This window comes from Acipenser ruthenus, chromosome 26 (genome assembly GCF_902713425.1).
Source record: "Acipenser ruthenus chromosome 26, fAciRut3.2 maternal haplotype, whole genome shotgun sequence".
NCBI classification, from domain to species: Eukaryota; Metazoa; Chordata; class Actinopteri; order Acipenseriformes; family Acipenseridae; genus Acipenser; species Acipenser ruthenus.
The window spans coordinates 11,851,898-11,996,076 of record NC_081214.1 but is presented as its reverse complement, the minus strand read 5'-3'; the positions used below and the strand labels follow the sequence as shown (position 1 = coordinate 11,996,076).

At 41.0% G+C, this 144,179-nt stretch overlaps 1 protein-coding gene and 1 long non-coding RNA gene across 3 annotated transcripts in view; both read right to left on the bottom strand.

Annotated features, from left to right (window-relative positions):
• Nucleotides 1–25,337: 25,337 nt before the first annotated feature.
• LOC131701740 (uncharacterized) lies at nt 25,338–90,014 on the bottom strand. Of its 2 annotated transcripts, none has more exons than XR_009308986.1 (4): nt 89,882–90,014; nt 69,078–69,196; nt 68,880–68,918; nt 25,338–26,121 (listed from the first exon to the last, which is right to left on the bottom strand). It is a non-coding gene; the product is annotated as an uncharacterized LOC131701740 (long non-coding RNA). The 2 variants fall into 2 exon arrangements; XR_009308985.1 differs by lacking the exon at nt 25,338–26,121 and adding an exon at nt 54,188–56,935.
• Nucleotides 90,015–143,992: 53,978 nt separating this feature from the next.
• Nucleotides 143,993–144,179, bottom strand: part of LOC131701796 (uncharacterized protein K02A2.6-like) — a 1,171-nt gene continuing 984 nt past the window's right edge. The window contains exon 2 of the mRNA XM_059001729.1: nt 143,993–143,998. Within this exon, the coding sequence (XP_058857712.1) occupies nt 143,993–143,998 (6 nt within the window). The remainder of the gene's footprint in view (nt 143,999–144,179) is intronic.

Here is a 144,179-nt window from a genome sequence, read left to right as displayed (position 1 = left end):
TAAACAATTTATTTATGTTTTAAAAATATTGCACAAAAAAATTACCATTGTTTGAACTTGCAACATGAGGTCCTTGAAGAGCACGTGTCCTTAGTCCGCTGCGCTGTTGTTGAAATGCGTTAATTTTTTAAGCTTACTTCCACGCCTGACCAGCTTTCACTGAAAACCTGAAGGTTCTGCTCGATTCTAGAAATGTTCTATTTCCTGTTTGAAAATATCCAGTTTCCTGTTTGTTTGGTAGATACCATAGAATGGAATTGTACACAAGAGTGGCATGTAGCTTCTTTGTCTAAATCTTTGATTTCTGATAAATTGTAGTTCCTCATTTAATTAAAAATAAATAAAGAAATAATTTATTAGGTAGACATAAATAAATGATTTAAATAAATACATAGAGGAATAGATATATTTAGAATAAATTATTTTTAAATAAATAAATGTAGAAATTGGTAAAGCTGGTAAAGCTGGTAAAATTGATCAACCTGAAAGATGCAAAATAAATGACACTTTTGAGAACTTCAGAACTTTATTAAATGTAACAATCAAAAGAAGTAAAAAGAATAAACTGTGCAATGCACACATATATAAATATATACATATATATAATCGTTTATGTCAGTTTTTCACAAACATGGTCCTGGGGACCCATTGTGTCTGCTGTTTGTGTTTCAACTGAGTTAGCAATTATTAAATTGATCCCCCAATTGAACTAGTTACTTAATGCAATGTTAGACATAACTTGAAATATCCAACTCTGTTGGCTGCTTTCACAAACCCTGATCAGCACAAATCTTGGAATACCTTACCTGAGTTGACATTAGGTAGTCCTAGATTAGTGCTAATTGAGGCTTGTGCAGCCAGCCATTTAAGAGCTAAAATAATTCAAATGCTCTGATTAGACAAATTATTCGTTCAATTGAGGGTTAAATTAAATCATTCAGAGGTCAGTTGGAACAAAAACCAGCAAACACTGGGTCCTCAGGACCAAGATTGGGAAACACTGTTTTATGTAACTTGCTTCCTATATTGGTACATACCTGTTGATTATTTTTAGCTAAGTGATTATTGTGTTTATGTTGCTATTATATAAACTGTTCTCCTTGTATGTCACCTTGGATGAAGGCCTCTGCCAAATTCATGATAATGAATCAGTCAATTAACATATGTTGTATTGGAAAGTATTTGAAATGCATTTAGCATTTGTCACATATTTGCATTTGTGTTTAGTTTGGTAGTAAATGTATTCCATTTACATTGAGTAAATTCAGAATTTCAAATACATGCAGTCGTTTGCATTTAAATCTAAATGCATTTGACCCCATGTTTGTTTATATCACATTATGCTTATGGATACTCATACAACAATATTAATGATTACAATTTATTTCTTACAGGGGGCTTATAGCCAGCCTGAAACACTGGAACCATCATGCCTTTCACCACAAAACAACAAAGAAAACAACAACATAAATACTACATGACCAGGATAGGACAGGATAAGGATCAACAAATACACAGCCCACTAACAACAACTTCAATAACACATCAGAAACCAGAGACACAGACACAACCACAATTTCAGCAAACTCCAGACCGATCACAGCATGTTGAGAATTACTATCATGTAACTGTCCATATAGCATCTCCTGGACAATCACAGCCCATTGAGAGTTATTATCATGCAACTGTCAATGTAAAATATTCAGAACGAAATCCACCCATTGAGAAATACCGTCGTGCAACTGTCTGTAACACAAACCAGAAGAATCAACATCGCAATGAGTCACAGGCCAGGCCCCAACAGCAGCTGGAACAACGTCATTGGGACCAACAGCTAAACAAACAAAGTCAACAACAGGAAAATTACATGTCATTTATTCACAAACAGCCAGATCTTCAGGAAACACTGAGCAAACTGTCCCCGCCAAACCAAGCCTTGACAGATGACTTGGAACTCCACATCCTGGTATGCAGTGCACCAACAAAGTGCAAAACTGTTTGGGAAGACATTGTGGATGTCAATAAAGTTTATAATGCTTCACAGAAGTTGAAGGAAATCAATCCTTTCTACAAAGACATCATCTTACCATAAAACTGTCAACTTGCTTACTAATCACAACTTGAACGCATTTCAATGTCATTCTGACAATGAAGAAGAAGATGACAATGAAATCACTGTGGGAGAAACAACCAAAGAACAACCTCGCGCCAAAGAACCTTTGCTATGTAAGGTTCAACCGGATGAAGAGGCTGTCATTTACTACAATTACACAATACATCCCTGTGACAGGTTGACTGGGCGGTGACGTCACGGCAGAAACAGGAACACAAACGACAGAGAGAGGTGGAGTTTGGTGGAGCTGAGCGAATGCTTTCGCTCAGCATTTAATGAATAAACAGACAGAAAATAAACAGTTGTCACAAAAACACAGGACACGGCACTTTAGACCAAAATAAAACAGATAAACAAAACAGACTATACAGACAAACGGACACGGACAGACACACAAACACGGTGAGTGAAACAACTATCAATTTACTTTACTTTATTTTACTCTTCTCCACACCCGTTCTCCACTCACCGAACACCCCACCTCCAGTGAGTGAAAACATGCAGCTTTTATGCAGTTGTACCGAGACTCGATTGCTAGTCAATCATTCAATTGGAATCTCGGTACAACTGCACGTGAATTAATTAAAGTGCAATTCCCCGTGCTCACATATTATTACTTTTTACTTGCACGTGATGTGATGTGCCATCCCCGTGCCTAAATACAAATATACAATTTACACACACGTGAAACACAGACCCGCTTATATCCCGTGTACCAATGCCTATACACCAACATTTACACACAACACGTAACATATAACATACACAGGGGGGCACTTTGCCACAATCCCATACACAGTGAAAGAAAGAAATGTATAGCTACTGATCATTACCAAATGCTTCACATACAGGATGACGCTCTGGAAGACGGGGATAAAACTAGATCTACTGTGTTTCCCAGACTTGTACACTCACAGAATTCATGGAATGCATGCTGAACGGGTGATCCATTTGAATCCAACAGAGCTTGTCAAAGCTTGGCTTCAGTCATGCCACACACAATTTAGGCTGAATCAGTAATATATCTTTCACCTGCAGCATCAGGCCAATCTTTGCCAGATTGACGGAGGACCTGGACTGACCTGGGACAATACATAAAGGAGGGGAATGGACCAGGGTTTGCAAACATGCCCATCAGTGAACTTGTCACATGAGATCCTGTCAGTGCATCTCTGTTCATGCACAACAAGTTTCTTGCAATCTTGAATTTTATCACATCCCCAAATGGCCCTCTGTGGAAAGTTACACATTACTTTTGGCACAGAGAGTACCAGGGTCGTGGAATGCAGCACTTCCACACGCTTCTTTGAGTGGAAGATGCACCACTTATTGGAGTTTCCCCCACCTCACAAATTGCACAGTACATTAATCAACATGTCGCCTGTACCATTCCAAATGAACTGATAGCACCTGTACTCAGAGACCGGGTCTTGAAATGGGAGCAACATAAATGCAACAAGTACTGTCTAAGATTCAAGAAAATCAAAAACAAGGTGGTGATAGTTTGTCGATTTGAATTTCCCAGAAAAGAACAAACTGTGGTGGTAATCCAAGATCTGGCGGAGGCCATTGCTGTCCGGAAAGCACTCAAACCTCACAACAGACTCTATGATCTACCACGGAGTAGTACAGAAGTCAGAACCAATTACTACAATCCAGCCATTTTGCTAGCCTCGGAAGGCAATATGGATATTCAGTTAATTGGTGAACAATCTACAGCCCTCAACTGTATAATTACAAAATACCTCTCAAAACCTGAGAAGAGTTTTGCCCTTGGCATCATGAATGACATCAACTCAAACAAGTCTCTGGCCAGCAGACTGTGAAATGTTGCACTCCGCAGCTTGTCCAACAGAGAATGTGGTGCACTTGAAGCAACACACAATCTCCTAGGCTTACCTCTCTATGGCACAGATCTGCAGACAACCATCAAGTGGATTGATGTATCAGTTTCTAGCCGCCAGCTGAAATCCAAGGAACACATTGACATGCTAGCAAAAGAAAATCCTGACTCAACCGACATCTACTTTCCTTCCTGGATTGACTCATTTGTTTATTTTTAGAATGGGGTGCCCCCCTCTGCCACTGTGTTATTTTGTATTTTTGTTTTATGATTTACGTTTTATGTTTCTAAATATGACGGTGTAGCTTTGTGTGTTTTGTTATTGTTTTTGTTTATTTAAAAATGTGTTCTGGCAGAGGCGAGATTAGTGCTCGTCCTCTGCCAGGAGTAATTAATAAACTCGTACAGATTGTGGCCGAGGGGTAATTGAATAATTACTAGCCAGTTAAACCCCTCGGCCAGGATATATATAAACCTGCAGCGCTCTCGGTTGCGTGTGGGTGATCAGAGGAGGAACGAGAGCGAGCGAGGAGCAGGAGGAATTTAGAATAGAAAATAATACAGGATCGGTGAAAGCAATTCCCCAGCCTGACCTGTGTTGTTTAGTTTTTGTGTTCATGATTATTTTGTTTAAACTTTTGTTTTGGCTCTGTGAGCAAAGTCTTTTTGTTTGAAAATAAACAGCACACGCCGCATCTTTTTGAAACTGCAGTACTACCTGGTGTCAGTGTTTTGGTTCCTGCACTGCTGGCCTGACGTCACCACAACGTCATCCTGTCACACGTGGTGTCCAGCATGGGATCACCAGCGCCTCCAGGACTCAGGCCAGAAAAGGTACTGCAGGAAAGGGTACTGCAGTTTTTTTTCTCATTTACTTCTGGAGTGAGGAAGAAAGAGGATGGGAGGAAGGAGTAAGAGCTGCAGACAGCAGCAGCTGCAACAACTGCAGCAACAGCAGGCATAGGAGAAGATCAGCTCAGAAGCCCTCTTCCACAGTATAAGCAATACTTACTGTTGTTGCATCTGTGGGGAGTGGGAAATGTCTCCCAGTTAATTGCCCCCTCCCCGAAGAGTGGAATTACAGCTGCAGGAAAGGAGACAAGGGGAAGGAGTTGGTGCGTCCACAGCCCAAGAGGGAGGAGGTCGAGCGTCCACAGCCCAAGAGGGAGGAGGCCGAGCATCCACAACCCAAGAGGGAGGAGTTGGTGAGTCCACAGCCCAAGAGGGGGGAGGCCGAACGTCCACAGCCCAAGAGGCAGGAGCCGGTGCATCCACAACCCAAGAGCGGAGAAGCCGAACGTCCACAGCCCAAGAGGGAGGAGCCGGTGCGTCCACAGCCCAAAAGGGGGGCCGAACGTCCACAGCCCACGTCTCCACCAGCAGAGGGAGAGTACCTGCTGGTTCCGCCTCCACCTCCGTGGGAGGACTGCGTGCCGCTCCCACCTACACCAGCAGAGGGAGAGTACCTGCTGATTCCGCATCCACCTCTGTGGGAGGACTGCATGCCGCTCCCACCTCGGCCAGCAGAGGGAGAATACCTGCTGGTCCTGCCTCCACCACCTCCAACGGCAGGAGCAGAGCAGCAGGAGCTGCCTCTGTCTCCATCACCGCCACCAGAAGAGGGAGCATGCCTGCTGGTGTCCCCACTGCAGCCAGAAGGGGAGGAGCCCCTGCCACCTTCGCTGCCAGAAGGAGAGGAGCCCCTGCCGCCTTCGCCGCCAGAAGGGTAGGAGCCCCTACCGCCTTCGCCGCCAGAAGGGGAGGAGTCCCTGCCGCCTTCGCCACCAGAAGGGGAGGAGCCCCTGCCGCCTTTGTCGCCAGAAGGGGAGGAGTCCACCACCGCCCAAGGGAGAGGAGCAGGAGCTGCCTCTCCCTTCAAGACAGGACAGACCGGGACAAGATGCTGGTGGTCCGCAGCCGCCCTTGCATAGGCTGTTGAGCAGAGCAAGGGGGAAAACCACTGGGTCGCAGCGGCTGAAAAGAGGGCCAACCCAGGCACCACTGCTGGTCCTGGCTACCCTCCTGCAGTAGCCTCCCGAGGGTCTGCTGCTGCCGTCGCCTCCCGAGGGTACACTGCCGCCGTCGCCTCCCGAGAGTCCGCTGTTGCCGTCGCCTCCCGAGGGACCACTGTTGCCCTGTCGTGCATCGCCTGTGGATGCCAGTTCGCCATCGCCTGGGGATGCCAGTTTGCCATCGCCTGGGGATGCCTGCCTTGCACCACCCAAGGATGCCTGCCTTGCACCTCCCAGGGAAGGATGTTAAAATGCAAAATTACTGTGCAAATTTATGATCGACTTTTATAAGGGTAACGTTATTTGCTTCTTAGTAAAACAAAACGCCTACATACCACAAATAATCTGCAAATAAAATGTGTACTGCTCAAACATTACAACTTGACTAATAAACAGCAACCTGTATCCAGTGCTTGTACAGAGATGTGCTGGGGCACAAGCATTGACAATAATACCATTCTTAAGAAGTGCAAATTTAAAATCATAACCAGTCTAGGTAACACTTTATAATAAGGTCCTGTAATAAGCACTTTATTAACCCTTTATAGAAGATGAATGCATAGTATATGAATCATAAACAAACAGATTATACATATTTATAAAGCACCTTATTAGCATCATTATTAATGCTGTATAAGGTCTGCTAATAAACACTTTAACCATTTATAATGATTAATAGATGATACATAAATATGAAAAAGCAACATATAAATATCTATAATATAATATCTATAACATATTGTTCTTATTAAACAATTGTCTTTTTTTCATCATCTTTTTATTATTGCACATAATACAGGTATTTGATACAGCATTTTTGTGTTTAGTGTGTCAGATTTGACGTATTTCACATATATATCCCCGGGCGGTGCGAGGCTGGCATCCCCGGGCGGTGCGAGGCAGGCATCCCCGGGCTGTGCGAGGCAGGCATCCCCGGGCTGTGCGAGGCAGGCATCCCCAGGCGGTGAGAGGCAGGCATCCCTGGATGATGGCGAACTGGCATCCCCGGGCAATGGCGAACTGGCGGCAGCGGACCCTCGGGAGGTGACGGCGGCAGCGGAGCCAGGACCAGTGGTGGTGCTGGGGCCCTCTTCTCAGCCATTGCGACCCGGCGGTTTTCCCCCTTGCTCGACTCAGCAACCTATGCAAGGGCGGCTGCGGACCTGGCTGCGAAGGCGGCAGGGGCTCCTCCCCTTCTGGCTGCGAAGGCGGCAGGGTCTCCTCCCCTTCTGGCTGCAAAGGTGGCAGGGCCTCCTCCCCTTCTGGCTGCGAAGGTGGCAGGGCCTCCTCCCCTTCTGGCTGTGAAGGCGGCAGGGCCTCCTCCCCTTCTGGCTGCGAAGGTGGCAGGGCCTCCTCCCCTTCTGGCTGCAGCGATGGAAGCAGCATGCATGCTCCCTCGGCTGGTGGCGTGACGGAAGTGGAACCAGCAGATACTCTCCCTCTGCTGGCGGAGGTGGGAGCGGCAAGTCATCCTCCCACGACGGTGGAGATGGCACCAGCAAGTATTCTCCCTCTGCTGGTGGAGATGGAACCAGCAGGTACTCTTCCTCTGCTGGCGGAGGTGGGAGCGGCAAGTCGTCCTCCCACGGAGGTGGAGGCGGAACCAGCAGGAACTCACCCTCTGCTGGCGGAGGTGGGACCAGGAGGTGCTCTACCTCTGCTGGCGGAGGTGGAACCAGCTGGTATTCTCCCTCTGCTGGCAGATACCTGGGCTGTGGACGTTTGTCCTACCCCTCTTGGGGTGTGGATGCACCGACTCCCCCCTCTTGGGCTGTGGACGCATCGACTCCCCCCTCTTGGGCTGTGGACGCACCGACTCCTCCCTCTCAGGCGCAGGACGTTTCGGCGCCTCCCTCTCAGGCGCAGGACGTGGCCGGGTCTGGTCCACTGCCCAGAACCACTCTGCAGCGTCCCCCACCAGACCCTGGTTCCACGCCTCTTCATACTTCGCCTCTTCATCCCCGTAAGGGCAGTCCTCCCGGACGTGCCCAAACTCTCCACAGGCAGCACACATAGGAGCCCCCTCCTTCCTCCACTGCTCCTGTTCAGCTTCCCAGTCCGGGGGTCCAAATTGAGTTGGCACCCGGGACCACCACCTCTTGTTCAGCTGCTGCTGCTGTTGTTGCAGCTCTCTGCAGCTCTTCCTCCTTTTTCCTCCCATCTTTCCTCTTCTTCCTCCCATCTTTTCTCCTCTTCCTCCAAAAAGTTATATACAAAAAAAAAAGAAAAAAAAAACTGCAGTATCCTACTCTGCCTGCGTCCAGGAGGCGCTGGAGATCCCACACAGGACACCACGTGTGACAGGGTGGCTGGGTGTTGACGTCACGGCAGAAGCAGGAAGGAAGAACTCTGACACCAAATACTGCAGTTGCAAAGACGTGGCTGGCCACAGTTTTATTTACAAATAACAAAAATAAATAAAAGGTTTAAACAAAAAAAAACACACTTTGCTCACAGAGTGAAAATAAATATTTTAAACAAAAACAAGTCACGAACACCAAATAAATGAAACAACACAGGTCAGGCTGGGCAGATTGCCTTCACTGTTCCTATGTCTATTTGTATTCAGCTTCGTTTCGCTTTGCTTTGCTTTGCTTTGCTTTCTCCACTCTCTAAGCTCCTCTCGTACACCCACCCAGATCTGGAGAGCTGTAGGCTTTTTATATCGTGGCCGAGGGCTTTAACTAGCTAGAAATTATTCTATTACCCCTCGGCCACAATCTGCACGAGTTTTTTAAATTACTGTGGATGGGGTTTCCCATCCACGCTACTAACCAAAATAATAATAATAATAATAGCCTACGCTGTTCTAAATACATAAATAACAAAACAATAATAAACCTGCGGCGTTTCGTCGTCATTTACAATAAATAAATCATAATACAAAACAAATACAAAATACACTGCACAGGGGCGGAGGGGGAGACCCCGATCTAAAAATAAATAAACAAATCAATGTACAGGGCTTGCTACCGCCCTTCTACAAGACAGTATTTCAGAACACTATAAAGCCTAAAAATAGTGGTACTTGCTTCCTTACTGAAACAGAGTGCTGTCATTTAACTTAAAGGCAAGCATGCAGCATCCCCCTGCAGTTGACTTGCCCATACATTGAGGCTGCAGGTTCTCCATCCACTAAATTGGTTGGAAGTTAAGGCAAAGCTTTGCCAAGTTATACAGATGAATCGATTAGAAACAGCCCAAAAACTTGGTTACCCTCAAGGGCATCTGGCATACTTTAATAAAGGCAATGTATACAGCACGTTCGTTGTCATATTATTTGCCCCATCCAATAATTTATATTATTAGTACCGAGTCAAAACAAAGAAAACTTGGCTATTCGGGTCTAAAATTCCAACTGCGAAAAAGTAAGCAGCAGGTTGAAGCGAGGTGGCTGTGCTGGATCGTTTTATTACCGATTTAACTTGCAGACAGGAATACTTTTTGTCTGGGCTGACTTTCCAATTTGGTTTCTGAAAGCTGTTTATTTTACATTCTGTTCAGCAGCCTCTGTAGTAGCCTTTTGTTTGATGTGTGATTCTGAAGCTAAATAGCGATCAATCGTATTTTCCCCAAAGACACATTAAGATATGCAAAACAATTACCTCAGTCTGCATGTACAGTTTCTTTGGGATATATCTTGAAAAGATCATCAGCCGAAATATACTTTGCTTTTTTTGTCGTCCATTTCTACTATTTTACCTCCAATGCTGAAAACTAGATTTTAGCAACCTAAATCAAAACAATGCAGAACCAACTTTGTGAGGTGAACTTTTGAACTCATGTTATTCTCTTCGGTACCAGGGAGTTCCTTAATACAGAATACGAGAGAGAGAGAGAGAGAGAGAGAGAGAGAGAGAGAGAGAGAGAGAGAGAGAGAGAGAGAGAGAGATGTCTTAATATATAATATCAACTTTGTTTGATTATTCCAACCTTGTTTTAAAAAATATTTCCCTCTTAAAATCAAAAACATTAATATTGGATAAAGGCTGTTAGAAGGTTCATGGCAAACTTCTAAGTCTGCAATTGTAGATCCAATTATTTTTACTTAAATCCAGGCTATCAAAAGCAGTCAAATGTCTCATGTCAGCTATTCAATGCTTTAACTAAGCTTGACCTCTCTCTTTGTTTCTTCAAAAATTCTGTTCAGGCAGGTACCAGACAATCTGCTTTCCTGCCAAGGTTAGTTGTTATTTAATATGAAACTCTACTGAAAGCATTTCCCCAAATGTACTACATTCTTAGTTGCCATTCCCATTAAAAGATCACTCATTACGAAGGCCTTGGATTCACACTGTTGATGACCAGTGAGTTTACTATACTTCGGATACCACACCTTGAAAATCGAGCGATGCAAGCTATTTCACTCAATGTTTTTCCTTCTTTATGCAAGTCAAAGTTGTTATAATAGTAGAAAACACTAGTGGAGCCTTTGAGTAAACTGTTGATGTTCATAATGCATCAGAGTAGAAAAATGCAACATGTCTAAGACTTTTGCACAGCAGTGTGTGTGTAGATTATATATATATATATATATATATATATATATATATATATATATATATATATATATATATATATATACCTGTTCTTAAGATTCCTTCTACAGATCAGTAGTAGCATTGCATTCAATACAACAAAATGTAGTTTAACAAAAAAAGGGAATAACTTATGTCCTTTACTTCTTTTTGGGTTTTCTTTTGTAGCGACAGAAACAAACACTATGAAATAAATGACTATGTAAATTGAGCCTGATTCATACATTTGATTCTGCAGACTGACGCCTCTGATGAAGGACTAGGGACGGATCTCTCCCAGGAGGTAGAGAGTGTGGGGCATTTGGTATTGTACATTAGCAGGAAGATGCTTGTGTGAGACACTAAGAGACCAGGTATGCTGTAAGCGAGAAAGAAATGCCTAGTGAACAAAATTAACTGAAAGCAAGCATCTGTGCGGCTCTCTCCTGTGTGTGGGCCCATCCGCCCACATGCAGTTTTTGTAAAATCTCCCAAACAAATGCCTACCTCACAGGGACCCCAATACATATATATTTCTAAAGTGTCAGTGAGAACAAGGTTTGCATCCTCAGCACGTGATTCTACACATAGGGTAAATAGAGAACCTATTCTGCTCCTCTACAGTAAGTATATGCACTAATTATCAGTACAATGTTCTACCATCTTCCAAAGCAAAGAACATAAAACAAATGACATATCCAATGAATACGGTTCTACAATATATTGTATTTAAATGAGAAACCTATATGTTAATGGTGCAACTGACAGTTTTTACGTCATTTTAGGATTTCAATCAATGGACAGGTGGGATTAAAAGGTAGTAAAGGTGGAGACAAAACAGACGTGTGTTTCAGGAGATAGAGAAACAAGAGAAGATACATTTAATAGAACATAATAATAAAGCAAGTACATCAGGACAGAGAAATAAAGGAAAGTTAGAGAGATCATTTTAATGTAACCTAATTTTGTAAATGTATGTTCTGTATTAATTCAATTATTGTTTCATGTACCCAGTTATGATGGATATTTTATGCTAAAATGAAAAATAAATGAATAGATAAATAAATGTAGAAATACATGAATATATATGTAGACATTTGTTTTTTGCATTTTGGCAAAAAATATCCTCATACTTTATGAAAAAGAATAACATGTGAGTGTATAATAGGATATCATATAAAAAGAATAGATAGCACAAACAATGAAAGACGATAGACAGTAATACATGGAAGAATGAGACAGGAGGGAAACACAGCAACATGAATACAGTACTTGAGCACAGATCAGAGGCACAGTACTTTCACTTCGAGTGTGACAGAAATATAATGAGTTCTGGTTGTAAATCTCCCTCCCGACCTGTGAGGGCGCTAAGTAGCAAAAGGGAAAGGCTTTGGACGGGTTGGCCTGACAGTTCATTTCCTAGGTCGGGAAATCGGTCAGCCTGGAAAAAGGCTCCGTTGCAGGAACGTATTGACCCGGAAGGTAAACGAGGTCGCAGCTGCAGGCAATAGAGTCAGCTGCAATCGTTTACCAAGGGGTCATGCATGATCGCATAAAGGGGCCAGAGAATTGTAAATCTTTTCCTTCGCTTGGATTTAAGAGATACGAGGAACTGGAAGGACCGGGAGATTTTCCAAAGTAAAAAGAAAAGAGTTTGTGAGTGTTTTGTTTGTTTTGTCTGTTTAGTAACTGTCTGTGTTTTTGTTATATAGCACTAGATGGCTAAACACGAATCCGGAGCTGTTGCCAAGGAACAGCACAAAACCGGATCAGCACTGCACTACAGTCACGATTAACATTGTTATCAGCACTTGTTTCACCACTATTCGCACGTATTATATTGTACTTCACCACAAGCACTGAGAGCACTCACTTTGGACCTGTGATCGTGTGTGTGTCTAATTGTGTGTGTTTCGTACTGTGCTTATTGTTTACGGGACTGCAACCCTTTTCATTTCTGTGCAATACACATTGTTGTGTATTGCCAGCTCATTATTATTTGCTGGCTGGTCATCAGACTATTGGATTAACAATCATTAAAACAACCATTTCACCCGTACTTTGTTGTCTGTTTGTTCTTGGGATTACTGCATCTGCACCTGCTATACACCTGCTACTAATTACCACTTTGCCACACAGAGTTTTTGGATTGCACTTCCAGTTCTTATCAGTTTCACACTAAAATAATATAGTTTTAGTCAAACCGTGACCCAGGGTTGTGTTCAGCTCCAGGCGACTCTAGTTATTGATTCTCAATCTTCTGATTCCAAAGACTGTAGAACCACGGAATCTACATGAAATCCCAGAAGTCGCTTTAATCCCCAGACGAAATGCGGTTGCAGATATCCATTTTTAATTAATTTACAGGATGCACAATGTTGCCAAATCACTCCACAAATGATTATACTGGTGTAATGATATAGGTTGGTATTGTATGTAGTTGCAGTTCTGGGTAGTGCCAGTAAAGGGCACTGCAATAAAAGATGTAGAGCGGAAATAAACAGGCCTATGTGTTATCAGAGCAAGTGGTTGGAGAAACCATTGATCAGTTTGTTACCAACCTCAAAGACAAAAGCGAAGTCATGTGAATATGGGACGCTATGCGATAGTCTGATAAAAGATCGAATTGTAGTGGGCATTATGGATGACCAGATCCGAGCTAGGCTGCTTCGAGAAAGATTTCGACCTCCAGAAAGCTGTACTGATTTGCCGTGCAATTAGGACACATGGCTTCTGCACCCATAGAGAAGGTGGTAAACGAAGTAAAGAGAGTGCAGGGGGCGAGATCGAGCGAGTCTAAAAATAAAGAACAATACAAAGACGTGATAATTGAATAATTGGATTGAAAATACTGCAGAAGAGAGCATGAAAGAGGAACATGCCCAGCCTATGGTGAAATATGTATTGTGACAAATTTAACCACTTTGCAAATAAATGCATGTCAAAGGTGAGAGCAGAGAAGACAAGTGAAATGAAGGAAAAAGAAAAATATAAGACAAGAAACAGACTGAAAGAACATTCAGACTCAGAGTTTTTTGTAGACAGTGAGCGCACATGAAGGTGAAGACTGGAAAGCTGACCTCCTAATAAACAATCGTACTGTCAGATTTAAGCTGGATACTGGAGCACAGTGAATGTTTTACCAGAGTCACTACACAAAACAATTTGCACTGAGCTAGACAGGTCACTGGCGTACTCAGGACAAAGCCTGAAACCCAAAGGAAAATGTGTGATGCTGTGTGAGTACAAAAATAAATACCATGAGCTAGAATTTCAGATTCTGGAAGAGGAAGTACAACCAGTCCTGGGACTAAAACCATGTGCACAAATGGGTCTAATACAACGAGTTGAGGAGATAAAACATCTGAACAGTCAAGAATTGCAAGAAAAGTGTGCTGATGTGTTCCATGGACTGGGATGCCTTGAAGGAGAGCAGCATATCAGAGTGAAGCCGGATGCAAGACCTGTTGTTCATGTCCCACGGAAAATTCCAGCTGCGCTTCGAGAGAAAATAGATGGAGTTAAACAGAATGGAACGATTGGGAGTAATAGAAAGGGCTGAAGAACCAAGTGCATGGGTTAACAGCATGGTCACAATATGGAAACCAGAACGTGAGAAAGTGTGAGTATGCATGGATCCCAAAGATCTGAACACAGCAATTGAGAGACAACATTATCCAATGAGAACAACTAAAGAAGTTGCAGCAAGAATGCCGAAAGCCACAGTATGCAGCACCCGTGATGCCCAGTGTGGTTACTGGCAAGTACAACTGGATGAAGAAAGCTCAAAACTGTGCACATTTAATAGCCCCTTTGGAAGATATCGCTACAAATAATATGGCATTAATTCAGCACCAGAGATTTTCCAGAGAATAATGACACAAATACTGGAGGACTTAGAAGCCGTGAAAGTAATGATGGACAACATACTAGTCTGGAGAGAGAATGAAGATCAGCACGACCAAAGACTTCAGGAAGTATTACAGCATGTCAAAGAAAAAAACATTAAACTCAATCCACAAAAATGCAAGTTCAGAGTTACTGAAGTAAATTACATGGGCCACACACTCACAGCTGAAGGTCTCAAACCAGACTTAAAGAAAGTGGAGGCAGTGAGAAATGCACAAACCAACTAATAAGATGGAATTACAGCAATATCTAGGAATAGGAATTTCTGCCTCATCTGTCAATGGTTACTGCCCCCTTGAGGAAATGTCTTGAAAAAAAATTTGAGTGATGCTGGACTGAACAAGACAAGAGCTTTAATGATTTGCAACAACTGGTGACTGAAACACCAGTTTTGAAATATTATGATGTCACAAAACCGGTGAAACCGAGTGTTGATGCTTCAGCAAGGGTGTAGGGGCAGTGTTATTTCAAGACCACCCTATAGCATATGCTTCAAAAGCATTTTCAGAAACCCAGCGCAAATATGCCCACATTGAAAAAGAGCTAGCTGCAATAGTGTTTGGACGTAAAAAGTTTTATCAGTTTCTGTTTGGAAGAGTATTTGAGGTTGAAACGGACCACAAGCCTCAGGAATTGATAATGAAAAAGCCATGAGCTGAAACACCGCTCCAAAACATGCTACTGAAACTTCAGAAATATAGCATGACAGTACAGGAAGTACAGTAAAGGCAAGGAACTGTATGTGGTGGACGCCCTGAGTACGAATTATTTGGAGCACACACAAGATAGAGAAGAGGCCGAGGATGACATACAAGTGTGCATGGTGTTGTGTCTTCCAGTGGCAACTGAGAGGCTACAAGAAATACAGAAAGAAACAGAAAAGGATCAGACATTGAAAAAAGTGAAGTCACTAATTTTAGATGGCTGGCCCGAACAAAGATTGGATGTACAAGATGAAGTTCGACTGTATTGAAGATGACTTAATTTGGTAAGGATGTTGATGGCGCTGGGGTGCTAGTATTTCCACACTTCAGTATCAAGGGGCAATTACTGTATAGGGTAAATCTAGCCATGGGCACAGGACAGCCTGTAACACAATTATTGGTTCCCCCGTCTTGTCGGCTGGAGGTCATGAGGCTGGCGCATGATATCCCTTTTGCGGGGCACCTCGGAGCTGACAAGACAAGAGAGCGGATATTGGCTTGATTCTATTGGGTAGGTCTTCATACTGATGTGTCGAAATATGTAGCCACATGCCCAGACTGTTAGAGACCCAATTCTGTAGTAAAAAGTACAGTGAGTGTTTTGTTTGTTTTGTCTTGTAATTGTCTCGTCTTGTCTTGCACATTACCAGACAGCTGACACAGTTCCGGAGCTGTCGCCAAGGGCAAGCACTAAGCTGGAACGGCACTTCACCAATAGTCACTAAATAACCTGTATCACCCACCATGAGCACTACTGCACGCACCCAGGACTGGTGACCATGTATGTATTATTGTGGGTCAGATATCATGTTCAGATTTAGTCCCTTCAACATGGTGCATGGAATTGTAATTCATTTTTAGTAAAATAGGCATATAGATGAGAGAAGGGAGCCAGTATAAGGGTTTTGATGAGAGAAGGGAGCCAGTATAAGGGTTCTGGCGAGAGAAGGGAGCCAGTATAAGGGTTCTGATGAGAGAAGGGAGCCAGTATAAGGGTTCTGGCGAGAGAAGGGAGCCAGTATAAGGGTTCTGGTGAGAGAAGGGAGCCAGTATAAGTGTTCTGATGAGAGAAGGGAGCCAGTATAAGGGTTCTGATGAGAGAAGGGAGCCAGTATAAGGGTTCTAGCGAGAGAAGGGAGCCAGTATAAGGGTTCTGGCGAGAGAAGGGAGCCAGTATAAGGGTTCTATCATAAAAGGAGAGGACCCTCTGTGAGGTTAAGTTCGCTTTTTGAGCTGCTTAAGAATGGATTCAAATGTCGATTCCTGGAATTGTATGAATAGCTTCAAATCAATATGTAGCCTAAGAGCCATATACACGTGCTGTAATATGTTAGGAGAATGTTGTGGAAGTCTTGCTCCCCTCACATAGATGCTCCTAAGTTCTTCACCTGGGATAACCAGGAATAATTTCCATCTTTCTAAAGCTTTTTATATTGCAGAGTAATCCAGGAATCCATCCTTTTAAATTTTTTATATGATAGAGAGGAGGAAATTGTTTAGGAAGACTTGGTGGTGGTGTGTGACTTATTTAAATAGCAGTTGTTGATTATCCCTTGTGAACTATGCGTTCTGTAATTGTTGTGGTAGCCAAGATTTGCCTCCAGAGAGGAGACAGAACAGCAGGATTACTGAACCAAAAGATGAGTTTTTATTAATTACAGTATTTTCTATATCTCTTGTAGAGTCATGACCACACTGGGCCTGCTACAAATGCAACTGTTGGCAGAACACATTTCAGCTTAAATAAACAGTGGTTTGGTGCAATTATTTCTGTCTGCAGTGTCCCTTTTATTGCAGGTAAAATATCACAGTTCTTGCAGGGAGTTATGCAGGCTCTTACAGTCAGCCTTTCAACACGATATAGAAATATAATACTTTTCTGAAATGTAAGCAGCGTACAATGTGTCTTTTAAATTAAATACAACTAATAAGGCCTTTTGCAAACACAAACTAAACAGAGGCAATGCGCTGCTCCATGCAGCTTAAAACAAACACTAGGCCCGATTGTTTACATATGCAGCAGGAAGTCCAATGCTGCCGAGTCTGAGTAACACAGTCCATAAATTAAACCGTCTTTGTTCCACAAAGGAAGACACGCTAAATACACCTGCACCTTTTGTTTATACACGGTATATTTTTAAATAACTCAAATGATAAAAGATCATTGTACTCACACTAGCTCTGTGTTGTTCTCTGCATTCAGAATCGCTCCAACGTGATGTATTTGGAATTTACACAGTTTTAATTCCAGTTGTTTACTGATCCAAAGCTAGGAAACGCTTCACTCTGTTCCAGTTGGATCCACTGATGTTTCTTCTGTCTCTTAGCGTGTGACTCTGCACACTAGGAATACCAAGCAGACTTAAAAAGATTTGCTTTCAAACACAATCTTCTCTGTCCCTTCACTTGGAGGTTGAAGATGAAACAAGTTCCTTTGATAAGTATCATTTAGGTTGGTACAGCACAAACTTCCTCCAAGCTGCTCCCTTTTTAAACCTGACTGCAGGTTAATTGGCTCCTCTACCTTCCTGGTTCTGAGCTGTAGTTTTTTTTTCTTACTCTATTGTTCTAAGAACATAAGAACATAAGAAAGTTTACAAACGAGAGGAGGCCATTCAGCCCATCTTGCTCGTTTGGTTGTTAGTAGCTTACTGATCCCAGAATCTCATCAAGCAGCTTCTTGAATGATCCCAGAGTGTCAGCTTCAACAACATTACTGGGGAGTTGGTTCCAGACCCTCACAATTCTCTGTGTAAAAAAGTGCCTCCTATTTTCTGTTCTGAATGCCCCTTTATCTAATCTCCATTTGTTACCCCTGGTCCTTGTTTCTTTTTTCAGGTCAAAAAAGTCCCCTGGGTCGACATTGTCTATACCTTTTAGGATTTTGAATGTTTGAATCAGATCACCGCGTAAGAGATTCATTATCTGAGGACATTTTATCAGGAACCCCACACTCCTGATATCCTTTCCTCACCCCCCATGGTTTCCACCCCTCACATCCTCACAATGGCAATTTAACTGTACAGCTTCCACGTATAATCATATGCGTCTCATTGTAGTTCTATGATATTGTTTCAGCTCCTATTTGACCCCTTGTTTCATATAGTGAGGGTGGATCTCCTAAGCGATTTTCTTAGCCCAGCTGTCTCCTGCCCCCTCACTTTAACCACTGGCCATAATAACTGTAAAGGAAGTTATTTCCTTCAATTTAGTGCACTGTGCACCAGAATATATAAAGCATAAAATAGCAATGTTCAAAATAACAAAGCATGACTTGGCTTTGAAATCGGCGTCTAGTGGTTAAGTGTAATTGAGCACCATGAAAGGGCACACTTCCCAGAGTCATACATTCACATCTGATAGGATTCATTCATACAGACACCACAGTGAATGAGTATGGGTCTGGGAGATGGCATTTAAACAAGTTAAAGTATGTAAAATCCAATTCACTTTGCTGGGGTGTCAGCTTCTCCATGGAGTTATAAAGACTGAGTTTTGTGCTTCTTTTGTTGCTGCAGAGCCCTAGATGGTCACAGGGGGGCAGTGGTGGTTCTTTGTAGCTGTGCAGGATATGAGAATCTCAGGCTGAAAACATTGTCAAAAGAAAAGGAAGCGAAGGGGACAGAAGAACAAATTAAGATGCTGCCAGCAGATCAGATGTTTTTCTGTCTTCGGATCAGGTTGTTTTTTTTGTGATTTCACTGGGTTTTTAAATAAACACTAATGTAAATGTCAAAGAAGAACGTTGTAGGAATCTGAGACCAAATTTAACTAGAAAGCAGCACAGGTGGTTCCTGTTATGCCACGCTGTGTGCAGTATATGTGTGTGCTTTAAATTGTCAGCTACTGTATACAAGAACGCTGCAGTAAAACCTTGACGATCCTAACAGCCCCTTGGTCTCTTGTCTTGTTGTCTGCTCTGCTCTCCTGTCTTGTTGTGTACTATGCTCTCCTGTCTTGTGTGTTATGCTCTCCTGTCTAGTTGTATGTTATGCTCTCCTGTCTTGTTGTGTGTTATTCTCTCCTGTCTTTGTGTGTGCTATGCTCTCCTGTCTTTGTGTGTGTTATGCTCTCCTGTCTTGTTGTCTGCTCTGCTCTCCTGTCTTCTTGTGTCTATTTGTATTGCCACATTGATAATTGTAAGAAAAGAACATAAGAAAGTTTACAAACGAGAGGAGGCCATTCGGCCCATCTTGCTTGTTTGGTTGTTAGTAGCTTATTGATCCCAGAATCTCATCAAGCAGTTTCTTGAAGGATCCCAGGGTGTGAGCTTCAACACCATTACTGGGGAGTTGGTTCCAGACTCCCACAATTCTCTGTGTAAAAAAGTGCCTCCTATTTTCTGTTCTGAATGCCCCTTTATCTAATCTACATTTGTGACCCCTGGTCCTTGTTTCTTTTTTCAGTTCAAAAAAGTCCCCTGGGTCGACACTGTCAATACCTTTTAGGATTTTAAATGCTTGAATCAGATCACTGCGTCGTCTTCTTTGTTCAAGACTGAATAGATTCAATTATTTGAACCTGTCTGCATATGACATGCCTTTTAAACCAGGAATAATTCTAATAAGTCTAGATGAGGTCTTACTAATATGTAGTGAGCTTGTTGACACTGGCTAACAAGTACATTTTATCTTTTGTATTACTGATGTGCAGAAGAATTGGTAATGCAGCGGAAGTAATATATTTATAAAAATGTCTCAGTGCCCCTAGAGGAGCCATCTTTGTTGTCATGAAAATGAGTTCCTGTGGTTTCTGCGTGTTGTTGGGCATATTGTGCATGCCGTGGATTGGCCTGTAGAAAATAAACATTTGGTTATCAAGCCTTTTCAGCTTTATCACAGTAATCACAAGTAAAACTAAGGAATTCAGTACAGGTCTGAAATTATTTGTGGGGAAAAGATCTCATATTCATAATAATTTATTTATAATAAGATGTATAAATAAAAAAAAAAAACTAGGTTATTGAATAGTGCATCGAGCACAATGTAGGTCTACTCAAAATAAATATATAAATGTAAGAGTATGAATGTATTGGATGCATTAAGGCCTTATGACTTAAAGGATTCAGTACTTGGGATGCATAACAAGGACAGTATGAAATCGTCTGCCAATATGTCATCAAAAGTGCTTTGTAGAAAATGGCTCAGGTTTATTAGTTTATTAAGAGTCTTGGTCAATAAAATTCATACCTGGAGGCCAGTGTTTGTAATCAGTTACAGCACTAGCTTCAGTTACAGTGGACTAGTGAATAGTGCAAAATAATGTCGCGAGTGATTAATTAGCTGGGCTTGTGCACATTACGTGAATAGTGCTTTATGTTTTGCTTTTCTATTTATTATATTCATTTGGTTTCATTTGCACTTGTCACGTTTCACGCTTTATTTTTGTTCATCACTGTTAGAGGGTAGTGGGTGTAGTCTTTGGGAGGACCAGAAAGGACGTCACACACACAGGAAGCTTGTGGGCAAACCTCAGTGCCACCTGGCGACTGAGTAGAGGTTTATTGAATAAATAAAAAAACAACAGGGCCAAAACCATAGTCAGCACCCAGGCAGAGTAGCAGGTATTGCAAAAACAAACACAACAACCCCCGGTAGTACCAACTATGGTAAAACCGGGTTAAAAATAAAAGAGTAAACAAACAAGTCCCACACAATAATAACACTGTGTAACAATTTTTTTTTTTTTTGTTCCTGGGTAGTAAGTGTTATTTCCTAATTGCTTATGCCTCAAAAGTATAGAAAATGGCTATTATTCCCCACAAACTTTGCTTTTGTGACCAGGACAGCGATATTTTGAAATTTACCTATTTTCCAGAACATTCCAGATAGATTCAGTGCTGAGTAAACTTGGAGTAACTTCTAGAACTTTCTAGAACTTTCCAGTAATATAAATAGTAGTATAAATACAGGGGCTTTAAGCCCACCAGTTCAGTTTAGTTCCAGCTGCCTAAGTGAATGCATGTCTGCATTTTTCTGAGATGGCATCAAGGTCATAGGAGACTTCAAAATGGTGGCATTCCTGATGGGTCTCCAAGGCGGTTTTACCAAGTTTCCCTGCTATCTTTGCCTTTGGGACAGCAGGGACACCAAGGCGCACTACCACAGGCAGGACTGGCCACAGCGGACTGAGTTCTCTGTGGGGAGGAACAATGTCAAGTGGGAGCCACTGGTGGACCCCCGGAAGGTGCTGATGCCACCACTGCACATCAAATTGGGCCTTATGAAACAATTTGTCAGAGCTCTAGATAAGGAGTTGGCAGCCTTCAAGTACCTTCAAGACTTCTTCCCTAAGCCGTCTGAGACAAAGGTCAAAGCCGGTGTCTTCGTTGGACCACAGATAAAGAAGATCCTGGAGTGCAATGAATTCCCCAAGAAGCTCACTAGTAAGGAGAAAGCGGCTTGGAACAGCTTTGTCGCAGTGGTTCAGAGCTTCCTGGGCAATCACAAGGCTGAAAACTATGTGGAGCTGGTTGAGACTCTGGTGAAGAACTACGGCACAATGGGCTGTAGGATGTCCCTCAAAGTCCATATCCTTGATGCTCATCTTGATAAATTCAAGGAGAACATGGGAGCGTACTCGGAGGAGCAAGGCGAGCGCTTCCACCAGGATATACTGGACTTTGAACGCCGCTACCAAGGACAGTATAACGAGAACATGATGGGAGACTACATTTGGGGGCTGATTCGTGAAAGTGATTTACAGTATAATCGTAAATCTCGAAAAACTACTCACTTCTAAATCTTCTGTAGTCATTTTTGTATTACTTTAGTATAAATACATGTTAATTTGGATTCATTTGTTGTTTTTTCTGACGAAAAGACACAAATTCGCCCATTTTCTCATTGGAAATAGGTAAATTTCAAAATATCACTGCCCTGGTCACAAAAGCAAAGTTTGTGGGGAATAATAGCCATTTTCTATACTTTTGAGGCATAAACAATTAGGAAATAACACTTACTACCCAGGAACAAAAATTGTGTTACATAGTGTAATGTAGTGCTCCAAAGGAGAGTAGCTGCCGTTCTTTAAATGGCCACGTTAGTGGTAGTGGCGCTGTGTCTGCAGTTGGCTCCTTCAAGCACTAGCTGCAGCATACTCCAGCACTCACTGCCCTGAGCGGAAATGAGACTTCCGGGTACTTCCAAAACATACACTCAAGAAGAGAAGAACGTAGTCGGGACGCAGGCAGCCGCCTGTTCAGGGGTCTGGAATAGGAGCAGAGGTAAGTAGCAACACACACACACAACAGCCCAGCGTACTCCTGTTGCTAACCCAGGACAGAGAGCCCGAATGCAGAAACAGCGCAGCCTAAATACTGCCCAACCCCGCCTCTGCAATCAGCTAATGCCCCCGCCTCAGCCAACCGGCGAACACAGCACAGCTGACTGCAGAAAGTGAGCCCGGCGACTGTGCGGTTCCGCGTCAGGGCAAAACGACCAACCACACCAGAACTCCCAGTATGATCGTTTTCAGGTCGTTCGCCCTGACTTCAGGCTGCCCTATGCAACGCCACAAGAGATCTGGAGAGCGGATTAAAGTGGGACCCTATTCATCCCCGTCACAATTACCCAAATGGAGGCACTTTTGTTGCTTATGTTGTATTTTTGTGTTGTGTATGTATTTGTTAAGTGTGTGTTATTATTTGTACAACAGCACGGGTGAATAAAAGGAGAAATTAGTCCCATTCCCCAGTTCCAAATGCAGCCAGGTGTTTTCCATTTGCACCAATCAACTATCATTGACAGTCCCTTATAAAAAGGGAACCAAACATACTGTAAGGGGAGTGTGTGGTTCCAGGAGGAACTGAATGGAGGACACAGGAAGTTAGCCATTTTGACAAGACAGACCTGGATGGTAAACAAGGATCATTTGGAAATTTAAAGGGAATGAAGAAAAATAAAGACACAAAAGCCCGATGGAAGGACCGGTCGAAAACTAATAACCAGTTTAAGTATTTATCCTTGAATTCTACTGTGGAAGCGATAGTGATGGGGAAAAGTGAAGTCTCCTGAATCCTCTGAATCATTTGGTTTGCAGAAAGATTCACTGAGCTGAAGCACATGAAGCTCTTCATGCTCTTTAGTGTCATCTCTTGGTACATCTGCACAACTCAATACATTGAGAGTAAAGACAGCCCCCTATCTCCAGAGATAAGGCATTTAGTAAAGTGGACAACTGCACTAATGCTCAGATAAGGCAATGTGTTATATAGTGACATTTCACACACTTTTGGCATACTATATCAAGCAATTTCTTGGTTAAGTGGGCATCTATAATTTAAGCAATCGTTTCAGTGTAAAGGAGCATTTCAGTGCCTTGTCGAAATTGCCTGGAATATTTATTTTACAAATCAACCACACATGCGATTAACCAATGAAACCTTCTTAAATAATCACACTAGAAATTTAAAAGTGTCGTTCAATCGAAAAAAAACAAGCTCATGTTGCTTGAAATAAGACAGTGTAATTTGATTAAACTTCAGCAACCCCAGTGTGTAAGACGGGGGATATTTTGATTAATGCTTGCAACAGATTCTTTGGTGGCACATGTAGTACAGTGGCTCTCAAAAGTATTCACCCCCTTTGACTTTTCCACATTTTATTGTGTTACAACATGGAATAAAATGGATTGAATTAGGAGTTTTTGCCACTGACCAACACAAAAAAAGTCCCTAATGTCAAAGTGAAAAATAAAATCTACAAATTGTTCTAAATTAATTACAAATATAAAACAGAAAATAATTAATTGCATAAGTATTCACCCCCTTTGCTATGACACACCTAAATAAGCTCTGGTGCAACCAATTGTCTTTAGAAGTCACATAATTAGTTGAATGGAGTCCACCTGTGTGCAATTAAGGTGTTTCACATGATTTCAGGTTAAATACACCTGTCTCTTGGAGGTCCCACAGTTGGTTAGTACATTTCCTAACAAAAACTACATCATGAAGACGAAGGAACATTCAAAGCAAATTGGGAATAAGGTTCTTCAAAAGCACCAATCAGGGGTAGGATATAAGAACATTTCCAAGGCATGGAATATCCCCCGGAGCACAGTAAAGTCCATTATTAAGAAATGGAGAGAATATGGCACAACTGTGAATCTGTCTAGAACAGACCGTCCTCAAAAACCGAGTATCCAGGCGAAAAGGGCACTAGTCAGGGATGCCACCAAGAGGCCTATGGCAACTCTAAAGGAGTTATAGTCTTCCACGGCTGAGCTGGGAGACACTGTGCATACGGCAACAATATCCCGTATGCTTCACAAAACTGGCCTTTATGGGAGAGTGGCAAAAAGAAAGTCATTGTTGAAAAAAACTCACATCAGATCTCGGCTAGAGTTTGCCAGAAGGCATGTGGGAGACTCTGAGACCAAGTGGAAGAAGATTCTATGGTCTGATGAGACGAAAATAGAGCTTTTTGGCCTCAACGCTAAGTGCTATGTTTGGCGCAAGCCTAACACCGCACATCATCCTGAGTACACCATCCCTACTGTGAAGCATGGTGGTGGCAGCATCATGTTATGGGGATGCTTCTCTGCGTCAGGGCCTGGAAAGCTTGTGAAGATAGAGGGCAAAATGGATGCAGCAAAGTACAGAGAAATCCTGGAGGAAAACCTGCTGAAGTCTGCAAGAGACCTGGGACTTGGGAGAAGATTCATCTTCCAGCAGGACAATGACCCCAAACATACAGCCAAAGCCACACTGAAGTGGCTTAAAAATAAAAAGGTCAATGTCCTGGAGTGGCCCAGTCAAAGCCCGGACCTCAATCCAATTGAGAATATGTGGAAAGAGTTGAAAATTGCTGCTCACCAAAGGTCCCCATCCAACTTGACGGAGCTTGAGCAATTTTGCAAAGAAGAATGGGCTAAAATTGCAGTGTCCAGATGTGCAAAGCTGGTAGAGACTTATCCAAATAGACTCATGGCTGTAATTGCTGCCAAAGGTGCCTCTACCAAATATTGACTCAAGGGGGTGAATACTTATGCAATCAATTATTTTCTGTTTTGTATTTGTAATTAATTTAGAACAATTTGTAAATTTTATTTTTCTCTTTGACATTATGGACTTTTTTTGTGTTGATCAGTGGCAAAAACTCCTAATTCAATCCATTTTGATTCCATGTTGTAACACAATAAAATGTGGAAAAGTCCAAGGGGGGTGAATACTTCTGAGAGCCACTGTAGAGAGGTGGAAAACAGTGGGTTCCAATCCCTGCCATTTCCATGTTTAAAGAAATTGTGTACTGTGTATCCTTTATACACTTATGATAGATAGGATTATTTTATTATTTTTTTTTTTTCAATAATGTTCCTAAAGAGCTGTTTGTACACGTAATGCTTTTTTGTTTGTTGTTAGTTTGAAAAAATATGTACATGTTTATGAAATATAAAACAAAAAGCAGCATCTTGAGTTTAAAAAAAAAAGGTTCCTTTCAGCTTGACACCACACGTGAGCACTGTTGACAAAAAGGGTACGTATTGGGTAAAGGAAACCAGTCTTGCACCAGGACAAACCAACGGATTAGGAGGTTCTTGGATCGGTCACCTTCAACTTTACCTTTCCATATTGGCGTTTCTAGTGGGACAGTGTTTGGCGACTTGGATTAAGTACAGGACCTACAAATTGAGTTTTCTAGGCCTTTTGAGGCTCCGGTAACTATTCTGGAACCATTGTTTCATCAAACTGCTGCTTACATTGTTCGGGACTGTGTTGTGAGAAACATATTGTGTGGAGTGGAATAACTAATACCAATAGCCCCCTGAAGTCACAAGTAGCCTGTTAAATATTTTACAGAAGGTTTTGCTTCGTGCACAGTTTTAGGTGTTTTTAGAATAGGTTTTGTATGGAGATAATGTGCAAGATGGTTGAAAGGGGGAGTTGCAAATTGTCTGAAAATGATATGTATTTGATTGTCTAAATTTCCTGTAATAAAGAAACCATTATTTTACTTACCTGTTTGTGTGGTTCCTGTACACTCATTGGGAAGGACTGGGTGGTCAGTTCGGAATCCAAAAGAACCTGTGTTTCAAAGGGTTATAAAGATAACTATAAAAACGTATACTTCCCTTAAATGAATAGTATAAGGAGAACCCTGACAAACGTTTCTCATCACAAATAGTGAATGTCCCGATGAGATGCAATTCATGTCTAGATTTGGTATTAACAAACAAAGAAGCAAGGATCACAACTTACAGGTAATAGAACCACTAGGAATACGTGACCATAATATGATAGAGTTTGTGGCAAATAAACCAAGGGAAGTACATAAATCAAAGACAATGGTTTACAATTCCAGGACAGCAGACTACAAAGGAATGCAACAGGAGCCTCTAAACACAGACTAGGATAGAATACTAATAGAAAATGAAGCTGAAAACAATTGGATTACATTTTAGGGATATAATGTTAGAAATGCAGGATAAATGTATGCCAAAAATGAGAGTTAAGAATGGATATTATGATGGGGAAATCAGTCTATTAAGCTGGGTATTGCAAATAAAATCTTTCTATGAAATCATGAGTATCCTCACAAATAGAATACAGAGAGACCTGTAGAGACCTTAAAAAGCAGACCAGGAGAGCGAAAAGGGAACTAGACAGACAAGTAGCAGCAGATAGTAAACTTAATCCAAAAGGGCTTTTTCAATATGTTAATGCTAAAAGGAAACTGAAAGAGGAAGTCAGTAGTTTATGTGACAGCAGTGGTGATTAAGTGACTAAAGACTACCAAATCACAGATGTACTTAATCAATACTTTATACAAGTATTTACAAAGGAGGATTTATGCAATATACCAAGGTTAACAGAATGTACACAAACATCGTTAGCAGAGTTTGTTATAAAAGAGAATGAAGTACTAAGGGAGCTAGCAGCACTTCAAATAAACAAATCCTCAGGGCCCGATGGAATCTGTCGAGTCGTCCTCAGGGAAACTAGAGAACAGATTTTTAAACCAATATATTATAGTCAATAAATCTATAAATAAAGGAGCCATCCCACCAGACTGGAAAACTGGCAATGTTGTTTGGAGGAATATTTATATAGTAACAACATTATAGGAGACAGCTAGCATGGCTTTAGGATGGGTAGATCTTATTTAACTAATTTACTAGATTTCTTTCAGGAGGTGACTGCTAGAGTGGACAAGGATAGTGTGTATGATACCATCTACTTAGATTTACAAAAAGCGTTTGACAAAGTACCGCACGAAAGACTATTTAAAGATTAAATCAGTAGGAATAAATGGTAAAGTTGCAGCATGGATTCATAACTGGTTACAAGATAGAAAGCAGAGTTATAACACTATGTAACACAATTTTTGTTCCTGGGTAGTAAGTGTTATTTCCTAATTGCTTATGCCTCAAAAGTATAGAAAATGGCTATTATTCCCCACAAACTTTGCTTTTGTGACCAGGACAGTGATATTTTGAAATTTACCTATTTCCAATGAGAAAACGGGCAAATTTGTGTCTTTTCGTTCACATAAAGTCAGAAAAAAATAACATATGAATCCAAATTAACATGTATTTATACTAAAGTAATACAAAAATGACTACAAAAGATTTAGAAGTGAGTAGTTTTTCGAGATTTACAATTATACTGTAAATCACTTTCACGAATCAGCCCCCAAATGTAGTCTCCCATCATGTTCTCGTTATACTGTCCTTGGTAGCGGCGTTCAAAGTCCAGTATATCCTGGTGGAAGCGCTCGCCTTGCTCCTCCGAGTACGCTCCCATGTTCTCCTTGAATTTATCAAGATGAGCATCAAGGATATGGACTTTGAGGGACATCCTACAGCCCATTGTGCCGTAGTTCTTCACCAGAGTCTCAACCAGCTCCACATAGTTTTCGGCCTTGTGATTGCCCAGGAAGCCCCCAACCACTGCGACAAAGCTGTTCCAAGCCGCTTTCTCCTTACTAGTGAGCTTCTTGGGGAATTCATTGCACTCCTGGATCTTCTTTATCTGTGGTCCAACGAAGACACCGGCTTTGACCTTTGCCTCAGACAGCTTAGGGAAGAAGTCTTGAAGGTACTTGAAGGCTGCCGACTCCTTATCTAGAGCTCTGACAAATTAAGGCCCAATTTTGATGTGCAGTGGTGGCATCAGCACCTTCCAGTGGTCCCAGCCGTAGTCATCATACTTCAAGGTGTCCAGCAAGGTCTTGATGCTGTTGTAATCCTCTTTGAGGTGCACCGAGTAAGCCATGGGAAGAGACGGGTACTTGTTACCATTATGGAGCAGCACGGCTTTGAGGCTCCTGGATGAGCTGTCGAGAACATGATGGGAAACTACATTTGGGGGCTGATTCGTGAAAGTGATTTACAGTATAATCGTAAATCTCGAAAAACTACTCACTTCTAAATCTTTTGTAGTCATTTTTGTATTACTTTAGTATAAATACATGTTAATTTGGATTCATATGTTGTTTTTTTCTGACTTTATTTGAACGAAAAGACACAAATTCGAGTGTTTTCTCATTGGAAATAGGTAAATTTCAAAATATCACTGTCCTGGTCACAAAAGCAAAGTTTGTGGGGAATAATAGCCATTTTCTATACTTTTGAGGCATAAGCAATTAGGAAATAACACTTACTACCCAGGAACAAAAAAAAAAAAAAATTGTTACATGGTGTAATTAGAGGCCAGACATCAAACTTGAACACGTGGGGTAACACAGGGATCATTGCTATTCTTAATCTATATAAATGACTTGGACCAAGACATCATTCTTAAACTACGCAAATTTGCAGACTACACAAAACTTGGAGGGGTAGCCAACTCCAGATCAGCGACTTTAATAATACAAAGAGATTTAGACAAGATTCAAGCTTGGGCTGACACATGGCAGATGAAATTTAATGTGAATAAATGTAAAGTCTTGCACATAGGGCGCAAAAACATTAGAGGCAAGTACAGCATAAGCTATGTATGAAAAGGACCTGGGGTAGTAGAATGTTAGGTTATATAGCCAAGACAGTGAAATTCAAATCTAGAGTTATATTAAAATGATATAATGCACTGGTACGACCACACCTAGAATATTGTGTCAGGTTCTGGTCCCCATATCATAAGAAAGACATTGAGGCATTGGAGAGAGTACAGAGGAGAGCAACATGATTAATTCCAGGATTGAAGGGTATGTCATATGAAGATAGACTGAAAAAGCTGAATCTGTACAGCCTAGAAAGAAGGAGAGCCAGAGGCGACTTAATAGAGGTATTTCAAATTGTCAATGGGGTTTAACAAAGTAACTGCTGAGAATTATTTTTCACAGGTCACAGAGAACAGAACCAGGGGCAACGAGTGGAAGCTGAAGAAGGGCATATTCAGAATCGAGGGGAGAAGGAGCTTTTTCACAGAAAGGGTGGTGAGCATTGAACGGGCTGCCAGACAGAGTTGTTGAAGCAGAGACTATCAGATCCTTCAAGAATAGACTGGATTCTGTCATGAACAATACTATATAACCCTCTCTGTGACCATAATAAGACCTTTAGCTAACCACCTGGAGGAAGGGTGGTCTGTTTAGCCACAGATTCCCAGAGGTTTCATTTCCCCTCTAACTAACTTGGTTAGGGTTTTTTTGTTTTTCCTCTCCTGAGTGTCAACGGACTACACTTGCATTAAGTGAGTGAATATAGGTGGGCTGAATGGCCTTTTCTCGTTCTAGAATTTCTTATGTTCTAATGTTCTAGTGATAAAGTTATTGAGACATGTATGATGAAGTTTGGTGTACTCCTATAAAAAGAACATATTGTATTATTCATTGTGAGTTAATTCTCTCTCTGCACCTGAGGGGTCAGGGGTCCACCTGCTGGCCTTGGCTACCCTCTGACCGATGTGGGAGGTCGCATCTCAGCTGAGGGCGGGGTTTACATGCCAAACTTCAGGTCTTTGTAGAACTGATTCCGAAGAGATTACATGCAGGAGATATCTTTTTGGATAGATTCCTCTAATAGGAAGATTGAATCACATTAGATTGTGCATATAAAGGGGGCATTATGTACTGCGCCTCCTTTTAGCATCATGTGTAACAGGGGAGAGGCTGGGCATGAACCGGCAACCCTGTGCACTGAAGCAAGCACCTTAACCACCATGCAAAAGAGCTGGCCTCATCAGCATTCGCTATTATAGAGCTTTTAAACCTCGTCTCACCTGAATGACAGGGGACAGGACAGAATCCGTTACTGTAGTGTATCACACAACACTGCCCATTACACATGCCTATACAGAGGGCTGGACTGCACCCTCATGCCCTGCACAAGGTGGTTGTGCCAGCACTTCGAATCCTGTGCTGTAGTGTCATTCCAGTGCACTTCATAACACAAGTGTTAAATCTAAGCACTCACATTTGAAGGCATGGCCTCTGCTGTGACACCATTGGTCCACTGAACACTAGTTGAGGAGCTTGTTTCAAGTGGGGAGACTTTCTTTAAGGTAATGGTTGTGCTTCACTGTCCTAGCTAATGTGGTCCATGTTCAAAACTGTAAAGAAATATTTTAAAAACAATGTGAGCTTTATTGATTGACCCAGAAAACATTTAGAATTAATAAGCCATTCCAAGATCGAGGCACAGCATTGATAAATGCAGTATAAACATGTAGCATGGAATGATCAGACAGGTTTGGCCTAGGATCTCACCTACTGGTCTGAAATGAGCTGCCCTCAACTGAGGTGCAACTTCCAACATTGGTCACAAGTCAAACAAGGCTGGTGGATCGAGGACCACTGCCCCTATTCGATGCTACCCTAAGGCTATGCACACACACACAGGCTAAATGTGGTTGTGAGTTCACCTTTTGCTCTTAATACAGTTTGTATACACACACAGTTTGGTTACAAAGGGCAGCAACAACCGCACTAGTTAATCCTGTTCGGAAAACAAGTATCGAGTGCGGTTATTAATTCAGTTCAATTAGTTAATGCGCACTAACTGTGTTTGTGTTACAACCGTACTAACACAACCGCAGTTGGTGCTCAGTGGATTTCTGCGCAACTAATGATGTCATTGTTTATCAGACATTTCCGTGTGATAAACATGGCTAAAATATATAGGTTCCTGATGAGCCAACTTGATTTTGTAACATTGATGAATAGTAAATTCAGATATAATGCACTTTTTTCTATTTGATAAAAGTACAGTTGTATAATATTTTGTTATGAGCAAAAAAAATGTAGTTTTGGTTTTACAACTTAAATAAAACAATATGGGACAATTCGTATCCCCAAACGCCACAGTGCGACCGCAACTCGTTTTTCCACCGATACCGAACGTCTCATCTGTGTGTTTTGGCACTCCAGGAAATGTCTCAGTAAATGACAAAGACGCACATACGACTCCTTAGACATGCGCACATTTTTAATCCGGTCATTGGAAACCACTCAAGTCATTCCCACCAGCCTTCTGGTCGGAAGATCGCCCAAATGTTTCGATCTACCGTCATGCATAGGCATCATTTACACAGGGGGCGCGGGGACATGGCCCCCTCACTTTTTCAATGATGGGGAAATGTCCACCTCACATTGCAGGTGTACTAAAACTTTTATTTCACAATCATTTATTGATATAAATCGTGAGTCAGTATAGAAGTTCATGGGAAGAAAAATGGAATTGGAGTGCTACACTTATGTATGAAAAACACAGGAAAATGGTTTAACTTTGTAATTCACCATAGCTTGTGTTATTTACTAATGTTATCACACTGAGGTTTCTGTCTACGTATAGTTTAACTTTTTATTTTAAATTGAAACAGTAAACTTAAAACAGCTAAATGACCTTTGTGCCTTGTGCAAATAAACATAGACATCAATAAAAACTAAATACATTACCAATAACTTTTTACACAATTACTATACCAAATTAATCATGATATATTACTGAGTCTAAAAAAATTTGCTTCCTTAAATACATTGCACAGACTCTTGCATTTCTATTTATCAGTATTCCAAACACTCACTCTTGGTCACATTTTAATAAACATTTTTAAACTAATACATAAAAAATTACCATAACGAATATTATCGTATTCATCATAGAAAAGTTGAGTTCTTACCTGGAGCTTGAGTTCTTACCATTGTCTGGAGCTTGGTGTTATTTACTGCGGTTTGAGGTTCAAGCTACATCTGCATAAGTTGCATTTAAGTGGATGAAAGCTGAACATACTTTTTTAAAACACCCTTATACCAATACAGTACTAGCATCATTTTAATAGCAAAACTGTATTTATCTGAAGTATTTCACTTGTGGGGAAACCTCAGTGTTTCTAGAACTATATTTCAAGGGCTGTTTGTAAATACGGTTGTCGAGCCAACTGCAGTGTGTGTGTACGTAGCCTAATAAATGCTTTTCTGGGCACTGTTTCAGCATGTGTTATCATGCATGAGACTTCCATGCAGTTCCACAGAAATCTCCAGGCAGTGCTGAACACAAGGGTGTAGGAGCTGGAACAGGATTCAAACTAATATTATATATTGTGAAATTCTAAAACTTCCTTCCTTTAGTTTACACTGCACCAAGAAGAACTCTCAGAAACAGTGTGTAATGATCCCTTATGAAGCCTTGACACAATTGAGACATGGATTGTGTACTGTATGTGTGCCATTCAGAGGGTAAATGGGCAAGACAAAACATTTAAGTGCCTTTGAACAGGGTACGGTAGTAGGTGCCAGGTGCGCCGGTTTGAGTGTGTCAAAAACTGCAACACTGCTGGGTTTTTCTCGCTCAACAGTTTCCCGTGTGTATCAAGGATGGTCCACCACCCAAAGGACATCCAGCCAACGGCAGGCCAATGGTCGAAAACGGCTCATTGATGAAAGAGGCCAAAGGAGGCTGACATGAATTGTGCAGAGCAACAGACGGGCTACAGTTAGTCAACTGACAGTCCAGTACAACGTTGGTGCCGAAAGACCCATAAAACAATGGACAACTTGTCGTACCTTGACACAAATGGGGTATGGCAGCCGACGACCTAACAGAGTTCCACTTCTTTCAGCAAAACACAAGAAACTGCAGTTGCAGTGGGCTAAGGAATGAAAACACTGGACACTGGAGGATTGGAAAAACATTGGCTGGTCTGATGAATCCTGGTTCCTGCTGTTTCATGCTGATGGGAGGACTAGGGTATGGAGAAAACCACATGAGTACATGCATCCATCATGCCAAGTGTCATTGCAGGCTGGTGGTGGTGGTGTGATGGTGTGGGGTGTGTTTTCATGGCACACATTGGGCCCCTTGATAAAGGTGGAGCAACGTTTGAATGCCACAGGATATCTGAACATCATTGCCAATCAGGTGCATCCCTTCATCGCAGCAGTGTATCCATCTGCTAATGGATTTTTTCAGCAGGATAATGCCCCTTGCCACAAGGCTAGGATTGTCCAGGAATGGTTCCACAAACATGACAGTGAATTCAGCTTACTGCAGTGGCCTGCCCAGTCACCAGATCTCAATCCAATTGAGCATCTGTGGGATGAGATGGAACGAGCTATTCGGAGTACAGATCCACTACCAGCCAACTTGACACAACTGTGGGAAGCATTGGAGTCAACACAGGCCAGCATCCCTGTGGAACACTTTCGACACCTTGTAGAGTCCATGACCCGACAAATTGAGGCTGTTCTGAGGGCAAAAGGGGGTGTAACTCAATATTAGGAAGGTGTTCCTAATGTTTTGTACACTCAGTGTATATATAATATTACATATATATAATATATAATTAGCTTCGGTTATTCAGATGTTTATGTGACGCACTCAATAAAAAAAAAAAAAACTAATTACAGCCGACTGTTTCACCTTTCATTATACTATTTACAGTGTTTTGAATAGAAAGATCAGAAAGACTGCTGCGGGGCTTCTAGGTATGAGTATATCTCTGGGTCTTCTAGTGTTAATTAGTAATTGAATCCCGGCACAGCTGTATATATATAGATGCACGAATCACTCAGTCGGGGTTGAGTGTTCAGGAGTGGACAACGGGAGTAAGAGAGAGAGGAGGTAAATAATAACTACAATTAAACAATTGCTACTCGTGCTGGAACTACCAGCACAATATTTGTTTGTTGTAGTGTTTTGTTTGTCTGTTTATTTTGGTCATTGCACCTTTTGTTTTGTGAAGTGTTTTGTTTTGTTAAATCTTTTTATTTATAATAAACCAGAGCAACAGTGTATTCATTCATTACCCCAGTGCTGTCTATGTGTCCATCTCTTCTGGGTCTGACATCACCACCAGCCAGCCTGGTCACAACCCATCACACTGTAATCCCTCAGAATCCCAATACACACTGTAATCACCCTCAGAATCCCAATACACACTGTAATCCCTGAGAATCCCAATACACACTGTAATCACCTTCAGAATCCCAATACACACTGTAATCACCCTCACAATCCCAATACACACTGTAATCACCCTCAGAATCCCAATACACACTGTAATCACCCTCACAATCCCAATACACACTGTAATCACCCTCAGAATCCCAATACACACTGTAATCACCCTCACAATCCCAATACACACTGTAATCACCCTCATAATCCCAATACACACTGTAACCCCTCAGAATCCCAATACACACTGTAATCACCCTCAGAATCCCAATACACAATGTAATCACCCTCAGAATCCCAATACACACTGTAATCACCCTCAGAATCCCAATACACACTGTAATCACCCTCACAATCCCAATACACACTGTAATCACCCTCATAATCCCAATACACACTGTAACCCCTCAGAATCCCCATACACACTGTAATCACCCACAGAATCCCAATACACAATGTAATCACCCTCAGAATCCCAATACACAATGTAATCACCCATAGAATCCCAATACACCTTTTAATCACCCTCAGAATCCCAATACACCCATCACACTCTATTAGCCTGCATTAGTGCATTACATTGCATCCCCACGATGGGGTACTACTGTATATAGTAATGTTAAAAACCACATTCTGGCCTCAGCAGAGTAAAATATAAATTCCAAATCTCTGATATATCACCAGTGTGTGCTGGCACTGCACTGTGCTAGAGTGGTCTTCCTCCTGCTGTTTGCAACCCTTCTGCTAATAGACATTTCTGCTTGAACCAGCAGTACAGTGTACAGATTGCTAAATTCCATGAATTCAGATTGATTATGATGTATCATTCTGGTATTGAACGACTTTATTTTAATTTAAGGAACAGCAAGCGGTACTTCACTTGAACAACTAAATGAGAGACACTGGAAAACTAGCCATTACTTTGCTCGATTTATTTGATTTGTTAACTTTGTATAAGGAGAGACATATATATGCGTCAAATGCTAAATTGTAAACAAGGTACTTAATATTACCCGAAGGATAATGCCAGGAATGTATCACCTTGAATACAATCTAGCTGTGGTGCTGTCTTTCGTGTAGCATGTCTCAGTTATTCTTTATGAGGAATATCAGCATATAACTTTAAAACATATCATATAAGTCATGCACATATGTGTACCCAGCTGCTTCCTTTGCTTCTAATCCCCTTATTTAAACATGCTGCTTCACTCTGCTGGGGATGCACATTGCCTGCACATCCATTTGGTGGCACACTTACATTTTAACATGTATCTAAGGAAACATTTTTTTTCCTATTGTGATGAAACTGGCAATAATCTGGGGGTATATGGAGGTCAGCTGTCCGTTATTGTCGATATAACTACTGACCTTCTTACATGTGCATGCAGTGGACATAGCTTTTTACATGTGTGTGCAGTGGATGTAGTTTCTTACACGTGTGTGCAATGGATGTAGTTTCTTACATGTGGATGCAGTGGATGTAGTCTCTTACACATGTGTGCAGTGGATGTAGTTTCTTACACATGTGTGCAATGGATGTAGGTCATGTGTTCTAGTATGTCACAAACATATTTGTCTTTACGATCCTTTCTGCTACGAATCATTACAAAATGGAATGTGAAACTTCAGCAAGACTATCCAGTTAGTAATATAAAATACTGCACATCAGCCGGCTTATAGATGATATTTAATCTTCGCTTATATGACAGTGATGTCTCCCTCTACCCTTAAACAAACTGAACCCATCACCTGCACATCAATCTCATTCTGTTGTAATTTTGGAAAATTCTGCCCTTTGTACGCACAGTTTGTCCTGTTTTTTATATATAATTATGGTTTATTTATTTATTTTATTGTATCCACTTCAGTCACTGCATGTATAATTGTGTCATGTTAAGTTTCCTATCTATGTTATCTATTTTATAATGCATAACTGTTTTCAAATTTCAAAAAATTCTATTGAAATATCGTGTCAAAGGGGCTATATCTGTCTGAACTACTGTCTTAAATAAGCCAGTTATGAAAACATGGAATGGAAAATAACTTTGATATTCAAGGAAAAAATGTTTGAAAAGCACTTCCTACGTGATCAGTTGAGGATATAATAAAGCTTTTATGACCAGCCAGTCAATGCCCTGTGATTTTATGAGAATTTATAACCACACTATAACGTAGCACTGTGTATTTAAGATCAGAGAGAATTGCTTGTTTTTCTGTTATAAAACACAACTTTTGCAGAAACCCCAGATACCATTGATATCTCAGTGCTTTTTTCTCATGATATTTTCAATATTTTGATTCTCATTTCTTTCGTCAATAACTTACTACCCCATCCATTTCAATCCCCACCTCTCCTATCTTCAGCTTCAATTCCACTGGTTAACCATGCTAATTAAGGGCAAAGGGTTGACCGTGTGAGCAGTTCATGGTTGAACCATGAAAAAAGGATGGGGTTACTGTACATCATTTAAACACAATAGAGATACCTGGGCCTGTCTTTGAGAACTCGGTTTGATTCAGTGACTGAGACCAGCACTAGTAGAAGGCTACTGTATGAAGATTCTATGTAACTGTAAGTCAAACAGTATCAGCCTGCGTATAGTATCAGGGGTTGCATGCTACAAATACAACATTGGCAGCTGTGTTAAGAGTGTTAATCACTGTAACAGGGGACTCTCTACATGTGGCTGAAGGAATGACTGATGACTTGATGACGTGAATGCGTGATCGCTGCGTGATTGACAGGAGACAGAGACTGGATTGCATGTAAGCAGGTTTATTTACATACATACAGGAACCCCACATGACGCTACTAGCAAAGGTAGCTCACATCGGACATACAGCCCGGCGTACAAAAGGCAAAATAAATCCTGTACAAAAATGATCAAACAAAAGGTGCTGTGAAGACGGCTCGCGCTACTCTGATAACAAATGGAGGTACCGCTTCCACACCTGTCTGCTATACTGGGTGGGATCTACTATCCCGAAACGAACTCCCTGTCCCTCGGGAAGTTCACCCAACACCAACCTCGGAATATACACATGATCGTTGGTTCACTGCAGCTTCCTTCTCCCGGGACAAACCCCCGACCCCCTCTCGACCTCGGAATATACACATGATCGTTGGGTCACTGCAGCTTCCTTCTCCCGGGACAAACCCCCGACCCCCTCTCGACCTCGGAATATACACATGATCGTCGGGTCACTGCAGCTTCCTTCTCCCGGGACAAACCCCCGACCCCCTCTCGACCTCGGAATATACACATGATCGTCGGGTCACTGCAGCTTCCTTCTCCCGGGACAAACCCCCGACCCCCTCTCGACCTCGGAATATACACATGATCGTTGGGTCACTGCAGCTTCCTTCTCCCGGGACAAACCCCCGACCCCCTCCTGACCTCGGAATATACACACGATCACTGCTAGAGGTGGTTGCTTTGTTTCCTGAACCCAGTCGTTCAGCAGCACAGAGGGGCCGATGCTTCGGCAGCAGCAGCGCTCTGACCCCGATGGCTTTAGAGCAGCCTTGATCTGTATAATCAGGACCCTTTTATTCCTGGTGCTCGCTACACCACCCATACCTGTTGATTAGGAGCTTGCAGCTAGTAAACACACAACTGCTCATTCCAGGCTGCTCCACACAGATGTACACATACAATCACAACACTAGGATTTACAATAAACAATTACAGAAGCCCCCTCCTGATGTGCATGGCTCCAGCCCTGCTACAATCACACTGCAAGAAAGCTATGAGCCAGGCACTCAAAATATATGGCAACGCTTTAAAGGGTAAGCAAACAGTGTTCAGGTAGCTGAGCTGGTTAACTGTGTGGTTATCATTGTAGAACACACTGCTGAGGGGAGGCCATTTATATTATCTGACATATAAATCTGTCAGTACTTACCTTGTTTACACCCTGTATGGAAATAAACCCTGTTATCATGCTCAGATTTATAGTTATGCCAATGTCTCTGTTGAGAACAGGGAGCACTGTGGTATGCTTTCTGAAGGCAACACAATTTGTATTGCTATGTGATTTAGAAAGTCTTGCTATAGTGCTTTCACACTGACCTCTACTGAGGACATTTCATGATCCTGAAAACTTAGACTTCAGGCACTGGCCATGCTTGCTTTAAGGTACACAGGGCCCTGTTTTCAAAGTGTTACCAGTCTTTAATTCACTCCTATTTTTTTTACAGGAGAACAAAAATCATGTAAATGTTACAAAATGAGAAATTATCCCCCTGAGAGCGGATTATATTACTTAGTGTTTTGATTCTAGTTTTGTAAAATGAACAGACATTTTACTTCATTCAAACAATAGGAGTTAATTAAAGACTGAAAAGATGGCCCATATTGTATACATATTAAATTCTCCCCAGGCATGGCCAGACATTTTCACATGAACTCTGTGTGTGGAGTGGGGACAACAGTGCGAAACCAAAGAAGGACTGATGAAGGATTCATAAAGTGTGCGATGCCTGTTGATTTTTCAGTGCGTATGTATAGAACTTGAATGCATTGTGATGCTCAGTTGCACTCATATTGGCTGAGGATCCTTTTCTCTGTACATTCTTTACCTGGTTTTAGGCTTGCCAGGAGAATCCTTGACCCAGACTTTCTTAGAGTGTCTTCATTTTCTCACGTGCATGCGCACGCGCGTGACAATGTTGTACAGCATATGTAAACATGTAGCCCTTGTTTGTCCATTTTCTGATGTTCCAGATTCCAGAAAAATGTCATAAGGCAAAACTGAGACCTTTTATACAGAAAATGATTAAGCCTCAGTGTTGGAGTACACTCAGGACCCCTCAGGATGATTGTGTCTGATTGGCTCCTAGGCGCCAATCAGCTGCATCAATGACGGTCTGATATAATTCTTCATCCACTTTAATAACATATAATTCTAAGTTTGCTGAACCACAGTAATACATGGTTTAGAAGCTGTTTAATCTTGTAAGTGGCATCGTTGTCAGTGCAGAACACAAGCGGACACGACACAGATAACTGAGAGAAGTAGTGAGAATGTCACTGTCTCTCTAGAGGAGGGGCTGTTCCAACACTCAGGGTAGATCTAATTGGTGATTTATTCAGAGAGGTACATTTCCTTAGAGAACTAGGTGACAGAGTGGCCTACTTGCATTGTCTTGCTCTTCAGTGTATTTGAATGTATCTTGCAGGAGGCATATTTAGCTCTGGTGTCCTACAGCTCTATTTGTAACAGAACAGATCATTACAGAGCAGCTCCTCTCAAACACCTTCTCGGCTAAACAATATTTCTTCAGTAAATACTTTGAGTTAAACAGCCGTGATTATTTTCTTTTGCTATACCCATGCATGTATGTCACAATGATCACTGCCTGCAAGCTTTGCCTGTGAATTGCAATCCCTCTCTAGGGTGTCCTTGCCTGCTTTAATGGGTCATTCTGTGTGACAGACAGACACTTACAGGGCAATTTAAATATCACAGGAAATTCATTCCCAAGGTCCTTCATTACAATGAGAATGTGTCCTTTTCCATGAAGCCAGTCAACACAGGTGGAACTCTGGACTGTCAGATTGTGTATAATCTGTTGTGACCGATGGCCATATTCAGTGCTTTAAAAAAAACAGGATTCTGGGACTACCACCTTGATGAATGGTAGCCCTTTGCCCTAGTGGATGAATGGAGAGAGTTCTTATACAAAGAAAGAAATGGTCTCACAGCGCCCTTGATGTATCCTTTAGTTAGAGCTATTATGAGACCAGTCTTCTGAGAACAATGTAAGTACTATTATTTTAGGTTTGATATTAATCAGCCATCCACTGGCAGTACTAAATGAGCGTTGAACATTTGAAATCTCTAGATTGAATTAGATTTTCGATGCTTTGCTTTCCTTCCGTTGTGCTTTTTTAAAGCCACGCATATCTGAATGTTCTGTGGTCATATACCTTGAGGTAGTGCCCTGCAATGGAGCTTCCTGATTGGTGGAACTGTACTGTATACCAAGCTTATTAGAGATGCATGCTGCCTTCTGTTTATCACCAGCATTAAGTATGATGATTGTTTTCACATAACACAGTGGATCCCCATACAAGGCAATTTAAGACAGAGACACAGTTAATTACTTGCTTTGTCATCTGAAATGTAATTGATGCTCACACAGCAACAGTCTCTGTGAAGATTAGCATACTTCATCCACCCTGCCTTCTCTAAAGGCAATGCAAGCAGTTCTTTGACTTTGGATAACCAGAATACCTAGATATTTGGTTTCTGATATTATCTGGATTCTGCAGGCTTTGCAGATACCCTCCCACACACTCAATGCACTCAGCAGCTCCTGTTTTATGCTTCTGATTTTATTGCCTGTGCATCATAATAGAGCCATTTAAAGCTAATATCCTATTAAATAACTCAGATTAGGATATATGCAATGCAGTGGGATTCGTTTGGCTAGATTCTCATTATAAGATGATGCCTCCAGTTCCTTTGCATTCACTCTTGTGTGTTATTTGCCCATTCATCCTACTCATTTGATAATGCTGGACCTTGTTTTTAAAAAGCATGCATGCATACACACAACATAATGGGATCGTAATCAATCGATCTAAACACTGCCATCATTTAAATCATTAAAACAGTGTATGAACCACCATCATTTATTTCATATCTTCACAGGGGGAATAACATGCACTTCTGGATGTTTGATCTTCATAATCTTGGGATCTCTTTATCTAAACAGTGGCAGTATTTAGATCCCTCTCCTAATAAGTATACTTCAGGAGGTCTTCCAATATCTTCTGGGGTATATTTATATATGATCTGATATTCATTTGCATATCACTTGTGTTCATTTCCCAGCCTGTACAGGGTCAACTGTAAATATTTATTGAATATCTTATTTAGTTAAAAGAAAAGCAGAACAGTTCTGTTTACAATTAAATCCTGAAGGATTGTATGAGCATAATACTAGCTCTGTTTCAAGTTTGTGAACCAGGGTAATAAAATTAAATATGAAATGATAGTAACTGGTGCCTGCTCACTATGGAACTCATGCGTCAGGAACATTTCCTAAAATACATGAATTGACACCTCCAGATACCGAGGAGAGGCTCCCAGTCCCTAATGAGTGAGAAGTGGCCTCTGATGTGCTGGCAACGCATCCAATCGCACATGACTCACTCACTCAGGCATGGTGCTGCCAGCGTAGGACTCATGCACAACATGCATTTTAAAACCAGCAGTGAGCTGCAGGTTTCATGATGCTTCTGAGCTTCCTCCTCCTTGTGTTACCTCTGTGTTAACCACTGGACTGGGCATTTACCAACAAGAGGAGGCTATTTGGCCTATGAATGCTCATCTGGTTCCTCAAAACTTTGTCTAGCTAGGTCTCAGATCCCAGTGCTTCTGAACCTGGGTGCCCTCCGAGTTGCACTGAAAGCATCCAGGACTGGAGGACACAGTTGGCAATTAGGTGGATACAGATTTAGGAACGAGGAAAGGAGACATTCTCTATAGAGTTATGTAATGGGTTACCTAGCCATGTTGTTGATGATGAATAATACTGCATACCATTTACCAACAAACAAACAAATAAGGTCTCACTAAGTTCTGTATTGAAAAGATTAGGGTGCCATAATCTTCAAACCATTTTGAAACTTTCTTTTGTTTCGCAATTTATATGTGTGTTTGCATTCACTCCTCTGTGCCTTATCGTCAGTTTGTGGGAGGTGAGGGCAGAGAAGTCAAGACAGCTGGAAAATGAAATAAAATAGCAGAATCATAATGTTGTCAGCTGAGTTGGAACATTGAGTAAGGCAAAAGTAACACATTCTATAGTAGAATCTTCAGTAGGATACGTGACCGAAAGTATGATTGAGTACAGAATCTGATAACAATTGCTACCCCATATTATAGGATGCTCTGTGCTTTGGGAAACCTAATTAGTCATTAGGTTGGATGCTGAATGTGTGTCTCTGAAATTGGTGGTTGAGTAAGTAGATGATAAAGTCTTTGAACATTGGGCATGAAACTGGTAGAGGGTCTCTGGCTGGAGAGGAGGTTCGGGCCGCAGCACGAGCTGCACTCGGGGAGGCTCACTCTGTACTGAATGATGTTCACTTCCTTTTTTCGTGTGATGTCACTGAGAGGGGCATTTAGTGTCTAAAGGGTGGAGAAAGCTTTGGCAGCGCGGCGAGAAAAGACATCACAGCCTGCTTCAGAGAAACTTGTAAGAAAGGTAAGAAACATGGAAAAATGCTGTATTTGACATAGTTATATTAGAACATTTATTCTGTCTCATGTGTTTTAATATATATATATATATATATATATATATATATATATATATATATATATATATATATATATATATTGTAACACAGCAGGGAGGGGGTTAATCCTCCCTGCATGAAACATGTGAGAATGCACATTTGTTTGTTAAATGGTTTATTGTTAATTATCCCCTGCACCTGGTAATTATTGTTAAATTAGGACCAGGTGCAGGGTATTTAAGAGAGGCAGCTAGTCTGCTCATTGCTGCTGAGTAGAAGGAGGCAGATGGTGTGCTCTGTCTCCGAGCAGTAATCCTGAAGTAAGTGCCGTGTCAATCCTGTGTTTTGTGTTGTGGGGAAACGGCTTAGCCGTCCCATTTGATAGTCAGGGTGTTCCTGAGAGTTAAGTTAGTGCTCGTAAAGAGCTAGGTGTTTTTTTTGGTTTTGTATTTCTGTTTGTATTATTAAAAGTGCGCGGAAGCGCTGAACCCCCAATTTCAGTCAATTTGTAAAGGGGCAACGAACCTGAGTGGGGGCAAGTCATCACAATATATATATATATATATATATATATATATATATATATATATATATATATATATAAACACCCACAGTACTTGCACTGCTGGAGTGTCCCATTACCACTGTCAGCGCCATTATCACTACCGGAGTACGCAGCGCTGTCACCACTGCCGGAGCGTCCCACACTGAGGATAGCATTATCACTGTTTATCAGCATTGCCATGGGCAGCATTTCCACTGCCAGGATTGCCCCGGCTGGAGGAGCCCGCCTGTGCGCTGTCAATATTTCCACTGCCAGAATTGCCCCGGCTGGAGGAGCCCGCCTGTGTGCTGTCAGCATTTCCACTGACAGCATTGCCACTGACAACATTGTCGCCCGTGGGCCCATTGATGCCTCCATTCCTGGCCCCGAACTACAGGCGAGATTGGGGGATTTTAGGGAGGGAGGTGACCTTTGAGGCCATGTGTACTGCACACAAGAGGGGATATATGTGACGGGGTAACCCTTGCCCCTGGGTGTATTTTGGGTTATTTTGTATAATGTGGGTTATGTAGCACGGGTGATTTAAATTGTATGATTGGTATGTGAGCATGGGGAAGTCACAGTTACTTCACATGCAGACTGTGACGGAGCCAGATTGAATGATTAGCAATCATGTCCCGGCACAGCTGCTTAAGAGCATAAATTTCTCACTTGGGGTCAGTGTAGATACTGCTGAAGTAGTGGGGGTTGCTTGTGTGTGTAGATACTGCTGGAGTAGTGGGGGTTTCTTGTGTGTAGATACTGCTGGAGTAGTGGGGGTTTCTTGTGTGTAGATACTGCTGGAGTCGTGGGGGTTTCCAAGACTTTTTAAGTGGGCGAAATAACCGGCAGCTGTGTTTCTAAGTCTAAACAGCTTGGAATCAGAACAACAGAATTTATTGAAATCTGTTTATTGCATTACTCACATTACCAGGTCATTACTCAACAATTCCACATCATTACTTCCAGATTTTAAGTTTTTCTTTCTTTTTTTTTACTGTTCTGTTCCCTGTTGCCTTGTTTTTAATAAAGTATTCTCTTTTTTTCTATTAACTCTTCTAGCTTTGCTCTTGTGGGCTATGACCAGATGGCATCACAGCATTATTACTTACTGTGAGTACAGTATCAAACTGCAGTTTAGGAAGAGATATTTACATGTGAATACAGTATTAAACTGCAGTTTCGGAAGAGATATTTACATGAGAATACAGTATTAAACTGTAGTTATAGTCTCCATAAACTGCTGGTTAGGGTCCAAGCTATTTTCACCTGTTTCTTTCTTACTGTTGTTAGATTTGTGCCTATAACTCTTCAACTATAAAGGTTACAGGAACATGTCATACATGAAATGAATGTGCACAGACTAGGCTTCCAATCTAAAAAGAAGTTAAACAGTCTGAGACTCCCCCTGTTTAGTACAGATAACGAAAACCACAGAAAAAGAGAAGCTTTTTAGAAAAGAAAAATTATTTATTGTTGGTAAAACTTATTTTAGCATGACCAGCACAAATCTGACAATGAATTTTGAACAAATTGGATAATAAATAAAGGAATTATGGCCATATATACAAAAGGGACCAAAAGCAACCAAAAAGAATTGGAAAAAGTGTAAAAGAAAAAAAAATGCATTCAAATTATTCCCCAGGGACCCTGATCATGTGGTGCCAGGTGGAGCTATTCGCTGTGGCTTGAATGGCCAGCTATGGCAACCTAACCCTAACAGCTCTTGTCTCGTGCATCTGATCCACAAACAAGAAAAACAAATATATATATTGAAAAATAGGTCCTTGTGTCTTCGATGTCGCCGTTTCTCTTATTTTGTAAAGACTTTGTGTGAAAATGTTTGTTTACTGCAACAAGGTAGGTCTGTTTTACAGTGCAGCAGCAACATTGCAAAACACTCGCGGTGACGACTATCTAGTAACATGGTCCAGTACTGGAAATACATGAATATGACCTCACTTTCAAGCTCTTACTGCTCTTTCCAATGCTGCAGGGCTGTCTCTCACAGTGCCGGAGTAAAAGGATTTAAAGGGCCAGGTCACCAGTGGGATTTTTCCCATTAGGCGGACCCTTTTGGGTTAGTTCTCCTCATACTAACTGGAATGAACTCATTCACCCACATCACTCAATCCAGACTGTGTGCAGACCTAAGTATAATTTAAGTGCATTTCACCAATGCACTTATGTTTCCAAGTTTTACTTTAAAATCCCTTTCCTTCTCATCCACCAAAACACCCACCCACTAGCTTTTACAGCTGTAACTCTATAATCCACTAATCTTTAGCTGTGCCAGACTAAAAAAGAAATTTGACAAATATCCTGCTGACTCGCATTACTAGCCAAATCAAAAGGTTATTTGGGGATGTGAAGGACACATTCCTAATTGTGTTTTTTTTTTATAGACTATAAGCACTTCAAAACTAATGACTGGAAACAGATCGCAACTCGTCTGGGAAATGGGGATAGCTCAATAAAGCCTTCCTGCACTCAAAGATATGTCATAAACCCAGAGAGCAATACCACTGCATCTGCGATTGAACCAACAGGGCTTCATAATGGCAGTGAAACTAAAAACCCAGGAAACCAGATATGCTTATTTAAATGCACCTCCAAATGCAGGTACATTAACTACTTGTAGTTGCACTGAAGATAGCCTTTACTAATATTTACAGCACTACATTAGCACACAGTTTTGTGAGTGTGAGGGTGGAACTCAATGTTAACAGCATGTATTTAGTAAGTTATTTCACATAATGTTGTTCTAAGTACCTAGATATGGGCAGCAGTGTGGAGTAGTGGTTAGGGCTATGGACTCTTGACCGGAGGTTTGTGGGTTCAATCCCAGGTGGGGGACGCTGCTGCTGTACCCTTCAGCAAGGTACTTTATCTAGATTGCTCCAGTAAAAACCCAACTGTATAAGATTGCCATTACACGAGAGTAGATGTTAAAACTTCATGCTGATTTGAACTCGGCTCTCGCGAAGATAAGCACCAACTAAGACGTAGCTTTACAGTAAACTAATGTGATCCATATGTGTCTCCATACATTTACGTTTCCTTCCATATGATGATGTAGATATCCTTCTGTCTGGTGTTAATGGCTGAAGTGTAATGCTGTCTCCAGGGATCAGCTTATTTTGCTTCCCTGGCGCATCAGCACACACAACGCAACGTCTGCTAAGAAATAAATAACAACGTCTGCGATGCTGGCTCCGGGGATCAACCACAGTGCGGCCTCCCCAGCGCATCAGCATGACAACCGTCTGGATTGAGCTAAGTAGGGTACATCTCTGGGGTCTTCAAGTGGGCAGCTTCCATCCTCAGTGTTTCGTCGACTAGCCCACGACACCTCAAGAGGGCTCGACGGTGATTCTGGCGTCCCAGCATCACCCCCCTCCGTCCCCCACTCAACTCAGCCCAGCTTTCTTACCTGTACATCAGCGTTTCTTTCTTTCTATTGTGCTTGAGATCCCCAGCCAGAATCTTTCCGTCTCAACCACAGCCAGTTGCTGCTCCTCTCTGCTACTCCTCAGATAAGTTCTTCACTGTGCGACGCAACTCTTGGCCACTGAATCCGACGTCTCTGAGAAACCGGGTTATAGAGTGTGCCACAAATCCTCGACAACCCACCTCCACTGGGTAAACCCGGACTCTCCATCCTCGCTGTTCCGCTTCAGTGGCTAGTTGAGCATACCGCAGTTTCTTCCTCTCATACGCCTACAGCATCCTCCCATGGCACTGTTAACTCTACCAGGTGAACAAGGCGTGCTGATCCAGACCACAAGACAACATCTGGTCGAAGGTTAGAGGTGACAATCTCAGGAGGAAAAATAAGCCGTTGACCAACATCTGCCAGCATTTTCCAGTCTCTAGCAGCTTCCAGTTGTCCTGGGCGAGGATTGGTTTCAACACCTTTTCTTGGTGGTTGCTCTCCTGGATGGAGGAATGTTGTCTTTTGTGTGTAATGTTTTGATGGAACTGGTGGCAACTTATTGGTCATGTTACGCTTGTCTTCCAATGCTAAGGCCAAACATCGCAGCACCTGGTCATGGTGTTAAGTAAACCGTCCTTGGCTAAGAGCCACCTTACATCCTGTCGAAATGTGCCTTAATGTTGCAGGTGATGAACACAAAGGACATGAGAGATTCTCTCCTACCCAGGTCTAGGTTCTGTGGTGATGGGAGAACATCATATGTTGACCTGATGAGGAAACTGATCCTGCTCTGTTCCACTGACCATAGGTCTTGCCAGCCAATCTTGCGTTGTTCCACACTCTCCCATCTCATCCATTCTCCCTGCTTGGCCTGGGAAATGGCCTTTATACACCTCATCCTCTCCTCCTGCTTTTGCACCTTGTTGACTACCAGCTTCCTCCTTTGAGCTGGGGATGCCTTGTGCCATGTAGGAGGAGCTGAACTGAGACCAAGACCCCCTCTTCCATGCTGAACGTGCCCCATGATATCACTAATTCAAAGAGCATCTTCCACAGCTTTCTTTGCCGCCCACTTTCTTCCAGTTTTCAACACAGGTGCTGCCTCCCTTATGCATTTGTCTCGTGACTCTACTAATGTCATTTCCAGTCTGACCTTGGTGCACTTAAACTCCTCGGTTAGAGTGGAGACTGGTAGCTGCAGTATTCCTTTACCATAAAGTCCCACTCTGCTGAGACAGCATGGAACTCCCAACCATTTCCTGATGTATGAACTGATTAAAGCTTCCAGCTTCTCTACTGTTGTCAAAGAAACTTCGTACACAGTAAGTGGCCACAGCAACCTCGGCAGTAGACCAAACTGAAAGCACCAGAGTTTTAGTTTGCCTGGTAGAGCGCAGCTGTCTATGCTCTTCAACCCTTCCACTGCTTGTTGTCTAACTTCTCCCACACGAACTGTGTCCTTTAGATCCCCGTCGTACCATCTCCCAAGACTCTTCACTGGCTTCTCAGATACTGTTGGTGTTGCCTCACCATTAATGAAGAATGTTTTATCTACTACTTTGCCTTTAATTATAGAGATGCTCCTTGATTTAGTGGGCTAGAATTGCATTCGTGCCCATTCAGTGTTATTGGTTAATTTGCCCAATAACCAATTAGTGCAGGCTACTGTTGTAGTCATGGTTGTCATGTCATCCATGTATGCTCGAATTGGTGGTAGTTGCATTCCAGAAGCCAAGCGCTCTCCTCCTACTACCCATTTTGATGCCCTAATGATTACTTCCATTGCCATGGTAAAAGCCAGTGGAGAAATGGTGCATCCTGCCATTATTCCAACCTCTAGGCATTGCCATGTAGTGCTGAATTCTGAAGTTGAAAAACTAAATTGCAAATCTCCAAAGTAGGCTTTCACTAAATTTGTTATTGTCATCGGTACACTGAAAAAATCAAATGCTGCCCAAAGAAGTTCATGTGGCACTGAACCATATGCATTAGCCAAATCCAGGAATGTCACATGGAGCTCCTTACTCTCCTTTTTAGCTGATTGAATTTGTTGCCAGATCAAATTGATGTGTTCTAAGCATCCTGGGAAACCTGGAATGCCTGCTTTTTGTATTGAGGTGTCAATGAAGCAGTTCTTTAATAGGTAAGTTGACCACCTCTGAGCAATAATGCTGAAGAAAATCTTGCCTTCTACGTTTAATAGGGAAAATGGACGAAACTGACTGATGCTTGTAGAATTTTTTTCTTTAGGTATAAAGACTCCACCTGCTCGGTGCCATGCTCTTGGTACAACCTGTTTTTCCCATGCCACTTTCATCAATTTCCACAGAATTCGTAGAACTCCTGAAGCACTCTTGTACACTCTGTACGGAACTCCATTAGGCCCTGGAGATGATGAAGCCCTTGCTTTTTTCACAGCTTGCTCTACTTCTTTCCACTTAGGTGCACAGTCCTCCATTTGGTATTCTGGTGGATTGATAGGTGGGATGTCTGACGGAATTGACATAGGCTCATGCCTTTTTGAATTTGTATGTGTTTCCTCCAAATATCTCTCCAGCTCAACCTTAGATGCTTTTAGTGTGCCATTCTTCTCACTGGTGAATAACTTCTTTACAAATTTGAATGGATCTTTATAAAAGTTAGGTCTCGCACACTCCTTCTTTTTGTAGCATTTCCGTAGGCGCTCAGCTCTGCGCAATGTTGCAAGCTTATCTTTTATGACCCTTTGTAAGAGATTGAGTCCCTCCTTCTGACTTTGTTCTGCTCTTCTCCATTGCTTCCTCAGCTGTCTCCTTTCTCTCACTAAGCATTCAATCTCCTGCTGCCGTCTAGACTTTCCAGGAATAGTTTGTACTTTTTCCTTCCTTTTTTCAACTCCAAACCTCTCACTTCCATATGCGTAGATGATGTCCCCAAATTTATCCAGCTTCTTTTCAACTGTTCCACTTAATCTTTCCAATGCAAAGCAGAGATCTGTGTTTACTGTGTCCCATGCTGTTTTCTCACAAGCTCTTGGCCATTTAACTGAAGAGCTTGTGAGAAAACTGCATGGGACACAGTAAACAATGGGTAATTGTATGTAAAAATAATGTGATGTCTTGTAACAATTGTAAGTCGCCCTGGATAAGGGCGTCTGCTAAGAAATTCATAATAATAATACCTGTATTAGATAATGTAGCTATTCTGCAAGTACAGTGTAGTATAAACAACTGTATTTTGAAGTGCATCTCTGTGACGGAAATATAATGAGTTCTGGTTGTAAATCTCCCGACCTGTGAGGGCATTAAGTAGCGAAAGGGAAAGGCTTTGGACAGGTTAGCCTGACAGTTCATTCCCTGGGTCGGGAAGTCAGTCAGCCTGGAAAAAGGCAAGACTCCGGTGCAGGAACGTATTGACCTGGAAGGTAAACGAGGTAGCAGCTGCAGGCAATAGAGTCAGCTGCAATAGTTTACCAAGGGGTCATGTATAATCGCATAAAGGGGCCGGAGAATTGTAAATCTTTTCCTTCGCTTGGGTTTCAGAGATAAGAGGAGACTGGAAGGACTGGGAGATATCCCCAAAATAAAATAAAGAAAAAAGAGTTTGTGAGTGTTTTGTTGGTATTTTCTGTTTAGTAACTGTCTGTGTTTGTTTCGTTAAATAGCACTAGACGGCTAAACACAAATCTGGAGCTGTCGCCAGGGGCCAGCACAAAGCCAGATCACCGCAGCACTTGTTTTTCATCAATAGCACGTAATATATTGTACTTCACCACAAGCACTGAGAGCACTCACTTTGGACCTGTGACCGTGTGTGTGTCTAATTGTGTGTGTTTTATACCGTGTTTATTGGGGACTGCAACCCTTTTTCATTACTGTGCAATACACATTGCTGTGTATTGACAGCTCATTATTGTTTTCTGGCTGGTCATCAGACCATTGGAGTTATAATCATTAAAACCATAATTTCACCCGTACTTTGTTGTCTGTTTGTTCTTGGAATTACTGCATCCGTAGTGCACCTGATATACACCTGCTACCAATTTACCACTTTGCCACAATCTCTCATTAACTAACCTGCGTTGGAGTCCACTCTTTATTTTCTGCACAACAGATCCACTTTTCTAATGTTTTTACCTTGTTCACAAAATAGGAGTTAATTAAAGACTGGAATAAATGCATCGAAAATATGGTCCTAGAAGTGCAATGAATTCATGCACAACATGACAGAATGAATCCTGTGTGCATTGGGTTTCTCATCACCGTATTCCCTGCTGGTGTCATTACCCCAGCCCACTTCAGACCTGCAGCCCTCCACAGAGACAGTGTGAATCACTTTTAAGCCATCTTATTTTCATCGTTCAACCATTAGCTATTAACATGATCAACCCTGAATTGGTCAAAGTGTCCCATGGTCAACCCCCTCAAGACCATGCTTGGTATATTGCTCCAGAAACCCACCATGTCTTTATTATAAGACCATTCTCTTGCTTGAGAACATCAATGCAGATTAATTAAATACTCGATATATTTCCACCCATACATCTCAAGACATAGGAAGCAGCTGTGTTCAGAAGGGGAGCTATGAATATAAATTATTGAGCAAAGGTCATTTCAGTCTACTTATATGGGTCTATTCATAAAGGGTTAACGGCTGCCGTAAGGGGAAAACAGGAGCACATGATCAGATTTGGACCATAGCCGCTTATTTAACGACCGATGCTACTCAAAGTGACATCTTTTGTTAAGCTCCAAGGACATTCGTTCCTGAAGGAAATTTTTAAACACATTGAGATAAAGGTTAATGAATACCTCATTAGCATAAAGTTTTCATCGGTTTTGAATGTCAACCTTCTAATCATAAACCTGAACGACAGCAAAATGCTGTCGGCAACAAGGTGTTATTGAATGCTTGTTGCGGTCAAGTAAAAAAGTTACAGATATTTTATTGTTAGACTGCTGTGCACTGTTGTACAATTTTCCATAATATAATATTAACATTGGTATGATGGCACGTGTTGTGGCATATTGGTTAATCCGGCCCTGCGTTGGGGACAGAGTGTGAGCGGAGCAGAGCGAGCCAATTATATGGAGGGGGGAACGGAGCGCTGAGAGGACATTTCCAGCCCGCTCTTTCACAGCACTGAGAAGAACTGAGCATGGTTTTAATTTTCCTAAATACCTGTTCGGACATGGAGTTTGCACAGAAAATTTAAAAGAAGAAGGTGGCAAATACAGATGTAGTCACTTTACAGTATTTTCATGCCTGTGCATGGTGACAGTAAAGCTAGTATTCATTTTCCAGCTTCAAACTAAAATTAGGCACGTTTATGTTTTGCAGACTTGAAAAAAGCTTTTATATTCAATGTGATTGGCATTGCACTTTTTAATTCATTATGGAGGGAAAAATATATATTCTCCCAGCGCTGTGAACACAGTTTATATTTTCTGCACTCCTTGGATAGTTCATTCACTACAGGATGGTCCATCAGCCCCATTGAGACTCACGCATATGTGTTTGTGGGTTGCTTTGAGTTCCCTATGAGATATTGAGATACAAACAAGCCCAGTACTGTATATAAAGCTAATTTGTTATGAATCATGTGCAAAGTTTGAAATACAGTGGCTCTCAAAAGTATTCATCCCCCTTGGACTTTTCCACATTTTATTGTCTAACAACATGGAATCAAAATGGATTTAACTAGGGGTTTTTGACACTGATCAACACAAAAAAAGTCCATAATGTCAAAGTGAAAAATAAAATCTACAAATTGTTCTAAATTAATTACAAATACAAAATAGAAAATAATTGATTGCATAAGTATTCACCCCCTTGAGTCAATATTTGGTAGAGGCACCTTTGGCAGCCTCTATTTGGATAAGTCTCTACCAGCTTTGCACATCTGGACACTGCAATTTTAGCCCATTCTTCTTTGCAAAATTGCTCAAGCTCCGTCAAGTTGGATGGGGACCTTTGGTGAACAGCAATTTTCAACTCTTTCCACACATTCTCAATTGGATTGAGGTCCGGGCTTTGACTGGGCCACTCCAGGACATTGACCTTTTTTATTTTTAAGCCACTTCAGTGTGGCTTTGGCTGTATGTTTGGGGTCATTGTCCTGCTGAAAGATGAATCTTCTCCCAAGTCCCAGGTCTCTTGCAGACTTCAGCAGGTTTTCCTCCAGGATTTCTCTGTACTTTGCTGCATCCATTTTGCCCTCTATCTTCACAAGCTTTCCAGGCTCTGACGCAGAGAAGCATCCCCATAGCATGATGCTGCCACCACCATGCTTCACGGTAGGGATGGTGTACTCAGGATGATGTGCGGTGTTAGGCTTGCGCCAAACATAGCGCTTAGCGTTGAGGCCAAAAAACTCTATTTTGGTCTCATCAGACCATAGAATCTTCTTCCACTTGGTCTCAGAGTCTCCCACATGCCTTCTGGCAAACTCTAGCCGAGATTTGATGTGAGTTTTTTTCAACAATGGCTTTCTTTTTGCCACTCTCCCATAAAGGCCAGTTTTGTGAAGCACCCATCTATTGTTGCCGTATGCACAGTGTCTCCCAGCTCAGCCATGGAAGACTGTAACTCCTTTAGAGTTGCCATAGGCCTCTTGGTGGCATCCCTGACTAGTGCCCTTCTCGCCCAGATACTCAGTTTTTGAGGACGGCCTGTTCTAGACAGATTCACAGTTGTGCCATATTCTCTCCATTTCTTAATAATGGACTTTACTGTGCTCCGGGGGATATTCAATGCCTTGGAAATGTTCTTATATCCTACCCCTGATTGGTGCTTTTGAAGAACCTTATTCCAGATTTGCTTTGAATGTTCCTTCGTCTTCATGATGTAGTTTTTGTTAGGAAATGTACTAACCAACTGTGGAACCTCCCAGAGACAGGTGTATTTAACCTGAAATCATGTGAAACACCTTAATTGCACACAAGTGGACTCCTTTCAACTAATTATGTGACTTCTAAAGACAATTGGTTGCACCAGAGCTTATTTAGGTGTGTCATAGCAAAGGGGGTGAATATTTATGCAATTAATTATTTTCTGTTTTATATTCCTAATTAATTTAGAACCATTTGTAGATTTTATTTTTCACTTTGACATTATGGACTATTTTGTGTTGATCAGTGGCAAAAACTCCTTATTAAATCCATTTTGATTCCATGTTGTAACACAATAAAATGTGGAAAAGTCCAAGGGGGTGAATACTTTTGAGAGCCACTGTATGTGAGTGCACCATACACGACATTGTAGGAACCTGTTAAAAATCTGTTCGTTGCAAGATGAGATTTCCTAAAGTTTACTTTATTTTCAATTTACGCATTTTTTCAGTACGAATCAATAATAATGAGAAAGCATTTTCGAATTGAATTAGATAACTTATCTAAGCACTTAATGTAGGCTTTTTTCTTTGCTGATCATAGCTGGGCATGAGGCTCGTTAAACTGTGTATGCTTTTATTGCCTTGTACCATACGACAGAAATCACATGCGAGTGATAATAATTAAATCTCACTGTTGTTAATGATCATTTTAATTAACATTTAAACATCAGTGGGAACATAGAACACAAAATGATGCAATATGGATCACAGACATAAAAAAAGCTTCAGTCGCAGGGAGTAAAGTACAAAAGCATTAGCAAGAGCATAATATAAGAACATAAGAACATAAGAAAGTTTACAAACGAGAGGAGGCCATTCAGCCAGTCTTGCTCGTTTGGTTGTTAGTAGCTTATTGATCCCAGCATCTCATCAAGCAGTTCCTTGAAGGATCCCAGGGTGATAGCTTCAACAACATTATTGGGGTGTTGGTTCCAGACTCCCACAATTCTCTGTGTAAAAAAGTGCCTCCTATTTTCTGTTCTGAATGCCCTTTTATCTAATCTCCATTTGTGACCCCTGGTCCTTGTTTCTTTTTTCAGGTCAACAAAGTCCCCTGGGTCGACAATGTCAATACCTTTTAGAATTTTGAATGCTTGAATCAGATCACCGCATAGTCTTCTAAACCCTTTCAAACCCGGAATAATTCTGGTTGCTCTTCTTTGCACTCTTTTAGAACTAGAAATATCCTTTTCTTAGCAAGGTGACCAGAACTGAACACAATATTCTAGATGTGGTCTTACAGTACTAATGCATTGTACAGTTTTAACATTACTTCCCTTGATTTAAATTCAACACTTTTCACAATATATCCCAGCATCTTGTTGGCCTTTTTTATAGCTTCCCCACATTGTCTAGATGAAGACATTTCTGAGTCAACATAAACTCCTAGATCTTTTTCATAGGTTCCTTCTTCAATTTCAGTATCTCCCATATGATATTTATAATATACATTTGTATTGCCTGCGTGCAGTACCTTACACTTTTCTATATTAAATGTAATTTGCCATGTGTCTGCGCAGTTCTGAAAGCTGTCTAGATCATTTTGAATGACCTTTGCTGCTGCAATGGTGTTTGCCACTCCTCCTATTTTTGTGTCATCTGCAAATTTAACAAGTTTGCTTGCTATACCAGAATCTAAGTCATTAATGTAGATTAGGAAGAGAAAAGGGCCTATTACTGATCCCTGTGTTATTCCACTGGTTACCTCGCTCCATTTTGAGGCTTCTCCTCTAATCAGTACTGTGACCCCACTTCTCCGCTCAGTACGATTCAATGCGCCTCACAATACTAAGGGAGAGATATAGGACCTGGGTTCAGTTCACTATTTTTTAAAAATAATATTAGAGACCTTGGTGTGTAGGACTGTATGCAATAAACAGGCAAGTTCTGCTGCACCTGCAAAGATGATGTGTTACTGTTAAATTAACATAAAGGTTAAGTGAGTGTCTGATTTGCATAACTCAAAATACATATAGCGCGATGCCTCCACCTAAAGTTTTAAAAGTTGTAAACACTCATATGCATTTCTTATTCAAAAATAATATTACAATATTCAACAACAAAAATACGTTTTTTCTTTTTTCTTTTACCTATCTATTCAGTGGTACCACGGTTTTAATCTATTACAATATCAACTGGGGATCCCCAAAATAAAATATCTTAGAAAGTCTTGTTTAATTTCTTTAGTATAATTGAAAAATAAAACAAAATGTCCGTTGGTTTAGTTTAAAAAATAAATCCCCCTTTTGTGTAGTAATAGTTCAATCCTTCATGGTCGCAAAACAATACACAGTTTGTTTTATTTAATCCAATGTGTGTGATCCAAAAAAATATATTCGTCCTCTGTTGCAATGAAGTTTAATTTTTAACTCAGTCCAAAGCAATCCACTGGAGTCTTACTTATTCAAAAATGAAATTCCCTGAACAACTGAAATATGCGGTAGGTATAGTACTCACACGAGTATTTTCTTTTTTTTTTCCTAGTCTTGGACAGTTTCTTGTTTCTTTTAGAACATCCTTCGTTTCCTCAGATATATGTGTCACTTTCCAAACTCGAATGCTTTCGAGTAATATTTCTCAAACCGAGAATTATTATTTTAACTTTTATTACTGTTCATTTATTTTCTCGACTGTTCAGCAGCCTCTAAACTCCCTCTCTCTCTCTCCATGTGCTCTCCCACTTGTTTTCGTCCTCCTGCCTAAAAGGTTACCCCGGAAACGCAGTTCAGTCCCGATAGTTCCAGAAATAGAGAGAAAGAATAATTTGCGCTGTCAACCCCCAGTTCCCATGGCCGGTAGGAACAAAGAGTTGGCAGGGGGGTTACAGTACTTTCTGTTTTCTACATGTTAACCACTCCCTAATCCAAGTGCACATATTTCCTTGAATCCCTACTGTGTTCAGTTTGTGAATTTGTTTATTTTAAGAGCTCCTAGTCCCTTTAACACTTCTGCCAAAGTTATTTAAAACTGGATAGGAACAGGTCGATATGTGGCGCATGTTGTCCATATCATCCTTTGTAAAAACTTGTGAAAAGTCATAATTTAATATATTTTCTATTTTTTTCTCTTCATCTATGGTTTTGCCACTTAGACATTTTACATCCTTGTGACAGGTGTGAGTGGTACGGTGAGCAAAGTGAAGGTCCAAACAGTACTGTACACCCAAAAAGTCTGTGTTTATTAAGGAAACAAAAAAAAGAACCGCCCCTCTACAAGCGATGGTATTGGGGGGGGAACACGGCTGTCTTGCAGGCCAAAACAAAACAACAATAACAACAAGTAATCCCCAATCCACAGTCCCGTGCATGAAAGTGTGCTTTCCAATCCGGGGAGTGATGGTGAGTGCTGGTGTCGTGAGCTGGCTCCATGGCTGCAGCCCCTGGCTCCTTACTCCTCCTGTACAAAACACAAAACAAACAACACGTAACAAAACAAACAAACACTCCAGCCATAGGTTACGTTCTCCGTGCAAGGGTTGTGCTGACGTAGCTGCTTCCCCTTTGTACCCACCAACTCCTCCCTGCAATCAACCCGTTGCCATGGTTTGTCCAATAGAGGGCCGCCCCGCAGCTGATTGTAATGGAGTCCTTCCAGGTACGTGCAACTATGCGCTCACCCTAATATGGTCACCTTCCGGTTTCCACCTACCGTCAAGGCGGCCCATTTAGGAGGCAGCATACTACCATGCTTACACAGCGCCCTTTCTGGTCGGGAGGGAGATTTAAAACATTGATCCTTTCTCTCTTTATCACAGTCCTCTTTGGATGTTCTTTTGCTGTCATGATATTGGAAAAACGTTTTGGAATTGGTTTTAGCCCCCTTGCTCATTTTGATTTCTCTCTTGGCCTTTCTAACTTCCTTTTTGACTTGCGTTTGTAGTTCCAAGTGCTCTTTTTGTGTACTTTGTTCTTGGTCTCTTTTAAACGCTCTGTAAACTGCCTTTTTTCTCTGAATATATATATTTTTAATTGATCTATTAAACCATTAGACCATTTTGTTTTAGATTTTGATTTGTCGACTTTTAGGATAAAATTGTTTTGCGCCTCTAGTATTACATTTTTAAAAAAAAAAGCCATCCTTTTTCTGTGGATGTTTTCTCTATTTTATTCCAATCTACTTCTCTTAGTCTCTGTTTCATTCCTTCATAGTTTGCCTTTTTAAAATTGTAAACCTTAGCTTTAGTTGTTACTGTTTGGGTTTTAACTAGCACTTCACATGAGACCATGTGAGTTATTCTGTCTTTGTTATTTGAAAAGACTAAATCAAGGCATGCCTCCCCTCTACAAATTGTATTAGGAAGCAGTCATTTGTAATTTCTACCATTTCAATTTCGTCCGTCGTGCTCCCCATCGGGTTTTCCAATTTTATATGGGGGAAGTTGAAATCCCCCATTAGTATGGCTTCTCCTTTGCTACATGCATTTCTTATGTCATTGTATAACAGATTATTTTGCTCAGTGTCTGAATTTGGCGGTCTATAGCATACCCTTATTATTATGCCCTTTGAGTTTTTGTCCATTATTCTGACTCATATTGATTCTGCGTTGTTTTTTTCTTCCAAATTTAGCACCTGGGCTTCAAGACTATTTTTGATGAATAGCGCTACCTGTCTTTCCTATACAGTAGTTACTTGTTAGTGCAGTAGCTTCAAGATCTAACATTTTGTTTTTGAGACTTCTAGCATTTAGATAAATACATTTAATGGCTGTCTTACCTGAGTTGTTGCCCTTGTTTTGATGTGGTCTCCCTTCTGTTCTTTTTTTTCTCCCCCCTTCCTTTCTAGTTTAAATGCTTCTGAACCTCCTCGAGGATCCTTTCTCCTAGTAGATTTGTCCCCTTATTGTTTAAGAGCAGTCTGTCCCACCTATATAGATAGTCCTTGTTGTAGAATGTGCTCCAATGTTCAAGAAAGAATGAAGCCTTCCTGTGTGCACCACAATTTCAGCCATGCATTTAAATTATTTATTTCCAGCTGTCTTTCTAGGAGCCTGTCCACGTTCTCAGTGATGTGAGTGACAAAGACTCCTGGAAGGCAGCACACTGTTGCTGTAAGGGGGTCCAGACTGCGCACTGAACTTGTTATGTTTCTTAATATGGAGTTCCCAACAATCATGACCTCCCTTGTTTATGCTGCCTGGCCAGCACTGTTTATGGGGTCCTGGATGGTGTTTCTTTCGTTCTCTTGATGCTGGTTTTGATTATCTAAATTATGAAGTGGGTCAAATTTGTTTGACGTTTTGATTTCTGGCGGTTGTGTTTGACTATGTTCCTTTTTTTCCCTGTCTCTGCCTATCTGGATCTAGCTGTTTCGACCCTCTTCTAATTCGCTGGTGGCTTTCTGTCTGTTAGGGGTGCAAACTTCCAAGAATTTCGGGTGTGTCAGCTCCTCAAGCTCCTGTAGCTCTCTCATTTTTTGCAGCTGCAATTCTAGCATACTTACTCATTGAAACAAGTCCTGGATCATGCAGCACTTTACACACACTTGGTTTTGCTCTGCTGGGTTTTCTCACATTTCCTACATCATTCAGGTGTCACAGCCTACTGGCTTGAAGGCTATGTTATTATTATAATTATTTATTTATTTTTTGTAAGTTTAAGTTTAGTTTCTGCAGCTGTCATCCTGCTTTCAAACTGCTTCATAGCTGCTGCACACTTGTCTCAAAGCACTTTCCACGCTGTCGCTCTCTATGCTGTTGCTGTATGAACTGCCTGGCATTATGTGTGTTTGTTCCTTTGATAGCTCTGCCCTGCCCCCTTGACTCCGAACGGCGCAGAATTTGAATCAGCTGCACTGAGGTTAACAGATTTCATTTTCAATGGCAATCGAGTAATGACGAACAAAATAGTTGCTCTGAAAGGTGCTCTTTCGGTTATTATCGGGTAATATTATCGGGCTGTATCTGTGTTGTGCGCTTGTTTGTTTGTTACTGTGCCTCCAGAGAGCTGCGAGAGGTTTCTTCTCCACTTTCAAAATCATTCAATTTGACTTGTGTGGTAAAGTGCTACAAAATAAATCAGTCTGAGAATGACAAGGCTAGATTCTGAGCAGTAGAGGTCTCTGGTTTTCATTTAGTCATACTAGCAGTGAGATCGGATTGAATAAATAATGAATGTTTTATAGGTTAATTACGTGATTGTAACTTGTTAACCAATTTGGTACTCCTGGATAAAAGGGATTAGATGCCATAAAAGGGTCCTGAGTGATAGCCTCGTGTGGGTTGTGTAGGAGAGCTTTGGAAGCAAACAAGTAAGAGAAGAGCACAAGTAAAGAATAAAACTAAAAATATAACATCAAGTGCGGGTCGATAAAACACCTGCTGGTTTGAACCTCGACTGCAAGACTCCAGTATCTTGATTTATTACGCCAGCACAGGCACCCCCCACATGAGCAATTCCACTCGAATCAGCCTGCCTCACAGGGACTGATCTACCATTCGAAACTCAGCTCCACGTCTGACAGGTGATGGGCAACACAAGCTACAGACATTCACAAGCCACAGCCCCCTTCTTTGGAGGAATATTTTGTATTACTTGAGTTTCCGCAATTGCATTCCGACACCAGGAGACGTTGACACCTGGATAATCTGTCATATGGACTCTCCATTGTAAAGGACACTTGGAAAAGCCCTTTCGTTGAAGTATGGGGCAGGGTGAAGGGTAAGGGTCACATCACAGGACCAGCTATTGCAGAAATGTCAGAAGCTGCTGATCTATTAGAACACAAATCCCTGATGACAAGAATAGTTTTTTTAAATGCTCCAGATGAAGTAATCATACGTAACACTGGTACATGTGGCAGGGCTTTGACTTAGTTCAGTGTTAGTATTGCTTCCTCTTACATCTCAACAAGCGCACCCTGCAGTAACATTAACACAGAACACAGTGCTAACCAGGGCCTGTGAAAAATGCAAGGAAGGCTATTTAAAGAAAGGTGTCGTTTACCACAGTTTGGATTCATTCAATATAGCAATGTCTAGATTTGTTGTTGTTTTTTTTTTACATCGATTTACTTCAAACTTAACAAATTCTAGGAGCAACACTTTGAAGCTTTGAGATCAGTGCCAGTTTGTTAAATGCCAACTTAAAAGTTATACCTCTAGAGCAGTCTAATTTATAAATGATAACTTTGAAGTTTAAATAAGTTTTCAAGTTCATTATTGCTAAGAAGATAATATAGTAATATAGTACTTAATATAGTATTTAAATTATAATTTTGAACATAGAGGCCACATTGTTCATATAATTGTAATGAATACTCTGACATAAGACTTTCTAGAAGTTCAGATTGCGTGTCCAGGTTTGAATCTGGTATGAGGGTAAGTGTCTTGTCCTTTACTGGCTTTGAGAGCTTGAATCTGTGCATATGTAGTGCCCTCCCCTTCTGGGGGGGGGGGCAGAAATTAAATGGTTTGAATCCCAGACAGTGGGGCAATAATGCACTGTACACAATAACAGACAGCAAGGGGTTTCAAATGAGTTCAAAAAGTTTATTAACAATCAATTAGTTAAGAGAGGTATGCAGGCATAAATACTAATAAAAGAAATTCCAAGTAAAATTATACTAAAATTAATCAAATAAGAAATCCTTTAATTAGTTACTTAGTCAACCCGATCCCCACTTAACTTGAATTGTAGGTTCTCATTAATGGCAATAAATGGTTAGCAAAAATGCTATTTAGCCAGTGTAAATAAAAAAATAAAATAAAAGTGAGTAAAACAATGTGATTAAATTAAAAAAAATAGTGAAAGCAAACTAATAGAGAAAAGTGTAAGGTACTGCACGCAGGCCATAAAAATGTGCATTATAAATATCACATGGGAGATACTGAAATTGAAGAAGGAATCTATGAAAAAGACTTAGGAGTTTATATTGACAGTTTATGGTGTTCAGTTCTGGTCACCTTGTTACAAAAAGGATATTGCTGCTCTAGAATGAGTGCAAAGAAGAGCAACCAGAATTGTCCCGGGTTTAAAAGGCATGTTGTATGCAGACAGGCTAAAAGAATTGAATCTATTCAGTCTTGAACAAAGAAGACTACGCGGTGATCTGATTCAAACATTCAAAATCCTAAAAGGTATAGATAATGTCGACCCAAGGGACTTTTTTGACCTGAAAAAAGAAACAAGGACCAGGGGTCCCAAATGGAGATTAGATAAAGGGGCATTCAGAACAGAAGATAGGAGGCACTTTTTTACACAGAGAATTATGAGGGTCTGGAACCAACTCCCCAGTAATGTTGTTGAAGCTGACACCCTGGGATCCTTCAAGAAGCTGCTTGATGAGATTCTGGGATCAATAAGCTACTAACAACCAAACGAGCAAGATGGGCTGAATGGCCTCCTCTCATTTGTAAACTTTCTTATGTTCTTATGTTCTTAAATCTCTCAAAAATACAATAAATTCAAAATGAACAGAAATAACACACAGTGCAATAAATCAGTATATAACTGGCTTAACAGAGACTGAGCTAATCACAAATTACGATACAGAAGACAACAAAGACAGAAGCTGTGCTTAATCGTGAAACAGGACAAGTAACAAAACCAGCAACAAAACTTCTCGCGTCTCTGGTCTCGGTCTCTGGTCTCTGGTCTCTGGTCTCTGGTCTCTGGTCTCTGTCTCTGGTCTCGGTCTCTGGTCTCGGTCTCTGGTCTCTGTCTCTGGTCTCTGGTCTCTGGTCTCGGTCTCTGGTCTCTGGTCTCGGTCTTGGTCTCTGGTCTCGGTCTCTGTCTCTCCAGTGCGTGCTCTCCATGCTCCCTCGATGTCCACCACTCTATCCTTTATAGTGCATCATTAATGTGCCAATTGTCCACAGTCGGTTGGCAATTAATTAATTGATTACGTTACACCGGAGCGAAAAAAAACCTAAAAAACCAAAAGCACTACAACTCCCGCTGCAGACTAATGCACCAGCCTTTACATTAAAGTCAGGAGCTTGCAAGTGCTTTGACTCTAAGTTCAGAAGCTGCCCTTCAGTTCTAGTTGCATGCTATGGAAATAATAACATAGGCGATATAAGACAAAGGGCCTCATTCACTAAACAACGGTAATGTGTTTTGCATGCAGTAAGCCCCTTTATTGCATGCTTTGTACACCTGCTGTATTCACTAACCAGTAGCAGGCAACTTAGCGTGTGGAAAACAGTGCATGGAAAAAGTACCGCATTCGAGTCATTTAAATATAATGAATAATGTTAATGGCTGGAAATGTATGCAAATTACGTCACAAAATACAACAAGGCAGGTATTTGATATTATTATTATTATTTATTTCTTAGCAGACGCCCTTATCCAGGGCGACTTACAATTGTTACAAGATACACACATTGTCACATTATTTTTACAAACAATTACATTATTTTTTACACATTATTTTACATACAATTACCCATTTATACAGTACTAGAGCAATCTAGGTAAAGTACCTTGCTCAAGGGTACAGCAGCAGTGTCCCCCACCTGGGATTGAATCCACGACCCTCTAGTCAAGAGTCCAGAGCCCTAACCGTTACTCCACACTGCTGCCCATATCTAGGTACTTAGAACAACATTATGTGAAAAAACTTACTAAATACATGTTGTTAACATGGAGTTCCATCCTCATACTCACAAAACTATGTGCTAATGTAGTGCTGTAAATATTAGTAAAGGCTAACTTCAGTGCAACTACAAGTAGTTAATGTACCTGCATTTGGAGATACATCTAAATAAGCATATCTGGTTTCCTGGGTTTTTATTTTCACTGCCATTATGAGGCCCTGTTGGTTCAATATGCAACCCATATTCACTTAAAGGTGCTAATTTTACTAGGTGCCTGAGCGTGTGTTAAAAATAACGCTTATTGAAACCAGGCGGTGTCACAGAACCAGCAGAAGAGCTGCACAGGAGAGCGAGAAGAAGAGTCCGGGAGAGAGTATTTCAAACCAGGCAGACGTTACTAGGGCTTTGTGAGGAGGAGGTAATAACTAGATACAGATTGAGCACAGAGATCATACTAGCCTTATATGTAGGGCCATGGAAAATTTATGATATCACGAATTTCACAGAAATCATGTATTTGACTGCCTATCATGAAAAATATGCATTTTATTTTCCTTACAGTGTTTTACATTACTCTTCACCTCCCCTGTTCATGTCATTCTTTTATCAAGTAGAAGCAGCGCTACAGTAGCTGTACACCGTCCGGCGTCAATGCCGTGCATTTGGTTACTATGACAATGGGGTCAAACAAATACCGGCTTCATGATTGGTGAATTCCTCATACTGTACAATGACGTAACGTACGAGTCAGAGACGGGAAGTTTAAAATGGTTGTTTAGATATTGTTGATGTATTAGCTTGCAGTGTATGGTTAACATTAAAAATGCAGACAGCTGACAAATCAAAAAAAGCTAAATTCATTTCAACAGAAGATCGCGTTCAGAGCTACAAAAAGGGACATTGCACGCAGATGGTGGGATTCTGTTTTGCACAACTTGTAATGTGTCTTTGGATCACCTAAGAAAAGGTACTATTGGCAAGCATTTTGACAGCGCAGTACACAAAAACAAGAAAATCAAACTTGAACTTCAAGCTAAACAATTACCGAACAAGCAGGTCACAATCAGAGGATTGTTTAAAAACAGCACAGAAAGTGAAGAAACACATCTGAATTAGTGGAAGCCTTTGTGCACCAAACATACTGATACAACGGCTGGTCAATGAAATATTACAAAGTTTTTTAATTAAAAAAATCCCGAAGTGTGAGTCTGTTTGCGTTGTATGCAATGAGGCCACTGATGATCAAGGCCACAGTGTTTTGCACATTATTTTCATCTCACAGAGCTTTACAACTGCTAATTCAGAGGAACTTACTGCTTACTCAGTAGTTTCACTGCATCTTGACTCTAACTACACAAAAGTAGTAGGTCAGGCTATCATTAAAATGCTTGTGAAGAATGGCATTGAGGAAATTGCCACCGTGCCCTGTTAAAGCTCCCCTTGTCCCAATCCAGACATCGTACCTGTTAGAGTTGGTAGCAATGGATTTTTTGACAGTCGGGACCCCAGAGGACCCCAGTCGGAATGTGCTAGTGATAATTGACCACTTTACTAAGTTTGCTTGAGCTGTTTCCACCTGAGATCAAACTGCTGCTACAACGGCCAGGATTCTTTGGCAGCACGGGTGCCCTGCTCATTTACACTCAGATCAGGGAGCTAACTTTGAAGTCTCATTGGTACAGGAGTTGTGTTGAATGTATGGCTTTCAGAAAAGCCATACAGCCCCTTATCACCATGCAGGCAATGGGGTTTGTGAGCGGTTTAACAGGACTCTGCTGAATCTCTTGGGCACGTTGGAGGCCGAGAAAGTCGATAGAGGGAATACCTGCCAGAAGTAATGCACGTGTACAATAATTCTATTCATAGTACTACAGGTTACACCCCATTCTACATGATGTTTGGGAGGCATGCTTGCCTTCCGGTGGATCTGATGTTTGGAGTTCCCCAAGAACCAGTGAATGCCTCACCGAAAGTGGATTCAGGGACACCATGATCGGTTGAGGTACGCTTACAAAAAAGCAGGGGAGCAGACCAAGAAGGCTGCGAGATGACAGAAGAGGGCCTATGACCAGAAGACACAGGCTGCCCCATTGTTGCCTGGTGAATTGGTCTTGGTGCGAGATATGAGAGCGAGTGGTCGGGCAAACTTGCTGATAGATGGGAAAGTATCCCTTATATAGTAGTAAAGCAGCCAGATACTACAATGCCAGTATATGTAGTAAAACCAGAGGTGGGTCAGGTTCAGGAACAGGTGTTGCACCAAACATTGTTATGTACGTGCCCCGTCCCACCAGTCCCTATTGATACAGAAGAGGCAGATGTAAGCCCACCTTCCCCAGAAATGAGTTCAGGTGCATTACTCATTGTGAGGACATTAGTGTTAGTTCAGGTGGGCTATTGTTGGGGTTTTTGTGTCCTACAGGTCGGACAGAGAACAGAAGGCTGGCAGGAGAGACTACAGGGGAACCAGAAGTTAATACGGAACCAGTGGAGAGGAGGTCAGCTAGATCTACAGAAGGTGTAGCACCCCAGAGATACAGAGATGGCTCTTACTTCTATAAAGATCTGAAGTCACAGGTACTGTATGGCAGGCAACTGGGACTGAAGAGCAATGCCTGAATTAAGGTGAGAGCACCTTTAACACAGAGGTATCAAAAAGTGAAAAATAAAAAATAAAAAATAAAAAAACATGACATTTAAATTGGAAGATTAATGTTTCCCTTTTCTTACTGTAGATTCTGTCTGTTTTGTCTGCTAATGCTAATTGAGACAGAACCCTAATGATGCTTTAGAAGTAACTGTGTCATGGTCACTCATGTTAAAATGAGGACTGGTTGTGATATACTCCATGTGAGGGGTACACGGTGTGCCTCTGGTGCCATATATCAAGCATGGTCTGGGAATGATTAGTAATGGAAATCAGGGCTGACCAGGGGTGTAGTGCTGCGGGGTCAGCAGGAAGTGCCGACCCTCACTTCTTGTGCAGGGATCACATGTGTTTTGTTCCTATTAATATATGGAGATAGATATACGTGTGTATAGCCCATACAAATGAGCAAAGAATACAATAGTCATAAGAAACCCTTGAGAGATTAATAATAAAACAGGCTGAATACAGCATGCCTCTGGTCTGGAACAGCAGGTGTGAATAATGAGTAAGACAGGTGAAGGAACCTGTATCAACGCTGTGCTGAGGTGTCAGCTTTTTACAATTAGATGGAATCATTGGAACAGTTCTTATTTTTAGACCCATATATCAGAAATCAAGCAGATAAAATAAGCTAAACATTTATTTAAAAGATAAAACTCAATCGCAACAAACAAATAAAGGGTACCTGTGGTCTTACACAAATCTTTTTTTTTTCAAACGGATGCACTTCTGTTTCAAAACCTCAGTCTCATTCTCTCTTATAGTCTGCAATAGGACAGTGAGACGAGCTGATTCTGGACCAAACCATTCAATATACGAGAGGGAGGAGTGTTAATCATAGGATTATTATTATTATTAATAATAATAATAATAATAATAATAATAATAATAATAATAATAATAATTTCAGTATTTTATTTTATTCACTTAGTAGCCATTCGTATATTTGTTTATTTTTTATGTTTAAGTTAATAAGTTGTATGAAGGTTGTGTATAATTGTATAAGTGAAGAGATGTTATTTTGCTTTTCAGTCCCCCACTCAACAGCACGATATTACTGTGCATTTCTTAATATAGGAACATAACATAACATCTTTATTTTTATATAGCACCTTTCTAGTGGACAACCATCACAAAAGCTTTACAGAGGTATGCTGTGAACTGTGCATTATATGCAGAGTCACTTACAATAAGACATTGATTTAACATCTCATCCACAGGATGGAGCACAAGGAGGTTAAGTGACTTGCTCAGGGTCACACAGTGAGTCAGTCAGTGGCAGGGCTGGGATTTGAACTGGTGACCATCAGTGGTAGAGGTGGGATTTGAACCGGTGACCTTCTGGACCACACTGCCTCCTATACAGAGACGGAACCCATTATACATTCACCATTCAAACGGTTCAAACATGATACATATATCTGGGGAGGTCATCATCAGGCACACAATTTAACCAGTAAACTTTTTTAAAAGTACTGATGTATGAAATGCTCTGCTGCTGCCAGATGCTAGTAATAGCAGAGCAGATATGTGTAAAGAAGACAAATGAAGGGAATTTTAAATGAGTCATTTCAGAAAGGAGAAAGAGAGGAATCTGTTTGCAAAAAAAGATACATTGTGTAAGGCCACATGTACCCTTTATTTGTTTGTTGCAACTGAGTTTTATCTTTTAAATAAATGTTTTTTATAAAAGCTTATTTTAGCTACTTGATTTCTGATACATGGGTCTAAAAATAAGGACTGTTCCAATTACTACATCTAATTGTAAAACGCTGACACCTCAGCACAGTGTTGATACAGGTTCACTTCACCTGTCTTACTCAAAGAGAGGAATCTTTTGCATTAGTGAACCAGCAGAATTATAAAAGCTTCAGAATTCAAAACATCTGATAAAAAAAAAAACATAGTTGTAAAAAAAGAGGATCAGAAATATAATGATGTCATTTCCAAAAAGCAGTTGGGACACAAAAGAAATTGAAATAATGATATAATAAATGTATTTATTATTATTGCTTCACTATGAAAACTAGTTTCCTGTTTTGTAAAATCTGTTGACGCAAGGACTCGCAGGCCTCCATTAGCCCAAACTTCCACAACAAAAAAGCCTGTTTTCTTTGGTCACAACTAATGCCAAATTTCCCAATTTAGATAAAAAAGAATGAAACACTGACAAATGACAGATTGCAGAGCAGGGAGCATGTTATTCTGTTAAATTATGGTTTATAGTTCTCTGTAGGAAAGCATGTGAAATATGCAGACAGACCATCTGCCAACAACAAAATGATGGTCAATTGGAGCATCTCCTGCATGGCTAGTGCTTTCTCTAATATTTTCTGGTATTCTATTTAAATGACTTGATAATGTGGAGAGGTTGGCCATAGGAGTGCCATGGGCAGGGGGCAGGATAGCTGCCCTCCCCCATTCAACGAAGCCGTAGGAGAGCCATGGGCAGGGGTCAGGGTAGCTGCCCTCCCCCGCTCAACAAAGCTGTAGCTGGGACGTGGTGTATTGAGGTAAAATGTAAATCCTTTCCTTGCTGGTCATTGGACAGGGATGAATAAGAAACCAGCATATTCGACTGAAAATTCTGGGCCTCATTCTCTAAACAGCAGCAATGTGTTTTGCATGCAGTAAGTCCCTTTACTTCATGCTTTGTACATCTGCTGTATTCATTAACCAGTGGCAAAAAAGTACTGCATTCGAGTCATTTAAATAGAATGACTAATATCAAAATATCACGAGGGAAGTATTTGCTATGCAAACCATATTCACTTAAGGCACCGACTTTACTAGGGTGCCTCAGCGTGTGTTAAAAGTAATGCTTATTGAAAGCAGGCGGTGTCACAGAAGGCTGTGTGAGGAAGAGGTAATAACTAGATACAGATTGAGCACGTGCCAATATGGAAAGAAAATATATTTTGAATATATTTTTTATGAATGGGAAACATGAAAAAATATATGAATAATATATTTATAAACTTACCATATTTTTTTTTAAAGCCTTTATTTTACTAGGTGTGAGGGAGGAGACCCTCACATTTGTCTCCGTATGTATCTGGACATTTTCTGCAAATTGTTTTTTAACTGTTTGTGTACTGTGTTGCTGAACCTTGGGTCTAGTAAGGAAAATAATAAAAACAAAATTCACTTACCTGGTGTATCAGGATTGGAGGCCTGTGGTTGGGAGTGTCCTGAAGAACAAAAGAAAGGTTAATCAAGAGTACTGTTTAGACAGTTGGTTTGGAAGGGTGCACACTTCCAGAACAATGTATTGCGGTACTATTGTTAAGATAAAATGAACAACAGTTATTTTAATATGCATGTTTTTGATATGCAATGGTTTAGGCAACCTGAGTTGGGTGTGGTGGTATGGTCCTCCATCTTGACAGGAAGTGGGGAACCAGCCATGTTGGTGAGGGAAGCTTTTATTGACTTCCCTGGGTACTGACTTCTTGTAGCAGGGCAGTACCTGTAGAAGATATTGAAAGGGGGGATAGCTGATTTTAATTAAGTTTCCCTCTGCTTGTTTTAACGCATAGTATTAATGCATGTGTTAGATTAATGTTTAGTATATATACATATTCATTGATTTTGTTTCTTTTTGAATACTTTATTTATTATTGATAACTGTTTGCTGTTTTGTTCTTATATAACCACCTGCATAATGGTTTATTCTGGGGGAGGGGTAGGCCTGGAAAGGTATAAAGGCTGTCAGTTGGTTCAGTCAGGATCTTCCTTTTGTGTAGATCAGAGAGCAGTTTTGCAGCTCTATGGTTGGACTCAGTTATTGAAGTCAGTACCTGTGATTAGGTGACTATAAATAGTTATTTTTGGTTTCCACTTTCTTTCTTCAAATTGTTTGATATTTGGTTCAATTAGCATTTTGTTTATCATTGTTCTTAAATAAAAATAATTGGTTTTACACCAAACTTCTCTGTGCTCTGCGTACTTCCCTGTGAATCAACATCAGCCACTGGCTGCACTCTCCAACACTAGGTAAGCACATTGGCAGCAGCAACACAATAAAACATGGTACAAAAACACAGATACAAAAATAAAATACAAATCATAATAATACAATCAACAATCAGTGAAACAGTCAACAATCAAACAGTAACAAGTCTACTCAACTATTTAAAACATGCACAACTCTCAACTAGATAATCGTGCAGCTTACTCTTAAATTGTAATAAAGGTATTCAGGACTGCAACTTAAGTTTAGATTGTAAATCATTCCAAGACCAAGGAGCAAAATAAGCAAATGCACTTTGTGCGCGATCTAATACTGTAGTTACAAAAAGCGACTATAAAGTATTAATTTATATATGGAGGTGTGACGGAAATATGAGTTCTGGTTGTAAATCTCCCTCCCGACCTGTGAGGGCGCTAAGTAGCGAAAGGGAAAGGCTTTGGACGGGTTGGCCTGACAGTTCATTTACTGGGTCAGAAAGTCAGTCAGCCTGGAAAGAGACAAGGCTCCGTTGCAGGAACGTATTGACCCGGAAGGTAAACAAGGTAACAGCTGCAGGCAATAGAGTCAGCTGTAATCGTTTACCAAGGGGTCATGCATGATTGCATAAAGGGGGCCGGAGAATTGTAAATCTTTTCCTTCGCTTGGGTTCAGAGATGCATGGAACTGGAAGGACCGGGAGAGTTTCCCAAAAGAAACAAACAAAGTATTCGTGAATTTTTTGTTTGTTTGTAGCACTGTTAGTAATTGTCTTTTGTTTTGTGAATTCACTAGACGGTTAACACGTCTCCGGAGCTGTCGCCTTGGGCCAGCACTACCCGGAACAACAACACCACAGTCACTGTTATTTGTTATCACCCACCTTGAGCACTACTGCACGCACCTGGACTGGTGATTTGTGTTACTAGTATTGTGGGAGCGGATAACGTGTTATTATTTGTTTTGTTTACAAATCATTATTATTATTTTCCTGCCGAGCTTTACACCAGGGGTGTATTGCCTGAGGATTATTGTTTGGTCGCCAGACCAGGATTTTTGTAATAACAAAAATAACATTTCCAAATTACAGTTTTCAGTTGTGATTATTTCTGCACTGCATCACCTCTGCATCTGTTCTTAATCAGCAGCCACTTTGCCACAGGAGGTAATTTACAAAGAATAGCCTTATATAACCGAATATACCAGTGCTTCAACCTTCGCAAAGCCAAGGAGGTCCAGCCAACCAAACTGTATACCACACAATGATGAGTACTGTAACTTGAATTTGTAATATATCTCAAGGCTGCATGATATATAGGATCCAGTTTGCTTAATGTTAAGGGTGATGCAAACCTATAGACTGTGTCCACATAATCTGTTTGTGGTAAGAATATACAAGCAGTTAGCCTTTCATGAATTTATCAATATGGACCTTAAAATCGAGATTACTATCCAACCAGATACCCAGATACTTATCGTTATCAACTCTCTCAATAACTTTGTTATCTAAAGTAACTAAAGAGAATTCTTTAGTAGCATTTGACCTTGTAGAAGGAAATACCATAGCTTTTGTCTTACTAGAATTTAAAAGAAGCTTTAGATTAATTAAGGCTTGTTGAATGGAATCAAAATCAGCCTGCAAATTATTGATTGCCAAGGAAGGAGAGGGATTACATTAGTATAAAATAGTATCATCTGCATAAAGATGGTACTTAGTGTCTAATGTTATCACGATGTTATTCATATATAGGATAAACAGTAACGGGGCAACAATAGATCCTTGAGGAACACTCTTATTTAACAAAACAGGATTTGACATCATATTTGCATGTTTGACAATCTGTGATCTATTAGTAATCTGTGATCTATTTGAAACCATCCAGCTGCTTGCAATCCAATACCAGCACACAATAATCTTGTATTGAGTAATGCTTGATCAACCGTATCAAAGGCCTTGGAAAGATCAATAAACAGAAATAAACATGTTGATTTTTTTTTATCTAGAGTTCATTTTGATATCATCCATAACTTTCAATGCTGCAGTTACAGTGCTATGACCTGACCTAAAACCATATTGCACATTGTTTAAAATGTTGTTTGCATCCAAGTAACATTTCAATTGATCACTGACCATAGATTCCAAAATTTTTGCCAAAACTGACTAATTGGAAATTGGTCTGTAGTTGTTCATGTCAGATGGATTTCCAGCTTGTAAGAGAGGAGTAACATAGGCGGACTTCCAGACATTAGGCAGTTCATTTGACTCAGTTGAAAGATTATAAATATAAGCAATAGGTTCTGCGATAACTACAGCAGCTATTTTTAATAAAAAATGGATCTACGCCATCAGGACTTACCGACTTCTTACAGTCAATAGCTTGCAGAGATTTTAAAATATCAATTACTTGAAAAGAACAACATTGAAAGCTGGATGAACATGGGGAGGATGGACTGTTACTATCGGAGATGCATAGGAGTTCAAAATTAGAGGCATCACTGCTTTGATCTTCGAAAATATGACCTGCTTTAGAAATGCTCATTAAAGGCATTGAACATATTAATCTTATCAGAAATAATTACATTTCCCAATACTATTTGCTGAGGAAAACCAGATGAATTTTTACATTGCAAAAGTTTAATTTGTTTCCAAAATTGAGTACGATTATTAAAATCTTCAGTCATGAGTTTAAGATAGTAATCTGATTTAGCTTTCTTAATTAAGAAGGTACACTTATTTCTTTAAATTCACACAAGTCCTGTGTGTTTTTGGATTTTCTCTGCCTTTAATTCTGAACTTCTTAATGGGAGCATGTTTATTAGCTATTAAAATAAACTGCTGTTGAAACACCAACAGAGCATCCTCCATTGTTGGAATTAACATAATTATATCCCAGTCAACCCTACATATATCATGTAAAAATGCCTGCTCTGAGAAATATTTAAAACAACGTTTAAATACAATACAGGGATTAGATTTACGAATTTTGGTGTACCTAACACATACACTATTACAATGTTCACTCAAGTCATTTGAAAAAAATTTCAGTTGCAACATATGTATGTACAGAATTTGTCAACATAACATCTAATAAGGTATCACTACCAGGTTTTTTATCATCAAGTCTAGTTGGTGTGTCTATTAATTGAATTAGATTTAGTGAGTCACAAAGTTCTGTAAACCCTTCTGATTTTACAGTAAACCAGTCCCAGTTTAGATCACCAATGAAGATCATCTCTGGGACAGAGGGCTTTAACCACGTTTCAGAAATTACAATAACATCAGGCTTAGCTTCTATAAACCAAGTTGTTAGCGAATCTAATTTCAGAAGGAGACTACTAGTATTAATATGGAGAAAGCCAAGGCCATGCCTAATTGCAGAATCAGCCGGTGTGGAAAGACTTTTTTACACAAAGGTCCGGGCCCAGATGAGTCTGAATGTTACCAGATATCAATAAAAGGAACAAAATCAATAGTCTCCCCAACGACTTTTTTTTTTCAAATTTTTGTTATTTATCTTTTTTAAATATCTAGGATTATATATAGCAAATTCGTTTAATACCAATAAAAACTGTGACACTGAGATTTTAATATTTTCAACATATAAAATAAATATATGGCTTATTAAATTATATTTAAAATATATTCCAAATGCACCAGATATTTGTTATGTATTTTTATGCATTACTAATTCATTTTATTTAAGTGACTAAAAATATATATTTACAATATATTGTTATTAATATATGTATATATTTGCAACAAACTTACCATACATTTAAAATATATTATGTTTGTGTCTTACATTTGTCATACATTTAAAAAATATATATTTATGGATGCTGTTTAAATATATTACAATAAATTAAAAAATATATTTAGTAACAAATTGGTGTATATTTTGGAACTGAATAAAAAATATATTAAGAATGTATTCATAAGTTTCCTTGAAATGTATAATGTGATGTTGACCTTAGACATTGATAAAACATTAACTAAATATATATACCATACAGTACATACATTATTATTATTATTAATATTATTATTATTATTATTATTATTATTATTATTATTACTTATTTCTTAGCAGACGCCCTTATACAGAGCCGCCACTTACAGTCAAACAAAAATATATTTCAAGAATCACAGTACAAGTAATAATACAATTAAGAGCAAGATAAATACAATGACTTTGGTTCTAGCAAGTACAGGTATATGACAAAATACCATTCAATAACGGAGCAGATAACAGTGTCAGTGATAGTTACATCAGGATATAATTAAATACAAAATACTACAGATTAAATAACACTTGTGACAGATTACAGTACTCTAAAGTACAGGATTAAATGCAGTAAAATAGGGAGCAAGTAAAGAGCATTAAGGAAGAGTGATAGTGTCCAGAGTGAAAAGAGGAGTTCTACAGGTGCTGTCTGAAGAGGTGAGTCTTGAGGTGCTGGAAGGTGGTCAGGGACTGGGCAGTCCTGACATCTGTAGGAAGGTCATTCTACCACTGCGGGGCGAGGGTGGAGAAGGAGCGGGCTCTGGAGGCAGGGGAGTGTAGAGGAGGTAGAGCCAGTCTTCTAGTGCAGGAGAAGCAGAGAGGTCGAGTGGGGGTGTAGGGAGAGATGAGGGTCTGGAGGTAGCTGGGTGCAGTCTGGTCAAGGCATCTGTAGGCTAGTACAAGCGTCTTGAACTGGATGCGTGTGGTGATCGGGAGCCAGTGGAGTTAGCGGAGCAGTGGAGTTGCGTGGGAGAAGCGAGGCAGAGAGAACACCAGGCAAATTATATATTTAATTGTATTGAAACAACTATTTACTTGTTTTAATTTAATATTTACCAATGTATTTATTATACAAAGCATTAGAACATAAGACGAGAGGAGGCCACTCAGCCCATCTTGCTTGTTTTATATATGTATTTGTCATATATGGATATTGCTGGAGCAGACGCATGTAAATTAGTTGCTTGCAAAGGACGCTGGTGGTTGGGATTTTAGTGTGGAAACTGTGATTATTTGTTGATTATTGTAAATATTTGATTACAGTTTTTGTGATAATTGTTCAAGTTATCGTTTTACATGTTTATGGTTCATTTGGGCATATTTCTGTGATTTGTTATTAATCGGTGCAAATCACCCTGAGAGGTGTGTGAGTCCACAGGAGTGGGGAGGTGCCTGTGTATATGTGTTTGTGTTAGTGAGTGGAGAGTCACTGCTGTTGGGAAGTTCTGCCAAATAATGCCTCTGGTATTATGAAAAGAATTGTGTTGCTTCCTTTATTAATCCATAAAGGTGATTTTAAGTGCCATGCTTGTCTACAATATTGTTTGTTTTTTATTTAATATACATACTGTATATTAAATGTCACATTTCAAATGTATACAAAATGCATTTTTCTCATATGAATTTTATATTTCGAAATGTATTTACTTTATATTTTAAAAGCATTAATAGTCTATGAGAATTACACTGTCATTTTAATTAATGTGTCTACATAAGTTTTAAAGGTTTACAAAACTCAAATGTTGCTGAATATGTCATTCAAGTTTGTTTCTAAAAAAATCTGTTTTGTCTGCTTGTTACTTTTTTTTGCAGCCAACACAGACCATTTTAAACGTCTTGTTTCCAGCAAAAGTTTGTTACATTTTTAAAGATTGTTTCAATAGCGACTTGAGTTCCAATGTTACAATGTACATTTTAAAGAGCTAAAATGTTTCAGCCTTGGTTTTTGGGTGATGTTCTTGATTAAACATCAATGATAATAACAAATAGGCAACTTACATCAGTAGAATATAATGTAAATAGAAAATGTGTTTTCTGGTGAGTTCCTTTCTTTTTTTTAAATAAAATGGTGGTTTTGTGACACTGTGAAATGTGTTTTTTTTTTATTCATTCATGAATTTCTTTTAAATATACAGTGAATTTTCCGGGCCCCTACTTACATGAGAAGATCCAATCTGATCTAGAGCCACTTACAGATAGGAGTCATGCAGCACCAGGTCTAGTCATATCTGATCTAGAGCCACTTACAGATAGGAGTCATACAGTGGCAGGTCTAGTCATATCTGATCTAGAGCTATACAGATAGGAGTCATGCAGTGCCAGGTCTAGTCATATCTGATCTAGAGCCACTTACAGATAGGAGTCATGCAGTGGCAGGTCTAGTCATATCTGATCTAGAGCTATACAGATAGGAGTCATGCAGTGCCAGGTCTGGTCATATCTGATTTAGAGCCACTTACAGATAGGAGTCATGCAGTGCCAGGTCTAGTCATATCTGATCTAGAGCCACTTACAGATAGCAGTCATGCAGTGTCAGGTCTAGTCATATCTGATCTAGAGCCACTTACAGATAGCAGTCATGCAGTGCCAGGTCTAGTCATATCTGATCTAGAGCCACTTACAGATAGGAGTCATGCAGTGGCAGGTCTAGTCATATCTGATCTAGAGCTATACAGATAGGAGTCATGCAGTGCCAGGTCTGGTCATATCTGATTTAGAGCCACTTACAGATAGCAGTCATGCAGTGCCAGGTCTAGTCATATCTGATCTAGAGCCACTTACAGATAGCAGTCATGCAGTGTCAGGTCTAGTCATATCTGATCTAGAGCCACTTACAGATAGCAGTCATGCAGTGTCAGGTCTAGTCATATCTGATCTAGAGCCACTTACAGATAGGAGTCATGCAGTGCCAGGTCTAGTCATATCTGATCTAGAGCCACTTACAGATAGCAGTCATGCAGTGCCAGGTCTAGTGACATTGCTGTGCACACTACATTATTAGCATCTGGGTCGTTTCAGACACTGTGTCAGATATTGGCTGGATATCCCAATCCTGTTTTCCCAGTGTTTACAGCAGATACTGTATGCCCTGTTGAAACATACCAGGAATTATATCTATTATCCCAGAGAGACAGATGATCTCCATGATATAAAAGTGGCCTTTTATGAAGCGTCTGGCTTTCCTAATGTATTGGGGGCTATTGATTGCACCCATGTGGCACTGTCACCACCCCAGGATATAGAACAAGGCTTTCGTAACAGGAAGCATTACCACTTCATTAATGTACAAATGGTGTGTGATGTGAAATTGAGCATTATTGATGAGGTCGTAGCACACGACTCATACATCCTCAAACAGTCCAGGATATCTGAAGATTTCGAGGCAGGTCTAGATGGAGTTGGTTGGCTTCTTGTCCTATGCAACAATTTTGGCTATGTTAATATATTTCTATAGTCACCATGTATGTGTGATATTTAAGTAGGCTATGCTTAAAATAGCTTTAAAACATACAAAAGACAACTATGGAAACTATAAAGGTCCAATATATGAATGTACACAGAGTGAGAGATAAGATGCAGTCATAAATACAAGCAATCAAATGACATAAGTTTTTAACATAAAGTGACATTTCGCCACACACTTTTCGAAATGTAAATAGTGAACTGTTAATTGACTAAGCGAGTGCTTTACTGACTTTTGATTAATATTACAAAATAAATCCGAAGGAGATCAAGTTGAACAAACACATATTTAATTGATTTGCGTTAAACATAAATGTTCCATCAAGAAGTATTTTCTCTGTTTTGACTGTCTCACAGGAGTCTTTGGGGCAAGCAAGACCCCCCCCCCCCCCACTATTATGCTCACTGTAACAATCTCAGAACCGTACTTCCCTTTCTTTCGAGCGTCCTTATATCCTATAATAAAGTGTGTGTAAACCCTGTGCATATAATTATCATGTGAATAGAGCAACTGCTGTTTCATTCTGGCTTCCCCCTGCCAAAGTAATAAAATGTACATCTCTTTGCTGCTAACCTTTCAGTTCTCTCATTAAGACGTTATTTCAAAATAGGCAGAAGCGCCACTGTTTAGTGTTTCATTGATCCCTGTGGGCTGACTTGCAAATTAAATCTAAACAACCAAAGGTACTGTGTCATTTCTGCAATGGCCTGGCCATACAAATGTGCTTTAGACTGAGAGCACAGAGTTTCAGATAAGAACACAGTACAGAGCAGAGAAACCTCCCTGGGTCTCAGGCAGTTCATTAATGTAAAGATGCAATGGTAGGATAATGATTAAGCAGCCGTAAGGCTATTTTTTTAATAACTGTAGCCTTCAGACAAAGAACCATATCTCTGCATTTTGTATGGACTTTTAAGTGCTTGAAAATCTGTCCCAGATTCACAGCTTCAAAGGATCTTTGCTGAAATAGCAGTGACAGTAAAATATTTGTTTCTGTGGCTGGCAGCCATCTTGGGTCAAGAGTAAGGGAACAGCCTGGAGCAAGATGGCCACCCTTTGCACAGCCACATGGTTTTAATTTAGATAGCTGGTTTGGTGTGGTGTCTCTGCACAGGGTGTTAATTCAGATAGCTGGTTTGGTGCGGTGTCTCTGCACAGGGTTTTAATTCAGATAGCTGGTTTGGTGTGGTGTCTGCACAGCCACAGGGTTTTAATTCAGATAGCTGGTTTGGTGTGGTGTCTCTGCACAGCCACAGGGTTTTAATTCAGATAGCTGGTTTGGTGTGGTGTCTCTGCACAGCTACAGTGTTTTAATTCAGATTGCTGGTTTGGTGTGGTGTCTCTGCACAGCTACAGTGTTTTAATTCAGATAGCTGGTTTGGTGTGGTGTCTCTGCACAGCTACAGTGTTTTAATTCAGATTGCTGGTTTGGTGTGGTGTCTCTGCACAGCTACAGTGTTTTAATTCAGATAGCTGGTTTGGTGTGGTGTCTCTGCACAGCTACAGTGTTTTAATTCAGATAGCTGGTTTGGTGAGGTGTCTTTGCACAGCTACAGTGTTTTAATTCAGATATTATTATTATTGTTATTTATTTCTTAGCAGACGCCCTTATCCAGGGCGACTTACAATTGTTACAAGATATCACATTATTTTTTTACACATTATTTTTTACATACAATTACCCATTTATACAGTTGGGTTTTTACTGGAGCAATTTTAGGTAAAGTACCTTGCTCAAGGATACAACAGCAGTGTCCCCCACTGGGGATTGAACCCATGACCCTCCGGTCTGGAGTCCAGAGCCCTAACCACTACTCCACACTGCTGCCCACAGATAGCTGGTTTGGTGTGGTGTCTTTGCACAGCCACAGGGTTTTAATTCAGATAGCTGGTTTGGTGTGGTGTCTTTGCACAGCCACAGGGTTTTAATTCAGATAGCTGGTTTGGTGAAGTGTCTTTGCACAGCCACAGGGTTTTAATTCAGATAGCTGGTTTGGTGTGGTGTCTTTCTGGGGAGAGTTATTGTCTGATTGATCAGCCTGACAATGCTAGGCACACAGTTCCTGGATGAAACCCATAGAAACCCATATTTTACTGTTCAGGGCCTCTGCCCAGTCACAGGCACATGTTTTTTTCTTCTCAACAACTCACATGCTTCAGTTAGGAAACAAAGAAGGATAACATATTTTACTGTTTTTTCTTTCACATTGTATTTTCCATAATAAGTTGGCTCATTGGTCTCAGCCGTCAGAGTGTTCAGAGCAGACACCTCTAGCCAAAACAAGGGGAGGTGGCGGTAGAAACCAAACAAAACTAAATGGGGGGGGGGGGGGGGGGGGGGGGAGTGTCAGGTAAGAACGAATAACATGTTGTTTCTGAGGAAATGTGTCCATTTTAAATCAATATGTATTATATTTTTAATAATTTCAGATTATACTGTTATAGGCCATATGTTGTATTTATAATTAATAAATAGAATAGAATAGAAAATATGAATAAAGGCTCTTGGGGCAAGCCACTCCATTTCGTCTTTTTTTTATGTCTGAAAGATGCCCTCCATCAGTCAGGTGCAGCCTGAGGCAGGTCATGTGTCACTATGTGCAAGTAAGGCAGTGATTTCATGGGAAGATGGCTTGAATTGTAAAGAGCTATCACAGCAGCTAGCTAGTAAAGATGTGCTGCTGTGCTCTAATCGAATTAGTTGAGATGCAAATACCAGCTTTCATCCACTGAAGTTGTTTTATTTGACAAGACCTGTTTGGAAATCTTGTGTTTTTATGCAGCAGGGTTTATTACTGAATTTAAAGACTGTTAAATTGTAGCCCTCTGGGACTTTTGTTGTGCAGCCATCAACCCAAAAATGGATATGCAAAATGATATTAGAAGCGTTAAACGCAGAGGAAGTAGAATGCTGACAAAGCCAGAATGCCTCCCCTTGACTGGGAAGCCATACTAATGATATATTAGGAATAATGTACACCCAACTGTGCATAATAAGGGTGCCATTCTATCGAGGGCTTCTGGTAACATAAAAACCACAAGAGCGCTAGCTCAAGAGATGTATCAACATCACCAGAAACCCTTGATAGAGTTACACCCTTACATGTACAGTGCTGGTGTGTTTTATTTGTTATAATACAGACAGAACTGTAGAACAAGCAGAACCGTATAACTTATTTAGTTTAATACAATTAATTTTTTTATTATTTTATTAACATTTTCTGTGGGCGGGGGAGAGGGCATGTGAAAACTATATGTATTATTTATTACTAAGAATTGAAGTAGAAAGTTTGCTTGGCTTTTATGGAGGGTGAAGTTCAATAATGTCCTAATCACTCAAGAGCCTTTGCTTTCTGAAGGCCATCAGTCTTGTATTCTACTACTGCTCTTAATTATAACTACTTCCTGTATCTTGTATGCTCTTAGTCAAACACGCTCTTACATGCAATTATTTACTGTATTCTTTATTTTTTGCTCTTATTTGAATTTGATCTTTTGCTACTGATTTTATTGTACTTTACAACAGCTCTTATCTGTAATGTGATATTCTGTAATGTGAGATTCTGAAATGTGATATTTTACAATGTCATATTTTGTAATGCAATACTTTGTACTGTGATATTGTGTAACAATTGTAAGTCGCCCTGGATAAGGGTGTCTGCTAAGAAATAAATAATAAGAAGAAGAATACAATGCCTCACATCCCATGGAGGGCATGTGGCTGAGGTAAGTTCTCACTAAATTTAGCGTTATTCTGCTCTTCCACAAATGTCTCCCTGTCTTCTGCAGACAGAACATAACATCTGCAGACCATTGTTGTTTGGTTTGGTATTGACCATGTTTTGCGGTGTTCATGTACTGGTTGTAGAATTTGTTTTTAAAAATCGAGGTTAGCAGTTTTATCCTCAACCTTATTATTCGTGGACAATCTTATTGTTGACGGTGTATAATAAGACTGTAAAACACTGACGTTTATAGAAAAGTTATCGTTCACCGCGTATAATACTACGACTACTACGACTACTATGACTACTACGACTACTACCACTACTACTACTAATAATAATAATAATAATAATATTGCAGTGATTTGCCACGCTAAAGAATGTCATGATTTCCATAGCTATATACTAGAGAATGAATACATTCATCAAGATGTTCAATATGTTTAATCAAAGCCTTTACACTGGTGCACAGGGGGAGTTAGGGTTGTGAACTCCCCATTGAATGTGTAGAAGACACTGTCCACATGACATACATGAAAATACATTGTAAATGAAAAAGCAGTAAAATCTGTTTTCCCTCTTTGTTTCCTAACTGAAATCCAGTTATACTGTGTGATGTGAAATGATTACTGTGGTTACAGTATTTGACCCACAATACTATGCTGCTACCTCCCCTTCCCCCTGTTGATCTAAAGTAATCGGTACTTCTCATCTGGGTTTACAGTGTGAAGCCTGCACCAGAAAGGGGTTTATTCTGCTGTCATGTGGAAATGTACTGGAAATGTTTTCTCTGTATGTCAACGAGCTGCTAGCTTCTCATGTCTTGTAATCTATTTTTATTACAACCTGCAGGGCATGTTGCATACTCAGCATCAATTAATGCATGTTGTCAGTAAAGGTTATAATAGCATCTAATCTACAAACAAAGAAGTGAGATTTGAGCCCCTGTTTTGATCCAGTTTGGATAGCAACGGCAAATTGAATAAAGATTTAGTTTTTTTTAGTTGCTTGCATCTGTAAACATTGATGAAATATAACCTTATAATAACCTATAACTGTATAAAACACATTTTATAAATAATATTTCTTATGCCTAAATGATGTAAAGATCTGAGTAGAATGATTAAAGATGCCGTTTTACAGTGGTACAGCAGGAGGTGTAATAATTGAGCAATCATTCTTCTGCATTATACATCCCCATCACTTAAGTTTGTGACATGAGTGTGTGAGTGTATTGGTGAATGGGTTGTGCTGCTCCGTCGGTACAGATTTAGCATGCAATCAACACTCCAGAACAAACAGATACATGTATGGCTGTTCACTGCTTTGTAATCATGACGCATGCAAAGACGGATGTATTACTTTGATGAGGTACTGTATTTCAAATATGTTCTAGTTAGTCATAAAGAATCACAAGAAAAGCAAATATAGTTTGTATTCGTTTGAGGCTTCTCAAGCGTCTTATGCTTCGATTTGCTTTTTTTCTTTCTTAACTTGAATGTTGGTATTCCTGACAGATTCTAGAAGCAGAGACCCTTGAGCTTTCCCTAATTGCTGCACAACAACCCTGAAGCCTGCCATCCTGGGGGTTCACCCAGATACTGGATGATGTTTTAAACCATGTTACACCATATTTTACACCATGGTTTCTTTATGAGCTATTATCATGGCCAGCCCTGATTTCTAATGGTTAACCATTGCCAGACCGTGGTGTTTCATCATAACCTGACATTGCTATGCCATTAGTGACCCTGAAACAATCAGGGGAAGCTATAGTACTGTGGTTTACCCAGTGTCTGGGGAGGGAGCAGTTCAGTCTCCATGTCCAGCTGTCTGTCCAGATGCCTGGGAGGGCCTCTGTCTGTCAGTTAAATGGTTTCATGTGGATTGGCAGAATGCATCCCTGACAGACATAGACACTGGCTGAAAAGCTCTTCTACAACTGCTGAAAATAGTTATATTTGGCCTCAAACTGCTTGGCAGGATTATTTATAATCTTCTGATTGGTTAGTAGATGACGTAATGAGTGTGGTGCAGTGCATCATCCTGAACTAAAGTTATAAACTTTGATTTCTTAGATTTGTCTGCATCGCATGCTCCCAGCCTCAAATACCATCTGCATGCTCCCAGCCTCAAATACCATCTGCATGCTCCCAGCCTCAAATACCATCTGCATGCTCCCAGCCTCAAATACCATCTGCATGCTCCCAGCCTCAAATACCATTTGCATGCTCCCAGCCTCAAATACCATTTGCATGCTCCCAGCCTCAAATACCACCTGCGTGCACCCAGCCTCAAATACCATCTGCATGCTCCCAGCTACAAATACCATCTGCATGCTCCCAGCCTCAAATACCATCTGCATGCTCCCAGCTACAAATGCCATCTGCATGCTCCCAGCCTCAAATACCATCTGCATTCTCCCAGCCTCAAATACCATCTGCATGCTCTCAGCCTCAAATACCATCTACATGCTCTCAGCCTCAAATACCATCTACATGCTCTCAGCCTCAAATACCATCTGCATGCTCTCAGCCTCAAATACCATCTACATGCTCCGAAATAGCCTACCGCCACAAATGGTGGGCTTGCAGTCCCAAACAAAAAGGTTCCGAAATAATAAACGAGAATCACAGTCCAAGGTGCACGCAAGGGTGGAGAGGGGTGTATAAGTGTAGGTGCTCGGAGTGCTGGAACAGGTTGAGGGGGTACGGCAGTGCAGTTGCTTCGGGTGGTAGTGCTCGGTCCGCAGTTTCAGCTCCCGAATCAGTCTCAGTCTGCCAACTCAAAAACAACAAAAACTTTGTACTGCTAAACTCCCCGTGATCAGTATGGCGCCACACTCCCTATCCAATCACAGTGCGCCCCACAGCTGATCACAATGGAGCTGTTCAGCAGTCTTACAGCTACGTCCTTTCACCAAGATGGCTGACTTCCAGTTCCATCCTAACATCGAGTAGGTCCATCCTTGTGAAAGCGTATTACCAGCGTTACCTAGCAACCACCACCCTTACCTAGCACCCTTCCTGGTTGGGAGGTAGATTTGCAGTGCAGATTCATTCTCCTGTTCACAAGCAGTAAGACACTTACTGTTTATAAAAAAGAAAGGATATCTGAAACAAAGGACACGCCATGGTGTGTCAGGAGAAAACTGATGTTTTCTCTAAACAATAGTTTTTTGGGTTTTTTTTTTCTCATATCACTGTCCAGTCAGACATTTTAATACCAATCATTACTTTGTCATGCATCATAAAATTCCACTTTCTAGGTATTCTAGTCAAGGTCCTGGAAAAGGAAGAGTGACTTGTACAGTATATTTGTGCAACTTCTATAACAATACAACTGAAACCATGGCATTGTAAAAGTAAGATGTTTTCAAATAAACTTCATGATGTTTACTCAAGGATTCCTGAAACATGGTGGGCAGGTCTCTGTGCACTAGCACTATTATTTCTAAATTAGAAAGGCTTTCTGTCATAGCTCCTTCTTTCTGCATTATAATAATACAAATGTTGGCAGCTTGTACTGCTGTGCAGCCCTCTGTACGCCGCACTAATGATTTCTCAACGGTGTGCCAAGACCCTGCTGCTCTTCAGTGGATGAGACCCTGCTGCTCTTCAGTGGATGAGACCCTGCTGCTCTTCAGTGGATGTGGGGGATGAGACCCTGCTGCTCTTCAGTGGATGAGACCCTGCTGCTCTTCAGTGGATGTGGGGGGTGAGACCCTGCTGCTCTTCAGTTGATGAGACCCTGCTGGTCTTCAGTGGATGAGACCCTGCTGCTCTTCAGTGGATGTGAGGGATGAGACCCTGCTGCTCTTCAGTGGATGAGACCCTCCTGCTGTTTAGTGGATGTGGGGGATGAGACCCTGCTGCTCTTCAGTGGATGAGACCCTGCTGCTCTTCAGTGGGAGTGGGGGATGAGACCCTGCTGCTCTTCAGTGGGAGTGGGGGATGAGACCCTGCTGCTCTTCAGTGGATGTGAGGGATGAGACCCTGCTGCTCTTCACTTGCAGCAGCAAAGGTCATTCAAAATGATCTAGACAGCATTCAGAACTGGGCAGACACATGGCAAATGACATTTAATAGAGAAAAGTGTAAAGTATTGCATCCAGGCAAAAAAATGTTCATTATAAATATCATATGGGAGATACTGAAATTGAAGAAGGGAACTATGAAAAAGACATAGGAGTTTATGTTGACTCAGATATGTCTTCATCTAGACAATGTGGGGAAGCTATAAAAAAGGCCAAAAAGATGCTCGGATATATTGTGAGAAGTGTTGAATTTAAATCAAGGAAGTGATGTTAAAACTTTACAATGCATTAGTAAGACCTCACCTAGAATATTGTGTTCAGTTCTGGTCACCTCGTTACAAAAAGAATATTGCTGCTCTAGAAAGAGTGCAAAGAAGAGCAACCAGAGGAGGCCATTCAGCCCATCTTGCTTGTTTGGTTGTTAGTAGCTTATTGATCCCAGAATCTCATCAAGCAGCTTCTTGAAGGATCCCAGGGTGTCAGCTTCAACAATATTACTGGGGAGTTGGTTCCAGACCACCACAATTCTCTGTGTAAAAAAGTGCCTCCTATTTTCTGTTCTGAATGCCCCTTTATCTAATCCCCCTGGTCCTGTTTCATTTTTCAGGTCAAAAAAGTCCCCTGGGTCGACATTGTCTATACCTTTTAGGATTTTGAATGTTTGAATCAGATCGCTGTGTAGTCTTCTTTGTTCAAGACTGAATAGATTCAATTCTTTTAGCCTGTCTGCATACAACATGCCTTTTAAACCCGGGATAATTCTGGTTGTTTTTCTTTGCATTCTTTCTAGAGCAGCAATATCCTTTTTGTAACGAGGTGACCAGAACTGAACACAATATGCTAGGTGAGGTCTTACTAATGCATTGTAAAGTTTTAACATTACTTCCCTTGATTTAAATTCAACTCTTTTCACAATATATATTGGTCTGTAGTTACCTGGTTTGGTTTTGTATCCCTTTTTGTGGATCGGTATTACGTTTGCAATTTTCCAGGCTGTCGGTACAACCCCTGTGTCAAGAGACTGTTGCATGATCTTGGTTAGCGGTTTGTAAATAACTTCTTTCATTTCTTTGAGCACTATTGGGAGGATCTCATCCGGCCCAGGGGATTTGTTTATTTTAAGAGCTCCTAGTCCCTTTAACACTTCTGCCTCTGTTATGCTAAAGTTATTTAAAACTGGATAGGAACAGGTCGACATGTGGGGCATGTTGTCCGTGTCCTCCTTTGTAAAAACCTGTGAAAAGTAATTATTTAATATATTTGCTATTTTTTTTTTCTTCATCTATGACTTTGCCATTTGTGTCTCTTAGACATTTAACCTCCTCTTTGAATGTTCTCATGCTGCTATAATATTGGAAAAACATTTTGGAATTGGTTTTAGTCCCCTTAGCAATATTGATTTATATATCTCTCTTGGACTTTCTAACTTCCTTTTTGTGTTTGCAGTTCAAAGTACTCTTTCTGTGTACTTTGTTTTTGGTCCCTTTTAAACGCTCTGAAAAGTGCCTTTTTTCGCTGAATATATTTTTTTAATTGATCTATTAAACCATTTTGGCCATTTTGTTTGAGATTTAGATTTGTCTACTTTTGGGATGTAATTGTTTTGCGCCTCTAGTACTACATTTTTAAAAAAAACAGCCATCCCTTTTCTGTGGATGTTTTCTCTATTTTACTCCAATCTACTTCTGTTAGTCTCTGTTTCATACCTTCATAGTTTGCTTTTCTAAAATTGTAAAAAAGTACTGAAGACAGTCTTTCCAATATGGTCTGGCTGTTTATAACCAATATGAAAATGTACAAAATATGTTGGTTCAATACACAGACAGAAGAATATGTTCCAGTAAGACAAATACTTAGTATTCAATGCACATCTTTTTATTATAATTATCCTACTATGCTACAGGCTGTACAATTGCATATTACCCATGAAACCCCCGAGTCTGGTTAATAAATCCTTTGGACATTATTTAAATTTCAAGAGCAGGCTCTGTTAGCAGCTTTTTAAAACCTCTTCAGTGTTATTAATTCATGCACTTCTATGAATGCTTAATTACTGGACAAAATACCCGATGCACAGGTTACTTCAGGACAGTACATTACAAAGGCAATATGGGGCCTGCCTGACACTCGGAATAAGGGTTTATATTTCAATACGGTTCTGCAAAGGAACCAGGATGGTGCTGTGGGGAAATTCACGAGACTCATATCTTTTAACTCTGAGGACCTGGGTTCAAATCCATCCTGCAGTACGTCAAGTGAAAATCAGTTTGGTGGTCTCAACACCCAATAGGAACTGTTCACTGGAAGCTGTGCGGCCCAGTGGTTAAAGAAAAGGGCTTGTAACCAGGAGGTCCCCGGTTCAAATCCCACCTCAGCCACTGACTCATTGTGTGACCCTGAGCAAGTCACTTAACCTCTTTGTTATCCATCTTTCAGGTGAGATGTAATTGTAAGTGACTCTGCAGCTGGTGCATAGTTCACACACCCTAGTCTCTGTAAGTCGTCTTGGATAAAGGCATCTGCTAAATAAATAAACTGGGATTCACCATCGTTCACCCAATAGGAACTGTTCACTGAGATTCACCATCTTTCACCCAATAGGAACTGTTCACTGGGATGCACCATCTTTCACCTAATAGGAACTGTTCACTGGGATGCACCATCTTTCACCCAATAGGAACTGTTCACTGGGATGCACCATCATTCACCCAATAGGAACTGTTCACTGGGATGCACCATCTTTCACCCAATAGGAACTGTTCACTGGGATGCACCATCTTTCACCCAATAGGAACTGTTCACTGGGATGCACCATCTTTCACCCAATAGGAACTGTTCACTGGGATGCACCATCTTTCACCCAATAGGAACTGTTCACTGGGATGCACCATCTTTCACCTAATAGGAACTGTTCACTGGGATGCACCATCTTTCACCCAATAGGAACTGTTCACTGGGATGCACCATCGTTCACCCAATAGGAACTGTTCACTGGGATGCACCATCTTTCACCCAATAGGAACTGTTCACTGGGATGCACCATCTTTCACCCAATAGGAACTGTTCACTGGGATGCACCATCTTTCACCCAATAGGAACTGTTCACTGGGATGCACCATCTTTCACCCAATAGGAACTGTTCACTGGGATGCACCATCTTCCACCCAATGGGAACTGTTCACTGGGATGCAACATCTTTCACCTAATAGGAACTGTTCACTGGGATGCACCATCTTTCACCCAATAGGAACTGTTCACTGGGATGCACCATCTTTCACCCAATAGGAACTGTTCACTGGGATGCACCATCTTTCACCTAATAGGAACTGTTCACTGGGATGCACCATCTTTCACCCAATAGGAACTGTTCACTGGGATGCACCATCGTTCACCCAATAGGAACTGTTCACTGGGATGCACCATCTTTCACCCAATAGGAACTGTTCACTGGGATGCACCATCTTTCACCCAATAGGAACTGTTCACTGGGATGCACCATCTTTCACCCAATAGGAACTGTTCACTGGGATGCACCATCTTTCACCCAATAGGAACTGTTCACTGGGATGCACCATCTTCCACCCAATGGGAACTGTTCACTGGGATGCAACATCTTTCACCTAATAGGAACTGTTCACTGGGATGCACCATCTTCCACCCAATGGGAACTGTTCACTGGGATGCACCATCTTTCACCTAATAGGAACTGTTCACTGGGATGCACCATCTTTCACCCAATAGGAACTGTTCACTGGGATGCACCATCATTCACCCAATAGGAACTGTTCACTGGGATGCACCATCTTTCACCCAATAGGAACTGTTCACTGGGATGCACCATCTTTCACCTAATAGGAACTGTTCACTGGGATGCACCATCTTTCACCCAATAGGAACTGTTCACTGGGATGCACCATCTTTCACCCAATAGGAACTGTTCACTGGGATGCACCATCTTTCACCTAATAGGAACTGTTCACTGGGATGCACCATCTTTCACCCAATAGGAACTGTTCACTGGGATGCACCATCGTTCACCCAATAGGAACTGTTCACTGGGATGCACCATCTTTCACCCAATAGGAACTGTTCACTGGGATGCACCATCTTTCACCTAATAGGAACTGTTCACTGGGATGCACCATCTTTCACCCAATAGGAACTGTTCACTGGGATGCACCATCGTTCACCCAATAGGAACTGTTCACTGGGATGTACCATCTTTCACCCAATAGGAACTGTTCACTGGGATGCACCATCTTCCACCCAATAGGAACTGTTCACTGGGATGCACCATCTTTCACCTAATAGGAACTGTTCACTGGGATGCACCATCTTTCACCCAATAGGAACTGTTCACTGGGATTCACCATCTTTCTTTGTTGGTATTGCATACTCATTTTCTAATGGATCTTTTTATGCTTTTGTATATTATTAAGAATTCTCCCGAGTTACATTAAGGGCACTCTCAGATGATGCATGATGCTGTTAATGGTCTAACAAACACCACGCTGCTGAAAGCTGTATAAAATGAGAACCAGGGATAGAATGGTTATAAAAAGGAAACCAGGATGGCTGAAAACACAGTTTCTATATCTTGAAAAAAATGTTTCTGCTGGAAGGTTGCAACAAAACTGAGCCGCGTATTAAAATTGACAGGTCGTAAACTATACTTAAGGAGCCAGATTTGTAAGTCCTTAAACTGGGAAGTATGGAAATATTGTGAATAACTTCCAACTTCCAAGCTACGTTGAAGCTCCAGGGTTTCTATCTTCACTTTGCAATGTTTGATCTAATATCATATTGAAAGTGAATGCAGAGACTCGTGGTGATATAGTCAGAGTGGAATCTTTTACTTTCAAAATCCTTTTTTGTAAACAAATGATCTTATTGTCTTTGTAATTTCATTTCTACACAACATGTATAATTATTACATTACACAGTAGCAATTTAATAATATAAAATTCAGAGATTCTCAGTTCAGAAAACATCTTGTGTTACTGATTACTGCTGCAAATCTAGTCCCCTTTCTGCCTAAGAAACGGCATCTTCTCTCTCTTTCTCTATCACTATGCTATCCTGCAGTGTCTAATCTGCAAAGCAGGCCCTTCCTGAAAACATTACATCTCAGTATTTCTGTTTATTAAATGGTTACTTCATAGAATCAATTAAAAAAGAAAACATTTAATTTCTTACCATTTAATATGTCTGGTTTGTAAGGAAGCGTCCAAGTGCCAATGAAAAAAAAAAATCTCCTAGCTAGGAGAAAAAAAGTCCTACGTAGGAGGGATGGGGTAAAAGCCGGAACGAACCGGAACGGTACTTTAATGAATTCAATAGCTTTAAAAAACAGCATAGAAAGTTACACACACGTGGGGAGAATATTTTAACAATCAGAACCGATTAGTAACGCGCTGTCATTAACGCGTTCCGGGCCAGAACCCTCTTTTTATCACCAAAAATCTCCCGGAACACTGGGTTCAGAAGCTTCAAAGACGACGAAAATTATACACATAATACAACTAAGTGACGACCTCATAACACTATTGAGAAAACCCACCGAACCGACCTTTAACTGCCCGTTCCGTGCATAAACAGCTGTATAGACAAAACCGCCCGGAACACGGGGTTCCGAAGCTGCACAGAGTATGAAAATGATACACAAAATACAACTAAGTGAGGACCTCATAACACTATTGAAAAAAAAACCCAAACCCTTTAACTGCCCATTCCGGGTAATAAAACAGTGTATTTATTTTGTTTGTATATGATTCTCTCTCTCTCTCTCTCTCTCTCTCTCTCTCTCTCTCTCTCTCTCTCTCTCTCTCTCTCTCTCTCTCTCTCTCTCTCGAATTGTTTAGAATTGCTGGTAGCCCCTAACTGTAACAGTTATATGTGATTAAAAAATAAAAATAACACGTATATATAGCTGCAACAGTAAAACAACATTTATTTTTTGCACAATGTTTTTGTTCTTACTTACAATGATAAAAAAAAAAAGTATTTAAATGTATTTAACATTTTCATATATGTACATAGGCTATATTTGATACAAAATTGATACAATGCAATTCAGTGCAAAGGCAAGCAAACACACTATCTTACAATTAGGTAGTTTACAACATGTAAGGAAAAACGAGCAAACAAAGCAAAACAGTTTAGATTTTAATATTATGCAGGGTGACTTCAAATACAGAAACCTTGATGCATTCTCCATTTTCTTCTTCAAAAAAATTAATTCGTTTTTGCATTGTGTGTCATATGCATAAATAAATAAATAAAATAAACAGAATAAACAAACTAACATGTTTGTGTTTAATTTGGGAACCTCCTGTCTGAATACGAGAGAGAAATGAAACAATGTATTCTTGCTTAAATGAGTTGCTGCTATATTAAACTATGTAACAGTGTAATGCCTGAGAAATATGAGAATTGAAACGAAATTGTGTTTTAAATAAAATTGACTATTTTACATCCTTGGCATTTTTATTGTGTCTTTGTGTTGTACTTGGTCAAGACCTTATCCTCTGGCCCAAATGAAAGAACCTGGTGCTAACAACCTCAAATCTTTAATTTAATCAGATTAATCAGAGAGAGAGAGAGAGAGAGAGAGAGAGAGAGAGAGAGAGAGAGAGAGAGAGAGAGAGAGAGAGAGAGAGAGAGAGAGAGAGAGAGAGAGAGAGAGAGAATCATATACAAACAAAATAAATACACTGTTTTATTACCCGGAATGGGCAGTTAAAGGGGTTAGTTTTTTTTTTCAATAGTGTTATGAGGTCCTCACTTAGTTGTATTTTGTGTATCATTTTCATATTCTGTGCAGCTTCGGAACCCCGTGTTCCGGGCGGTTTTGTCTATACAGCTGTTTATGCACGGAACGGGCAGTTAAAGGTCGGTTCGGTGGGTTTTCGCAATAGTGTTATGATGTCCTCACTTAGTTGTATTATGTGTATAATTTTCGTCGTCTTTGAAGCTTCTGAACCCAGTGTTCCGGGAGGTTTTTGGTGATAAAAAGAGGGTTCTGGCCCGGAACGGGTTAATGACAGCGCGTTACCGTTACTAATCGGTTCTGATTGTTAAAATATTCTCCTCACGTGTGTGTAACTTTCTATGCTGTTTTTTAAAGCAATTGAATTCATTAAAGTACCGTTCCGTCTCATTCTGGCTTTTACCCCATCCCTCCTACGTAGGACTTTTTTTCTCCTAGCGAGGAGATATTTTTTTTCATTGGCACTAGGACGCTTCCGGATGCTTCCATAGGTTTGTTATTTTTTCCTATTGCAGTTTCTGCTTGGATTAATAGATACTAAGAAATAGCTTTTCATCCATTTTCTACTATTAAACGACTCATTCATTTTAGATTATGTGGTGGGAAGCCTAAAGGTGATGACATGCATTAAATATCCTATCTTTTATCTGCAATACATTAAGCCCACTGCATCCCCCATAAGCGTCCTCACCGTTTCACAGATAATCCGCTTTTCTGAGTTTTGTTTAGAAGCTGCCCTGACTGCAGAAACAGGAATTTCCAGCTGAAGTAATTACATAGTAATCCAGCTAGGAAAACCCTTTGCGTTTCTCAGAATATGTGTATTTCTAAATCTCCCTTTTAACATGTTATAACCTGACAGATGTCACTTAAAATAGAAAATAACCTGTTAAACACTTGTCAATTCCATGATGAAATATCCTGCCTATTCCATTATTTTCAGTCTACACAGTTTTTCAGTACCAATCAATGATCATGAGAAAGTGCCTTCCGGCAATGTGAATTAAATAACTACACATTTTACGAAGGCTAATTTATTTGCTGATCTTGGCTGGAGTTTATTTTTTGAGTCAACAGTATAGGCTGAGACACGGATTAAGCTGTAATAATATTAAATCATATTCATTTTCTAATCAAATGAAATGTTTCCTTTCTGTTTTAAGTGATACCTGTTGGCTTAAACATGAAATTTTCAAAGAAAACTATTTGGAGAAACTTAAAGGGATTGACCCTGTAGTGGAGTGCAGCCTATGGTAGTCTTGCAAGCGGGAGAGAGACGCTAAGATGGTGACTAGTATGAAAGCAATGTGTTACAGTGAGCTACGAACTTTAAGCAAGTGATTTATCAACAACACCACAATTGGTGACGAGGATTAAAGCATGTGGAACCTAAAAAAATTTTTAAAAGAAATTTAAAAAACCCACAACATGGCAAATGCTAATTTATCTCTTCCAGCACCACTTAACATGGATCCCGTGGATTTGTATACGGAATTTCAAAATGTGGAGGGAATCTTTTTCTTTCTTTGAGCTTGCCAGCAGATTGGATAAAAGCGAAGACGTGGTGAGACGAGCTTCATTACTGCATTGCCTGGGGATGCCTGTACAGAGGGGGTTTACAATCTACTGAGAGAAAAAGGTACATTTGAACAAACTAAGACTGCCTTGGATGCTTACTGTCTCTCCAGTCCAGAAGTTCGAACACCAGCCTTGAGCACAACAATGCAGTCCCCTTTGTACTCAAAACCCCGCCCCTGAGATCAGTGGAACACCAGCCTTGAGCACAACAATGCAGTCCCCTTTGTACTCAAAACCCCGCTCCTGAGATCAGTGGAACACCAGCCTTGAGCACAACAGTGCAGTCCCCTTTGCCTGGGGATCGGGAGGCTGAATTACAACACAATACCATTTTCTCCTATCATATGAAGGAAAACATGTTTTAATCAACGTGTTGTTTTTCTTCTATTATAACATGTATATGCAACATATATTATTATTATTATTATTATTATTATTATTATTATTATTTATTTCTTAGCAGACGCCCTTATCCAGGGCGACTTACAATTGTTACAAGATATCACATTATACATTATTTCACATTATACAGATATCACATTATTTTTACATACAATTACCCATTTATACAGTTGGGTTTTTACTGGAGCAATCTAGGTAAAGTACCTTGCTCAAGGGTACAACAGCAGTGTCCTCCACTGGGGATTGAACCCACAACCCTCCAGTCAAGAGTCCAGAGCCCTAACCACTACTCCACACTGCTGCCCCTACTCCACACTGCTTAATATAGAATTAATATGAGTACTGCAATGTCTCTATTTATTTATTAAACTTTACAGGATAAAATATCCTACTTCCATAATACATTTAACACAGAAATAAAAATAAGGGGTCACTAAAGTAAAAAGAGATTTATCTTGCCTATAAGTCAGCTTTTTTAGATATTTTTAAAGAAAGGTCAAATTAAATGAAGACGTGATTCTTTTTTTTTTTTTAATAGTTTAAAACTATTTGTACCTGTGGCAAAGCGCCCCGCCCCTGTGTGCATTTGTGTGTTATGTGTTGTATGTTGCGTGTGTCAATGTTGGTGTATAGATTGGTACACGGGATATAAACTGGTCTGTGTTTCACGTGTGTTTAAAGTGTATAATTATATTTAGGCACGAGGATGGCACATCACTTCACGTGCAGATAAAATATGTATAATGTGTGGCACGGGGTTGCACGTAATTCATTCACGTGCTGGGATTCAAGTGAATAATTAATTAGTAATTGAATCCCAGCACAACAGTATATATAGGTGCACATTTCACCCACTCGGGGTTAGGTGTTCGGAAGAGGAGAACGGGAGAGAGAGAGAGAGGAGAGTTATTATTATTATTATTATTATTTATTTCTTAGCAGACGCCCTTATCCAGGGCGACTTACAATTGTTACAAGATATCACATTATTTTTTACATACAATTACCCATTTATACAGTTGGGTTTTTACTGAAGCAATCTAGGTAAAGTACCTTGCTCAAGGGTACAACAGCAGTGTCCCCCACTGGGGATTGAACCCACAACCCTCCGGTCAAGAGTCCAGAGCCCTAACCACTACTCCACACTGCTGTCCTGTTAAAATCATTAAAAGTAAAGATAAGTGTGTGTACTCACCGTGTTTGTTCGTCTCCGTTTCACCTGTGTGTTAGTGTCTAGTCGTTTTGTCTGTCTGTTTATTTTGGCGTCAAGTGCCGTGTCCTGATTTGTGTACCGTTTAAAACCTTTTTATTTGTTAATAAACGCTGAGTGCCACCATTGCACTCGGCTCATCATCACCACCGTCTCTGTCTGTGTATTCCTTTCTGGTCTGACGCCACCCACTCTGGCCGTCTTTGTGACACGTGGTGTCATCGTGGGATAGCCGCGCCTCCAAGCGTCAGACCAGGAGGGGTTTTGTTTAAAATATATATATATATATATATATATATATATATATATATATATATATATATATATATATATATATATATATAATGGCAGAAGACGCCACAAAATGCGGGACTGGTTCCTGGAGAATGCTGGGCTGGAGGCCCAGTCTCTGCCCATAGTCGTCCGGGCCCTGTGGATGATGGACAGTGAGAGATGGGAGGCCTATCAGCAGGAACACACCCCAAACACCTTGGAGGAAGGTGTGGAGTTTCTCCTCAGCTACCTGGAGGCAACGATAAACGGAACAGCAGCCCAGGTAGCAGGACCACCAGCAGAGGAGTACCTGCTGTCCCCATCTCCACCAGCAGAGGGTGAATGCCTGCTGGTTTTGCCTCCACAGCCCAAGCGGGAGGCAGAGACAGATAAAGAGGTGAAGGACAGGGAGGAGGAGTGCCGCCTAAGGGCCAGGCATCCACGGCGATGTAACAAGCCATCGCCGAGGTGCCTCCTCTGCGACCAGGATCACCTGTTCGCCCACTGTCCCTTCCGCAGTTATGGGGAGGAGCCTGAGCGTCCACAGCCCAAGCGGGAGGAGCCTGAGCGTCCACAGCCCAAATGGGAGGAGCCTGAGCGTCCACAGCCCAAATGGGAGGAGCCTGAGCATCCACAGCCCAAATGGGAGGAGCCTGAGCGTCCACAGCCCAAACGGGAGGAGCCTGAGCGTCCACAGCCCCGCCCCTGTGTGCATTTGTGTGTTATGTGTTGTATGTTGCGTGTGTCAATGTTGGTGTATAGATTGGTACACGGGATATAAACGGGTCTGTGTTTCACGTGTGTTTAAAGTGTATAATTATATTTAGGCACGAGGATGGCACATCACTTCACGTGCAGATAAAATATGTATAATGTGTGGCACGGGGTTGCACGTAATTCATTCACGTGCTGGGATTCAAGTGAATAATTAATTAGTAATTGAATCCCAGCACAACAGTATATATAGGTGCACATTTCACCCACTCGGGGTTAGGTGTTCGGAAGAGGAGAACGGGAGAGAGAGAGAGAGGAGAGTTAAAATCATTAAAAGTAAAGATAAGTGTGTGTACTCACCGTGTTTGTTCGTCTCCGTTTCACCTGTGTGTTAGTGTCTAGTCGTTTTGTCTGTCTGTTTATTTTGGCGTCAAGTGCCGTGTCCTGTTTTGTATTCCGTTGTTTAAACATTTTATTTTGTTATTAAACGCTGAGTGCCACCATTGCACTCGGCTCATCACAACAACCGTCTGTGTTTGAATTCCTTTCTGGTCTGACGCAACCCACTCTGGCCGTCTTTGTGACAGTACCATATACAGTACTCAACTATAAATGTAAATACATTTTTAAATAAATTAAATGTGAAAATAACTAGTTCGCAAATTATTGTGTATTATTCACAAACATTTTCTTAGTTTCTTATTCTCTGTGGTGAAAGTGAATATACTTTTGTCACATTTTATAGCCCGTCCTATTGTTGTGATGGGCTATTTTGATGCGCAAAGTGTTCAGACCACGACAAGCTTCACTGCATTGCGTTGTATGTAAACACGGCATGGTGATGTGACGTGACAGCGTTGATTTCCGCACTTGTGGCCCATAGCTACACATGAAGCAAAATCATTTACACGCAGATATACAAATATCATGGCTGAAGAGAATAACACAATACAGTGGTACCTGTATGAGCCGTTATTGTTAGACTACCCTAGTACCCTAGACAGCAAGAGTGATGATTCAGACGAGGACAGACGCCAGTTCATTTAGCAACAGAGTGGATAAACCTACCCTCTGTGATCGGTTGCAAATATGAACGTACAGCCGCTTGTTAATGCTATCTGGTCGTTCAACCTTCCCTTTCGTCACATCAAGTGTCATTGTACTGTAAAAAGTTATATATTGAAGTAACACAACAGCCTGCATGAAAATACAATAAAATACAATATTCTGTTACTGGTGCTGTGATGCTCAGTGAAAAAATAAGACGAAATGAGCGCCCCAAGAAAGGTTCTGGGGACACTGGGATCAGTATTCTAAAAGTGAGACTGTCCTGTCTAAAACGGGACGTCTGGTCACTTTAACTATACTGATTTCATCTACAAAACAAAAACATTTAATTTTCCATATCTTTAGTGAACACATATATCCATTTGTCCGATCTTTCATTTGAAGACTAAGCTGTTATTGAATGTGACTGGAAACCTATTTCCCAGCGGTATTACCAATGCAGCACATATAAAACCCTTTAAAAGGCCATGACGTCTGCAGAAGACAATGAAGCAGGCTTTGTTGTTTCATGTCTTCCAGTATCATTATAAATATTCACGATACGCAGTGGAGCTGGTCCTTGGCTATCAATAACAACATCATCTGTCTGACGACTCGAACGTCTCCTTTAATTACATCAGCATAAGAGCAATCAGACAGCGTCCTCCTAAACCATTCATTATGGCAGGACGATCGTGAGCACTCCGCACAGGGAAGATGGACATGGCAAGTCCATTCCAAACACCTGTCTCAGTGGATTTATATTGAAGAACAATACATACATAAATAAATAGTGATGTCAACCCAGGTGGAAGTTGCTTGACTGGCTATGAATATAGTGAGACAACAGAGAAACTGGATTCCATGAGAAGCTCTCTAGAGTACTGAGCTTCAAATGCCATGTGAAGGCTGTCAGTCCCGGCACTTAGGATTCTACAGACAAGCTCAAAGCCAGTTTAAAGCAGATTTAGAGAAACAATGGAATAACCCAATACAGATTGCAAACACCATAAAATAGTAAGGGGGAATAAAAACACATGAAAACAACACTGGAATCCTCTTACCCAAAATTCAGAATGGTGCTCACAGGCCCTGGTGGTTCTGAACTGCAAGTGTTCTAATGAGAGCTCTAATGCTTCTGAAGGGTCATCGGAACAAAAGGCAAAGGTTGTGCTTTATAGAAACTGGAGAATCTTTAACAGTAATAGATTAATTATTGAACAGACCAAAGCCATTTCACATTCAAAAAAGAAAATAATAATAATGTGAAAAGTCACACAGTGATATAGTATCTAGAAAAGGTTACACAAAAATGGGGGCTAACTTGGTCCCTCTGTTTACAATAGTAAATACTAGCAAGGTGAAATAAAAAGGCGGGGGGGGGGGGGGGGGGGGGCATGTTTTTGGTCAGAAATCAGTTGGTCAGAAATCAGTTGTGATTAGATGACCTTTGCTGTTGCAGCAGCAAAGGTCATTCAAAATGATCTAGACAGCATTCAGAACTGGGCAGACACATGGCAAATGATATTTAATAGAGAAAAGTGTAAAGTATTGCATGCAGACAATAGAAATGTGCATTATAAATATCATATGGGAGATACTGAAATTGAAGAAGGAATCTATGAAAAAGACCTAGGAGTTTATGTTGACTCAGAAATGTCTTCATCTAGACAATGTGGGGAAGCTATAAAAAAGGCCAACAAAATGCTGGGATATATTGTGAAAAGTGTTGAATTTAAATCAAGGGAAGTAACGTTAAAACTTTACAATGCATTAGTAAGACCTCATCTAGAATATTGTGTTCAGTTCTGGTCACCTCGTTACAAAAAGGATATTGCTGCTCTAGAAAGAGTGCAATGAAGAGCAACCAGAATTATCCCGGGTTTAAAAGGCATGTTGTATGCAGACAGGCTAAAAGAATTGAATCTATTCAGTCTTGAACAAAGAAGACTACGCGGTGATTTGATTCAAGCATTCAAAATCCTAAAAGGTACAGACAATGTCAACCCGGAGGACTTCTTTGACCTGAAAAAAGGACCAGGGGTCACAAATGGAGATTAGATAAAGGGGCATTCAGAACAGAAAAAAGGAGGCACTTTTTTATACAGAGAATTGTGAGGGTCTGGAACCAACTCCCCAGTAATGGTGTTGAAGCTGATACCCTGGGATCCTTCAAGAAGCTGCTTGATGAGATTCTGGGATCAATACTAACAACCAAACGAGCAAGATGGGCCGAATGGCCTCCTCTCGTTTGTAAACTTTCTTATGTTCGTATGTGTCTGTCCGTCTGTCACAATCAACACTACAGCTGTCTCTTAGCCTCGTATAGACACGTCGGATTGCATTTGGACATCATCCCATAAATTATCAATTTAAAAAAAATAATTTAACCTCTCACTTACTGTTTGCTTATTTATGTATGGGCGCACTGGTTTGACAGTTACTTTGTTGCTTTTGAGTGTTCTGGCAAGAGCTTAGAGGTCTTTAAAAGCCTTCCTTAGAACTGATCCCCACCCTTCTGCTTTGCACTGCAGGAACAGCAGCACACTGACCCAACACTGTGGTGATGCAGCATGCAAGCAAACGGGACCTAGGCCACACATAAAGGAATAGTTGCTCAATATAAAGTACAATTGAAAACAACTTGTATTTTTATTTATAAACACATAACACAACAGCAAGTGAGTTAACAAAAAACAGGTGTGACAGGGTAGCGTCACGGCCAGGCTGGCTACTGGCAGCAAATAGACCCAGAGACAGAAAGCTGCAGTTTTAAAGTGCTGTAGCGCACTTTATTAAACAAAATAACATAAAACACAGGAACAAACAAAACATGGCGCAAGGACCAAGATAAAGGTTCTAACAGAGAATAGCTCGCTTGTAGGCTGGGAATTAGCCGGCTCTACCATGTTGAAACAGTACAAAAATCACAGCACACACCAAGAAATTATTAATTTTATATTTCTAGGAGTTGAATGGCAATAAGTAGGAAATAAAAGATGCAGTCAAGTTAATGACCTTGAAAATAAAATTCAACCTTCAGAGTAATTTTATGACAATACAAACTCATTTCAGGATTATTGACAATACTGGTGCATTGGAAGTCCTCTCAGCAATGGGTAATATTTCTATTTGGCACACATGCTGTACTGCAAATGACTCCAAAGGTAACCAATTCATTTTTGAGACTATTAAATATCCCAGGAGCTGTGAATGATGTAGATTGACAGTGCCATCTTAATCAAGGAACTCTGGAGCATTAAAGGGCTGTGGTGCGCGGCTACAGTGACTGCTTATTTCAAACTGCATGCTGATACTAAAAGCTTCATTTGTGGGGTCCCCTAGGGGCTAACCCAGTAAAGACACTTTGTGACGGGGTACTCCCCGCCCCTGTGCATATTATGTATTTGTTTTATTATTATTATTATTATTTTAAAAAATGTATTGTTTAATTTGTATAAAACATAATGTTTTGTTGTTGTTGTTTTTGCAGCATGGATGGGGTTAAACTTCCCCATCCATGCTAAACCCGTGCATAATGTGACCGTCTCCAGATTGATTGATTGATTAATTTATTACTAATTTGGAGACGGTCACATGTATATAAACCCGCAGCTTTGGCTGATCGAGGTTAGTGTGTTCAGGAGTGGAGAATGGGAATAAGAGAAGGTACAAGAATAAATACAAAGAAACAAGTGCTATGTGTGCTGGTTCAACACCATGCTAAAGACATCAGCCCAGTATGTAATAAGCTACATATTAAATAGATAAAATATTCACTCAGAAAGATCAGTTAGCCTTTCTACCTTAATTACCAATTTCACCAATGTTATTTCCAACATTCCTTGGTTTCACCTTCTAAAGCTTCTGTAACTTGCAAAATGATAAATAAAATAAGTTTCTGTAACAGATCGAGGTTACATACGTGGGCCGTCACTGAACGATACTGAGGCAGATTTAATTAATACAAGTGCCGATACTAGGGTGCAGCAATGGTAGCCCTAGTGTCACATTTAATAAACAAAACAAAACAAAACCAAGCTAAAAATAAAAGTTCCACACAAGGTGACCGCTAGTCCCACTAAAAGGAACATCCCGCTCCAGGAACCTACACTATGCAAGCCCTCTATACACTGTTTGGGATCAACATCCCCTAAACTGACCTACTTCTGGGCTCCTGGAGTCCCGGCATTCTCACGGCGACTCCTGCCTCTTCAACCAGTTATTTTAAACGGTCTCGGCTGGGTAATGCCTTCACGAGTGCCGTCTTGCAGTGTGAGGGTTTCGTGTAGTCTCCTCCTTGATGTAAAAAAAGCGCCCCTCTGTGTATCATGGGGGTGCAGTTGCCTCGAGCTGTGGCCAATCATGGCCTCCCGATCATCTCAGCACCGGGCAAGTCTACCTGCTCAATTAGTTCCTTAGCAACACGGCACACATGCACTCAAGAACCAGTAACAGGGTCTCTCTGTCACAGTTCCTGTGAAATTATTTGTAAATATTTGCCGACTTTGTACAATGCAATGTTAGAGGAATTGCCTCCGTGTTTCAACATTTTTGTCTGGCTGCGATTACATTGTGGCTGTTTATATCGAGTCTAAATGGAACCCCACTGTGACAGATAAAGAGGCTTTTCAATTCAGTTCTGACAAATAATAGGGCTGTAGGCACTCAGCATGAAAACATTAATGGCAGTTCTTCATATCTGTATGTTGCATGGTAGTCATCCATGCCAAAGGTAGATGACAGTAGACAGAACATACATATGTTAAACCTATTTAAGTTCAGAGCCAGTGTGACAAGGCCAGATGAAGTTGTGTTTGGTTCATTGCTTTGAAGTATTTGTGTAAACAGTTTAATTCCTGAGTGGCAGCAGTTAGAAACAGAAGGTATGCTGGGATAGCTCTTTTAACACTATCAGTAACATTCAGGAAAGCAGGGTGAAGCACTAGCATCTGTGGTACAGGAATGTAAGTGGATCCTGCATTCTCTACAATTCATTTAGTGAGACTGTACCCAAGGTTTTTACATTCAGAGCATATAATTCAACAAATAAGTTGTTCTCCTAATCTGAAACTATCACAAATATTCATATATTTGCATCATTTTAACCCATTATTAACATGGTCAGCCCTGATTCACCATGATCATGCTTGGTATACGGCTCAACAGCCAACCTGTGTTCAAGTCTACAGATTTACAGACCACAGAGTTTCAGTACATGGCTGAACATCACAATTGGTCATAGATATTCCGTTAGTCACCATGAAACAATTCTGATGAGCAATGGTACCATTGGGGAACTTGCCTGTCTTGAAGAAGTTCCCTTGAATACTGATAAACTTCTGTTGTGCATGTTTGAAGTTTCATGTGAGTATCACAGAGACCAGATATACTGAAGTCAATGTGTGACAGGGTACTGCCCGTCTTTATGATCATGGTTGGGACTGGCAGGGAGGGGTTAAAATTCCTCCCTGCCAGGAAAACATGTGAGAATGTGGCTGGAGCCCTAATTGACTAATTAGCAATTATTGATTAATTGGGCTCCAGCCACAGGGAATAAAAGCCAGGGGAGAGGCCCTGGCTGGAGAGAGAGTTGAGAAGAGAGTTCTAGAAGCAAGAGTGTGTTTGTATGTGCTGTTTTTTCTGTTCCAGTGAAGGCAAAGCCCAGCCTGGAAACTTTATTTTGTAAGTTTTTGTTTTGTGTGTTTATTTTATGTTTAAATCTTTTTGTTTGGCCCTCGTGCTGGTTTATTTTGTATTTTTGTTTATTAAAAACTTTATTTTTGAACTTTCAACTGTCTCTGAGTCTCAAACCTTGGTCCATCCTGTCACAGTTGGTGTCAGAAGTGGGATAGCGCCACCTGGAGGCTCAGAGCAGTAATTTTTCTTTTTTTCTTGAATTTTGGGAGTTTTTTGGAAACCTTTATTTAAAATGGGCAAGAAGAGCAGACAGCGGCAAAGGCAGGAGATGCAGCAGCCGAAGAAATGTAGGCTGCTGCAACAACAGCCACCCCAGCTGGAGGACCCAGCGAGCCTCTTCCCGTGGTGTTCCTGGTGCGGGAAGGAGGATCATCGGTGGAGGTCCTGTCCAGATGGGCTACCAGCTGACTGGTGTGGGTACTGTGAGGTGGATGGCCACAACTGGGCAGGATGCCCCCACAATCGGGACCAGGAGCAGCTGCAAACCCCGTCCTCGGCAACCACCCCACCACTTCCTACATCACCGCCTTCACCACCATGCCAGGAAATATGGGACTGGTTGATGCACCCTGAGGCGGACCTCTTCCACGACCTCCCCATAGTTATCAACACGCTGTGGCGTCGAGATGGGGGGAGGTGGGAAAAGTGGGAGGAACAGCATCACCCGGCGTCCTTCGCAGAGCTGGCCTTGATGGTCGTTAATTACCTGGCGGTAGATATGGGAGATGCCCCAGTCATTCCAATAAAGAAGGTGGAGCTGTCGTCCCGAGAGCCAGAGAGGGGTGAGTTGTTGTCCCGAGAGCCAGAGAGGGGTGAGCCGCTGTCCCGAGAGCCAGAGAGGGGTGAGCCGCTGTCCCGAGAGCCAGAAGGGGAGGAGCCGCTGTCCCGAGAGCCAGAAGGGGAGGAGCCGCTGTCCCGAGAGCCAGAAGGGGAGGAGCCGCTGTCCCGAGAGCCAGAAGGGGAGGAGCCGCCGTCCCGAGAGCCAGAAGGGATGGAGCCGTCGTCCCGAGAGCCAGAAGGGGAGGAGCCGCCGTCCCGAGAGCCAGAAGGGGAGGAGCTGCCGTCCCGAGAGCCAGAAGGGGAGGAGCTGCCGTCCCGAGAGCCAGAAGGGGAGGAGCTGCCGTCCCGAGAGCCAGAAGGGGAGGAGCCGCCGTCCCGAGAGCCAGAATGGGGGCCGCTAACATCGCCCAGAGAGGGGGAGCCGCTGCCGTCGCCCAGAGAGGGGGAGCCCGAACGTCCACAGCCCGAGAGGGAGGAGCCCGAACGTCCACAGCCCGAGAGGGAGGAGCCCGAACGTCCACAGCCCGAGAGGGAGGAGCCCGAACGTCCACAGCCCGAGGGGGAGGAGCCCGAGAGGGAGGAGTCGGTGCGTCCACGGCCCGAGAGGGAGGAGTCGGTGCGTCCACGGCCCGAGAGGGAGGAGTCGGTGCGTCCACGGCCCGAGCGGGAGGAGTCGGTGCGTCCACGGCCCGAGAAGAGGAAGCCCACAGGCCTAGGGCTGAAGGGACCTGTAGGGGAAGAATACAGGCTGTTCCCGCCTCCGCCAGCAGAGGGAGACGAGTTGCTGTTCCCGCCTCCGCCAGCAGAGGGAGACGAGCTGCTGTTCCCGCCTCCGCCAGCAGAGGGAGACGAGTTGCTGTTTCCGCCTCCGCCACTAGAGGGAGAGGGGCCGCCGTTCCCGCCTCCGCCAGCAGAGGGAGACGAGCCGCCGTTCCCGCCTCCGCCAGCAGAGGGAGACGAGCCGCCGTTCCCGCCTCCGCCAGCAGAGGGAGACGAGCTGCCGTTCCCGCCTCCGCCAGCAGAGGGAGACGAGCTGCCGTTCCCGCCTCCGCCAGCAGAGGGAGACGAGCTGCCGTTCCCGCCTCCGCCAGCAGAGGGAGACGAGTTGCCGTTCCCGCCTCCGCCAGCAGAGGGAGACGAGTTGCCGTTCCCGCCTCCGCCAGCAGAGGGAGACGAGTTGCTGTTTCCGCCTCCGCCACTAGAGGGAGACGAGCCGCCGTTCCCGCCTCCGCCAGCAGAGGGAGACGAGCCGCCGTTCCCGCCTCCGCCAGCAGAGGGAGACGAGTTGCCGTTCCCGTCTCCGCCAGCAGAGGGAGCCGGGCCGCCATTCCCGTCTCCGCCAGCAGAGGGAGCCGGGCCGCCGTTCCCGTCTCCGCCAGCAGAGGGAGCCGGGCCGCCGTTCCCGTCTCCGCCACCAGAGGGAGCCGGGCCGCCGTTCCCGCCTCCGCCACCAGAGGGAGCCGGGCCGCCGTTCCCGTCTCCGCCTCCCGAGGGTCCGCTGCTGCTGCCGTCGCCTCCCGAGGGTCCGCTGCTGCTGCCGTCGCCTCCCGAGGGTCCGCTGCTGCTGCCGTCGCCTCCCGAGGGTCCGCTGCTGCTGCCGTCGCCTCCCGAGGGTCCGCTGCTGCTGCCGTCGCCTGGGGTTGCCAGGGATCCTGCTTCGCCTGGGGTCGCTACACTATGGCCGGAGCCCCACGGAGGGGAGTTGCTGACCATGAAGAGGGGGAGGGAGGTCAGGAGACCAGCTCCCCCAGCTGCACTTTCACGGCAAGATGGTGTGTGGCCGGAGCCCCGGAAGAGGGAGCTGCTGGCCACGAAGAATTGGGTGGTGCCGGACGTCCCACCATGGCCACCCCCATGGACACTGTGCTTCCCCCTCTTCCGGGACTGAGACTGAGGGGGGAGGTGGCCATTTAGGCCATGTTGTGCTTGGCACAAGGGGGGGATATGTGACGGGGTACTGCCCCGTCTTTATGATCATGGTTGGGACTGGCAGGGAGGGGGTTAAAATTCCTCCCTGCCAGGAAAACATGTGAGAATGTGGCTGGAGCCCTAATTGACTAATTAGCAATTATTGATTAATTGGGCTCCAGCCACAGGGAATAAAAGCCAGGGGAGAGGCCCTGGCTGGAGAGAGAGTTGAGAAGAGAGTTCTAGAAGCAAGAGTGTGTTTGTATGTGCTGTTTTTTCTGTTCCAGTGAAGGCAACGCCCAGCCTGGAAACTTTATTTTGTAAGTTTTTGTTTTGTGTGTTTATTTTATGTTTAAATCTTTTTGTTTGGCCCTCGTGCTGGTTTATTTTGTATTTTTGTTTATTAAAAACTTTATTTTTGAACTTTCAACTGTCTCTGAGTCTCAAACCTCGGTCCATCCTGTCTCACAATGGTTGTTGTATTTAATTGGTACTGGAAAAAGTTGATTATAGTATTTGTGCATTGTTCACTTAATGGCTAGCAGAAGTGTTAAATAATAAAAAAAATAAAATAAGTATGTGTGGCAATGTGCCCTGCCCTTGTGTGCGTTTCTGTGTTGTATGTTGCGTGTGTTAATGTTGGTGTATAGAGATGGCTGCACGGGATATAAATGGGTGTGTGCAGCACGAGTTTTAAAATGTATAATTGTATTTAGGCACGAGGATGGCACATCACTTCACGTGCATTTAAAGTATTTATTATGTGCGCACAAGGTTGCACGTAATGAATTCACGTGCTGGGATTCAAGTGAATAATTAATTAGTAATTGAATCCCAGCACAACAGTATATATATAGACACATTTCATTCACTCGGGGTTGGGTGTTCGTGAGTGGAGAACGGGTGTGGAGAGGAGTTAAAATAAACAAAAAGAATAATAAAAATAATAGTAAGTGTTTTCACTCACCGTGTTTGTTCGTTTGTCTGTGCATCCACCGTTTGTTAATGTTAGTGCGTTTTGTTTGTCTCTTTTATTTTGGCGTGAAGTGCCGTGTCCTGTTTTGTGTTGCAACCTTTTTATTTTCTGTTCTGTCTGTTAATTATTAAATGCTGAGCGCGATCACGCGCTCAGCTTCACCAAAACCCCAAGTCTCTGTTGTGTGTGTTCCTGTTTTCTGGTCTGACGTCACCCACTACAGCCGTCTTTGTGACAGTATGGTATAACTCTGATCTCATGTCCCCATTTCAGCATGCATTCATGCAGTTCCATGACTTTTTGACTCCATCCATCAATTAAACCACTTGAATGAAGAACCCTACTTGACTATACCCAGAGCCAACCAGAATCAGGAAACATTGTGCCATGTACCATCCAGGTACACAAGGTACCCTTTTATTACCACAAACACAGTACAGAGGTATTTCACTACCTGCTCTGTAAGACTGAACTAGCAGAAATAATCATTCAGATATATCTAGCTAAGAAAAACAAACAGGAAGGAAAGCAAAACAATCCTGAACAGGTACATTTGGCATTCCCCAGCAGCCAACAACCACGTGTCTAATCATGGTTTTATTTCTTAAGAAAGTTCAGACTGTATATGTTGTTTTAGTACTGGAGATGTATTCATTTAATCACCAATAGTAACATGCATTGATGGTAATTATGCACCATAATTAACACTTTAAGATCTAGCAGCATCAGAAGCGACTCAGGATATACAGCAAACGGAGGAAACAAACTTAGCACATGCAACACCTGTGTTGCACTCAGTTTCTCAGACAAATCATTAGATTTATTCTCATAATAACAAAAGGGAGAATTCAGATTCTCTGTAACAGGGGTCTCTCTGTAAGTCTCACCCTTACTGTCTCTGCAAACTCACAGGCACCCCCTCTCTAGTACAGCTGTTACACCCATCTCTATGGTAACTGCACCAAACTGTTACACCATATCTGTACAGGTTGTACATGTCCACTTTCCCAGCACTCATATCTCACACAGCCTTCCTCTACCATGTGGCAACCACATGCTTCATATTTACAGTATAAAATCATAAAAAAACTGAACAAAACTTATATTTTTAACGATATCTCCCCATAAAGCTCAGGTGCATTAATTTACATCATTATTATATACATATACAATGAAACAATAACTTTTCCACTCTATGTGTTTGCAATGTGATTTGTTATTTCTTACTGCAACAGGGAGTAAGATTTCCATTAACTAAAATAAAATACTATATAACACTTTAAACACTGTCCTACCTGAAATAATAATAATTAAAGGAAGAATTCAGATTTTCTGCAATAGGGGTCTTGAGACACTTCAGCCCCCTCCCCTTCCCTTCCTTGGGGCTTGCTCCCATGAGAATTGGTCCCCTGGAATGCTGGAGACAGGGAAAGGGTTCTGAATTCCTGAATACACATATATTCTTTAAAGGTACTGTACTTATGTCTGAAAGAGTTGTGTATTTTTCATTGTTTCACTCTTTTTTTCCTCCAACAGAGTAAAAACATTACAATAAAAAAGAAAAATAGCGGAGCAACAGGCAGCCCCAGGCGATGCGGAGCGGCTGGCAACCCCAGACGATGCGGAGCGGCTGGCAACCCCAGACGATGCGGAGCGGCTGGCAACCCCAGGCGATGCGGCGCGACAGGCAGCCCCAGGCGATGCGGCGCGACAGGCAGCCCCAGGCGATTCCTGACAGGCATCCTTGGGCGAAGCATGGCAAGCATCCTTGGGCGAAGCGTGGCAGGCATCCTTGGGTGAAGCGAGGCAGGCATTCTTCCTCTGCTGGTGGAGGTGAAACCAGCAGGCATTCTCCCTCTGCTGGCAGCTTGGGTCCTAGGGCTGTGGAAGCCCCAACTTCCCTCTCTTTGGGCTGTGGACGCACCTCCCTTTTGGGCTGTGGACGCACCGACTCCTCCCTTTTGGGCTGTGGACTTTCGGGCTCCCCCCACTCAGGCGTAGGACGTTCAGGCTCCTCCCGCTTGGACTGTGGACGCTCAGGCTCCTCCCGCTTGGGCTGTGGATGCTCAGGCTCCTCCCGCTTGGGCTGTGGACGCTCTGGCTCCTCCCGCTTGGGCTGTGGACGCTCTGGCTCCTCCCGCTTGGGCTGTGGACGCTCAGGCTCCCTCTTCTCCTTTCCCCTTCTCTGCCTCCTCCTCCCCTTCCTCTCCTGGGCCAGTTCCTCCTCTCCCTCTTGGTAGGGGCAGCGGAAGGGACAGTTGGCGAACAGATGATCCTGGTCGCAGAGGAGGCACCCCGGCGATGGCTTGTTAAATCGCTGTGGATGTCTGGCCCTTAGGCGGCACTCCTCCTCCCTGTCCTTCACCTCTTTATCCTCCTTCCATCCCATTTTATTTATTTATATATACATTTTTGTTATCCAACAATTTTTTTTTTTTCCCAAAAAATGCAGTTCCTGCTCTGGCCTGAGTCCTGGAGGCGCTGTCTTCCTGGTTCTGACACCACGTGTCACAAAGACAGCCGGAGTGGGTGGCGTCAGACCAGAGCCAGGAAATAAACAACAGAGACTTGGGGTTTTGGTGAAGCTGAGCGCGTGATCGCGCTCAGCATTTAATAATTAACAGACAGAACAGAAAATAAAAGGTTTGAACACAAAACAGGACACGGCACTTACGCCAAAATAAACAGATAAACAAAACGAACAGACACTGACACACAGGGACGAACACTAAACAAACACGTACCACGTAGCAATTCGCTTACTTTTTACTTTAATTATCTCCTCACTCTCTCCCGTTCCTTCGCCCTGAACACACAACCCCGAGTGAATGAAAATGTGTTTATATATACTGTTGTGCTGGGATTCAATTACTAATTAATTATTCACTTGAATCCCAGCACGTGAATGAATTACGTGCAACCCCGTGCTCACATTTTAATTACTTTAAATGTACGTGCAGTGATGTGCAATCCCGTGCCTAAATACAATTATACAATTTAAATCACACGTGAAACACAGACCCGTTTATATCCCGTGTACCAATCTCTATACACCAATATTAACACACGCAACATACACCATATAACACACACATGCACACAGTGGCGGGGCACATTGCCACAGAGATACTAGGAGTTTATGTTGACTCAGAAATGTCTTCATCTAGACAATGTGGGGAAGCTATAAAAAGGCCAACAAGATGCTTGGATATATTGTGAGAGGTGTTGAATTTAAATCAAGGGAAGTAATGTTAAAACTTTACAATGCACCAGTAAGACCTCACCTAGAATATTGTGTTCAGTTCTGGTCACCTTGTTACAAAAAGGATATTGCTGCGCTAGAAAGAGTGCAAAGAAGAGCAACCAGAATTATCCCAGGTTTAAAAGGCATGTCGTATGCAGACAGGCTAAAAGAATTGAATCTATTCAGTCTTGAACAAAGAAGACTACGCGGCGATCTGATTCAAACATTCAAAATCCTAAAAGATATAGACAATGTCGACCCAAGGGACTTTTTTGACCTGAAAAAAGAAACAAGGACCAGGGGTCACAAACAGAGATTAGATAAAGGGGCATTCAGAACAGAAAATAGGAGGCACTTTTTTACACAGAGAATTGTGAGGGTCTGGAACCAGTAATGTTGTTGAAGCTCACACCCTGGGATCCTTCAAGAAGCTGCTTGATGAGATTCTGGGATCAATAAGCTACTAACAACCAAACGAGCAAGATGGGCCGAATGGCCTCCTCTCGTTTGTAAACTTTCTTATGTTCTTATGTCAACTAGGATTACAGATGTTCATATAAATAATTTAATTGCACTTTAGAACAATATGATTTCCATTACATGAGAGTAGATGTTAAAACTTCATGCTGATTTGAACTTGGCTCTCGCCAAGATAAACACCAAATAAGATGTAGCTTTACAGTAAACTAATGTGATCCATCTGTGTCTCTATCCATTTGTGTTTCCTTCCATATGATGATGTAGATATCCTTCTGCCTGATGTTGATGGCTGAAGTGTAATGCTGGCTCCAGGGATCAGCTTATTTTGCCTCCCTAGCGTATCAGCACACACAACGGCTGCAATGCTGGTTCCAGGGATCAAACACAGTGCGGTCTCCTCAGCGTATCAGCATGACAACCGTCTGGATTGAGCTAAGTAGGGTACATCTCTGGGGTCTTCAAATGGGCACCTTCTATCCTCTGTGTTTGGTTGACTAGCCCACGACACCACAAGAGTGCTCGATGGTGATTCTGGCGTCCCAGCATCACCCCCCTCCGACCCCCACTCAGCCCAGCTTACTTACCCATACATCAGTGTTTCTTTCTTTCTATTGTGCTTTCTATTGTGCTCCCCAACCAGAATCTTTCCGTCTCAACCACAGCCAGTTGCTGCTCCTCTCAGCTGCTTCAGATAAGTTCTTCTCTGTGCAACGCAACTCTTGGCCACTGAATCCGACATCTCTGAGAAACCGGGTTGTAGAGTGTGCCACAAATCTTCGACAACCCACCTCCACTGGGTAAACCCGGACTCTCCATCCTCGCTGTTCCGCTTCAGTGGCTAGTTGAGCATACCGCAGTTTCTTCCTCTCATACGCCTACAGCATCCTCCCATGGCACTGTTAACTCTACCAGGTGAACAAGGCGTGCTGATCCAGACCACAAGACAATATCTGGTCGAAGGTTAGAGGTGACAATCTCAGGAGGAAAAATAAGCTGTTGGCCAACATCTACCAGCATTTTCCAGTCTCTAGCAGCTTCCTGTTGTCCTGGGCGAGGATTGGTTTTAACACCTTTTCTTGGCGGTTGCTCTCCTGGGTGGAGGAATGTTGTCTTTTGTGTGTAATGTTTTGATGGAACTGGTGGCAACTTATAGGTCATGTTACGCTTGTCTTCCAATGCTAAGGCCAAACATCGCAGCACCTGGTCATGGTGTTAAGTAAACCGTCCTTGGCTAAGAGCCACCTTACATCCTGTCAAAATGTGCCTTAATGTTGCAGGTGATGAATACAAAGGACATGAGGGATCCTCTAGTACCCAGAGGCTTAGGTTCTGTGGTGATGGGAGAACATCATATGTTGACCTGATGAGGAAACTGATCCTGCTCTGTTCCATTGTCCATAGGTCTTGTATAGGAAGCCAATTGTTTTGTGTGTTTCTCCAATTATATACACACCTTAAAACAGCATTTTCCACTAAAAACGTGTACGTTTTCTATATTAACAGGTTTAGACATCCCAAGTAGAATTGATTAAAATGTCAAAAACATTATTCGTGAAGAAAAGTGTTTGTACCCACTTTTCCACTCAATGTATTGAAAAGGTTCAAAGTCACAGAGTAATTCACCGTGAAAATAATATAACTGTTAAAGTGAGCCTACATAAACACTTATTAAACACTTATTTACTTACCCCACAGTATATGACATGTCCACGAACGACATTTTTTAAAGGAAATACACATTTGGCAAGTAGTGATTTTAACTATGCATAGACATAAATTATACCAACAAAATAATGTTTTTAAAATATTTACTTATTAAAAAAAAATTAAAATACTGCTAGCAATTTGTATTTCTAATAAAAATTAAATGTAAATATACATTACGATAAATGTCACCTTTTTAAACATTGAAATACTGTCTGCAATACACTTCAATAAATAAGATGACAACATATTTAAACAAAAATTACTGCATGCAATGCAATACCTGTTTCCGTTTCTCAAAATAAATACAAATGGCGTCCTGTAATTTTGGATGACTCTCCACAGAGAACCTTGCCTTTAAGGTCTAAGATTCGCGCATGCGTAGAAAGGCTCAAAAAGGCAAACGCTAACTTATTTCCCAGCTAACTTATTTCCTGTGACATTGGCACTGCTCATTGGCCATCACATCTTCCAACCTGTGTCATACCAAAGCAGCTTGGAACTTTTAGAACCACATGACTGAGCTGGGGTAGGGGGCCATTTTATAAGTGCAATAACACACTCTGGGTTGTTCAAATACTGTATGGCTCAAAACCCAAATGCCTAGGCCAGGGGTCTCAAACTCAAGGCCCGTGGGCCACTTCCAGCCCACCTAGCGCCACCTACCGGCCCTCCAAGCATCGTCCTTGATATCATTACATCAGGCCCGCCACATCAGAATGTTCTAAAGGCGCAGCGCAGACATTGCTCATTGTCCGATTGGCTGATGAAGCTGTACATTCAGCTGTACTTGCCTGCAGAGAGCCGCACTGTTCGATCCTACATTTTCTGTCAGTTTCAAAATATAAAGTAAAGGATCAACTATCAAAACAACATCTGTGCATCACCTAATACCGCTCTGAAGTGAATATAGCGATTAACAATGATAGATTTATCTACATTGCCCTCGATTTTTATATTACTATTGTGTATGCAAATCAAGTCAACGTCAAAGTTATTCAGAACCACTCAGCATCTGACTGCCTCCCCATACAAATATTACCATGGAAACAACAACGGTAGGGTAACGTTTCGAGGAATTAACGTTAACCAAAAAACCCCAATCTAATCTCTTATATTCAAAAAGGCTGCACAATGGCTCTGCCAAAGAGAAAAGTTGATCAAGAACATAGGCAATTTCAAGAGAAGTGGACCATTGATTATTTTTTCGTTGAGTTCAACAGCAATGCAACGTGTCTGATTTGCAAGGAGAAAGTTGCTGTTTTAAAAGAATATAATCTCAAGCGCCACTATTCAACAAAACATTCAGATCATTACGACAAATATCGGGGAGATGAACGAGAGAAGACTACTTTGCAGCTCAGAAAGGGGCTAACATTACAGCAAAATCTTTTTCAGAAGGGGAAAAAGGAATCAGAGGCCGCTGTTTTGGCAAGTTATGTGGTGAGTGAAATGATCGCTAAAGCTGGGAAGCTGTTCACTGATGGTGAATTTCTTAAAGATTGCATCCTGAAGGTTTCTGAGATTATGTGCCCAGAAAAGAGAAGCCTATTCAGTGCGAGAAACTTTTTTCCACTTTGAATGCAAACAAGTCAAAGTACCATTCAAGGCTAACAGATGCACACCTTGCTGTCATCCTGAAGGTCTCCACTGCTGAATCACTGAGGCCAAACATCAACAGACTTACAGAGCTGAAGCATTGCCAAGTGTCTGGCAAACGCTAAAAACCTTTGGGAAAACCACCATTGTAAAAAGTTTGATTTAGTAAATTGTAAAGACTGTTGAATTTCATTTAATTCAGGACTTTGTTTTTGAAAAAAAAAAATTCTGAATTCCATCTCCCATGATGTTACTGGCCCCCCAGGAGGATTTCAAGATTGACATTGGCCCCCAGGTAAATTGAGTTTGAGACCCCTGGCCTAGGCTGTTTACCGTCACTTGCCTTCACCTCGTGCCAAACAACACCGCTAAGTGAGAGGATATTAGACTATATTTGAACACTTTGTCATGTTTTCATGTAGATTCTTGAAATCATACGTGCTATGTGGACAAATTCAATCGAAACAGCCAAAACATACAAGATCCTGTCATTTAGCGATTCTGCTAATATAGTACACGGGAGGAAATTGTTGTGGAGCAGACAGGGCAGCTAATGGAGCTACCCCTTTGGCACAAGGATGCCTTCAGTCCACACACAAAGATTTACAAGAACAGTTTTGAGAAGTGGTGATGAAAACAGGCTGATAAAAATGTCGCAAGAAGCCTTGTTTTCTATAAGCGATTCAACAGCATCTGAATACTGAATAACATTAGACAGGATGATTGCTAGATGATCCAGTCCTACACAATGCAGTGCCAGCAGTCAGTAGAGCCATTCAAATCACTGCTTTCAAGGCTGCTGCTTCTTTGTTCTCTCTAGATGGCTTTCTGGACACAATAGCCTTGAGTGAGATAGAAACCAGATATCTTACAGCACCCGAAACGATATATCTTTCTATAATATATAGTCACACAGGAATGATTAAACAGTATAACTTATATTACTGACCCAACCCACGGCTCAGGTGCAAACTCTCTATCTCTATACCTCTGAGTGGGATGGAAACCAGCTGTCTTACAGCATCAAACTTGTAGACTGGAGTTCGGGACTCGGACTCAGACTCGAGTCACGGTTGCAAAAGACTCTGACTCGACTCTGACTCAACCTTGTGTGACTCGGACTCGAACAATCAGGCTCTGTGACTGAGATATTAAGAACGAGTCATTTTTTATTTTCTATTACACAAGTAATATAGTTACTAGGAAACTGTGCACAATAAAAACTCATCCAACAAAACATTATCCAGTCACTGGTTAGCCCTGTTGTCTTTGCAGCCAATCATAGTAAGAATAAGAAATTAGAAGCCAGTTAGGTTGCAGCGTGAATACACCCCCACACAAATCCAAACCAGACCAAGTTTTTTTTTTCTCCTTTGCATTAAGTTTTATAAGGAGTAAATAATGTCAGCATGGTAAACAAGTAAGTAATTATTTGGCTTTTAACAAACCTTTCTCTTTACTACATTAATTTAACCTGTGTTCTAAGTTTTTTAAGCACTGTAACATGTTTTTCAAAGTAAGCCGGCGACTGGCGCAATCCAACGTCTAAAATTATATTTGCACCGGCTACTTTTATTTAAAAATATTAAGACTGTTTTCAGGTATTATCATTCAGTACATTTGTTGTCCTGTTATTGCACTGTAAGATAGAACACATAAAAGCTATACATAGTACATAATAGCTATACACATACAACAAAAAAACACGTATTCCTTTTATCATATTCCCTTTTACACAGAGAATTGTGAGGGTCTGGAACCAACTCCCCAGTAATGTTGTTGAAGCTGAGACTCTGGGATCATTCAAGAAGCTGCTTGATGAGATTCTGGGATCAGTAAGCTACTAACAACCAAACGAGCAAGATGGGCTGAATGGCCTCCTCTCATTTGTAAACTTTCTTATGTTCTTATATATATATATATATATATATATAAAATAACTATATACAAAAAATAAATAAAATAAATTTTTTCACATTTTGTTGTGTCAGTGCCCCAGTGTTTCATGCATTTAAATGAGGATTTTTTTACACTTATCTACACACCATACTCCACGCTGTTAGGGGGAAAAAAGTTTTTATTGAGAAAAAAATGATATATTAAAAATACAAGACTGAAAGATCATAATTGGATAAGTCTCCACCCCCCTGAGTTAATACTTGGTAGAAGCACCTTTGCAGTAGAAGATAGCACTGATGTGCATCTGTGCACATTTGCAGAAGGAGATGAGGTTCTAGGCTCTAAACAACCATTTACGTTAACATTACAGCCCCACCAAACCCAAAACATGGCAGGTCAGAAACAAAAGACAGGCAATAGGGAACAACCTTTTCAGACATCGTGGTTTGAATCTTGGAATTGGCTTGATTGGTGCTCAGAGAGTAACACAGTGTTTTGCCTCACATGCTGCATTTTTAAAAATGTGCCAATGATGCCTTCATCACAAAAGGATTCTGTAACTGGAAGAAAGGGCCAGAGAAGTTTAGAACACACGAGGCTTCTGCAAGCCACAAAGAAGCTGCAATAAAGTGGCTTAATTATACACAGTCGACTTCTGTAATTAATCAGTTACTTTCATCAAAACAAAAAGACCAAGCCACTGTCCAGGAGGCTTTTTTGAAGGTAATGGAAACATTGCTTTTATTAGGTGAGCAAGGTTTAGCTATTAGAGGCAGTACAAAGACAGCAATTTTATGAAGTTGCTTCAGCTAAGAGCAAAGGATGTTCCAGTTCTAGCAATTTAGCTTCAGAGACGGGAAGCATTCTGTTCTCATGAAATACAAAATTAGCTTTTGAATTGTATGTCTGTAGAACTTCTGAGGAAAGTGTCAGCTGAAATAAGAAGCAATGAATTCTTTAGCCATTGTTGATGGGACAACAGATGCTTCAATGAAAGAACAAAGTCCAATACTTATTCGCCACGTTTCAATACTTTTGAAATACATGAAGACTTCTCTGGCTTCTATGAATGTGCTACTAAGGATTCTGCAAGCATTGTAAAGATGATGAAAGATGCATTAATTCACTTTGATCTGAATTTAAGAAACCTTTGAGGCCAATGCTATGACGGAGCTGCGAATATGGCTGGTCATCTTCATGGTGTGCGAGCAAAGATTGCAGCAGAGCAACCAAAAGCAATTTTTATACACTGTGCTGCTCACTCTTTGAACCTTGCTCTGCAGGAAGCAGTTAGTTCTGTACCTAGAGATACCATAGAGTACACCAAGGATATATCAGCTTTCATTCGTATGACTGCCAAACATGAATCTGTTTTTGAACAAGCTCAAAAAGACCATGCTGCTGAAAACAGTGAAGATTCTGTTGGGTTTGTGTGGCGGAGTGTCCCGCCCCTATTTATTATTATTTGTATTTTTGTTTGCGGCGCGGGTAAAAGCGCCGCGTCTTTTATTATTATTTAAAAACCCCGTGAGGATGCATGGCTGATCAGCTACTGATTACTTAAATAGCTGACAGTCATGCATCCTTACCAAACGCGTGCAGACTCTGGCCGGGGGATAATAAGATAATTACCAACTAGTTAATCCCTCGGCCAGAGTATATAAACCTGCAGCTCTCTGCACTTGATGTTGGGGTGTTGGAGTAGAGAGTACGGGGAGCGGAGAGAAGGAATAATATTTAAAAAACAATTGCTAATACGTGCTGGATAATCCAGCACGGCACTTACTTGTTTGTTTATTTATTCGTTTGGCCCTCGTGCCCTTTTGTTTGTATTTTGTTTAAATATTTTGTTTGTTTATTATTAAATACGCTGAGTGCTTTTGCACTCAGTTTCACCCGCCCATCCACTGTTTTGGAGTCAGTTACTTCCTGGTCCGTGACGTCATCCACCACACCACTGCGAGCCAGACTGTCACAGTTTGGCAAACTGAAAACTCTGTGCCCCACAAGATGGGCAGTACGTGTCGAGTCTGTTGCTGCACTTCTGCACCATTACAAAGCTTTAAGAAATACTTTAGAAACAATTGCCTCATCAGACAGAAGTGAAAGTGGAACAAAAGCAAATGGTTTTTGTGAGGTAATGACGACTTTCCAATTTCTTTTTGGCTTAATGTCTTCTAAGATTACCTTTGAACCAGTAGAAACGTTCAGTTGTATTTTACAAAACCCCAATTTGTGTGCTGCTGAAGCAAAATCCTCAGTTAAGAAAACCACTGAAGTCTTGTCTACACTTCGTTCAGATGAACAATTTGCTACCCTGTGGCAGGACTGCATGAACAAAACAAGACAGCTTGAAGTAAATGAACCTCAGCTTCCTCGGCAAAGGCGTCTTCCCAGAAAGAGGCATTCAAGTTCTGACACAGCTTACAGCTTCAGCACCCCAGAAGACTACTATAGACAAACTTATTTTCAGATTTTGGATGTATTAATCAACCAAATTAATGACAGATTTGATCAGGATAGATATGAAATCTATGTGCAGATTTAGAGCCTATTGCTTTCTGCCACACTGCCCAACAATATGTCATTCACAGCATTTGAAGAAGTGACTTCTCATTTTGGAAGTGACTTAGATTCTGACCGACTGAAGAACCAGCTGTCTGTCTTGCCAGAGCTCATGTGTGGAAAAGGTGCAAATTCAGTGCGTGACATAGCAAAGGAAATAAACGAGCTTGGCCTTGCTGCCCATTTATACTCTGAAGTGGCAAAACTGCTAAGACTTTTCCTCATTATTCCAGCATCATCAGCCTCTGCAGAGAGGTCTTTTTCATGTTTAAGGAGGTTGAAAACCTACCTGAGAGCCACAACAACTGCTCAAAGACTAAAAAGGGTTGCAGTGCTCCATACCCACAAGGACAGGTGTACCAGCCTTGACCTGAGAGAGATTGGCAACGTCATCGAATCAAAAAATGAGAAGCGAAGGGATCTATTTGGAAAATTCTAAAGGTAATTATTTATAATTTTTTTTTTTTACTGACAGTTAATGTTTATATGAGTGTTGCTACAGTGGAGTGATAATGCAGATTTGTGATTTATTCTGTGTTATAGGTCTGCTCTGTCCGACATTGTGGCCCTGTAGCAGGGGAGACCTGGACTGACTATCTGGCACATGCGTATTGCTGCAGGTAGAGGGCAGCAGTCTCCTATGATCCGCCTGTCAGTCATGGCGATGACACGGAGAGGTGGGGAAGAGTGTGTGTTTGTGTGCTTTCCCTCTCTCTGAGTGGCTGAGAGGGGGGCCTTGGGAGATTGACCGCAGACGTCAGGTGTTAAAAAGGAGGAAAACGAGGCAAGTCTGGCTGTGGATAACAGCCGGCCTGAAAATAATTAAACGAGAAATCAAAATACGTGGCTACACACCCAAGGGGACGGGGTTAGTTATACGGGGAACTCCGGCCATCCCAGTGTAAAGCCAGCGAGCGTAGGACCGAGGCTCGTGCTGACCGGCTTAGCGGCAGTGGGGGCACTGCGTAAGCAGAACTTTTGTTTGTAGGTTTATTACGGTGTTTTATTTTCCCTTTTTCTTGCGCCTTTGGTTTTTCATTATTATTTACGAGCACTTGCTGTGCCCTTGTTTGTGTACCTGTTGTGGTACAAGCCGTGGTGCTGGTTACTGTCGCCAGTATCCAGTCCACGGACAGCAACGCCATCTCCTGGACGCAATAAATCAGTGCGCCTGAGCGGCATTTCAAATAAAATACTGTCTCCTGGTGTCAGTTAGTTGCCCACCACCCTCCCACAGGCCCCCTCACTTTTGTATCCATGGCGGCACCTCCATATATATACAGTATATATATTGTAAGATAGCAAGGAGAGGGTATGCATAAAACACGTATGCACATTTTGTTAATTGTTTTGTTGATTGTTTTATTGTTAATTATCCCCTGCACCTGGTGGTAATTGTAAATTAGAACCAGGTGCAGGGTATTTAAAAGAGGCAGTCAGTTTGCTCGGGACTGCTGAGTAGAAGGAAGCAGAGGGCGGTGTGCTCTGTTTCCGAGCAGTTACCACTGTGAGTAATCTGTTGTTTTTGTGTTTTTGGTTTATGCCAGGTAAACGGCTTAGCCACCCTGCGAGCTAGTCAGGGACCTGCATACTGTATAGTTAGCACTCCAAAGGTGCTAGGTGTTTGTTTCATTTATTTTGTTTTTGTGCTTATTAAAAATAGCCTGTCAGCGCTGGAAAACTCAATTTTTGTGTCCTGGGTTTGCGTTTTAAAGGGGCAACAAACTGTGAGTGAGTTGCAGCTCGTTTACTATATTTATACATATATATATATATATATATATATATAATATACACACAGTCACCTCCAAAATTATTAGAGGTGACTGTGTGTGTTTGTGTAATATATATATATATATATATATATATATATATATATATATATATATATATATATATATATATACAGGCGTGCTCAAATTTGTTGGTACCCCTCCACAAAAAACGAAGAATGCACAATTTTCTCTGAAATAACTTGAAACTGACAAAAGTAATAGGCATCCACCATTGTTTATTCCATATTTAATAGAAATCAGACTTTGCTTTTGATTTTTTATTCAACATAATATTGTAAATAATAAAACAAATGAAAATGGCATGGACAAAAATGATGGGACCGCTAACCGAATATTTTGTTGCTGCAATCAAACGTTTTCTGTAGCTCTCAATGAGACTTCTGCACCTGTTAACAGGTAGTTTGGCCCACTCTTCCTGAGCAAACTGCTCCAGATGTCTCAGGTTTGATGGGTGCCTTCTCCAGACTGCAAGTTTCAGCTCTTTCCATAGATGTTCGATAGGATTCAGATCAGGACTCATAGAAGGCCACTTCAGAATAGTCCAATGTTTTGTTCTTATCCATCCTTGGGTGCTTTTAGCTGTGTGTTTTGGGTCATTATCCCGTTGGAGGACCCATGACCTGCGACTGAGACAGAGCTTTCTGACACTGGGCAGTACGTTTCGCTCCAGAATGCCTTGATAGTCTTGAGATTTCATTGTGCCCTGCACAGATTCAAGGCACCCTGTGCCAGGCGCAGCAAAGCAGCCCCAAAACATAACCGAGCCTCCTCCATGTTTCACTGTAGGTATGGTGTTCTTTTCTTTGAAAGGTTCATTTTTTCGTCTGTGAACATAGAGCTGATGTGACTTGCCAAAAAGCTCCAGTTTTGACTCATCTGTCCACAGGACATTCTCCCAGAAGGATTGTGGCTTGTCAATATGCATTTTAGCAAATTCCAGTCTGGCTTTTTTATGTTTTTCTTTCAAAAGTGGAGTCCTCCTGGGTCTTCTTCCATGGAGCCCACTTTCGCTCAAAAAGCGATGGATGGTGCGATCAGAAACTGACGTACCTTCACCTTGGAGTTCAGCTTGTATCTCTTTGGCAGTTATCCTTGGTTCTTTTTCTGCCATTCGCACTATCCTTCTGTTCATTCTGGGGTCGATTTTCCTCTTGCGGCCGCGCCCAGGGAGATTGGCTACAGTTCCATGGACCTTAAACTTCTTAATAATATTTGCAACTGTTGTCACAGGAACATCAAGCTGCTTGGAGATGGTCTTGTAGCCTTTACCTTTACCATGCTTGTCTATTATTTTCTTTCTGATCTCCTCAGACAACTCTCTCCTTTGCTTTCTCTGGTCCATGTTCAGTGTGGTGCACACAATGATACCAAACAGCACAGTGACTACTTTTCTCCATTTAAATAGGTTGAATGACTGATTACAAGATTGGAGACATGTGTGATGCTAATTAAAGACACTAATTAGTTTGAAATATCACTATAATCCAATTATCTATTATCTTTTCTGAGGGGTACCAACAAATGTGTCCAGGCCATTTTAGAATATCTTTGTAGAATAAGCAATAATTCATCTCTTTTCACAGCTTCTTTGCTTTATTCTATGACATACCAAAGGTATGCAAGTATACATGATAAAATAGCTTTTAATTTCATCAGTTTTCAGGAGGAATGAAGCATTATTTCAATGAGCCGTAAGGGTACCAACAAATTTGAGCATGTCTGTATATATATATATATATTGTGATGGGAGTGAGGGTTTTAAGGGATTAAATGCGTACAGAGAAGGACCAGAAACGACATTTCCCAAGGACCACCAGGAAACCCGGCAATGCATGACGGGGAACGGCGGTGAAAAGGCTGCTAGGTAGGAGTGAGAAAAGGAGGAGAACGGGGGATAGTAATATTACGGACGAAATTAAAATAACAGACGAGAACGGAACGCTGCATTTGGCTCGAGTCTGCTATATTACAGAGTGGTGAGCATTAAGGATTAAAAACGGAATATCAAACGAGAACGGGACGCTGCACTCGGTTCGAGTTTTTCAATTTGACAAAAGGGGTGAGCAATAAGGATTACAAATAAAATATCAAACAAAACCGGGGTGTTCCACTCGGTTTGGAATTACAGCTTGTCGAAGAGGCGAGCGTAAGGAGCGCACAATTGATACCAGACGAGAACGAGACGCTGCACTCAACTCACGTTTGCTACCTAAAACAAAGGAATACTGTGGATTACAAATACCTTCCGGCAGAGGACCAACACGGAGGAACAACGCGTAAAACACGGACCCGGTCACAGTGAGTACAGCGTGTTGTGTTTTTGTTCCTGGATGTGTTGTGGTACAGGACTGGTATTGATTTTTAAGAAAACCCGGGCTGAAGCCACGGGGTACCGGGACGGTAACTCAAGCTCACAACGTACAGGGTATTTTAAGGGGTGTGATGCACAACGGGACTGATTCCCATAAAGAGAGGTACCCTGTAAGGAAAGAGTGTGTTTTTACCTTCACAAAAGGTTGACTGGGCTGTGCAGTTCTGCAAAGGACCACCGGACCATAATTAGTAAATACAAACCTGGACGTAGTGAAGCCAGAGGGACCTGACTCCACAGCGCCATCTGCTGGAAGCTCCACAACACTTGGAAAGAGAGGAAAGGGGACACAGCAACAAATCTACAACAGAAACAGCCCATTCCTGAAGAAAATACTGTACTGTGTTCGCTGTAGTGGTTGTTAATGGTGAAGAACTTCTGTGTGTTTTTGTTTATTTACTTTTTGGAACCATTAAAGGAACTTAATACTTGCAACTTACAGTCTGGATCACGTTTGTCTGCACTACAATACAGACACCTTAGCCAGGTCCCAAACTACGTGAACACATTTGTGTCACAATATATATATAATATGTATGTGTAAATATAATATTCCGGCTCCGGTTCGTTTCGCCCTTTAAAGTACTGACCCAGACACAGAGATGGAGGGTTTTGAAAGCGCTTCTGCACTAAAATTTTTAATAAAGCAAAATAAACAAAACAGAAAACAAAAACCTAGCTCTATACGAGCACTGACTACCACAGACAGGAACCTAAAGTAAAAAACAGGAGAGCTAAGCTGTTTATGTGTGAAAATCAAACAAAACACACAGTTTTTAAACCAATAACACAAAAAAGATTTTACACAGTACCTTTGTCTTTATACACTTGAGCACAATAACAAGCAGGCTTTCTATACACACAAGCCTTGAACAGACTGGCTGCTTCCTTTAAATACCCTGCACCTGGCTCTAATTTACAATGATCACCAGGTGCAGGGAATAATTAATAAAACAATTAAAATATATAATTAAACAAAACAATTAAATTAAACCCATGTGCATTTTCACATGTTTTTCTTCAGCAGGGAGGAATTTAACCCTCTCCCTGCTCACAATATATATATATATATATATATATATATATATATATATATATATATATATTCACTTACCTAAAAAAACTTTGAATACTGTAAATAAATTAAACATAACCACATTAAGAAAAACTATCATGCTGCAGATATTAATTGAGATATTGAAACTCCTATATTGACAGTTTCCTCCAAAACCATTGTCAAAATACTGTATCATTTGCAAATATCTTCCTCAGGCACTTTGCTAAGATTGCAAGTACCATCGCTTGGTTTAGAAGCATGTTTGCAGTAAAAAAAACAAAAACAAAAAAAAAGTCTATTTGCAGTAGAAAGATTAAAGGAAAAAACGGTGGTGATGGGATGGTGATTGACAGTAAGGCTGAAGTGGATGGAATGTTTAAGCGATAGTGCCCGTCGATGACGGCTCTATCGTGTGATAGTTCACCACCATGGGAGTTATGCGTCCCGAGCCGAAGGCGCTAACGAAAGTCAAGGTCGAGCCATCATCGAGAGGGCACTATCGCTATTAGAAAACAATTTTTACCATTGTTTTCTTTAATAGAAAACACTTTAAAACCTAGATTTATCTTGAACTGATTCTTCGGGTACCTTTCCGCTGAGTAAAAAAGTTCTAAGAAAATAGTCCCAAACATTTTTTAAATAAAAAACAAGAATGACATGCATATAAAGAGAGTTTTGATTTAGTAAATCGATTTTTATTTGTTATTAACTTGTTAGGGTTTTAAACCCCTGCTTGTTATTGGAGCATCATTTGAGCTGACAGAGAGTGGATTGGCTGGTGCGGTAGTGACAGGACCAGGATTCACTGCTTCATTGGTTGGTTTTGAGACTTGTTTGGAGGATCCAGCTGAGGATAGTATTGTAGACCAATTGTGTTTTTGCTGAACATTTGCTGTACAATAGCTGCAAATTGAGCTTTCATTATGGTGTCCTGTACAGACATGATTTTTGTTGTCTCCAGACCAGCGTCAGATAGAAGTTGAACAGCTGTTGCTCTCACACAGCGATTTGAGTACCTTTTGGCGAGATTGGCTTTTTAACTGAAGGTAACCATCAAATTGCCAAGTGTGTTTTTTCCCCGGGCAAAGTGTAACTGTATATCGAACCACACTTTATATAGAAGACCCCTTGGTTCATTGATGTTCAAGATGCCGGATGATTTACGTTTCTGTAAGTTTTTTTTATTTGAAATTTGATTCACCATTGGTGCTGAGATGTTCTACCGTCTATTAGAGCCCGCTAGAGCTGGAAGCTGATTGGCTGACAGTACTGAATTGTTTTATAATCAAGTGTAATGCAAGGTGAGAAAACTGAGAGGACTGAGACTTGTTTTATACAGGACATTGAATATTACAAAGGTGTTCATGATGAAAAATTGCCTATTCCTTCATGTTGTTCATAATTACGATAATAGTGGTGTAACATAACAGGAATAGTATCAATACTGCAAGGTGTCTAACTGCGGTAAACCGCAAAACCGGTATACTGACCGTCAGACACCTTATTGCAATTACCTATCCGTCAATGTGCCTTCGTAAGTTAAGAGTTATACAGTGCTTGAAAATATTTTTAAGTCAGAATTTTTTTTATCATGATTTTGTGTGGGTAGTGTAACAGCAATGCATGTATGTGTGATTTCCATTACACCAAGCGTGTGGAAACGACAGCGTGGGAAAAGTACAGTCGTGGAAAAGTACAGAGCAGTTAGAAGCAGTAAGGAGAAATTACATCTTTAATTGCTTTAATCAGAAAACACTGCAGCTTAAAGTCTAACAGCTGTGTGTCTTTTTCTGATAACAAGCTGAAGCTCAGAGCAGCTGATTCAAATTCGCCGCTGTTCTGAGACACGGGGGAGGGGCAGAGCCAGCAGCACAACACAGTTACAAACAAAAGCCAGGCAGTCTTTCCAGCGACAGCGTGTGAAAGTGATAGCGTGGGAGAAGTACAGTCGTGGAAAAGTACAGAGCAGTTAGAAGCAGTTTGAAAGCAGGTTGACAGCTGCAGAAGCTAAACTAAACATCCAAAAAAAATTATAATTAACATGGTCTTCAAACTAGTAATTTGTGACACCTGCATGATGTGGGAAATCCGAGAAAACCCAGCAGAGTTCAACCAAGTGTGTGTAAAGTGCCGCACGATCCAGGACTGGTAAGTATGCTAGAAATGGAGCAGCAATAGGAGCTTGAGGAGCTGGCACACCCACAATTCATGCAATTCATGGAAGTCAGCACCCCTAGCAGACTGAAAGCCACCAGGGAGATGGAAGATGATCAAAACATCTGGGTTCAGGTAGGCAGAAGCAGGCAAAAAAGAAACTTCGTCAAACACAACCTCCAGAAATCAAAACATCCAATAAATTTGAGCCACTTCAAAATTTATATGATCAAAACCAACATCAAGAGAACAAAAGGAACAACATCCAGGACCCTATAAACAGTGCTGGCCAGGCAGCAAAAAGAAGGGAGGTCATGATTGTTGGGGACTCCATACTGAGAAACACAGCAAGTTCAGTTCGCAGTTTGGACCCCATTACTACAACAGTGTGCTGCCTTCCAGGAGCCTCTGTCAAGCACATCACTGAGAATGTGGACAGGCTGGAATGAACAGGAGATGACCCGGAAGTAGTCGTCCCCATCAATACAAACAACACTGGAAGAGACAGACCAAGATCCTTGCAAAACAAATTCAGAGAGCTAGGAAGGAGATTAATAGACAAGACCAAAACTACGGTGTTTTCTGGGATACTGCCGGCACCTTGCAAAGGACCATATGGACATCTTTCTTGAACATTGGAGCACATTCTACAACAAGGACTATCTATATAGGTGGGACGGACAGCAATTAAACAAAAAGGGAACCAATCTACTTGGAGAAAGGATCCTTGAGGAGGTTCAGAAGCATTTAAACTAGAAAGCAAGGGGGGATAACAAAAAAACAGAAGGGAGACCACATCAAAACAAGTGCAACAACTCAGGTAAGACAGCCATTAAATATATTTATCTAAATGCTAGAAGTCTCAGAAACAAAATTTTAGAACTTGAAGCTAGTGCACTAAGAAGTAACTACGATGTGATAGGTGTTACAGAAACTTGGTTGTCTGAGAGTGATGGAGACGAATATAATATTAGTGGGTACACACTGTATAGGAAAGACAGGCAGGACAGAAGAGGCGGAGGGGTAGCGCTATACATAAGAAATAGCCTTGAAGCCCAGGTGTTAAATCAGGACAAAGAAAACAATGCAGAATCAATATGGGTGAGAATAATGGACACAAATTCAAAGGGCATAATAATAGGAGCATGCTATAGACCGCCAAATTCAGACGCTGAGCAAAATAATCTGTTATACAATGACATTCAAAATGCGTGTAGAAAAGGAGAATCCATACTAATGGGGGATTTCAACTTCTCCCATATAAAATGGGAAAAAGATGGTGGGGAGCACGACGGATGAAATTGAAATGGTGGAAATGACAAATGACTGCTTCCTAACGCAATTTGTCAAGGCACCGACTAGAGGGGAGGCATGCCTTGATTTAGTCTTCTCAAATAACAGACAGAATAACTAAAACAGAGGTCAGAGAGCCATTGACAAACTCAGACCACAACATGGTCTCATTTGAAGTGATTTTTAAAACCCAAAAAATAATGACTAAAAAGTTTACAATTTTAGAAAAGCAAACTATGAAGTTTTGAAACAGAGACTAACGGAAGTAGATTGGAGTAAAATGGAGAAAACATCCACAGAAAAAGGCTGGCGGTTTTTTAAAAATGTAGTACTAGAGGCACAAAACAATTACATCCCAAAAGCAGACAAATCTAAATCTAAAACAAAATGGCCAAAATGGTTTAATAGATGAATTTAAAAAAAAATCAGCAAAAAACGCACTTTACAGAGCATTTAAAAGGGACCAAAAACAAAGTACACAGAAAGAGTACTTGGAACTGCAAACGCAGAGAGAGATAGAAATCAATATTGCTAAGGGGGCTAAAACCAATTTCAAAATATTTTTCCAATATTATAACAGCAAGAGGACATTCAAAGAGGAGGTTAAATGTTTAAATGTCTAAGAGACACACATGGCAAAATCATAGATGAAGAAAAAAAAAATAGTAAATATATTAAATGATTACTTTTTACAAGATTTTTCAAAGGAGGACACGGACAACATGCCCCACATTTCGACCTGTTACTATCCAGTTTTAAATAACTTTAGCATAACAGAGGCAGAAGTGTTAAAGGGACTAGGAGCTCTTAAAATAAACAAATCCCCTGGGCCGGATGAGATCCTCCCAATACTACTCAAAGAAATGAAAGAAGTTATTTACAAACCGCTAACCAAGATCATGCAACAGTCTCTTGACACAGCGGTTGTACCAACAGCCTGGAAAATTGCAAACGTAATACCGATCCACAAAAAGGGAGACAAAACCGAACCAGATAACTTCAGACCAATAAGCCTGACTTCTATTATATGTAAACTTATGGAAACTATAATAAGATCTAAAATGGAAAATTACCTATATGGTAACAATATCCTGGGAGAGTGTCAGCATGGTTTTAGGAAAGGGAGATCGTGTCTTACTAACCTGCTTGACTTTTTTGAGGATGCAACATCGACAATGGATAATTGCAAAGCATACAACATGGTTTATTTAGAGTTCCAGAAAGCTTTTGACAAAGTCCCGCATAAAAGATTAATTCTCAAATTGAATGCAGTAGGGATTCAAGGAAATGCATGCACATGGATTAGGGAGTGGTTAACATGTAGAAAACAGAAAGTACTGATTAGAGGAGAAACCTCAATATGGAGCGAGGTAACCAGTGGTGTACCACTGGGATCAGTAGGTCCTCTGCTATTCCTAATCTACATTAATGATTTAGATTCTATGCTCAGATATATTGTGAAAAGTGCTGAATTTAAATCAAGGGAAGTAATGTTAAAACTTTACAATGCATTAGTAAGACCTCATCTAGAATATTGTGTTCAGTTCTGGTCACCTCGCCACAAAAAGGATATTGCTCCTATAGAAAGAGTGCAAAGAAGAGTGACCAGAATTATTCCTGTTTTAGAAGGCATGTTGTATGCAGACAGGCTAAAATAATTTTATCTATTCAGTCTTGAACAAAGTCGACTACGCGGCGATCTGATTCAAGCATTCAAAATTCTAAAAGGCATCAACAATGTCGACCCATGGACCTTTTTGACCTGAAAAAGAAACAAGGACCATGGGTCACAAATGGAGATTAGATAAAGGGGTATTCAAAACAGAAAATAAGAGGCACTTTTTACACAGAGAATTGTGGGAGTCTGGAAACAACTCCCCAGTAATGTTGTAGAAGCTGACACCCTGGGATCCTTCAAGAAGCTGCTTGATGAGGTTCTGGGATCAATAAACTGCTAACACCCAAACAAGAAACAAAATGGCCTCCTCTTATTTGTAAACTTTCTTATGTTCTTATGTTCTCTAAGGTCTTCAAGTGGGCACCTTCCATCTTTGGTGTTTCTTCGACTAGCCTACACACCTTAAGCGGACTCCACAGTGATTCTGGCATCATCCCCCTCTATCCTTCACTCAGCTAAGACCAGCTTACTTACCTTCCTTTACATCGATATCGCTTTCTTTCTACTATGCTTGAGGTGTCCACCCAAAATCTTTTCGTCTCAACCAGAGCCATTTGCTGCTCCTCTCTCTGCTTCAGATAAGTTCTTCACTATGTGTCACAACTCTTGATCATTGAATCCGATATCTCTGAGAAACCGGGTTGTGGAGTGTGCCACAGATCCTTGACAACCCATCTCCACTGGGTAAGCCTGGACTCTCCATCCTCGTTATTCCGCTTCAGCAGCTAGCTGAGCGTACTGAAGTTTCTTCCTTTCATACTTGTCTTCCACAGCATTCTCCCATGGCACTGTTAACTCTACCAGGTGAACAAAGTGTGGTGATTCAGATCACAAGACAATATCAGGTCAAAAGCTAGTAGTGGCAATCTCAGGTGGGAAAATAAGCCATTGTCCAACATCTGCCAGTCTCTAGCAGCTTCGAGTTGTCCTAGACGAGTTTTGGTTTTAATACCTTTTCTTGGTGGTTGGACGGAGGAATGTTGTTCTACATGTGTCATATATTCCTGGCAACCTGTTGGTCATGCTCCGCTTGTCAATGCTAAAGGCCAAACATTGCAGCACCTGGTCATGATGCCAAGTAAACCTTCCTTGGCTAAGACATCCTGTCACAGTGTGTCTTAATGTAGCTGGCAATGAACACAAAGGACACCATGGATCCTCTCCTACCCATAGATTTTAGGTTCTGTGGAGATGGGAGAACATCATATGTTGACCTGATGAGGAAACTGATCCTGCTCTGTTCCATTGTCCATAGATCTCACCAGCCGATCTTGTGTTGTTCCAAACTCTCCCATCTCGTCCATCCTCCCTGCTTGGCCTGGGAAACTGCCTTTACGCACTTCATCCTCTCCTGCTTTTGCACCTCGTTAACTACCAGCTTCCTCCGTTGAGCTGGGGCTGCTTTGTGCCTTTGTGCCATGTAGGAAGAGCTGAACTGAGACCAAGGCCTCCTCTTCCATGTTGTACTTGCCCTATTGTATCACTGATACGAAGGGCAGGCTTTGCATCTTCCACAGCTTCCTTTGCCATCCACTTCCAGTTTTCAACACAGGTGATGCCTCCCTCACACATTCGTCGTGTGACTCTACCAGTGTCATTTGTAGTCGAACCATGGCACACTTAAACTCCTCGGTTAGAGCTGAGACTGGCAGCTGCAGTATCACTTTACCATACAGTCCCACTCTGCTGAGGCAGCGTGGAACGCCTAACCATTTCCTGACGTATGAACTGATTAACACCTCCAGCTTCTCAACTGTTGTCAAGGAAACCTCATTATTATTTTATTATTTATTTCTTAGCAGACGCCCTTATCCAGGGCGACTTACAATTGTTACAAGATATCACTTTATTTTTTACATACAATTACATTTTTTTACACATTATTTTTACATACAATTACCCATTTATACAGTTGGGTTTTTTACTGGAGCAATCTAGGTAAAGTACCTTGCTCAAGGGTACAGCAGCAATGTCCCCCACCTGGTCAGGAGTCCAGAGCCCTAATCACTACTCCACACTGCTGCCCCTCATACACATTGAGTGGCCACAGAAGTCTCAGCAGTAGACCAAACTGAAAGCACCAGAGTTTAAGTTTGCCCGGTAAAGCACTGCTGTCTATGCTCTTCAACCCTTCCCCTGCTTGTTGTCTAACTTCTCCCACACAAACTGTGTCCTTTAGATCCCCGTCGTACCATCTCCCAAGACTCTTCACTGGCTTCTCAGACACTGTTGGTATTGCCTCACCATTAATGAAGAACGTTTTATCTACTACTTTACCTTTAATTATAGAGATGCTCCTTGATTTAGTTGGCTTGAATTGCATTCATGCCCATTCAATGTTATTGGTTAATTTGCCCAATATCCGATTAGTGCAGGCTACTGTTATAGTCATGGTTGTCATGTCATCCATGTATGCTCGAATTGGTGGTAGTCTCATTCCAGAAGCCAAGCGCTCTCCTCCCACTACACATTTTGATGCCCTAATGATTACTTCCATTGCCATGGTAAAAGCCAGTGGAGAAATGGTGCATCCTGCCATTATTCTAATTTCTAGACATTGCCATGTAGTAGTGAGTTCTGAAGTTGAAAAACAAAATTGCAAATCTCCAAAGTAGGCTTTCACTAAGTTTGTTATTGTCCTCGGTACACTGAAAAAATCAAATGCTGCCCAAAGAAGCTCATGTGGTACTGAACTGCATTGGCTAAATCCAGCAATGTCACATGGAGCTCCTTCCTCTCCTTTTTAGCTGTTTGAATTTGCTGCCAGATCACACTGATGTGCTCTAAGCATCCTGGGAAACCTGGAATACCGGCTTTCTGTACTGAAGTGTCACTGAAGCAGTTCAATAGGTAAGCTGACAAACTCTGAGCAACAATGCTGAGTACAGACAAGTCAGGATTGAAATTCATTAAAAAGTAACTGTTAGATAACTTTTACTGAAATGTCTAGTTTATTTACATTTTGCGAAAAACTGCCTGTGCATTTTTTTTATGTATATTTTGTTGACCTCAGGTGGGCAACGAAACTGGCAAAAAAACATACAGATTTGTTTAATGGTTAAAACTAAGTTAGATACATGTATAAAAGTTTGACTTGTTTACAATAGTGTATGTCTTGGACAAGGGATGGTTTGTGCATAATAGGGTAGGGGGGGCACTTACCAGTCCTTCCTCGGGCCCCATGACGACTCTTGTGGCTTCCATCATGACCTGCGATGAGGGTCCAATAGACTCTTGTTGCGCAGTATCATTTCTAACTTAGTGTTTTCAATGGAAACAGTTGAGTGGTTCAGAGGAAGAAGATAGAATTCAACTGATTACTGTATCGGGTGTCGAGTCTACATTTCTGCATCTGGAACGGGGGGTACCTCAGGGCAATGCCTGGACCCCTTCTGCTTTCATTGTTTATAAATTACATCTGTATATAGAAATACAATAGTGCATCACTGAAGTACAAACTGTGACAGATTTGCAACATTTTTTTTTTTTTTTTAAGGAATTGCAGAAGCTGTTCTCAATAACAGACTGGTACGTAATGCCAGATGAAGTGTTCTCAGGTACATGTTTCTCTTTAAATGTGTGTCAGGCAAAGATGATTAACCTCTGAGGTTAGTCACCACTATTCTTTGAGATCTCACATGACTCAAGTGCATTATGTCCTGTTAATAAGAAAGGAATGTGCAAAGCTGACATTTGCATATAGAACACCTTCTCATTCTACCAGGAACAGGACATTCAGAAGCAAAGTATTGCATTATTTAAAACGTGTTAGCGTTGATGATTGCTCTGCTGCTTTTATATTATGAGTGTGATTATATTTGTAATGTGTCGTGTGAGAGACGTAACTGGATTGTGTGTGGCTGCAGTCCTCCCGCACATCCTTGTGAATGAGATGATTCATCGGGTCATATCATGGATGGGGTCAAGTGTCATTGCTCTACTTTGAATGGTTTCAACAGCAGCATTGCAAACTGCCCACAGTCTTTGTAAAGACTCAACACAACTGTAACCCAACTATAATACCCCCTCAAAATACTGAAACCCTAATGTATTGTCTATTATTACAGTACACAGCACCATGTTTTTATTGGCTGTTATTACTATACACAGTACCACAGTTTTTTTCATCGCGTTTCCATTTGGTCTTATAGATACGTTTGTCCTGCCTTTAAGAAACATAAGAAACATAAGAAAGTTTACAAACGAGAGGAGACCATTCAGCCCATCTTGCTCGTTTGGTTGTTAGTAGCTTATTGATCCCAGAATCTCATCAAGCAGCTTCTTGAAGGAACCCAGGGTGTCAGCTTCAACAACATTACTGGGGAGTTGGTTCCAGACCCTCACAATTCTCTGTGTAAAAAAGTGCCTCCTATTTTCTGTTCTGAATGCCCCTTTATCTAATCTCCATTTGTGACCCCTGGTCCTTGTTCTGGGTCGACATTGTCAATACATTTTAGGATTTGAAATGCTTGAATCAGATCACCGCGTAGTCTTCTTTGTTCAAGACTGAATAGATTCAATTCTTTTAGCCTGTCTGCATATGAGATGCCTTTTAAACCCGGGATAATTCTGGTTGCTCTTCTTTGCACTCATTCTAGAGCAGCAATATCCTTTTTGTAACGAGGTAACCAGAACTGAACACAATATTCTAGATGAGGTCTTACTAATGCATTGTAAAGTTTTAACATTACTTCCCTTGATTTAAATTCAGCACTTTTCACAATATATCTGAGCATAGAATCTAAATCATTAATGTAGATTAGGAATAGCAGAGGACCTACTGATCCCAGTGGTACACCACTGGTTACCTCGCTCCATGTTGAGGTTTCTCCTCTAATCAGTACTTTCTGTTTTCTACATGTTAACCACTCCCTAATCCATGTGCATGCATTTCCTTGAATCCCTACTGCATTCAATTTGAGAATTAATCTTTTATGCAGGACTTTGTCAAAAGCTTTCTGGAAATCTAAATAAACCATGTTGTATGCTTTGCAATTATCCATTGTCGATGTTGCATCCTCAAAAAAGTCAAGCAGGTTAGTAAGACACGATCTCCCTTTCCTAAAACCATGCTGACACTCTCCCAGGATATTGTTATCATATAGGTAATTTTCCATTTTAGATCTTATTATAGTTTCCATAAGTTTACATATAATAGAAGTCAGGCTTATTGGTCTGAAGTTATCTGGTTCGGTTTTGTCTCCCTTTTTGTGGATCGGTATTACGTTTGCAATTTTCCAGTCTGTCGGTACAACCCCTGTGTCAAGAGACTGTTGCATGATCTTGGTTAGCGGTTTGTAAATAACTTCTTTCATTTCTTTGAGTACTATTGGGAGGATCTCATCTGGCCCAGGGGATTTGTTTATTTTAAGAGCTCCTAATCCCCTTAACACTTCTGCCTCTATGTTTGCTTTTTCACTTGCTCTTTCACTTGCTTTTTTGAGCCAGTGCAATTTGAGAATGTTGAGTAATTCTCTTCTGTGTCACGTCTGTGTCAGATGTGCAGCTCAAATGTATTTCTCTTCTACGGCTTAAGTTTCTGAAATACGTCTCGTTTGAACTATGTTTCATTTGTTTCTACTTTTCTTTCTCCCATAGTGGTTTCAGGGCAAATAACTGAGACATACAATATATAAGCATATCAAGATTCCCAGGCATTTCTCAGAAAGGTGAGCAGTTCACTTTCCCTCTGTGTAGCTTGGTATGCAGTATTAAATAAAGTCAATTTATCATTCATTTAGGCCTGTAGACAATTCACACTTTTGACCCTTATTGATTGTTAAGGTGGATAGCCAATGATATTTTAAATTATTCTAAAAGGGTATATAATACAAGATGTTGGTGCTTCAGGTTGAAAAACACTTCCTTCCTCAGGGTTAGTTTAACAGGCCTGGGTTGACACTTTATTATAATTAGTAGTATTATTATTGATTTCTCAGCAGACACCCTTATCCAGGGCGACTTACAGTCGTAAACAAAAATACATTTCAAGAATCACAGTACAAGTATTAATACAATTAAGAGCAAGATAAAATACAATGACTTCAGTTCTAGCAAGTACAAGTACAGGTATATGACAAAATACGATTCAATAACGGAGCAGATAACAGTGTCAGTGATGGTTACATCAGGATATAATTAAATACAAAATACTACAGATTAAATAACACTTGTGACAGATTACAGTACTCTAAAGTACAGGATTAAATGCAGTAAAATAGGGAGCAAGTAAAGAGCATTAAGGAAGAGTGATAGTGTCCAGAGTGAAAAGAGGAGTTCTACAGGTGCTGTCTGAAGAGGTGAGTCTTGAGGAGGCGCAGGATGGTGGTCAGGGACTGGGCAGTCATGACATCTGTAGGAAGGTCATTCCACCACTGCGGGTGAGCGTGGAGAAGGAGCGGGCTCTGGAGGCAGGGGAGCGTAAAGGAGGTACAGCCAGTATTCTAGTGCAGGCGGAGCGGAGAGGTCGAGTGGGGGTGTAGGGAGAGATGAGGGTCTGGAGGTAGCTGGGTGCAGTCTGGTCAAGGCATCTGTAAGCGAGTACAAGAGTCTTGAACTGGATGCGAGCGGTGATCGGGAACCAGTAGAGTGAGCGGAGCAGTGGAGTTGCGTGGGAGAAGTGAGGCAGAGAGAACACCAGGCGAGCAGCAGAGTTCTGGATGAGCTGGAGCAGACGGATGGCGGACGCAGGGAGACCAGACAGGAGGGAGTTGCAGTAGTCTAGGCGGGAGAGTACCAGAGCCTGGACCAGGAGCTGGATGGTGTAGTTGGTGAGGAAGGGTCGGATTATTCGTATGTTGCTCAGGAAGAATCAGCAAGTGCGTACCAGAGTGGAGATATGCTGGGAATAAGAGGGGCAGAGGTCCAGGGTGACTCCGAGGTTCTTAGCTGAGGAGGAGGGAGAGAGTGTGGTAGATTCCAGAGGAATGGAGATAGAGTGATCAGAGGAGGGGGAGGAGGAGTAGGAGGGAAAGAAAAGGAGGTCAGATTTAGAGCGGTTGAGTTTGAGGTGATACTTGTGTATCCAGGAGAAAATAGCAGACAGACAGGTAGAGATACAGGAGGGGATGGTGGAGTCAGAGGTGGGGAAGGAGAGGAAAATCTGAGCATCATCAGCATAGAAATGGTATGAGAAACCATAGGATGCGATGAGGGGGCCCAGGGAGCGGGTGTAGAGAGAGAACAGGAGAGGACCCAAGACTGACCCTTGGAGGACTCCTGTTAAGAGAGGGCGAGGTGTGGAGGTTGCGCCACGCCAGGTTACCTGGTAAGTGCGGTTGGAGAGGTAGGAGGAGAACCAGGCCAGAGCAGTGCCAGAGATTCCCAGGTCAGCGAGAGAGGATAGTAGAATAGAGTGATCGACAGTGTCAAAGGCAGCAGAGAGGTCGAGGAGAATTAGGACAGAGGAGAGAGGGGCAGCTTGGGCAGAGTTTAGTCAGTTAGTGACAGTTAGTGACACGATTGAAGCAGATGTACAACATTTGAAATCTGTTGGCAATTTACAGGTATTAAAAGGCATTGAGAAACCCTTTTTTATGCTATTTCTCTAAAGTTCTCAACCAAAACCAAGACTCACTGGTATCATTGACAGATGTCAGAATGTAATTGGTTTTATCAGTTTATGTAACTTGGTTACATGGGTTAGTGTATGCTGAATTAGCCCCTCTGTCTGCATGTGTTTCATGGCTTATTTCTCTGCTCCTCAAGCAGGCAGTGTAAAACAAACCTGAAAAGGGGCTTTGATTCCTCCGAGGTTTTCATTAATACATTCTAATTAATGGAAAGTGTAGCTTATTATTTATACAACAGAGTGTTCCTGCTTGTGATCTATTACTGCTTCTGTTTTACTGCTAATTTGTTTCTGCATATATTATTTTGGCAGTTTTTTTTTTTTAAACAAGGCACCTGATCTCTGTGTTTTATTTTTGCTATATTCACAGTATTAAATGATAGATTAGGAATAGCAGAGGACTAGCATTAGGTCCTGTGATATTCCTAATCTACATTAATGATTTAGATTCTGGTATATTAAGCAAACTTGTTAAATTTGCAGACGACACAAACATAGGAGTGGAAAACACTGTTGCAGCAGCAAAGGTCATTCAAAATGATCTAGACAGCATTCAGAACTGGGCAGACACATGGCAAATGACATTTAATAGAGAAAAGTGTAAGGCACTGCACATAGGCAATAAAAAATGTGCATTATAAATATCATATGGGAGATACTGAAGTTGAAGAAGGAATCTATGAAAAAAACCTAGGAGTTTATATTGACTCAGAAATGTCTTCATCTAGACAATGGGGAAGCTATAAAAAAAGGCCAACAAGATGCTCGGATATATTGTGAGAAGTGTTGAATTTAAATCAAGGGAAGTAATGTTAAAACTTTACAATGCATTAGTAAGACCTCATCTAGAATATTGTGTTCAGTTCTGGTCACCTTGTTACAAAAAGGATATTGCTGCTCTAGAAAGAGTGCAAAGAAGAGCAACCAGAATTATCCCGGGTTTAAAAGGCATGTCATATTCAGACAGGCTCAAATAATTTAATCTATTCAATCTTGAATAAAGAAGATTACATGGTGATCTGATTCAAACATTCAAAATCCTAAAAGGTATTGACAATGTCGACCCAGGGGACTTTTTTGACCTGAAAAAAGAAACAAGGACCAGGGGTCCCAAATGGAGATTAGATAAAGGGGCATTCAGAACAGAAAATATTAGGCACTTTTTTTTACACAGAGTATTGTGAGGGTCTGGAACCAACTCCGCAGTAATGTTGTTGAAGCTGACACTCTGGGATCCTTCAAGAAGCTGCTTGATAAGATTCTGAGATCAATAAGCTACTAACAACCAAACGAGCAAGATGGGCTGAATGGCTTCCTCTAGTTTGTAAACTTTATGTTCTTATGTGTATATATATATATATATATATATATATATATATATATATATATATATATATATATATATATACACAGAGACACACACACACACACACACATGTCATCCATAACTATACCACAATCAATGGAAAAATATGTGGTAAATGTCACAGGATAGCTTGCGTGGTGACATCAGACCAGGAAGTAGCGGACACAGCGTGGGGAGTGATGAAGCGCTGTTGCGCAGATTTAATAAACAAACCTTTAAACAAAACAAAAGCACTGTGACAAAACAAATAGACAAACAAAACACTGACAAACAATACAAACAGTGCAAGACGTGCGCATGCAGTATAACAACCTGGTTTCTAGTTAACAAAACAAAAAATTGGCTAACGAATGCAAATAAATTGTAACAACTAAATATAAATCTCATAAAAATCCATATTAATTAAGTATTTGAGCAATGTTTTGTTTGGCTGACTTATCCACTAAATCAAATTCAGGTTGAGTAACTCGTTTAAAGTGGAGCTTGACTGGCTTCAAAAGGTGTTAAAAAAATGAATTGTCAAGTAAAATACTCTCTGCCTCTCTTTCCATCGGGAGTGCCTGCTCTTCAGATGACGGGACTAGCTGCTCATGGTTGGTAAATTGAGGCTGGTGAATAGTGACCTTTTTGTTTCCACTGTACGGAGGGAGGATTGTGAGGAGAGTCTGTAAAGCCCCAGACGGCTCTGGCTGAAACAGTCACAATCCTGTGAGCATTGCCTTAAAGTGCTCCCATAACACATGATATAGGGGGTTAAACCCTGGTTTCATTTAGCTTGCATACTGGCCTAAGCAGAAACCCTGACAATGTGAATTTCTATGCCAAAACAGCCACAAAGACTACTGCTGTACATTCATGACATATTGTACTTTAATATTACTGCACAGAGAACATCCACTGAAATATTGTACATACATTGCAGCAAACTGGACTGTAATTAAACAGCATTAAAGAAATGTTTATTTTCAACATGTATGCATTATTTTTTTTCCCCAAAAGTCAATAGTATGTTATAATTAAATTAACATATACTAATAATGTAAGTGTTTGTGACAAACCGGGGTGTGTTTGTCTTCTCTTGTCTTTTTGTGTAAAAAAAGAGCACGGGTAGGTTTCTACTATAAATATAAAACAAAACCCTTCCAGGAGTGCTAACTACATATTTCAGTTCTAAACTAATAAACTGGACGGCTAAGCCGTTTACCAGCATCAAACATGTATACTCTTGAAATATAAACACAGCACCTTTTCTTTGTTCCAGCTCCCTGGTTGTCTCTCTCTGATGGAGCTCTGGGCTCTCCTTTTATAGAATGTGGCTGCTCCCAATTAGCACCAATTATTCCAGTTGTAAACTGATCAGAATCGTGTAAGAACCAGCATCAATTCCTGGTCTGTACTCTGAAAAGCTCTCCCAATCTCAATCCGTGAAAAACATATAAGCAACAAACCCCAGTTAGCACAAATCTTGGTAACAGTATCTATGTAGTTCAGAATATTGGTACACAGGGTCTCTGACTAGAATAGACAAATCCACGCTCACTAGATAATGAAGATCAATACACATGCGTTGAAACCACTTGATAGCCGGTCAATTCATTTACATTCACATTTAAAAAATGTGCCGATTGTGCATTGTGTGAATAGGGAACTGTTTACTTTGACAGAATATGGTAAATATTTTCAAAATGTTTTCTTTTTTTTTTTTTTTTTTTAGAAATGCAGTATTATATAAGTTGATCAAATAAGACATATGTTATACGGATAACCTTGTTCCTACAGCATGTTGTAATCAGTACTATTAGGAGATAATTATAATAAAATAATAAGGTCCAATCCTTTGATTCTACTAACGCCAAGGAAGATCAGGCCGTGTCTTGATTTGAAAGAGATTGGTCTCCCCAGGGAAATCAACCCAGGTCAAATTTATGATTGCAAATATGGATACATTCAAAAGCAAATTAAGTCTAAATGGCTAAATGAAAAGTATGGGTAATATAACTCAAGTTGGTTCTTTATTTGCAGCTTGATTTGAATCAAATTGAATTTCAGAAGGTTGCATCCAAAGACAAAAAGTATAAAGAACTACTAACACAGCGTGGTGTTTTATGTAAGTAATTGAATTAATTTTAGAATACATTGTAGAGTCAAATCAAAGCCCAGCATAGCCTGCTGTGGCTCCGTTCTGTGTCCATTAGTTTGCAAATTATAGTGCAATTAATGAAGGAACTTTCTGTACAATTTTTTTTTTTTTCAATGAAAAAAGGCTCTGAAAAATATGTTACAAATTAAAGTAAATTGGCATGTACCCTGCAATATTGTAAGGTGTATTTTTTTCCTCGTCAACTGTATGTACTTTCAAGCAGGGTTAGAGGAAGTCTAAAACTACAGTACTGTTAACTAAAGAAACAAATACATGTAAACTACGAGAAAATGTAACAAACAAACAGCAAAGAATGATAGTGTCAGTATATGGATGTAGAGATGGCAGATCTACTGCTTTGAAGCTTGCAGATTTAAGTCAGGTTTTGAGAATTGTTTCAGTGGAGAGCCATGGCTCTGTGGCAGTAATGCACAGCACAGCACCTCATTCTGCTCTGCCATGTGGTATACAAGCAGAACACTCAAGTGTCATTACGAAATGCAAAGGAGTTGAAAAAACGGGGTTTGATTTCACTCTATAAAAGGCCTTGTTCTTATTCAAACACAGCAGGATGAAATCATGCAGTCTGACACTGGATACCAAAGAAGCAACATGCACTGCATTCAAATGAATGAACACTGCTGCGTCTTTTTAAAGGTGGTCCTATGTGTTATACTTTAAAATTAACTAAACACGCATGTTTCTCCCTTTTATAAATCAACAATCAGTAGGATTTAATGTTGGTGGTTTTGATGCTGTCAGGCTAATGTGACCCCAGAAACAGATGAGGGATCTGTTGTATTGATCTCAACAGTGATTGATCCAAACACTCTAACATTGATGAACCTGATTTTTTGTTGAATAAACTAGAGGTCAGCACGGGTAGAGAATCTGGAACCGGGAACCCGTCGTGAAAAAGACCCGGATACCCGGGTAATAATAACATAACATTAAAAAAACCCACAAATATTCATGTTTTAAGTGCACGACACATATTTAAATGCTACATAGTACACATACATAAGAACATAAGAACATAAGAAAGTTTACAAACGAGAGGAGGCCGTTCAGCCCATCTTGCTCGTTTGGTTGTTAGTAGCTTATTGATCCCAGAATCTCATCAAGCAGCTTCTTGAAGGAACCCAGGGTGTCAGCTTCAACAACATTACTGGGGAGTTGCAGACCCTCACAATTCTCAGTGTGAAAAAGTGCCTCCTATTTTCTGTTCTGAATGCCCCTTTATCTAATCTCCATTTGGGACCCCTGGTCCTTGTTCCTGGGTCGACATTGTCAATACCTTTTAGGATTTGAAATGCTTGAATCAGATCACCGCGTAGTCTTCTTTGTTCAAGACTGAATAGATTCAATTCTTTCTGCATACGACATGCCTTTTAAACCCGGGATAATTCTGGTTGTTTTTCTTTGCACTCTTTCTAGAGCAGCAATGTCCTTTTTGTAATGAGGTGACCAGAACCAAACAGAATATTCTAGGTGAGGTCTTACTAATGCATTGTAAAGTTTTAACATTACTTCCCTTGATTTAAATTCAACACTTCTCACAATATATCCAAGCACCTTGTTGGCCTTTTTCATAGCTTCCCCACATTGTCTAGATGAAGACATTTCTAAGTCAACATAAACTCCTAGGTTTTTTTCATAGATTCCTTCTTCAATTTCAGTATCTCCCATATGATGTTTATAGCACATTTTTATTGCCTGCGTGCAGTACCTTACACTTTTCTCTATTAAATGTCATTTGCCATGTGTATGTCCAGTTCTGAATGCTGTCTAGATCATTTTGAATGACCTTTGCTGCTGCAACAGTGTTTGCCACTCCTCCTATTTTTGTGTCGTCTGCAAATTTAACGAGTTTGCTTACTATATCAGAGTCTAAATCATTAATGTAGATTAGGAATAGCAGAGGACCTAATACTGATCCCTGTGGTACACCACTGGCTACGTCACTCCATTTTGAGGTTTCTCCTCTAATCAGTACTTTATGTTTTCTACATGTTAACCACTCCCTAATCTATGTGCATGCATTTCCTTGAATCCCTACTGCATTCAGTTTTAATCTTTTATGCGGGACTTTGTCAAAAGCTTTCTGGAAATCTAAATAAACCATGTCGTATGCTTTGCAATTATCCATTGTCAATGTTGCATCCTCAAAAAAGTCAAGCAGGTTAGTTAGACACGATCTCCCTTTCCTAAAACCATGCTGACACTCTTCCAGGATATTGTTACCATATAGGTAATTTTCCATTTTAGATCTTATTATAGTTTCCATAAGTTTACATATAATAGAAGTCAGGCTTATTGGTCTGAAGTTATCTGGTTCGGTTTTGTCTCCCTTTTTGTGGATCGGTATTACGTTTGCAATTTTCCAGTCTGTCGGTACAACCCCTGTGTCAAGAGACTGTTGCATGATCTTGGTTAGCGGTTTGTAAATAACTTCTTTCATTTCTTTGAGTACTATTGGGAGGTCCAGGGGATTTGTTTATTTTAAGAGCTCCTAGTCCCTTTAACACTTCAGCCTCTGTTATACTAAAGTTATTTAAAACTGGATAGGAACAGGTCGATATGTGGGGCATGTTGTCCGTGTCCTCCTTTAGTTGTCCGTGTCCTCCTTTGTTGTCCGTGTCCATTAGTCCTTCAGATGTGTAGATCTTGTGTAGCCTTTCTAAGTACTGGAAACATCGGAATAATAATAATAATAAAAAAACATCTGGGTTTGAATACAGTTATTAATGTTAAATGATTCTTTGCAACATCTAGTGGCCATATTCTGCTGTTGTTGTTGTTTTAAAACATGGCATCCAAGCAAAGGAGCTTATTTTCATACCTAAAACTACGTTAAAGTAAGTATGTTTGTAATTTATTCATTCGTTGATTTACAGGTTTTATTTAAAGCATGGTTAATATAGATGTGAAAGAAAGATAATTTACGAACATCAGTTTAGCTCTTACTAGGGCTCTTCGTTTTTGCTTTTTATTTTTGGTCATGTGATGAAGTTATATTAAAGTTATATTGTCCCAACTCCATTTCTTAATTAATCTCTTGGAAAAGTGTTGATTGTGAAACAAGATCACTTTTGTTTTTTCTCCCGTAACTTGAAAAAGAGTTAAATTGATAATGTAAAAAAAAGGCAGCTCCTTATTTTTAATTCAAACGGAACACACAAAGCGAGTTAAGTTAAATTGCTTTTCCCGGATTTAAATTCTTAACGACTCGTTGCAAAAATGTTACAACCTGTTTTGCAAATAATAGTTCCCTCTTAATTACGATTTAATTAAATCAATTTAACTTCACTCGCTGTTTGCATTCGGTTTGAATTAAAAACAAGGAGATGCCTTTTTTATACATTATCAATGAAACAGAATCATAGTCTCAATCAAGTTACAGGAGAAAAAACTAAAGTGAACATGTTTCACAATCGACACTTTTCCAAGAGTTTAATTGAACAGAGTGGGCTAAAAAAAAAAAAAAAGGGGGGGGACACCACCTGATCAAAAATAAAACCTGAAAACGAAGAGCCCTGCTCATGCTGTGGTGTGTTAATCTACATGATTACTATGAGAAAGACATTGCTAGCACACTTAACATGCGCCACAAATATTTTTATTTAACCCAAAACAAAATAGGTCACCGTTTCTTAAGTGTGTGAGGAATGTTCTTCCTGCTGATTTCATTTTGTACTTACGCATTTGGAGGGAGTGCGTAAGCTTTTTCTTAGTTGATCTGCTTCATTAAAATAAAATAAAATGTTTCCCAATACTCACAATACCGTATGTGTTTATTCATTTTTAAATAAAGGCTACTTATTTGATATATTTGGCAAGAATCTATATCTGCACAATAACTGCAGATAAGGCATTCTGTGTTGGAAGCCACACGGTTATTATTATTATGGATCACAGATCTATTATTAACGTAAACCCAACAGGATGTGTTTTGTTTCCGATTTAGTTCCTCAGAAGACCAGTCACTGCAGTTATTATTATTGAGGTGTACTTGCTGCTCGCTGTGTTATTGTTTTCTGTAAAACCTTGATATCCTGTCAGTTAAGAAAAGGCTTCATGCAAAGCTAGTTTAACACTGTCTTTATTATGCCGGCCAGAGACCCGCACTTACAACTGCATTGTCATGTTTTCTACATTTTCTTTAAATTCTTAAATTAATAAAATCGATGCCCGTGTAGTAAAAAGAGACCCGGGTCGGGTAATTTAAAACCTGACGGGCACCCGGGTTTTCAGGTAAACCTTATTTTACTGTATTTAAATTGTTGGTATTTTTAATTGTTTGGCAGATCTAAATGTTACGTATGCTGGGTTACAGTGCAACAAAAAATATTTTTGTACAGTGAAATATTGTAAAAATAATATTATCATATAGTGGTGTATACTGTATTCAGTATTACATTTCAGTCTATTGAGCACAGATAGATAGCTAGTCATTCTTTACATCATGACAACACAATTCCAACCCAAATCTGAGTTTGAGATGGACCTACAGAAGGGCTTCTCATTTTAATTAAATAAGCAACATGCCCAGGTAGCTTTGCACGGATACCTGTCAGACAATAAATCAGAAAGTCTGTGTCTGTACTTCACAGGGATTTAAGCAGCTTTGCAACAGGACTGCCTACAGCATTACCATTCTCTAAATGAACATGTCTGAGGGGATATTATTCATTCCAATCACAGACCCCACAATATTCAAGAATACATTAAGCTAAGCCTTGTAATTCAAATATATTTCATAAAACATCAAAGCTGCACAGTTTGAAATTGTTATTCGAGAACATCGTTTCATGATTGTAAAGCTGTGCAAAGATTCAGGAAGGGTACTACAGTATAAATACACCTGCAAACACGACTGACAGGCTTGTGTAACCATCACCAAAAGACATGACACAGGGAGATAACAAACTATCAATCCTACATGAGGTTTCAATAGACATGACACAGGGAGATAACAAACTATCAATCCTACATGAGGTTTCAAAAGACATGACACAGGGAGATAACAAACTTTCAATCCTACATGAGGTTTCAAAAGACATGACACAGGGAGATAACAAACTATCAATCCTACATGAGGTTTCAAAAGACATGACACAGGGAGATAACAAACTATCAATCCTACATGAGGTTTCAAAAGACATGACACAGGGAGATAACAAACTATCAATCCTACATGAGGTTTCAAAAGACATGACAC